The 121,896-nt window shown below is 49.3% G+C and overlaps 1 protein-coding gene across 10 annotated transcripts; it reads left to right on the forward strand.

Moving 5' to 3' along the window:
• The first annotated feature begins 12,266 nt into the window (after window positions 1-12,266).
• LOC139227740 (serine/threonine-protein kinase 38) lies at window positions 12,267-120,125 on the forward strand. Of its 10 annotated transcripts, none has more exons than XM_070858733.1 (17): window positions 12,267-12,368; window positions 30,827-30,948; window positions 64,145-64,180; window positions 73,111-73,250; window positions 84,280-84,331; window positions 85,946-86,068; window positions 90,286-90,369; window positions 93,551-93,674; window positions 94,705-94,859; window positions 97,364-97,466; window positions 98,288-98,349; window positions 99,518-99,635; window positions 111,284-111,407; window positions 112,572-112,667; window positions 113,521-113,612; window positions 114,298-114,354; window positions 116,840-120,125. In XM_070858733.1, the coding sequence occupies exons 4-17, from the start codon at window positions 73,117-73,119 to the stop codon at window positions 116,968-116,970; spliced, it is 1,455 nt and encodes a 484-aa protein (XP_070714834.1). In that variant the 5' UTR covers window positions 12,267-12,368; window positions 30,827-30,948; window positions 64,145-64,180; window positions 73,111-73,116; the 3' UTR covers window positions 116,971-120,125. The 10 variants fall into 10 exon arrangements, with proteins under 10 accessions (XP_070714834.1, XP_070714833.1, XP_070714832.1 ...); XM_070858732.1 differs by lacking the exon at window positions 64,145-64,180 and adding an exon at window positions 40,466-40,757 and having other exon boundaries at window positions 30,827-30,944; XM_070858731.1 differs by lacking the exon at window positions 64,145-64,180 and adding an exon at window positions 40,466-40,746 and having other exon boundaries at window positions 30,827-30,944.
• Window positions 120,126-121,896: the final 1,771 nt, after the last annotated feature.

A 121,896-nucleotide genomic window follows, 5' to 3' on the forward strand; every position in this document is an offset into this window, starting at 1 on the left:
CAGTGAACGTTCAACAGTTCACAGTTTGACTACCTGGTTTCCCATCATGCCTGGGCAGCCATTTTATGTGTGTGTCCATTTAAGCTTATGTGAGTTTTAAATATCCAGCAGGTGCCTAATGCCTAAGTCTATATATATCTTTCTACTCTCTACAACAATTCCCCCTTTCGGTAAAGGGACTAGTCCTAGTCCCCTTTTAACCGAAATACTGCCTTTATCTGATATTTGTGCACGGCCCGGTATTCCTTGCCTCAACGTGCTGGCCAGTCACGCGGTTTCAGGAGTTCCGGTTGCTTAAATCAAATTAACAAAGGCTAGCTCCTCCCGTCCCCTTATCAAACAGACTTGTTTAATATCCAGGGAACGGTGATTAGTCCGTTTCCGCCGTTTGTGGCGCCTGCATACCTGGCAGGCCATCACGCCCCATGTTATTGCTAAGATTAATTGTATACCGACCAGTGTGTGTGAAATAATTCGGACCCATGGGTGGATGTTCACATTTATTCCCCAGTCCCAGACCTTTCTCCACCAACTCTGACTTTGTAAGTCTACCTCGGTATCTTCTTCCAGTTCTTTGATTTTAGTTTGTAGCTGGTGATAGAGTTTTACGGATTGCTCCACTCTGAGCCTTAACTCCCGTAATACCTCCGTGAGATGTGGGATAGGGACCTGCTCTGGCTCATCATAATCCTGCAAATGATCATGGAGCTGATCAGTTACTTCAATAACTTCGGACTTCCGGCGCCTAACTTGTGTGATATGCGCTTGCCCGATCGCGACAGGTCGTCGTGGTGTAAAGCAAAAGTTTGGCTGCGGTATAGGGCACTGCAGGTCATTATACTGGTATGAACGCTCTGTGGTAGAGACGCAGTATCTTCCCCTCCCTCCGTAGCCTGCCCTCGCGAAGTGCATGTGTGCGGGCACTATTTCTAGTACACACCCGTTGGTTCGGTTAAACCCGCACTCGTCTAGTTCACCTCGGCCCACCGGGTGAGGGCATACTGTGATTTCCCCCCCTTTGCTTGCAATCTGCTAGGGAAATCCCAGTAAGTATGTTGTTTCGACGAACGGCAGAGGTGGTGGTCAGGTAGTAGCGTATGGAGACATTTTCCCGTATTACTCCGATATTCTCTAGTTGGTATAAGGGGAACGGCCCTGAGTCCGGCGTTGCTATAGGGATCAACAGGACTATCCCTATCCCGGTCGTCCTACCCATCTGGCAATCTGGAATTGCGGGGTATACTCGGGTCAGTCCCTTCAGAGTACAATTATCCAGTGTCCCCCTTTGGTTCGCCAACTGAGCTAAATGTGAACTGTCTATCCAATCGGGTACTTCCCCGCGTTGGATCTGGTCGAGGTTGTGGCGGATCTGTCCCACCATCCACAGACCATAAGCATGACAGAGTTGCCCCTGTCTTTGCTTTATTGTATCTTCTTGTTCTCTATCAATGAGGTGATTGATGGTTTTGGCGTGAGCTTCCAGGACTAAGATGCCATCCAACTGGATTTCGGCACCCTCCTTTCCTAGGTTGGCCTGGTCTTCCTGGTTTTGCTCCTCCCTCTCCAATAACCCCTTCATCACCCCTTTAAGCTGTTCTACCCTCTCGTTTAACCCTTGTATGTCTATCGAGTTCACTACGGAGGTTCCTGTATTGAAAACGGTAGCAACATCATTTACTATTTCCCTCTTCATCCTGGGGGCTAACCCCTGTCCCCGGAACCTACTGGCACCCATTGCATCGGCAGCCTGCTGCATTACAACTTTACTTAATACATTGTACATCTTCCTTGACTGTTCTGTACAGTATTCCAGCATCTGAATGCCTGAAATATTGATCAGAACAGGCACAATTTCATGTCTAACATTATCATACAACAGTTCCCCCTCGCTGTACATTACAATCCCATTCTCTGGTCCCTTCGTAGTTATGGGGCAAGGCAGTTCCTCGGGCAATGTAGTGATTCTTATGGGGCGCGGTGTTGGAGGGGGTGAGAAACATACATACAATGATATTGCAGCCGCCCCCGCCTCCTCGTAATACCCACACAGCCCCATTCCCTTCTTGCGGATGACTGATTGCTGGGATTGTCCCGGAGGCGCACAAATTATGCCGAAAGTACATTCATCGGGCCCTTTGACATCCCTCCGTTTAATGCAGCTGCTCCTTATACCCGTGGAGCACTGTACACATACCCGGTCCTTATTAGGATTCACTTGTAACCATGCATTAAAATAAGTTCTGTCCTTGCTCCAATCCTTAGTCGCTGGAACACATATTCCGTCCGTCAAATTGAACAACACTCCATAGTTCATGTAATTGTTTATTTCCAGCGTGCTCTGCTGTCCGTCGGTGTTGCCCAGGGTTCGTGTATGTCGCAGGGCTATCCATATTACGAGTAGCGCCGTTCGTAATCCCATTCCGGTAAGTATTATCTGTAATTTTAAACAGACGGCCTGGTCGTCACCAGGGGTTAAGTTTTTTGCTCTACGAGTGTCCCTGTCACCCTGCAAAATCAGAAGCACAAGGTTATAATCGAACCATTTCGAGCTGAATCTGTAGGGCGTGCGCCCGTGTCTTTACCCACTTAAATATTACCCAAACTCCTATGACCAAGGCCAAAGCTATTCCTCCAAACATCGCTGTCTGCTTTACCGTTAGGTTGGGTTTGTGGACTACACCTACCCACCGTGGGGTACATTGGCTCTATTGCCAGAGGTGATGGTGCTATGGCTGCGCACTGCACTATCCGTCTAGTCCTGTTATCTCTTCCAGCCTGTTTATCTTAGCTTTTAACTCTTCAATTTGTTTTATTGAATATCTATTTCTTTATTGTATCAGGCAAGCATTATTACATAAGCTAGTTCTGTTTTTATTTTTTGTTTCCTCTGTTAGGTGAGTCTTTTTTTTTTCCTATTAAGAAATCCAAATTAATAATGTTCAGTATAACACGGCTGTCAATGGAAAGGGTTAACTCCTTTCCAGGTTTGTAAGAAGACCTGATGTCATTACGTGACTTCACGTAATCATCTGAAAAAAAGTCTTTGTGCCTTCAAAACTGGCTTCGAAATTAGGAATCCGTTAAAAACAGCATAAATCATTAGAGTAAACTCCAATGTTTTCTTAACTTCTAATTCAAGTACTTGCCAAATAATTTTTTTTTTAATGGTTTTAAAACAAGACCACACATACAATAGCAATTTTGTTTACTGAAATTCAATTCTGTTTTTTTTTATTTCTCTCTTTCTCCTCTTTATTTCTTTATTGTATCAGGCAAGCATTATTACATAAGCTAGTTCTGTTTTTATTTTTTGTTTCCTCTGTTAGGTGAGTCTTTTTTTTTTCCTATTAAGAAATCCAAATTAATAATGTTCAGTATAACACGGCTGTCAATGGAAAGGGTTAACTCCTTTCCAGGTTTGTAAGAAGACCTGATGTCATTACGTGACTTCACGTAATCATCTGAAAAAAAGTCTTTGTGCCTTCAAAACTGGCTTCGAAATTAGGAATCCGTTAAAAACAGCATAAATCATTAGAGTAAACTCCAATGTTTTCTTAACTTCTAATTCAAGTACTTGCCAAATAATTTTTTTTTTAATGGTTTTAAAACAAGACCACACATACAATAGCAATTTTGTTTACTGAAATTCAATTCTGTTTTTTTTTATTTCTCTCTTTCTCCTCGTTATCTTCAAAACCCTCCTGCTTGTTTAGACTGTTCGGGACATTTTTGATAAACACTGTCCATTTTGGAAATCTTTTCAAACTGCATTGAAACTTTTTCATAATTGAAAATTCGAATCCATGTAGAGTGTTTTTTACTTATTCCAATTTTTTTTTTCCTCTTCTAATTAAACCAATATCTTTTTCACAGCAAACATCAACTAGTATTTAGTAAGTTATGTCTTTTTCCATTTAGTCCGTTACATCTTTTTTTCCTTTCTTCAAATTAGGTTTTGTATTTTACACGGAGGGTTCGTAACTCCATAAAGTTGTTAATTTAAAATCATTTGTTTACTTTCAAAGTGGCGTCTTTATCTTTTTCTTTTTCTCCATAACTGGAATGAAGTCCATCTTTGAGAGTTTGAGTGCTTTTTCGTTATCTCAAAATGCTCCAGTTTCAAAGTCGTTACTAAAGCTTGCTGGTTTTTTTTAACATTTTCCAAAAGTTCCTTTTACACCTTCGCAGATAGCTCGCCACTTGCCCAGGAGTTTGACCTGATCAGATTTAATTTAATCTTTTTCTTTTTTTTTAAATCCACCTCAGTATTTCCTGTGCCTTCTCTGAATCTTTATTTAAAACTTTTTTTTTAGAAGGTCTTTTTTTTTTAAAGCATTCTTTATCTCACTCCGAGACTAAATTTATGTCTTTCAGCCCAATCAATCATTGCATGTTTTCTTTCGGCAAGTAAGTGAGCATGTCAAATAAATATTTTGCTCAACAAACCTATTCTTTATTTGTTTATTTTCCTAGCTCCGTAACTTATCATCCGAATAAATCCACACCTGCGTTACTAACTTAAATGTCTTAAAACTTCCCACATACAGGACAACATTACAAAGGGTTTAAAAAAAGACTTTCACTCTGTTTCTAAAATAAACAGACACTTGCATTCCTCTTCCAACCAGACTTTCGGAACATGAAAACATAAAAAAATTCATTCTGCAGTCAAAAATCACACAGACACTTCTCACTCAACGATCAGACATTTACAACAGTCTCTCTTCTTGTTTTGGCTGGCTCTATTTTTGGATCCATGACCTTTCAGGGAATTCGTAGTTTTATCTAAATAATTCCTCACATAACTAATTCCTGAGGATTCCACCCTGCTTTAATCATTTTTTTCAATTAGCTTCTTTTGTTTTTCCGCCAGGTGGCGGGTAAGCGACCCTTCTGGTCCCCACTCGAGTTTACTTGTTTTCATGGCCATTCCTGGGTAGGACTACTACCGTTAGGAATCTACTCTCAGAGGTCCGCTTTCTTTCTAGCTCGACTTGTAGTAAACTGTCTCTTGGCTACTGTCAGGTCACAAGTTCTGCTGTTGCACAAACTTATACAATTCTTAAAAACGCGTTTAAGCAATTCCCGCAGTGCTCTACGTATCCTTAACGACTACCTACCACCGCTCAGCCCGTTGGTCCGACCCTGTTCACAGGTTTGGATTCCGTTAGCCGCTGTACACCGCTTGGTTCTATCCCGGGGTATTTCAAATTACACTACTGGGTCCGGAAGATGTCTCTCGGTATCACGATCCCACGGTCTAAGTGTGTTCCCTACGCCTACTTGGTTCCTGGCCGTCACGTGGGACAAAAGTCCTCTTAATTCAGGCTCAGGCTAGGCGTTTGAGATATTAGACCGTCTCCTCATGTCGATCAACCAGCTTCCACCTTCCGCACCCTTTATACTTAAAAATTGTTTTTTATACTCACCCGGGTTTTTTCCAAGGGCGTCCAGCGACTCCGGGAAATCCCGTCGACTACGCCATTGTTAGCGTTAGTGTTTTCTCTGAAGAATCACTCAACACTCAGGGTCGGTTCCAATGCTGAAGCAGCTTTTATTACGCTCAGCGGGAAGGAAAAACTCAGGACCGTATCCAGGTTTCTCTTCACAGAACAAAGAGTTACATGTACCTTTATATGTTTCACAACAGTTACAAAACAGTTTACTACAGTTACACAGCCCATCACGGCTGGACACAAGCCAATCACAACGATTATAGATTACATATAGGTTCTTTTAACCCAATAGAATTCTCCTAGTATCCAGGGAACCATTGTCAACTTGGGCTGATCGATGACTTTATATGTTCTCTCCCTAGTTCTTTCATCTGGGAGAAATAATTGGTTTGTAGCCTTGTTTACAGCAAATGGCTTCCCTCTTATCTTTCTTCCTGGGGAATTAATTGGTTTATGGCCTTGTTCACAGGAGATGGTTTCCTTCTTATCTCTGTCTTCCCAGGCATTCCTACAGTGGGCCTCACAGGGTTATTGCTCGGTCAGTGAACGTTCAACAGTTCACAGTTTGACTACCTGGTTTCCCATCATGCCTGGGCAGCCATTTTATGTGTGTGTCCATTTAAGCTTATGTGAGTTTTAAATATCCAGCAGGTGCCTAATGCCTAAGTCTATATATATCTTTCTACTCTCTACAACAACATCTATGAACGCAGGACTCTAAGTCCGCATCGATACCGGGCCACCACATGTGGGATCTGACTATCGCTTTCATCATTACGATGCCTGGATGGGTACTGTGGAGGTCATTGATGAAGGTGTCTCTGCCCTTCTTGGGGATCACTACTCGATTGCCCCACAGAAGGCAGTCTGCTTGTATAGACATTTCATCTTTGCACCGCTAGAATGGCTTTATCTCTTCCTGCATTTTCACTGGGACACTGGACCAGCTCCCGTGAAGCACACAGCTTTTGACTAGAGATAATAAGGGGACATGGCTTTTCCAGGTTTTGATCTGCCAGGCAGTGACGGGTGATTGCTCACTCTCAAATGCTTCCATAACCATGGCTAGATCTGCGGGCTGCGCCATTTCCACCCCCGTGGTGGGCAATGGCAGCCTACTGAGAGCATCAGCACAGTTTTCTGTGCCTGGCCTGTGGCGGATGGTGTAGTTGTATGCGGACAACGTTAGCGCCCATCTTTGGATGCGGGCCGATGCGTTGGTATTTATCCCTTTATCTCGGAAAACAGGGATATAAGTGGCTTATGGTCAGTTTCCAATTCGTATTTTAGCCCAAACAGGTATTGATGCATTTTCTTTACCCCATAGACACATGCTAACGCCTCTTTCTCAATCATGCTGTAGGCTCTCTCAGCCTTAGACAGACTCCTGGATGCATAAGCAACCGGTTGCAGTTTCCCGAAATCATTAGCTTGTTGCAATACACACCCGACGCCATATGACGACGCATCACATGCTAGTACCAAACACTTAAATGGATCATACAACACAAGCAATTTGTTTGAGCGTAACATTTTCTCGCTTTTACAAAGGCCCCAAACCCATTCGCCCCCTTTTCGTAGTGAGACATGTAGTGGTTCTAGCAGTGTGCTGAGACCCGGTATGAAGTTACCAAAGTAGTTCAAGAGTCCCAGAAACGACCGCAGTTCCGTCACATTTTGTGGCCTCGGTGCGTTCTCGATTGCCTCCGTCTTCACGTTGGTGGGGCTGATGCCGTCCACTGCAATCCTCCTTCCCAGGAACTCCACTTCAGGCGCCAGGAAAACGCACTTCGAGCGTTTTAACCTGAGCCCCACGTGGTTGAGTCAACTAAAAACCTCCTCCAGGTTCTGCAGGTGCTCGACTGTGTTCCGACCTGTGACCAAGATGTTGTCCTGGAAGACCACGGTGTGCGGGACCGACTTCAGTAAACCTTCCATGCTTCTATGGAATATGGCCGCCGCTGATCGGATTCCAAACGGACATCTGTTTCAAACAAAAAGACCTTTGTGCGTGTTTATGCAGGTGAGGGCCTTCGATGATTCCTCCAGTTCCTGCGTCATGTAGGCTGAAGTCAGATCCAGCTTCGTGAATGTCTTTCCTCCCGCCAGCATTGCAAAGAGGTTGTTGGCTTTTGGTAGTGGGTATTGGTCCTGCAGGGAGAAACGATTGATAGTTACTTTGTAATCGCCACAGATTCTGATGGTGCCGTCTCCCTTGAGGACTGGGACGATAGGACTGGCCCACTCGCTGAACTCGATCGGTGAAATGATGCCTTCTCGTTGCAGCCGGTCTAGCTCGATCTCTACCCTTTCTCTCATCATGTACGGTACTGCTCTCGCCTTGTGGTGGATGGGTCGCGCCCCTGGAATTAGGTGGATCTGAACTTTTGCTCAGTGGAATTTCCCGATGCCTGGTTTGAACAGCGAAGGAAATTTGTTTAAGACCTGGGCACACAAAGTGTCGTCAGTGGGCGATAGCGCTCGGACGTCGTCCCAGTTCCAGCGTATCTTTCCCAGCCGGCTCCTGCTGAGCAGCATGGGACTATCGCCCGGTACCACCCAGAGTGGTAGCTTGTGCACCGCTCCATCGTAGGACACCTTTACGGTAGCACTGCTGATTACAGGAATCAGTTCTTTAGTGTAAGTTCTTAGTCTCATGCGAACTGGCCTTGAGGCCTTGTTGCACCACAACCTTTCGAAAGTCTTTTTGCCCATAATGGACTGGCTCGCGCCCATGTCCAGCTCCAGTGACACCGGGAGTCCATTTAGTTCAACATTCAGCATTATCGGGGGATAATTCGTGGTGTGTGCACCCCATGCATCTCTGCCTCCTCTATCTGAGGCTTTGGTTCATAATGATCCTCCGTGGATCTGTCCTCTGCAACGTGGTGGTTTAACAGGCTTAGCAGCTCGCCTGCACACTCGTTGGAGGTGTCCCATTGTTCCACAGCCCTTGCAAACGTATCCTTTGAATCAGCATGAATGGAAACAATGATCACCCCCGCAGCGCCTATAAGGTGTTAATGGCCTTGCATTCATCACCCTTGATGGTGGACACTGAGACATCTGCGGACGTGTAGCTGCAGGTATGTGTGACCTGCCCTGTACGTTACGATTCGAAAACAACATCACTTTGTTCACAGTACTTGTAGCAGCACTTGTGTGCTGAGAGATTGGCTTTGTATTGTCACTGGTGGCAATGAACATCTCGGCTATCGCTATGGCCTTACTCAAGGTTGGGATCTCTACAGTCAAAAGCTTGCGAAGTATGGTTTCGTGGCCAATGCCAAGTACGAAAAAGTCTCTGAGCATGTGCTCCAAATGTCCTTCCAATTCGCAATGTCCTGCAAGGCGTCTCAGCTCGGCGACGTAACTCGCCACTTCCTGGCCTTCAGACCTTTTGTAGGTGTAGAACCGGTACCTCGCCATCAGAACGCTTTCCTTCGGGTTCAAATGCTCTCGGACCAGTGTGCACAAATCGTCGTACGATTTCTCCATGGGTTTCGCCGGAGTGAGCAGATTCTTCATGAGGCCATACGTTGGTGCCCCACAGACGGTGAGGAGGATCGCTCTACGTTTGGCAGCGCTCTCTTCCCCATCTAGCTCGTTGGCCACGAAGTATTGGTCGAGTTGCTCCACAAAGGTTTCCCAATCATCTCCCTCCGAAAATTTCTCCAGGATGCCCACTTTACTCTGCATCTTTGGGTTTGCTATCTGTATATCGTCGCCAGTTGTAGTGTATGGAGAAAGAGTTAGACTGAACAGTGTGAGCTCAAAGTAAAGTGTGACTTTAGTCTTTTATTGCAGGTCTCCAGAGTGCCTCTCCAACCTGTGAAGCCTTCTAAAATACCTGTGCTCCCAAGGGATTATGGGATCCCTTGGGACTCCGGGGAATGAGCCCTCTGGTGGCTGTACAGAGTAAATACAAGTCCACATATATAACAATAATGACCAGATAATCTGTTTTTGTTATGTTGATTGAGGGATAAAAATTGGCCAGGACACGGGCATAACTCCCCTGCTCTTAGAAATAGTGCCATGGAATCTTTTACATCCACCTGAGAGGGCAAACGGGGCCTCAGTTTAATGTCTCATCCGAAAGATGGCACCTGTGACAGTGCAGCACTCCCTCAGCCACTCTGGGATGGGATTTGAACCCACAAACATCTGACTCAGAGGCTAGCGTGCTGCCACTGAGGCACGGCTGATGTCACTGTCGTAATGTAGGAAACGAATGGAGTGTTGGGTGAGTGACTGGTTATGGTATGGTGCATCGAACCCCTTGTTTTCACATGTCTGAGTCTTCTAATCGGTGAAGTCACGGAGCTGGCAGCTGGTTTTACATGTGTGGGTTCCTCTCTTTGGAGCAGAATTTCAGCTTGCTCTGTTGGCGAAAACTGACTTGCAGATTGGCCGCCAGTTCTAGAAACTGAACGATTTTATTTTCAAAGTATCATACAGCACATCTTGTCTATGCCGGCTCTTGGAAAGAGCTATCTGATTAACCCCTCTCTCCCCGTTCCCCATAGCCCAGTGATTGCTTCCTCCTCAAGTATTTATCCACTTCCCGTTTGAAAGTTACTATTGAATCTGCTCCCACCGCCCTTTCAGGCAGCGCGTTCCGCATCACAACAACTCGCTGCGTAAAGTATTTGTAAGAAGCTGAAAGAACTTAGTATTACTAACAAAATAGTACTGGAGAAATTAACGAGATGGAAAGCTGATAAATCCCCTGGACCTGATGGCCTCCATACTAGGGTTTTGAAAGAGGTGGCTATAGAGATAGTGGATGCATTGGTTTTCATCTTCCAAAATTCCATAGATTCTAGAACGGTTCCTGCGGATTGGAAAGTAGGTAATGTAACCCCACTAAGGAGAGAGAGAAAACAGGGAACTACAGACCAGTTAACCTGACATCAGTCGTAGGGAAAATGCTCAAATCTATTATTGAAGACATGGTAACAGGGCACTTAGAAAATAATAACAGGATTGGGCAGAGTCAACATGGATTTATGAAAGGGAACTCGTGTTTGACAAATCTCTTAGAGTTTTTTGAGGTTGTAACTAGTAGAATAGATATGGGCTGCGTGGTGGCCCCGACCTGCGAGGGAACATTTGCGACAGGTCGGAGCCATAAATGGAGCGGCGGGCGGTGGCCCGGGAACAACGCAAACTGCTGCAGGAGAACGATGTCTTGGAGGAGGGTAACTGGATTGGACGTCACCATAATCCAGGTCGCTGATTGGAGAGTGGGCAGGTACAGCAGGAGCGGCGAGGTCGGGGCGAAGGAGCGACGAGAGATTATAGAGTGATGTGATCGGGGCCCAGGAGAGGCGAGGGCCCTGGGGCAGCACGGGCCAGCCCACACTGCGATATGTGTGCGCACTGGGTCCGTGCAGCAGAGCAGGTCTCCAGTCGTCTTGGATAATCCTTGCCACTGGACCAAGACCTAGCTCTGTCAAGTCCGTGTGTTGGCTGGTGTGCAACGGCCACCCCACGTTAAAAAAATTCCACGCACAGGCATCTTCCACCCTTCAGGATGTAGTTCGGGATCTGGAATATTAGGTCCTTCACTGAAACACCTGCGAACTCATTGAACTCATCCCTCTTTGGCGTGGAAGCAAGTCATACTCGATCCGAGGGACCGCCTAAGGGAAAAGATATGGGAGGACCAGTGGATGTGGTGTATTTAGATTTTAAGAAGGCATTTGATAAGGTGGCACACAAGAGGTTATTGAACAAAATTAGGGCTCATAGGATTGGGGGCAATATGGATTGAGGATTGATTACGGACAGAAAACAAATGGAATAAACAGGTCATTTTCGGGTTGGCAGGCTGTAACTAGCCACAAGGATCAGTGCTGGGGCCTCAGCTATTCACAATCTATATCAATGATTTGGATGAGGGGACCAAATGTGATATATCCATGTTTGCTGATGATACAAAGCTAGGTGGGAATGTAAGTTATGAGGAGAATGCAAAGAAGCTTCAAGGGGATAGAGACAGAGTATTTTTTAAATGGAGAGAGATTGGGAAATGTTGGTGTTCAGAGGGACCTGGGTGTCCTTGTACACCAATCACTGAAAGTTAACCTGCAGGTACAGCAAGCAATGAAGAAAGCAAATGGTATGTTGGCCTTTATTACAGCAGGATTTGAGTATAAGAGTAGAGGTTTTACTACAATTATATAGGGCCCTGGTGAGACCACACCTGGAGTATTGTGTACAGTTTTGATCTCCTTACCTAAGGAAGGATATACTTGCCATAGAGGGAGTGCAACGAAGGTTCACCAGACTGGTTCCTGGGATGGGGGATTGTCCTATGAGGAGAGATTGAGTAGACAGGGTTTGACAGGGTAGATGCAGGGAGGATGTTTCCCCCGGGCTGGGGAGTCTAGAACCAGGGGTCACAGTCTCAGAATCAGGGGGCGGCCATTTAGGACTGAGATGAGGAGCAACATCTTCACTCAGAGGGTGGTGAATCTTTAGAATTCTCTGCCCTAGAGGGCTGTGGGGGCTCAGTCTTTGAGTGTATTCATGAGAGAGATCGATAGATTTTTGAATATTAAAGGAATCAAGGGATATGGGTTAGTGCCGGCAGGCGGAGTTGAGGTGAAAGGTCAGTCATGATCACATTGAATGACTCCTGCTCTACTTATGTCCTTGTGTATGAGACTGTTGGGTTATTGTGGGAAGTTGGCTTGGCTCAGGGTTCACAGGGCTCACATTTCACTGCTGCTTATTATGGGCTGTGTGGTTGCTATGGGCGCCATGCTTATTATCGGCTGTGCTGACGCTGGCCGCAGGGGGGCGCGGGGGCCCGGGTAACGGTGAGAGCGGCGGGCCGGGGTCAGGAGCAGGAGCAGGAGCAGGACGCGGACTGTCCGGGCTGAGCCTAGCCTCGCACTGCCGGTAAGGGATGCAGCGACTGGCGGGCCGGGGCCCAGGCCCAGGCCCAGGCCCAGGCCCCCAGGTCCCCAGGTCCAGACTAGACCAGGCCAGGCGTGGCCTGGAGGTGGATCCGGGCCCCAGCCCCGCACACACAGCCCGCGGGCGGGGGAAGGAGGCCCGGGTCGGGTTACGGTGAGAACGGCGGGCCGGGGTCCAGGCGGAGGGCCCTGAGGCCTGCAGTCCGAAGGCCCGCTGCCCATACCCGGGCGGAGGAGGTGCGGGAAGTGGGTCAGTGGCCGCTGTGAGGGGCCTGTCCCTTTAAGGCCCTAAGGCACCGATTGGGCAAAGTGTCCCCGGGGATGGCCCGGGGCCCGGTGTGTGTGTCCCTGGGGATGGCCCGGCCCCCGGTGTGTGTGTGAGGTAGACACAGTATTGAGAGTTGTTGGGTGAGGACATGCCAGCTGTCTGCTTGTGATTCAACTCCTTGTGTACGATGGGTATTCATAGAATCATACAGCATGGAGCGAGGCCGTTCGGCCCATCGTGTCTGCGCCGGCCGAGAGCCACCCAGCCTAATCCCACTGTCCAGCTCTCGGTCCGTAGCCCTGCAGGTTACAACACTTCAGGTGCACATCCAAGTACTTTTTAAATGTGGTGAGGGTTTCTGCCTCTACCCCCCCCCCCCCTTTCAGGCAGTGAGTTCCAGACCCCCACCACCCTCTGAGTGAAGACATTTCCCCTCAACTCCCCTCTAAACCTCCCCCCAATTACTTTAAATCTATGCCCCGGTTGTTCCCTTTGTTCCTCTACACTTCTCAGTATCCTACCACTTAATGTGTATTTCCTTACCTTGTTAGACCTCCCCAAATGCATTACCTCACACTTATCCAGATTGAATTCCATTTGCCACTGTTCTGCCCACCTGACTAGTTCATTGATATCTTCCTGCAGTCTACAGCTTTCTTCTTCATTATCAACTACACAGCCTATTTTACTGTCATCTGCAAACTTCTTAATCATACCCCCTATATTCAAGTCCAAGTCATATATACAGGTACCACAAAAAGCAAGGGACCCAGTACTGAGCCCTGCGACACCCACTGGATACAGCCTTCCAGTCACAAAAACACCCCTCAACCATTAGCCTTTGCTTCCTGCCTCTGAGCCAATTTTGGATCCAACTTGCCACTTTGCCCTGGATCCCCATGGGCTTTTACTTTTGTAACCAGTCTGCCATGTGGGATCTAATCAAAAGCCTTGCTAAAATCCATATACACTACATCAAAAGCACTGCCCTCATCGACCCTCCGTGTTACCACCTCAAAAAATTCACTCGTTAGTCAGACATGACATTCCCGTTACAAATCCATGCTGACTGTCCTTGATTAATCCGTGTCTTTCCAAATGAAGATTTATTCTGTCCCTCAGGATTTTTTCCAATAATTTTCCCACCACCGAGGTTAGGCTGACTGGTCTGTAATTACTCGGTCTATCCCTTTCTCTTGTTTTAAACAAAGGTACAACATTAGCAGTCCTCTGGCACTACACCTGTGGCCATAGAGGACTGGAAAATGATGGTTGGTGCCTCTGCTATTTCCTCCTTTGCTTCTCTTAACAGCCTGGGATACATTTAATCTGGGCCTGAGCACTTATCTACCTTCAAAGCTGCTAAGCTTCCTCTCTCTCTATGTTTTATCTCATCCAATATTTTACACTCCTCCTCCCTCATTGCAAAGTCTGCATCGTCCCTCTGTTTTGTGAAAACAGATGCAAAGTATTCATTAAGAATCGTACCCACGTCTTCTGCCTCCACACACACATTTCCTTTATGGTCTCTAATAGACCCCACTCGTTCTCTAGTTATCCTCTTGCTCTTAATGTATTTATAAAACATCTTTGGGTTTTCCCTGATTTTACTTGCCACCATTCTTTCATGCTCTCTGTTTGCTTTGCTGCTAGCTTTTTTTAATTGCACCCCTGCATTTCTTATACTGGAGATTCTGCAGTATTGAGTTCTTGGTATCTGTCATAAGATTCCCTTTTTTTCTTGTTCTTCCATCTAGGGGGCTCTAGATTTGTTAGCCCCACCTGTTTTCTTTAAGGGAACACACTTGCTCTGAACCCTCGGATCTCCTCTTTGAATGCCTCCCACTGCTCTGACACTGATTTACCATCAGGTAGCTGTTTCCTGTCCACTTTGGCCAAATCCCATCTCAGCTCAGCAAAATTGGCTTTACCCCAATGGAGAACTCTTTTTTTTATGGTCCACCTTTGTCCTTTTCCATAACTACCCTAAATCTTACTGAATTATGATCACTAACACTAAAATGCTCTCCCACTGAAACCCCTTCCACCTGCCCCTCTTCATTCCCCAAAACCAAGTCCAGAACCGCCCCCTCCCTTGTTGGGCTTGTTACATACTGGCTAAAGAAGTTCTCCTGAATGCATTTCAGGAATTCCTCATCCTCTGTACCATTCACATGACTTTTTTCCCAGTTAATATTAGGGTAGTTAAAATCCCCCACTATTACAGCTCTATAGTTTTTGCACTTCTCAGCAATGTGCCCACATAATTGCTCTTCAATCTCCCTCTGATTGTTTGGGGGTCCATAGTACACTCCCAGTAATGTGATTGCCCTTTTTTTGTTCTTCAATTCAACCCATATGGCCCTGTTTGATGACCCCTCTAACATATCATCCCTTCTCACAGCTGTAATAGTTTATTTAATCAATACTGTGACACCCCCCCCCCCCCCACTCCTTTTTTATCCCCCTCTCTATCCCATCTGAAAACCCTGTAACCAGAATGTTGAGCTGCCGTACATGCCCTGCTTTCAGCCGTGTTTGTAGTGCGGGCAGGAGTGGCGAGGTCGGAGCCCAGGAGAGGCAAGAGTTCAGGGCCCAGAAAAAGCGAGGGGCCAGTCCACACTGCGATATGTGTGCGCACTAGGTCCGTGCAGCAGAGTAGGTCTCCAGTTGTCTCGGTTAATCCTTGCCACTGGACCAAGACCTCGCTCTGTCGAGCCTGTGTGATGGCTGGGGTGCAATGGCCACCCCACGTTTATAAAAAAAAATCCACGCACAAGCATCTTCCACCCTTCAAGATGTAGTTCGGGACCTGGAATATCATTGAAACATCTGTGAACTAATCCCTTTTTGGCGTGGAAGCAAGTCATCCTCGTTTTGAGGGACTACCTATGATGATGATGAGTAATAGCTATAATATCTTACTTGCAAATGTCTATCTGTGCTCTCAGCTCATCTGCCTTATCCCCTCGACTCCTTGCATTGAAGTATGTGCCATTTAGTGGTGCCAAACTCCCTTGTTTATTTTCTAGCCCCTGTTTCCTCTGTATTCCAAATTCATGTTCTACTTTTCTGCTGCCCAATTCCAGCTTTGCTCCTTTCCCCACTGATCTATTCTCCAGTTCCCATCCCCTTGCCAGGCTAGTTTAAACCCTCCCCAGCTGCACTAGCAAACCCTCCCGTGAGGATACTGGTCCCAGCTCTGTTGAGGTGCAACCCGTCCGGTTTGTACAGGTCCCACCTCCCCCAGAAACAGTCCCAATGCCTCAGGAATCTAAAGCCCTCTCGCCTGCACATTCATTCCTTCTATTCTCCTATTTCTGTACTCACTAGCACGTGGCACCGGCAGTAACCTGGAGATTACTACCCTTGAGGTCCTTTTTAATCTCTCGCCAGCTCCCGAAACTCTGCCTGCAGGACCTCATCCCTCTTCCTACCCATTGGTACCGATATGAACGACAACCTCTGGCTGTTCACTGTCTTCTCCTCCTTCCCCACACCCCCACACCAACCAAATGTCTTTCAGCTGCTTGAGCCTGGCACCAGGGATGCACAAACCATCCCGGAGTCACGTCTGCGGCCGCAGAAACGCCTGTCTGTTCCCCTGACTATTGAATCCCCGACCACTATTGCTCTTCCATTCCTCCCTCCCCCTCCCCGCATTGTTGCCATTGGATGCTGTCTACCATCCGAATAAGGTTTTTCAGGAACTGTCCTGTTCTTTTGGGAGTCCCAAGCTCTTAAATTCCTTCAAAACCTCTCCGCCTCCTTTTTTTTTTAAAGACGCTCCTTAAAACCTACCTCTTTGAACAAGCTTTTGGTCATCTGTCCAAATAGCACCTTGTGTGGCTGGGTGTTGAATTTTGTCTGAGTGAAGCACTATGGGACGTTTCACTATGTTAAAAACACTATATAAATACAAGTTGTTTTGTATTTGTACTCGTGCTGCTGAATCTGCCGTTGAATTCTCGTGCTGTGAATAGTGAAGGTCACTCGCCAGACCTCTGCAGCAGAAGCCTCAATGATTGAAATTCGATTGCTGGTCTCCCCACTGTATAGCTTGATTCCCGCTCTGTGCTGTGTAAGATGATCGGTCTTTTGACCCTAGGCTCTGAGAATTAATTCAGCCAGTGTTCCTGCTCCTGACCACTGTCCAGTGACTCTACTTAAAGTAGATAAATCACCAGGAGCAGATGGCATGCATCCTAGGATGCTAAGGGAGGAAATCATGGAGGTATTGGACATAATATTCCAATCCTCCTTAGATGTGGGGGTAGAGCCACTGGAGAATTGCAAATGTTACACCCTTGTTCAAAAAAGGGTGCAAGGATAAACCCAGCAACTACAGGCCAGTCAGTTTAACCTCGGGAGTGGAGAAGTTTTTAGAAACCGTAATCAGGGACAAAATGAACAATCACTTGACTCGGTCTGGATTAATTAAGGAAAGCCAGCAGGTAAGCTTGTTAAAGGCAAATCGTGTTTAACCAACTTGATTGAGTTTTTTGATGAGGTAAACATAGAAACATAGAAAATAGGTGCAGGAGTAGGCCATTCGGCCCTTCTAGCCTGCACCGCCATTCAATGAGTTCATGGCTGAACATTCAACTTCAGTACCCCATTCCTGCTTTCTCACCATACCCCTTGATTCCCCGAGTAGTAAGGACTTCATCTAACTCCTTTTTGAATATATTTAGTGAATTGGCCTCAACAACTTTCTGTGGTAGAGAATTCCACAGGTTCACCACTCTCTGGGTGAAGAAATTCCTCCTCATCTCGGTCCTAAATGGCTTCCCCATTGATGAGGGTTGATGAGGACAATGAATTGATGTGGTGTACATGGATTTCCAAAAGGCATTTGATAAAGTGCCACACAATAGGCTTGTCAGCAAAGTTGAAGCCCGTGGAATAAAAGGGCCAGTGGCAGTGTGGCGAGAATACTGGTGAGTGGTTCTTTTTCAGACTGGAGGAGGTCGACCACTGCTTTTCTTGATATATACTAATGACTTGGACATGGAGCTCAATTTCAAAATTTGCAGGTGACACAAAACTCTGAAGTACAGTGAGGAGGATAGTGATAAACTTCAGGAAGATATAGTAAGGCTGGTGGGATGGGCGGGGGCGGGCACGGGGCAGATGAAATTTAACGCAGAAAAGTGTGAAGTGATACATTTTGCATTTTGGTGGAAAGAATGAGGAGAGGACATATAAACTAAAGGGTACAATCCTAAAGGGGGTGCATGAACAGAGAGAGACCTGGGGGTATATGTGCATAAATCGTTGAAGGTGGCAGGGAAGGTTGAGAAATCAGTTTAAAAAGGCTTACAGGAATCTGGGTTTCATAAATAGAGATACAAGACTACAAAAGTGTGGCAGTTATGATGAACCTGTATAAACCACTGGTTCGGCCCCAACTGGAGTACTGTGTCCAGTTTTTGGTACCACACTTTAGGAAGGATGTGAAGGCCTTGGAGAAGGTGCAGAAACGATTTACGAGAATGGTTCCTGAGATAAGGGACTACAGTTACGTGGACAGACTGGAGAAGCTGGGGTTGTTCTTGGAGCAGGAAAGATTGAGAGGAGATTTGATCGAGGTGTTCAAAATCGTGTGGGTCTGGATAGAGTAGATGGAGAGAGAGAGACTGTTCCCATTGGCAGAAGGGTCACGAACCAGAGGACACAGATTTAAGGTGATTGGCAAAAGAACCAAAGGTGACGAAAAACATTTTTACACAGCGAGTGGTTAGGATCTGGAATGCGCTGCCTGAAAGGGTGGTGGAGGCAGACTCAGTCGTGGCTTTCAAAAGGGAATTGGATAAAAATCTGAAGGGGGGGGAAAAAAAATTCAGGGCTACGGGAAAAGGGCGGGGGAGTGGGACTAGCTGAGAGTCAGCACGGGCTCGATGGGCCGAATGGCTGCCTTCTGTGATTGTAACCATTCTAAGATTCCTACTGGAAACTGTGTGTGTGGATGTCGGGCAAGGACAGAATCTTGCTTGGCTGTGATGCCCCTTCTAATCAAATAGCCCTTTGCAATTCACTGCCCATGCTTGCAACTGAAGAACCCCTGGATGCAGGGTGGTTGGCACTGATGGAATTTACCCCACTGAGAATTGGGGCTTTCAGAAAGGTGGGGAGAAAAAAGATTGAACGAAACGCCCAACTTATTGGACTATTGCCGGTCAAGGGCTTGTTTTCACCAGTTGCAAAGATTCTGCATGAGACAAACCACCTTGGGGACATCATGGCCTAATTTTACTCCTAAAGGACAGTATGTGGGTAATGAGAGAAAAATGCGGTCCATTTTGAAACGAGTTCTGTGAATGCTCCTATCCGTTGTCTATGATAGAGCTCGGGAGAAAATTGACCCATTCTCTCATTCATTCTCGGGATGTGGGTGTCATTGGCAAGGTTGTCATTTATTGCTCACTCCAAGTTACCCTGAGAAGGGGATGCTTGGCCGCCGCCTTACATAAGAACATAAGAAATTAGGAGCAGGAGTCAGCCACTTGGCCCCTCGAGCCTGTTCCGCCATTCAATAAGGTCATGGCTGATTTGATCTTGGCCTCAGCTCCACTTCCCTGCCTGCTTCCCATAACCCTTCACTCTCATCAAAAATCTGTCTATCTCCACCTTAAATATATTCAAAGACCCAGCCTCCACAGCTCTCTGGGGCAGTGAATTCCAAAGATTCACAACCCTCAGAGAAGAAATTCCTCCTCATTTCCGTTTTAAATGGGCGGCCCCTTATTCTGAAACTATGCCCCCTAGTTCTAGATTCCCCTAGAGTGGAAACACCCACTCTGCATCTACCCTGTCAAGCCCCCTCAGAAACTTGTACGTTTCAATAAGATCACCTCTCACACTTCTAAACTCCAATGAGTATAGTCCCAATCGTTCTTCATAAGACTTGCTTAGGCAGTCCCTCGTATCGAGGATTACTTGCTTCCACGCCAAAAAGGGATGAGTTCACAGGTGTTTCAATGAAGGACCTAATATTCCAGATCCTGAACTACATGTTGAAGGGTGGAAGATGCCTGTGCATGGATTTTTTTTAACGTGGTGGCCGTTGCACCCCAGCCACCAAACGGGCTTGACAGAGCGAGGTCTTGGTCCAGTGGCAAGGGTTAACCAGGACGACTGGAGACCAGCTCTGCTGCACGGACCTAGTGCGCGCACACATCGCAGTGTGGGCTGGCCTGTGCTGCCCCGCGTCTGTTGAGCCCCGAACTCGCGCCTCTCCTGGGCCCCGATCATGTCGCTCTACAATCTCTCGCCGCTCCTTCGCCCTGACCTCGCTGCTCCTGCTGTACCTGCCCACGTTCCAATCAGGGACCCTAAAAGGAGCGAAGGCTCGGCAGCCCGGGAGCAGCGTGATCTCATAAAACAACCCCTTCATCTCTGGAATCAACCTCGTGAATCTTCTCTGAACTGCCTCCAATATAAGTATATCTCTCCTTAAATAAGGAGACTAAAACTGTACACAGTACTCCAGGTGTGGTCTGTAGTAGGACTTCCCTACTTTTATACTCTATCCCCCTTGCAATAAAGGACAACATTCCATTTGCCTTCCTGATTACTTGTACCTGCATGCTAACTTTTGTGCTTCATGTACAAAGATCCCCAGATCCCTTTGTACCTCAGCATTTTGTAATCTCTCCCATTTAAATAATTTGCCTTTTTATTTTCCCACATTATACTCCATCTGCCAAATTTTTGCCCACTCACTTAGTCTATCTATATCACTTTGCAGATTCTTTGTGTCCTCACAACTTGCTTTCCCACCTATCTTTGTATCATCAGCAAATTTGGCTACATTACAATCTGTCCCTTCATCCAAGTCATTAATATAGATTGTAAATAGTTGAGGCCCCAGCACTGATCCCTGTGGCACCCCACTAGTTACTGTTTGCCAACCGGAAAATGACCCATTTATCCCGACTCTCTATTTTCTGTTGGTTAGCCAATCCTCTATCCATGCTAATATATTGCCCCCAACCCTGTGAGCTCTTATCTTGTGCAGTAACCTTATCGAATACCTTCTGGAAATCCAAATACACTACATCCACTGGTTTCCCCCATATCCACTCTGCTCGTTACATCCTCAAAGAACTCCAGCACATTTGTCAAACATGATTTCCCTTTCATAAAACCATGCTGACTGTATTATGATTTTCTAAATGTCCTGCTACCACTTCCTTAATAATGGACTCCAGCATTTTCCCATTGACAGATGTTCGGCTAACTGGTCTATAGTTTCCTGCTTTCTGTCTGCCTTCTTTCTTATATAGGGGCGTTACATTTGTGGTTTTCCAATCTGCTGGGATCTCCCCAGAATCCAGGGAATTTTGATAGATTGCATCCATCATCATCATCATCATCAACATAGGCAGTTCCTCGGAGTCGGGGAAGACTTGCTTCCAGTCTAAAAGTGAGTTCTCAGGTTACTGAGGAGTTCAATGCGGGACCTACAGTCTCTGTCACAGGTAGGCTAGACAATGGTTGAAGGAAAGGGTGGGTGAGGAGTCTGGTTTGCCGCACGTTCCTTCCGCTGTCTGCGCTTGATTTCTGCATGCTCTCAGCGATGAGACTTGAGGTGCTCAGCGCCCTCCCGGATGCACTTCCTCCACTTAGGATGGTGTTTGGCCAGGGACTCCCGTGTCGGTGGGGATGTTGCACTTTATCAGGGAGGCTTTGAGGGTGTTCTTGAAGCGTTTCCTCTGCCCACCTGGGGCTTGTGTGCCGTGCTGAAGCTCCGCATGGAGCACTTGCTCAGGGAGTCTCAAGTCATGTGGACAATGCAGCCCGCCTAACGGAGCTGATTGAGCGTGGTCAGTTCTTCGATGCTGGGGATGTTGGCCTGAGCGAGAATGCTGACATTGGTGCGTCTACCCTGCTAATGGATTTGCAGGATCTTGCGGAGGCAGCACTGGTGGTACTTCTCCAGTATTTTGAGGTGTCTGCTGTATATAGTCCACGTCTTTGAGCCATATAGGAGGGTGGGTATCACTACCGCCCTGTAGACCAAATTTAAAACACGAGAGCAAGAAAGCAGCTCTACAGAAGGCGGAGGTCCAACAAAATACCCGCGACCTAAAAAACAAATGGTTGGAGAAAGTCCAGGGGATCCAGCAGCTAGCCAACAACTACGACGTGCGTGGATTCTCCAGCGCAGTCAAGACCACATATGGCCCAAGCACCCAAGGCCCTACCCTACTGCTGGCCAAGAATGGTGAGGTACTCATCCAGGACAGCGAGGCTGCTGGAAGGAGCATTTCGAAGAGCTCCTTAACTGAGACTCTGTCATCGACGTGAGTGTCCTCGACTCCATCCCACAGCCTGCTACCCGCCACCATCTCAGTACAACCCCAGCCCGGCACGAGATAGAAAAGGCCATCCGTCAGCTGAAGAATAACAAGGCTACAGGAGCGGATGGAATTCCCGCCGAAACACTATTGGTACGAATACATGACCTCATTTCTCTTATCTGGAAAGAGGAAAGCGTGCCGGGAGATCTCGGGGACGCCGTAATCGTGACTATCTTCAAAAAAAGGGGACAACTCTGACTGCGGTAACTATAGAGGAATCTCCCTGCTGTCGGCCAGTGGGAAAGTCATCGCTAGAATTCTCCTCAATCATCTACTCCCTGTGACTGAGGAGCTCCTCCCAGAGTCACAAGACGGATTCTGTCCACTAAGGGGTCCAACGGACGTTATCTTCACCACGCAACAATGCATCCACTAATTTCTGCAGCCACTTCTTTTAAGACCCATTCCGCAGCATGCTACCCACCACGAGCAGGTCCAGGGGACTTGTACACCTTTAGTCCCATTAGTTTGCCTTCGTGATAGTGATTAAGTTTCTCCCGACCTATAGCCCCTTATCAATTATTGAGATTTTTTTTCGTGTCTTCTACTGTGAAGACCGATACAAAATATTTGTTCAAAATGTTTACTTTAGCTACTCTTTTTTTATATACCTGTAGAAGCTCTTACCATCTGTTTTTATATTTCTTGAACCACTGCGTTTTGGCTTCGCTGGGCTATGTCAGAGGGCTGGAGTCACACATGGGCCAGGGCGGCAGGTTTCCATCCCGAAAGGGCATTAGTGAACCGGTTGGGTTTTCCCAACAATGGACAGCTTCATGGTCACTTTTACTGCCCCCAGTTTTTTATTCCGAGACCACAGTTGGGCGGATGGTGTAAACTGCAAGTTTCTGTGTGAAAGTGCAGGCCTCTTCTCTCAGATCCTGCTGAAAATGAATGCTTACCATTTTATTTGAAATCTAACCGGGAGCTTCGGCGGGGTGGGGGGGCGGGGGGGGGCCAGTGGACTGGCAGATAGCTAAGGTAATACCTATAGACCAGTTAGCCTGACATCTGTCGTTGTGAAAATGCTGGAGTCTATTAAAAAGGAAGCGGTAGCAGGACATTTGGAAAAGCATGATTGAGTCAGGCAAAGTCAGCATGGTTTTATGAAAGGGAAGTCATGTGCTGGAGTTCTTTGAGGATGTAGCAAGCAGGGTGGATAAGGAGGAACCAGTGGATGTGGTGTATTTGGATTTCCAGAAGGCATTTGATAAGGTGCCACATAAAAGGTTACTGCACAAGATAAAAGCTCACGGGGTTGGGGGTAATATATTAGCATGGTGAGAGGATTGGCTAACGAACAGAAAACAGAGAGTCGGGATAAATGGGTCATTTTCCGGTTGGCAAACTGTAACTAGTGGGGTGCCGCAGGGATCGGTGCTGGGTCCTCAACTATTTACAATCTGTATTAATGACTTGGATGAAGGAACCGAGTGTAATGTGGCCACGTTTGCTGATGATACAAAGATGGGTGAAAAAGCAAATTGTGAGGTGGGTGCAAAAAATCTGCAAAGGGATATAGATAGGCTAAGCGAGTGGGCAAACATTTGGCAGATGGAGTGTAATGTGGGAAAGTGTGAGGTTATCCACTTTGGCAGAAAAAATAAAAAAGCAAATTATTATTTAAATAGAGAAAAATTACAAAATGCTGCCGTACTGGTGGGGGTGGGGGGTGGGGGTGGTATTTGGGGGTATTTGTGCATGAAACACAAAGTTCGAATGCAGGTACAGCAAGTAATCAGGAAGGCAAATGGAATGTTGGCCTTTATTGCCAGGGGGATATAGTATAAAAGCAGAGGTCCTGCTACAACTGTACAGGGTATTGGTGAGGCCACACCTAGAGTAATGTGTACTGTTTTCGTCTCCGTATTTAAGGAGTCGTCCTCACCATCATCATCATCATAGGCAGTCCCTCGGAATCGAGGAAGACTTGCTTCCACTCTTAACATGAGTTCTTGGGTGGCTGTACAGTCCAATACGAGAACCACAGTCTCTGTCACAGGTGGGGTATACTTGCATTGGAGGCTGATCAGAGAAGGTTCACTAGGTTGATTCTGGAGATGAAGGGTTTGACTTGTGAAGGAAGGTTGAGTAGGTTGGGCCTATACACATTGGAGTTTAGAAGAATGAGAGGTGATCTTATTGAAACATACAAGATAATGAGGGGACTCGACAAGGTGGATGCAGAGAGGATATTTCCACTCATGGGGGAAACTAAAACTAGGGGACATGGTCTCAGAATAAGGGGCCGCCTATTTAAAACTGAGATGAGGAGGAATTTATTCTCAGAAGGTTGTAAATCTGGATTTCTCTGCCCCAGAGAGCTGTGGAGGCTGGGTCATTGAATATATTTAAGGCGGAGATAGACAGATTTTTGAGCAATGAGGGAGTAAAGGGTTATGGGGAGCGGGCAGGGAAGTGGAGCTGAATCCATGATCAGATCAGCCATGATCTTATTGAATGGCAGAGCAGGCTCGAGGGGCCAAATGGCCGGCGACTCCTATTTCTTATGTTCTTATGTTTATTTTTTATTGCCCCTTGTGGGGTTAAGGGTATACTACCTGCTCATTTAAAGCTGCGTTCTCAATGAGGTTTGGTGAAAATAGCAAAGTTGGGAGTTGAGAAAACTGCAAACCAAGCTACTAAAAGGAGACCAGAAACCTGTGATTTTGGGAGTTGCTGGTTAAACATCAGTATTATGCTGTGACTCTTGTACAGGGTGAGGCTGAGAGGAGGGGCTGTGAGCGAGCGCAGCAAATGCCTTTGTATCTGCAGCAGTGAGCCAGAAGTAGTGTCTGCGAAGGTTTGGCACCACTCCGTATGCCCACAGATCAAAGAACTACAATATCTTTGCGCCTCCTACCATTGGTTCTGGGATTGTATTTCAGTGGATGTGAAAATCTGAAGTCCTCTCTCAGTAAAACCCGAGTGTTTCCAATCTTGGGCACTTTTACTATGATTTTTAAAAGTTTTTGCGAGAAAGTGTGATTGGAAATGGTGCCATTGTTTCTCAACCACTCTGATTCGAAATTATGTTCTTTTTTCATTCGCAGTCTACATGAGAAAATCAGACCACTTCCTATTTCAGTGTGTCCCTGGAGCTTGAATAAGCCACAATCATAAAAGCTGGTAATGATATCTGGGAAAGTACAGAACGGAGCTTATTTTTAGTGATCCAATAGCACACTCCCGTTCTGTGACAGTTGGAGCTGGTGCTCTCCACTCTCCCGTCCTGTGACAGTTGGAGCTGGTGCTCTCCACTCTCCCGTCCTGTGACAGTTGGAGCTGGTGCTCTCCACTCTCCCGTCCTGTGACAGTTGGAGCTGGTGCTCTCCACTCTCCCGTCCTGTGACAGTTGGAGCTGGTGCTCTCCACTCTCCCGTCCTGTGACAGTTGGAGCTGGTGCTCTCCACTCTCCTGTCCTGTGACAGTTGGAGCTGGTGCTCTCCACTCTCCTGTCCTGTGACAGTTGGAGCTGGTGCTCTCCACTCTCTGTCCTGTGACAGTTGGAGCTGGTGCTCTCCACTCTCCTGTCCTGTGACAGTTGGAGCTGGTGCTCTCCACTCTCCTGTCCTGTGACAGTTGGAACTGGTGCTCTCCACTCTCCCGTCCTGTGACAGTTGGAGCTGGTGCTCTCCACTCCCTCGTCCTGTGACAGTTGGAACTGGTGCTCTCCACTCTCCCGTTGGTGTAGGAGGAAGGGCTTTAGTTTTCTGAGCAATTGGGACCGCTTCTGGGGAAGGTGGGTCCTATACAAGTCTGACAGGTTACACCTCAACAGAGACGGGACCAATGTTCTCGCGGGTGGTTTTGATAGTACGGTTGGGAGGGCTTTAAATTAGCTTGGCAGGGGGATGGGAACCCAGGAGAGGGCTCTGAGCTAGTTAGTGGGTGAGAGCTCAGATGAACAGAACCCCAAGAAAGAATGCAAAAGGCAGGAGGCAACAGAGCAGAGTAGCACTGGGGTAAGTGTAAACCACAAGGTGATAGCGAGGGACAATATGTATGAATATAAAGGGGCTGCAGGAGGGGTCAAAACTAAAAATCATGGTTTAAAAACTAGTATTAAAACACTCTACCTAAACGCACGCAGCATTCGAAATAAAGTAAATGAGTTGACGGCACAAATCATTACAAATGGGTATGATTTTGTGGCCATTACAGAAATGTGGTTGCAGGGTGGCCAAGACTGGGAATTAAACAGGGGTATCTGACAATTCGGAAAGATAGACAAGAAGGGAAAGGAGGTGGGGTAGCTCTGTTAATAAAGGATGATATCAGGGCAGTTGTGAGAGACGATATTGGCTCTAATGAACAAAATGGTGAATCATTGTAGGTGGAGATTAGAGATAGTAAGGGGAAAAAGTCACTGGTGGGCGTAGTTTATAGGCACCCAAATAATAACTTCACGGTGGGGCGGACAATAATCAAGGGAATAATGGAGGTATGTGAAAAAGGAACGGCAGTAATCATGGGGGATTTTAACCTACATATCGATTGGTCAAATCAAATCGCACGAGGTAACCTTGAGGAGGAATTCATAGAATGCATACAGGATTGTTTCTTAGAACAGTATGTTACAGAACCTACAAGGGAGCAAGCTCTCTTAGATCTGGTCCTGTGTAATGAGACAGGAATAATAAACGATCTCCTAGTAAAAGATCCTCACGGAATGAGTGATCACAATATGGTTGAATTTGTAATACAGATTGAGGGTGAGGAAGTAGTGTCTCAAACGAGCGTACTATGCTTAAACAAAGGGGACTACAGTGGGATGAGGGCAGAGTTGGCTAAAGTGGACTGGGAACACAGACTAAACAGTGGCACAATTGAGGAACAGTGGAGGACTTTTAAGGAGCTCTTTCATAGTGCTCAACAAAAATCTATTCCAGTGAAAAAGGACGGTAAGAGAAGGGATAACCAGCCGTGGATAACCAAGGAAATAAAGGAGAATATCAAATTAAAAACCAATGCATATAAGGTGCCCAAGGTTAGTGGGAAACTAGAAGATTGGGAAAATTTTAAATGACAACAAAGAATGACTAAGAAAGCAATAAAGAAGGGGAAGATAGATTACGAAAGTAAACTTGCGCAAAACATAAAAACAGATAGTAAAAGCTTTTACCAATATATAAAACGGAAGAGTGACTAAAGTAAATGTTGGTCCCTTAGAAGATGAGAAAGGGGATTTAATAATGGGAAATGTGGAAATGGCTGAGACCTTAAACAATTATTTTGCTTCGGTCTTCACAGTGGAAGACACAAAAACCATGCCAAAAATTGCTGGTCACGGGAATGTGGGAAGGGAGGACCTTGAGACAATCACTATCACTAGGGGGGTTAGTGCTGGACAGGCTAATGGGACTGAAGGTAGACAAGCCTCCTGGTCCTGATGAAATGCATCCCAGGGTATTAAGAGATGGCGGAAGTTATAGCAGATGCATTCGTTATAATCTACCAAAATTCTCTGGACTCTGGGGAGGTGCCATCGGATTGGAAAGCAGCTAATGTAACGCCTCTGTTTTAAAAAAGGGGGCAGACAAAAGGCAGGTAACTATAGGCCGGTTAGTTTAACATCTGTAGTGGGGAAAATGCTTGAAGCTATCATTAAGGAAGAAATAGCGGGACATCTAGATAGGAATAGTGCAATCAAGCAGACACAACATGGATTCATGAAGGGGAAATCGTGTATAACTAATTTACTGGAATTCTTTGAGGATATAACGAGCATGGTGGATAGAGGTGTACCAATGGATGTGGTGTATTTAGATTTCCAAAAGGCATTCGATAAGGTGCCACACAAGGTTACTGCAGAAGATAAAGGTACGCGGAGTCAGAGGAAATGTATTAGCATGGATCGAGAATTGGCTGGCTAACACAAAGCAGAGAGTCGGGATAAATGGGTCCTTTTCGGGTTGGAAATCGGTGGTTAGTGGTGTGCCACAGGGATCGGTGCTGGGACCACAACTGTTTACAATATACATAGATGACCTGGAAGAGGGGACAGAGTGTAGTGTAACAAAATTTGCAGATGACACAAAGATTAGTGGGAAAGCGGGTTGTGTAGAGGACACAGAAAGGCTGCAAAGAGATTTAGATAGGTTAAGCGAATGGGCTAAGGTTTGGCAGATGGAATACAATGTTGGAAAATGTGAGGTCATTCACCTTGGGTGAGGGGGGGGTGGTGGAAAACAGTAAAAGGGAATATTATTTGAATGGGGAGAAATTACAACATGTTGCGGTGCAGAGGGACCTGGGGGTCCTTGTGCATGAATCCCAAAAAGTTAGTTTGCAGGTGCAGCAGGTAATTAGGAAGGCGAATGGAATGTTGACCTTCATTGCGAGAGGGATGGAGTATAAAAGCAGGGAGGTCCTGCTGCAACTGTACAGGATATTGGTGAGGCCGCACCTGGAGTACTGCGTGCAGTTTTAGTCACCTTGCTTAAGGAAGGATATATTGGCTTTGGAAGGGGTAGAGACACGATTCACTAGGCTGATTCCGGAGATGAGGGGGTTGCTTATGATGATCGATTGAGTAGACTGGGTCTTTACTCGTTGGAGTTCAGAAGGATGAGGGGTGATCTTATAGAAACATTTAAAATAATGAAGGGGATAGACAGGATAGAGGCAGAGAGGTTGTTTCCACTGGTCGGGGAGACTAGAACTAGGGGGCACAGCCTCAAAATACGGGGGAGCCAATTTAAAACCGAGTTGAGAAGGAATTTCTTCTCCCAGAGGGTTGTGAATCTGTGAAATTCTCTGCCCAAGGAAGCATTTGAGGCTAGCTCATTGAATATATTCAAATCACCAGATAGATGGATAGATTTTTAACCAATAAGGGAATTAAGGGTTATGGGGAGCGGGCGGGTAAGTGGAGCTGAGTCCACGGCCAGATCAGCCGTGATCTTGTTGAATGGCGGAGCAGGCTCGAGGGGCTAGGTGGCCTACTCCTGTTCCTAATTCTTATGTTCTTATTAATGTTGGGGAAGTCCAGAACCAGGGGTCACAGTCTAGGGATGGGGGGTGGGTCATTTGGGACCGAGATGGGGGGGGGGGGGGGGGGGGGGACTTCTTCACCCGGAGAGTGGTGAACCTGTGGAATTCTCTACCACAGAGAGTTGTTGAGGCCAGTTCACTAAATATATTCAAGAGGGAGTTAGATGTAGTCCTTACTACTAGGGGGATCAAGGGGTATGGTGAGAAAGCAGGAATGGGGTACTGAAGTTGCATGTTAAGCCACGAACTCATTGAATGGCGGTGCAGGCTCGAAGGGCCGAATGGCCTACTCCTGCACCTATTTTCTATGTTTCTATGAATGCAATCTCCTCAGATTCTTAAACCACAGTACTGGAAACGTTTGACAATTCTTCTACCTTCAGTAGGTTCCACTTGCAATGTGAGACTGGGGGCCCCTCACTGTAAGTTGGGAGTCTTGTATAGATGTTTGTCAAATCAGTTCTAAAGAAAATCACGCCTGCAACAGGCAGCATGGTTCCAACCTGCCACAGCGCTGGGAGGTCGTGTAGACAGCAGACAGGATTGCATGAACTCCCGAGAGATGTTGCCTTAACCCCCGGACAAAGCTGCATTCGTAGCAGTCGCTCCTGTGACAGATTAATAAGTTAACTGTTTCATACATTTATGAGTCGTCCTCATCGTCATAGGCAGTCCCTTGAACAAGGATGACTTGCTTCCACGAGAGTTCACAGATGTTTCTGTGAAGGACCTAATATTCCAGGTCCCGAACTACATGTTGAAGGGTGGAAGATGCCTGTGTGTGGATTTTTTTTAACGTGGGGTGACCGTTGCACACCAGCCACCACACGGGCTTGACAGAGCTCAGTCTTGGTCCAGTGGCAAGGGTTAACCAGGACGACTGGAGACCAGCTCTGCTGCACGGACCTAGTGCGCACACATGTCGCAGTGTGGGCTGGCCTGTGCTACCCCTGGGCCCTCGCCTCTTCTGGGCCTCATACCCTCATTCGTTGCATCTCCTCCACAATGTTCCAGGGCCCGGTACTCCAGCTCTCTTTCTCGCCTCGACCTGCGGTGGTGTTCTCTCACAGGTCGGGGCGGCCCACAATGTTCCATATCTGAGTAAAGCTGTGCTAAACAGGAGTTAATGCTGACACTCCAGTGCAGTACTGAGGGAGCGATGCACTGTCGGAGATGCCGTCTTTCAGATGAGATGTAAAACCGAAGCCCCATTTGCTCTCTCTCGGGTGGAAATAAATGATCCCACGGCAATATTTGGAAGAAGAGCAGGGGAGTTCTCCCCGGTGTCCTGGCCAATATTTATCCTTCAACCAACAACTCAAAATAGATAGATTTGGTCATTGTGTCATTGCTGTTTGTGGGAGCTTGCTGTGCGCAAATTGGCATTTCCTACAGTACAACAGTGACTACACTTCAAACGTACCTCATTGGCTGTAAAATGTTTTGTAGTTGTGATCAGCGTGATTTCACAATGAATCTAAATGACACATCAGTAAAAATTTCCAGCTTCTTTGTGGTTCTTGCTATTTACCCCATAAGCTGAAGGAAAGATGGCTGAGGGTTTAGGTGTGATATGTGGGCGTCTTTAGGGTACTCTCCAGCTTCCCAAGCTGTCTTGAGTTGTACAGATTGACTGCACTGAGCTATGTGAAAGGAATATTCATTGTTCCCAATGCTCTTCTACTCATTTGCTTTGTGGCGTTTACAGATGTTGCAAAATGTGTGTCCAGAAAACTTTTTTTTTGCTTGATATTTAAAAAAGTAAAGTTCTCCTCTCCTGAAGGCCCTGACTCCTGGGCTCTGGTTCCGCAGGTGTCTCTTGCCCTCCGCTAGCTTGCTGAAATGGCCGCTGTTCACAGGAGCCTAGATGGCGGGTCTCCATAGATTCTTTGAGGAAGGCACCGGAGAGAGAGAGAGCCAGGAGTAGATGGTTGGTATGTTTTTCATATGATTAACTCACAAAATTGCAGGATCTGTCTTTGCAATCAGTAGGCTGTGTGTGCAATCTGCTTGCCCTGGCTTGTATACAGTAAATGGCAGGATTGTACAATAGTTATGTGTGAATGACCCACCAACATTGTACCGAGTTACAGATGTACTTTCCCCATCACACTGATGCCAGCCTCCTTGAGGTGGTGGAAAGGTTTCTAGCCTGTGGTGAATCCAGTGCCACAGACACTTGCTGGTGTGGGAATGTCTGCATGAGCACATGAAATGGTAAAATCATCCCACAGTCTCTCGGTCACCTGTCGCTGTAAGTCCAGTCGGTGCGAAACTCTTAAGGCTCCCATGGTCGAGGAATGCTCAGTGTTTAATGCTGTATGACCTTTATTGTAATTTTAAAAGAAGAATGTACCTCTAGACTTGACTATTCCAATGCTCTCCTGGCCGGCCTCCCATCTTCCACCCTACATAAACTTGTGCTCATCCAAAACTCTGCTGTCTGTATCCTAACGCGTTCCACGTTCCGTTCACTCATCACCCGCTGTGCTCGCTGACCTACATTCGCTCTTGGTTCCCAAATACCGCAATTTAAAAAATCTCATCCTTGTGTTCAATTCCCTCCATAGCTTTGCCCCTCCCTATGTCTGTAACCTCCTCCAATCTCATAAACCTCCGAGATCACTGCCCTGCTCCAATTCTGGCCTCCTTCACCCCACCATTGGAGGCAGAGCGTTCACCTGCCTAGGCCATAAGCTCCGGATTTTCCTCTCCCTACCTCTCCTTTTAAGATGCTCCTTAATTTGATTCTAAAAAACAACCTCTTTGACCAAGCTTTTTTGTCACCTGTCCTAACATCTCCTTTGGCTCGATGTCAATATTTATCTGATTGCGCTCCTGTGAGGTGGCTTGGGTCATTTTACTGCGTTAAAGGCGCTATATGGATGTTTTTGTGACTGGAAGAATGTTTCCAGTGGGGTTCCGCAGGGCTCCGTACTGGGTCCTTTGCTTTTTGTGGTATATATCAACGATTTAGATTTGAATATGAGGAGTGTGATTAAGAAGTTTGCAGACGACACTAAAATTGACAGAGTTAAACTAATATGGCAGGGGGATGGGAACCTATGCAGGGAGACACACGGAAGTAGAATGGGGGCAGAAGCAAAAGATAGAAGAAAAGTAGAGGTGGAGGGCCGAGAAACCTAAGGCAAAAAGCAAAAAGGGCCACATTACAGCAAAATTCTAAAGGGGCAAAGTGTGTTCGAAAGACAAGCCTGAAGGCTCTGTGCCTCAATGAGAGGAGTATTCGGAATAAGGTGGACGAATTAACTGTGCAGATAGCAGTTAACGGATGCAATGTAATTGGCATCACGGAGACGTGGCTCCAGGGTGACCAAGGCTGGGAACTCAACATCCAGGGGTATTCAACATTTAGGAAGGATAGACAGAAAGGAAAAGGAGGTGGGGCGACATTGCTGGTTAAAGAGGAAATTAATGCAATAGTAAGAAAGGACATTAGCTTGGATGATGTGGAATCAGTATGGATGGAGCTGCGGAAAACCAAAGGGCAGAAAATGCAAGTGGGAGTTGTGTACAGACCACCAAACAGTAGTAATAGTAAGGTTGGGACAGCATCAAACAAGAAATTAGGGATGTGTGCAATAAAGGTACAGCAGTTATCATGGGTGACTTTAATCTACATATTGATTGGGCTAACCAAACTGGTAGCAATGCGGTGGAGGAGGATGTTCTGGAGTGTATTGGGGATAGTTTTCTAGACCAATATGTCGGAGTTGGCCATCTTAGACTGGGTGATGTGTAATGAGAAAGGACGAATGAACAATCTTGTGCGAGACCCCTTGGGGAAGAGTGATCATAACATGGTAGAATTCTTTATTAGGATGGAGAGTGACCAGTTAATTCAGAAACTAGGGTCCTGAACTTAAGGAAAGGTAACTTCGATGGTTTGAGGCGTGAATTGGCTAGAATAGACTGGCAAATGATACTTAAAGGGTTGATGGTGGATAGGCAATGGCAAATATTTAAAGGTCACATGGATGAACTTCAGCAATTGTACATCCCTGTCTGGAGTAAAAATAAAATGGGGACGGTGGCTCAACCGTGGCTAACAAGGGAAATTAAGGATAGTGTTAAATCCAAGGAAGAGTTATATAAATTGGCCAGAAAAAGCAGCAAACCTGAGGACTGGGAGAAATTTAGAATTCAGCAGAGGAGGACAAAGGGTTTAATTAAGAGGGGGAAAATAGAGTACGAAAGGAAGCTTACCGGGAACATAAAAACTGCAAAAGCTTCCATAAGTATGTGAAGAGAAAAAGAATAGTGAAGACAAACATAGCATTCGGATTCAGGTGAATTTATAATGGGGAACAAAGAAATGGCAGACCAATTGAACAAATACTTTGGTTCTGCCTTCACAAAGGAAGACACAAATAACCTTCCGAAAGTACTAGGGGACCGAGGGTCTAGTGAGCAGGAGGAACTGAAGGATATCCTTATTAGGCGGGAAATTGTGTTAGGGAAATTGATGGGATTGAAGGCCGATAAATCCCCGGGGCCTGATGGTCTGCATCCCAGAGTACTTAAGGAAGTGGCCCTAGAAATAGTGGATGCATTGGTGATCATTTTCCAACAGTATCGGCTCTGGGTCAGTTCCTATGGACTGGAGGGTAGCTAATGTAACACCACTTTTTAAAAAGGGAGGAAGAGAAAGCGGGTTAGTCTGACATCAGTAGTGGGGAAAATGTTGGAATCAAGTATTAAGGATGAAATAGCAGCGCATTTGGAAAGCAGTGACAAGATCAGTCCAAGTCAGCATGGATATATGAAGGGGAAATCATGTTTGCCAAATCTTGAATTTTTTGAGGATGTAACTAGTAGAGTGGACAAGGGAGAACCAGTGGATGTGGTGTATTTGGACTTTCAAAAGGCTTTTGGCAAGGTCCCTAACAAGAGATTGGTGTGCAAGATCAAAGCACATGGTATTAGGGGTAATATACTGACGTGGATAGAGAACTGATTGGCAGACAGGAAGCAGAGAGTCGGGATAAACGGGTCCTTTTCAGAATGGCAGGCAGTGACTAGTGGAGTGCCGCAGGGCTCCGTGCTGGGACCCCAGCTCTTTATAACATACATCAATGATTTGGATGAAGGAATTGAGTGTAATATCTCCAAGTTTGCAGATGACACTAAACTGGGTGGCGGTGTGAGCTGTGAGGAGGACGCTAAGGCTGCAGGGTGACTTAGACAGGTTCGGTGAGTGGGCAAATGCATGGCAGATGCAGTATAATGTGGATAAATGTGAGGTTATCCACTTTGGGGGCAAAAACGCGAAGACAGAATATTATCTGAATGGTGGCAGATTAGGAAAAGGGGAGGTGTAAAGAGACCTGGGTGTCATGGTTCATCAGTCATTGAAAGTTGGCATGCAGGTACAGCAGGTGGTAAAAAAGGCAAATGGTATGTTGGCCTTCATAGCTAGGGGATTTGAGTATAGGAGCAGGAGGTCTTACTGCAGTTGTACAGGGCCCTGGTGAGGCCTCACCTGGAATATTGTTTTCAGTTTTGGTCTCCTAATCTGAATAAGGACGTTCTTGCTACTGAGGGAGTGCAGCGAAGGTTCACCAGACTGATTCCCGGGATGGCCGTACTGACATATGAGGAGAGACTGGATCAACTGGGCCTTTATTCACTGGAGTTTAGAAGGATGAGAGGGGATCTCATAAGAAACATACAAGATTCTGACGGGACAGGACAGGTTAGATGTGGGTAGATTGTTCCTGATGTTGAAGTCCAGAACCGGGGTCACAGTCTAAGGATGAGGGGTAAGCCGTTTAGGACTGTGATGAGGAGAAACTTCTTCACTCGGAGAGTTGTTAACCTGTGGAATTCCCTGCCGCAGAGAGTTGTTGATGCCAGTTCATTGGATATATTCAAGAGGGAGTTAGATATGGCCCTTATGGCTAAGGGGATCAAGGGGTATGGAGAGAAAGGAGGAAAGGGGTACTAAGGGAATGATAAGCCATGATCTTATCAAATGGTGGTGCAGGCTCAAAGGGCCGAATGGCCTACTCCTGCACCTATTTTCTATGTTTCTATGTGTGGTTGATAATGAAGAGGAAAGTCATGGGCTGCAGGAGGATATCAATCTACTGGTCAGGTGGACAGAGCAGTGGCAAATGGAATTTAATTCAGAGAAGTGTGAGGTGATGCACTTTGGGAGGGCTAATAAGGAAAGGGTATACACATTAAGCGGTAGGCCACTTAATAGTGTAGATGAACAAAGGGACCTTGGAGTGTTTGTCCACAGATCCCTGAAAGTAGCAGGCCAGGTGGATAAGGTGGTGAAGGCATACGGAATGCTTGCCCTTATTGGCCGAGGCATAGAATATAAGAGGAGGGAGGTTATGCTTAAATTGTATAATACTTTGGTTAGGCCACAGCTGGAGTACTGTGTGCTGTTCTGATCGCCGGATTATAGGAAGGACGTTATTGTAGTAGAGAGGGTGCAGAGGGGATTTACTAGGATGCTGCCTGGAATGGAGAATCTTAGCTATGAGGACAGATTGGACAGGCTGGGTTTGTTCTCATTGGAACAGAGGAGATTGAGAGGAGACCTCATTGAGGTGTACAAAATATTGAGGGGTCTGGACATAGTGGATAGTAAGGGCCTATTTCCATTGATGGAGGGGGCTATTACGAGGGGGCATAGTTTTAAGGTGGTTGGTGGAAGGTTTAGAGAGGATTTGAGGGGGTGCTTCTTTACGCAGAGGATTGTGGGGATCTGGAACTTGCTGCCTGGAAGAGTGGTGGATGCAGAAACCCTCACCACTTTTAAGAGATGGTTGGATGGGCACTTAAAGTGCCGTCACCTGCAGGGTTACAGACCCAGAGCTGGTAATTGGGATTAGACTGGATGACCTTTTGTTGGATGGAGCAGATATAATGGGAAGTACTGCAGGGAATAGAATACGGCCAGGGTGATCTGGACTAGTTTCGATCGCCTGGATGGGTCGGAGAGGAATTTTTCCAGATTTTTTTCTCCCAAAATTCTCGTTTTTGCCTCTCTCAGGGGATCACATGGCTCCGGTTCGGGTGGATTGTAGAATGTTTCAGTATAAGGGATGTCACAGTTGTGTGAGGTGGACTGGTTGGGCCGGGTGCTCTTTGCCTTTCCGCCATTGTTCATTGTTCATAGGTTTATATGTAACCTTCAGGGCTGCTGACCGAGGACCTTGCGGCCGAAATGGCTTCCTTCTGCGCTGTAAATTTCTATGTTTATATCAATGCAAGTTGTTAGTTAAAACAGCTTTTCAGTTTGGGGGCCATTCCAGCTTCAACACTTGAGCTGCAGGGATAGGCCCCTGTGCCCTTGTACACGTGATGGCACCTGCAATCCACTGGCACTGTCTGGGCTGATTCAGGAAGACATGGGCAAGGTACCAGAGGATGCCGAGCGCAGTAGTTGAGCCAAGCTGTAACCCTGCCAGACTCCATTCCTTCCCAACCAGAACTCTGCAGGCTAAACTGTAATGTGAGCTATAGAACTTAAAGCAGAGTTTCGACAGCAAGTCAGCCGTGGCTTAGTTGGTAACACTCTCGCCTCTGATTCCGAGGGAATTTGAAAAAGACTTGAAAATGGAAAATGAAAAATGTTGAAGGGAATGGGACGAATTGGATAGCTTTCAAAGAGCCGGCATAGGTACGATGGGTCGAATGGCCTCCTTGTGCTGTATGATTTGTATAAGAGAGGAGTGCCCAGAAAGGCAGTGCTACAATATCAATCTCAAACGTTTACAGCAGGGAAGGATCTATTTCGGCCCATCGTGTCCGTGCCAGCCAATAAGAGGCTATCCAGCCTCATCCCACTTTCCAGCTCTCGGTCCGTAGCCCTGCAGGTTACGGCACTTCAGGTGCACATCCAAGTACTTTTTAAATGTGGTGAGGGTTTCTGCCTCTACCACCCTTTCAGGCAGTGAGTTCCAGACCCCCACCACCCTCTGGGTGATGAAATTTCCCCTCATCCCCTCTACCTCCCCCAATTACTTTAAATTTATGCCCCCTGGTTGTTGGCCCCTCTAAGGGAAATGGGCCCTTTCTATCCACTATATCTAGGCCCTTCATAATTTTATACACCTCAATGAGGTCTCCCCTCAGCCTCCTCTGTTCCAAGGAAAACCAACCCAGCCTATCCAATCTGTCCTCATAGCTAAAATTTTCCCCTCCCGGCCACATCCTCGTAAATCACCTCTACCGTCTCCAGTGCAATCATGTCCTTCCTATAATGTGGCAACCAGAACTGCATGCTACTCCAACTGTGGCCTAACCAGTGTTTTATACAATTCAAGCATAACCCCCCCCCCCCCCCCCCCGCTCCCTCTCTTGTATTCTATGCCTCGGCCAATAAAGACAATTATTCCGTATGCCGCTTTAACCACTTTATCTACCTGATCCCTTTGTTCTTCTATACTTCTGTGTCTACCATTTAATGTGTATTCCCTTGCCTTGTTAGCCCTCCCCAAATGCATTACCTCACACTTCTCCAGATTGGATTCCATTTGCCACTGTTCTGCCCACCTGACCAGTTCATTGATATCTTTCTGCAGTCTGCGGCTTTCTTCTTCGTTATCAAACACACAGCCTATTTTAGTATTATCTGCAAACTTATTAATCATATCCCCAACATTCAAGTCCATGTCATTGATATATACCACAAAAAGCAAGGGACCCAGTACTGAGCCCTGCGGAACCCCACTGGATACATCTTTCCAGTCACAAAAACACCCATCAACCATTACCCTTTGCTCCCTGCCTCTGAGCCAATTTTGGATCCAACTTGCCACTTTGCCCTGGATCCCATGGGCTTTTACTTTTGTGATTAGTCTGCCGTGTGGGACCTTATCAAAAGCCTTGCTAAAATCCATATACACTGCATCATAAGCAGCATCCTCATCGACCCTCCATGTTACTGCCTCAAAAATTCAATCAAGTTAGTCAGACACTATCTTCCCTTAACAAATCCGTGCTGACAGTCCATGTCCGTGTCTTTCTAAATGTAGATTTATCCTGTCCTTCAGGACTTTTTCCCGTCATATCTCCCAGGGACTCGAGATCCGTCTCAGGAGAGAGTTCCACTGCCTGTACTGTGGCACTTTCTGTCAGAACCAATTTTATTCCGATCATAAGCCGACAAACCTACCTTAAAAATTGCTATCCCGAACTGAACTAAAGTGCCGTTCCCTCCCATTGGGGAATGTGTGGCCAAAGTGATGCCACAGACGCAGCCTTGTGGTAAGTGCACATGTGGACGGACAGGACAGCAGGCCTAGTCGTTCAGACTGCCTATTAACAGTTAATTGTACACCGATGTGGCGTGTGTCCAGACTCTGCACAGTGTGTTTAAAGTGAGTGTTTGTAACCTGTTTGAAGATTAGCTTCTGTTGACTGCGTCCCACACAGTGGTGGTGAAGGAGTCTTCGTACTTCCTTGTGCGGGCAATTATCTTTTCCACGCTGACTACGAGGTGGCTGAGATACCCTGCTATCACAGGTGCACGGTAAAGCTTGATTGAATATACTGGTCTGAGTCCATCTGGTATCCGAAAACTGCACAGTGCCTTTTCCCACTCGGCTAAGACATTAAACCAAGGTCTCATCTACACTCAGGTGGGAGATCCCTTGGCACAATTCGAAGAAGAGCAGGGCAGTTCTGGCCAATATTTACCCTCAACCAACATCAATTTAAAAAAAAAACAGATTATCTGGTCATTAACAAGTTGCTGTATGTGGCAACAACCATACCAACAAAGAGGCTGAACTGGGCTAGCTCAGTAAGACCAGGGATGAACTCGGGACCTTCTGTGTCAGCCGTGGCTCAGTGAGTAGCACACTCGCCTGAGTCCAAAGGTTGTGGGTTCAAGTCCCACTCCATGGACTTGAGCACACAAAAACTCGGCTGACACTCCAGTGCAGTGCTGAGGGAGGTGCTGTCTTTCGGATGAGACGTTAAACCGAGGCCCCGTCTGGTTTAGTAAGAAAGACAGACTTGCATTTATTTAGTGCATCAGGACATCCCAAAGCACTTTACAGTCAATGAAGTACTTTTTGAAGTAGTCACCAATGTTTCCAACCCCCCCCCCCTGCCCGCCCCCTCCCCCTGCATGTGAGGACCTTTCAAAGTTTCAAGCATGTGTGAAATTTCACGTTGGCAAAAAGCTAGTCCCGGGCTGCATGTGATGGACAGACAGTTGTGCGTAAAGGGAACATTGGTAGTCACTGTGGCAATGCAGGAAACGCAGCAACCAATCTGCGCATCGCCAGCTCCCACAAACAGCAAAGTGATGATGACCAGATCATGTGTTTTAGTGATTTGGTTGTAGGATGAATATTTTCCAGGACGCAGGAGAGAATTCCCATGCTATTCAAAATAGTGGTATCCTTTATGTCCACCTGAGAGAGCAGGCCTCTCATCTGAAAGACAGCACCTCTGACAGCACAGCGATCCCTCAGTAATGCACTGAAGTGTCAGCCTCGGTTTTTGTCCTGTGTTCCTGCAGTGGTGGCTCCGATGCTCTACCTCTCCACCACTTCTCTTGACCCCTCCTCGGTCTCTAAATTGTCAGACTGCTTGTCCCACATCCAGTACTGGATGATCAGAAATTTTCTCGTATTGAATATTGGGAAGACCAAAGTCATTGTTTCAGTCTCTGCCACGAACTCCATTCCCTAGACACTGACTCCATCCCTCTCCCCAACTCCTATCTGAGGCTGAACCAGACTGTTCACAACCTTGGTGTCATATTTGACCCTGAAATGAGCTTTTGACCACACATCCACAGCATAACCAAGACCACCTATTTCCACTCACTTAACATTGCCCGTCTCCCCCACTCCCTCAGCTCATCCGCTGCTGAAGCCTTCATTCATGCCTTTGTTACCTCTAGACTTGACTATTCCAATGCACTCCTGGCTGGCCTCCCACGTTCTACCCTACGTAAACTAAAGGTGATCCAAAACTCGGCTGCCCGTGCCTTAACTCGCACCAAGTCCCACTTACCCATCACCCCCTGTGCTCACTGACCTACATTGGCTTCCAGTTTAGCAATGCCTCGATTTCAAAATTCTTATCCTTATTTTCAAATCCCTCCATGGCTCGTCCCTCCCTATCTCTGTAATCTCCTCCAGCCCCACAGCGCCCCCCCGAGATGTTTGCACTCCTAATTCTGCCGTCTTGAGCATCTCTGATTATAATCACAACCATTGGTGGCCGTGCCTTCTGTTGCCTGGGCCCCATGCTTTGGAACTCCCTCCCTAAACTTCTCCGCCTCTCTCTCCTTTTAAGGCGCTCCTTAAAACCAACCTCTTTGACCAAGCTTTTGGCCACCTGCGCCAAGTTCTACTTATGCGGCTCGGTGTCAAATTGTTTTATTTCATAATACTCCTGTGAAGCATCTTGGGACATTTCACTACGTTAAAGGCGCTTATATAAATACAGGTTGTTGAGTGCTACGACCGAGCCATGGCTGACCGTGATGGGTTAGTGAGGCGCGAGTCCGGGGTCGGAGGTCTATAAAAGGCCCAGTGGCAGCGAGAGGCGGCGGCAGTTGGTGAGGCACGAGTCCGGGGTCGGAGGCCTATAAAAGGCCCAGAGGCGGTGGCAGTTGGTGAGGCGCGAGTCTGGGGTCGGAGGCCTATAAAAGGCGTACTTGTGCAGCTACAGGGAGAAGGCAAAAAAGAAGTAGAAAGAAACAGAAAGGTGACTTCACAGCCAAGGGGGTAAGTGATTGGTGAGTAGTTTTTCTTTCTTCTCTTCTATAACAGTGAGTAAACTTTAGCATTGTTGTTGCCTATCTAAGGGTTAAGTCATGACAGGAGAGCTCGGTCGGGTGTTATGCTCCTCCTGTACCATGTGGGAACTCGGACGACTCCAGTGTCCCTGACGACTACGTGTGCGGGAAGTGTATCCGCCTCCAGCTCCTGACTGACCGCGTTGCGGAGTTGGAGCTGAGGGTGGATTCACTCTGGAGCATCCACGATGCTGAGAATGACGTGAGTAGCATGTGTAGCGAGTTGGTCTTACCGCAGGTGAAGGGTCCACAGCCAGATAGGGAATGGAAGACCAGCAGGAAGAGCAGTGCAAGGGTCCCCTGTGGTCATCCCCCTGCAAAACAGATACACTGCTTTGAGTGCTGTTGAGGGGGATGACTCATCAGGGGAGGGCAGCAGCAGCCAAGTTCATGGCACCGTGGCTGGCTCTGTTGCACAGGAGGGCAGGAAAAAGTGGGAGAGCGATAGTGATAGGGGATTCAATTGTAAGGGGGATAGATAGACGTTTCTGCGGCCGCAACCGAGACTCCAGGATGGTATGTTGCCTCCCTGGTGCAAGGGTCAAGGATGTCTCGGAGCGGATGCAGGACATTCTAAAAAGGGAGGGAGAACAGCCAGTTGTCGTGGTGCACATTGGTACCAACGACATAGGTTTAAAAAAAGGGATGAGGTCCTACGAAACAAATTTAAGGAACTAGGAGCTAAATTTAAAAAGTAGGACCTCAAAAGTAGTAATCTCGGGATTGCTACCAGTGCCATGTGCTAGTCAGAGTAGGAATCGCAGGATAGCGCAGATGAATATGTGGCTTGAGCAGTGGTGTAGCAGGGAGGGATTCAAATTCCTGGGGCATTGGATCTGGTTCTGGGGGAGGTGGGACCAGTACAAAGCGAATGGTCTGCACCTGGGCAGGACCGGAACCAATGTCCTAGGGGGAGTGTTTGCTAGTGCTGTTGGGGAGGAGTTAAACTAATATATGGCAGGGGGATGGGAACCAATGCAGGGAGACAGAGGGAAACAAAAAGGAGACAAAAGCAAAAGACAGAAAGGAGATGAGGAAAAGTGAAGGGCAGAGAAACCCAAGACGAAAAACAAAAAGGGCCACTGTACAGCAAAATTCTAAAAGGACAAAGGGTGTTAAAAAAAAATAAGCATGAAGGCTTTGTGTCTTAATGCAAGGAGTATCCGTAATAAGGTGGATGAATTAACTGCAAATAGATGTTAACAAATATGATGATTCGGATTACGGAGACGTGGCTCCAGGCTGATCAGGGCTGGGAACTCAACATCCAGGGGTATTCAACATTCAGGAAGGATAGAATAAAAGGAAAAGGAGGTGGGGTAGCATTGCTGGTTAAAGAGGAGATTAATGCAATAGTTAGAATGGACATTAGCTTGGATGATGTGGAATCTATATGGGTAGAGCTGCAGAACACCAAAGGGCAAAAAACGTTAGTGGGAGTTGTGTACAGACCTCCAAACAGTAGTAGTGATGTTGGGGATGGCATCAAACAGGAAATTAGGGGTGCATGCAATAAAGGTGCAGCAGTTATAATGGGTGACATTAATATGCACATAGATTGGGCTAACCAAACTGGAAGCAATACTGTGGAGGAGGATTTCCTGGAGTGCATAAGGGATGGTTTTCTAGACCAATATGTCGAGGAACCAACTAGGGGGGAGGCCATCTTAGACTGGGTGTTGTGTAATGAGAGAGGATTAATTAGCAATCCCATTGTGCGAGGCCCCTTGGGGAAGAGTGACCATAATATGGTGGAATTCTGCATTAGGATGGAGAATGAAACAGTTAATTCAGAGACCATGGTCCAGAACTTAAAGAAGGGTAACTTTGAAGGTATGAGGTGTGAATTGGCTAGGATTGATTGGTGAATGATACTTAAGGGGTTGACTGTGGATGGGCAATGGCAGACATTTAGAGACCGCATGGATGAACTACAACAATTGTGCATTCCTGTCTGTCGTAAAAATAAAAAAGGGAAGGTGGCTCAACCGTGGCTATCAAGGGAAATCAGGGATAGTATTAAAGCCAAGGAAGTGGCATACAAATTGGCCAGAAATAGCAGTGAACCTGGAGACTGGGAGAAATTTAGAACTCAGCAGAGGAGGACAAAGGGTTTGATTAGGGCAGGGAAAATGGAGTACGAGAAGAAGCTTGCAGGGAACATTAAGATGGATTGCAAAAGTTTCTATCGATATGTAAAGAGAAAAAGGTTAGTAAAGACAAATGTAGGACCCCTGCAGTCAGAATCAGGGGAAGTCATAACGGGGAACAAAGAAATGGCGGACCAATTGAACAAGTACTTTGGTTCGGTATTCACTAAGGAGGACACAAACAACCTTCCGGATATAAGAGGGGTCAGAGGGTCTATTAAGGAGGAGGAACTGAGGGAAATCCTTATTAGTCGGGAAATTGTGTTGGGGAAATTGATGGGATTGAAGGCTGATAAATCCCCAGGGCCTGATGGACTGCATTCCAGAGTACTTAAGGAGGTGGCCTTGGAAATAGTGTATGCATTGACAGTCATTTTCCAACATTCCATTGACTCTGGATCAGTTCCTATCGAGTGGAGGGTAGCCAATGTAACCCCACTTTTTAAAAAAGGAGGGAGAGAGAGAGAAAACAGGGAATTATAGACCGGTCAGCCTGACATTGGTAGTGGGTAAGATGATGGAATCAATTATTAAGGATGTCATAGCAGCGCATTTGGAAAGAGGTGACATGATAGGTCCAAGTCAGCATGGATTTGTGAAAGGGAAATCATGCTTGACAAATCTTCTTGAATTTTTTGAGGATGTTTCCAGTAGAGTGGACAAGGGAGAACCAGTTGATGTGGTATATTTGGACTTTCAGAAGGCTTTCAACAAGGTCCCACACAAGAGATTAATGTGCAAAGTTAAAGCACATGGGATTGGGGGTAGTGTGCTGACATGGATTGAGAACTGGTTGTCAGACAGGAAGCAGAGTAGGAGTAAATGGGTACTTTTCCGAATGGCAGGCGGTGACTAGTGGGGTACCGCAAGGTTCTGTGCTGGGGCCCCAGCTGTTTACACTGTACATTAATGATTTAGACGAGGGGATTAAATGTAGTATCTCCAAATTTGCGGGTGACACTAAGTTAGGTGGCAGTGTGAGCTGCGAGGAGGATGCTATGAGGCTGTGTTAAGTCCTATTTCGGGTGGTCAGCTGCATTTGACAATAATCGATTCAGATACCTTCAATCTTTACATCTTTATTGAAGCAGCTTCGGACCTGTTACCAAACTGCCAGCACAGAGTCTACAGATTCCGAGGCAGGCAGACAAAAGGTCTGCCTATCCTCACAGACGCATCCTTTTTATTCTTACAAACTAGAGGAGGTATGGCCTGCTTCATCAATCACAGTGTGTTACTAGGGCTTCAGGAATTGACAGCCTGTTTATCTTTAGAACACTTTATACTTTTACGAGCGGAATAGCCCAGCTTAATCACACGAAGCAAATGTGCACCTTATCAAGTCATGGCCATCAACCCTTGTTTATCAGTGATGGTCACACAAGCTACTTTGTCCACTACTTTCTCACGGGAAACTAATTCTGTCTTTTCTTATTTTCTTACTGATTCGTAGAACCATTTTATTAACCCTTTCATGATTCTTCCACCTACATTCACAGCTGCAGAGCGACTTGGATAGGTTAGGTGAGTGGGCAAATGCATGGCAGATGAAGTATAATGTGGATAAATGTGAGGTTATCCACTTTGGTGGTAAAAACAGAGAGACAGACTATTATCTGAATGGTGACAGATTAGGAAAAGGGGAGGTGCAACGAGACCTGGGTGTCTTGGTACATCAGTCATTGAAGGTTGGCATGCAGGTACAGCAGGCGGTTAAGAAAGCAAATGGCATGTTGGCCTTCATAGCGAGGGGATTTGAGTACAGGGGCAGGGAGGTGTTGCTACAATTGTACAGGGCCTTGGTGAGGCCACACCTGGAGTATTGTGTACAGTTTTGGTCTCCTAACTTGAGGAAGGACATTCTTGCTATTGAGGGAGTGCAGCGAAGGTTCACCAGACTGATTCCTGGGATGGTGGGACTGACCTATCAAGAAAGACTGGATCAACTGGGCTTGTATTTACTGGAGTTCAGAAGAATGAGAGGGGACCTCATAGAAACGTTTAAAATTCTGATAGGTTCAGACAGGTTAGATGCAGGAAGAATGTTCCCAATGTTGGGGAAGTCCAGAACCAGGGGCCACAGTCTAAGGATAAGGGGTATTTAGGACCGAGATGAGGAGAAACTTCTTCACCCAGAGAGTGGTGAACCTGTGGAATTCTCTACCGCAGAAAGTAGTTGAGGCCAATTCACTAAATATATTCAAAAAGAAGTTAGATGTAGTCCTTACTACTAGGGGGATCAAGGGGTATGGCAAGAAAGCAGGAATGGGGTACTGAAGTTGCATGTTCAGCCATGAACTCATTGAATGGCGGTGCAGGCTAGAAGGGCCGAATGGCCTACTCCTGCACCTATTTTCTATGTTTCTATGGGTCTCCAGGCACATGTGATAAAATTGGCCAGTTTATTTAAAAACAAGCAGGCGCAGAAGGAAATGGCGGTAATTGTAAATACGTACAGTAGCTCCATCGGCACGTGTACAGGGAAGAGCTGGGTTTAGATTTGCTGTGTGACTTGGGAGCAGCATTGACCTGAGTCTCAGGAGCTGGCAGCCTGCTGTATATTCGCAGCACTGTCCCTTTCCACTGGCCAAATGGAGCATCGCTCCCGTTAGTGCCATTAATGGTCCGAGCTCATGGATTGGTCAGATGCATTCAGGGAGACATTAGAAGGTGGGGTTTAATATGTCCTTACTCCACAGTACAAATGCACACGAGACCCATACTAGAGAGAAGGTCACTCTGACAAGTAACCTTTATTTGCCAGCACTGAAGTGATGAAGGTGGGTGGAGCTTCCCCTTTTATACCTGAAAGTCCAGGTTAGGAGTGTCTCTCTCAAGTTCACCACCTAGTGGTCAGTGTTCTCACAGTGTACAACTTAGGTCAGTTTATACATGGATTACAATGACAGTTGAATACATGACAGGGTTGGATGCTATTCAGCGTAGAATCTCTATGCAAATTCGCATAGCTTACTAAAAATAGGTGGTGAGTATTAGTCGAGCAGTATGTTAAACGTGGTGCATCAAGGAAAATAATGTGGGTGTGACTCCTGATTGAACACTGAGTGGCTGCCACATGTATGGCAGCGATTGCCAAGACAAACATACTGGAAGGCACATCAACAGTGCACAGGCTATGCTCTGTAAAGCAGTTCCAGATCACACATTAGGGTATTTATCCTGCGGCCAAACCATAATCAGGATGTAAAGAAACAAAGTCTGTGGCAAGGATCCAGACAAGGGTGACTGGGATTGATTTAAACAGAAGAATCTATTCTCTTACCCCTCCGGCTGCCGACTCACACTGGGGTGTGGTTCAATGTACACCGTGACCCCCACGGCCACTCATCATGTGTACGTGTGGCCGGTGAACATTACTGAAGGATGGCTCTGACCTCGTGCTCACCCGCTGTGCACTTCCAGCAGGAGTTTCTGGATCGCGATCGGGAGCAAAACCCTGGCCAATTTTTGCTTTGGCTCTTCCACGGGGCAGTTGAAGGGCACCGAGGTCACTTGCAGCACCTTTTAGTCGCTGCTGAGATCTGCTAACTCGGTAACATCATCCAGGGATGGTAGCTGGGTCCTTGTTGGTCCTTATGGCACCATTGGAACCAGCTTGTATTCACCAAGAGTAACTGTATGTGGGATGGATTCGGGAAGTCTGTGAGGATACTTCCAGCAGTTAATGATTAACCCGTTGCTCGTGCTGTTTTGGTGGGGGAGAAGAATAGAGCGGATGACATGATCCAAACAAAGGGTGTGGAGAAACACTGGAGGCAGGAATTTGATTCTGAACACTGAAGGTAAATGGGTCTGTGATCCATTCTGGGATTATTAACTGGGTCCCTTACCTATTCTGTAGGTGTCAGCTGCACACCTGAGTCAGAAGGTTGTGGGTTCAAGCCCCACTCGGGAGTCTTGAGCACAAAAGCCAAGAGTGCTGCACTGTTGAAGGTGTTAAACCGAGGCCCCGCAGGTGGACGTAAAACATCCCATAGTACTATTTGAAGAATAGCAGGGGAGTTCTCCCCAGTGTCCTGGCCAATATTTATCCCTCAATCAACAAAACAAAAACAAAAGATCTGGTCATTATCACATTGCTGTGTGTGAGAGTTCGCTGCTGCATTTCCCACATTACAACAGTGACTACACTGCAAAAATACTTTGTTGGCTGTAAAGTGCCTTGAGGCGTCCAGTGGCTGTGAGAAAGCGCTATATAAATACAAGTCTCTTTTTCAAAGAGTTTCCCTGCTCCTCTTAGAAATGAGGCCATGGAATTTTTTACATCCACCTGAGGGGGCAGAAATTGGTTTAACATCTCATCCAAAAGACGACTCCTCCGACAGTGCTGCACTCCCTCGGTATTGCACTGGAATGTCAACCTAGATTTTAAGTCTCTGGAGCAGGCAGGTTTTATGTGTAAACACAAGGGGAGCTAGTGCATGGATTTAGGCCTCTCCTAGGTGGGAGATGGAAAAGCTGCTTTGTCGATGTTGTTGGAACGTTTTTTCCAAAACAGCAGGTCCCTCTCATCCCTGTTCACTAAAGCCAGCTTCCAGGTTGAAGGAGTAAACGTGTCTGGTTGGCACCGACCCTGGTGAATGCAGCCGGCTCGCTTTGAGGCGGTCACCCCGGGACCCTGTCACAATTGACCCTAACGTACAGCAGGTTAAATGGCCGCCTGCCTGTGAGTCACAATGGCACGGTGTGTTGCTGATCGTAGAATCACAGAAATTTACAGCAGCCATTTCAGCCCATCGTGTCCGCGCAGGCTGACCAAGAGCTATCCAGCCTAATCCCACTTTCCAGCTCTCGGTCCGTAGCCCTGCAGGTTATAGCACTTCAGGTGCACATCCAAGTACTTTTTTAAATGTGGTGAGGGTTTCTGCCTCTACCACCCTTTCAGGCAGTGAGTTCCAGACCCCCACCACCCTCTGGGTGAAGAAATTACCCCTCAAATCCCCTCTAAACCTCCCCCCAATTACTTTAAATCTATGCCCCTGGGTTGTTGACCCCTCTGCTATGGGAAACAGGTCCTTCCTATCAACTCTGTCTTGGCCCCTCATAATTTTATACACGTCAATCAGGTCTCCCCTCCGCCTCCTCTGTTCCAAAGAAAACAAACCCAGCCTATCCAATCTTTCCTTTTTTATAGCTAAAATTCTCCAGTCCAGGCAGCATCCTCGTAAATCTCCTCTGTACCTTCTCCAGTGCAATCACATCTTTCCTGTAACGTGGTGACCAGATCTGCATGCAGTACTCTACCTGTGGCCTAACCAGTTTTTTTTAATACAGTTCAAGCATAACCTCCCTGCTCCTGTATTCTATGCCTCGGCTAATAAAGGCAAGATTCCGTATGCTTTCTTAACCACCTTATCTACCTGGCCTGCTACATTCAGGGATCTGTGGACCTGCACTCCCAGGTCCCTTTGTTCCTCTACACTTCTCAGTGTCCTACCATTTAATGTGTATTCCCTTTCCTTGCTAGCCCTCCCCACATGCATTACCTCACATTTCTCCAGATTGAATTCCATTTGCCACTGTTCTGCCCACCTGACCAGTTCATTGATATCTTTCTGCAGTCTGCAGCTTTCTTCTTCATTATCAACCACACAACCTATTTTAGTCCTATCTGCAAAGTTCTTAATCATACCCCCAACATTCAAGTCTAAATCATTGATATATACCACAAAAAGCAAGGGACCCAGTACTGAGCCCTGTGGAACCCCACTGGATACATCCTTCCAGTCACAAAAACACCCATCAACCATTACCCTTTGCTCCCTGCCTCTGAGCCAATTTTGGATCCAACTTGCCACTTTGCCCTGGATCCCATGGGCTTTTACTTTTGTGACCAGTCTGCCATGTGGGACCTTATCAAAAGCCTTGTTAAAATCCATATACACTACATCTTCATCCTCCGTGCTACCTCCTCATGCTTCAGGCAGCATTCCTCTCCTGCGGTTCTTGCTTCTATCTCAAATGTGATAAACAACTGCAGGAAATTGAGTTTAGCATATGCGAATTATCTCTTGTGACAGGAGTAAAATACTTCTCCAAATTGCGCCTGTGAGTGCTCCGATCAGCTGTGGCTGCTGTAATCTCACTGTACAGTTCTTGCAAACCGTTAAATTTTAGTGACTTCCTGTTTTGAAACTTGTAAGAAAGGAACTTGTATTTAAATAGCGCCTTAATTATTGAAGTGCAGTCACTGTTGTGCAGACAAGTACAGCAGCCATTGTTTGCACAGCAAGATCCCACCAACTGCAATCTTGACAAGTTGATATATTGTGTTGGTTGAGGGAAGAATGATGGGCAGGACACAGAACTTCCCCATTCCTCTTCAAATAATGTCATAAGATCTTTTACACCGACCTGAACAGGCAGCTATTGCACCTGCTATAAAGCACAGGTGGACACGGATGTGCGTTCAATAAATCAACGCCGTCAACAACGTGCATTTATATAATGTCTTCAGTATCATGCAGCATCTCAAGATGCTTCACAGGAGCGTATTGAGACATAAATTGACACCGAGCCAAAGGAGACCTTGGGACAGGTGACCAAAAGCTTGGTCAAAGAAGAGGAGGGTGGTGGATAGAGAAATCCAGAGCTTGGGGCCAATACAGCAGAAGGCACGGCTGCCAGTGGTAGGGTAAGGGAAGTCGGATGTACAAGAATTGGAGGAATGTAGAGATCTCCGAGGGTTGTAGGCAACGTTCCCACTAAGCTGCACAGGCCACTTACTGCCTTTTCGGTTGGAGATTTTGCTTATTCGGGAAATTTTGAATGGGCTGTGCAGCCCATTAAAGGGACTGCCCACTCAAAAAAAAAAAAAATGAGGGTAACATTGGTTGTCGGTCTGGAGGAGATTGCGTGAATAGGGAGGGGGGTGGTTTTGAACACAAGAATTTAAATTTCAGTTTCTGGACTGGGAGTCAATGTAGATCAGCGAAACAAAGCTGATATCTGGCAGACCCTGGTGTAAATATTCCAGAGTGAAGGACATGACGTGGACAGTTTCCTCGATGTGTTCTGGCAGCTTGGTTCAGTTTGTAGCACTCTTTCCTCAAAGTATCTGAGCTCAAGTCAGACCATGGACTTCACATCGTCTAGGCTGACAACCAGTGAGGTACTAGGGGAGTGAGTGCCGCCTTCTGGATAAGGTGGTATATACCTCCTCCCTCAGCCAAGCCCAGAGGCATTGACATTGGGTACACAAGGAACCCAGAGCTGTTGCACTAGGAACCCAGAGGCTGAGTTCAAATCTCACCATGGAGATCTGTGAACATTTAGCTCAATAAATCTGGTCATTTGTGAAATGGAATCGATAGAAAATTACCATAGAAGCTGTAGCATTGTAGTTAAAAACTCAACTGGTTCCCTAATGGCCTTCAGACAAGAGAACCTGCTGTCCTTACCTGGTCTGACCTACATATGTCTGGGATTTCGCACCTGGTTTAGTCCCAGTGTAGTGGGGGAGGGGTGGCCTGTAATCCAGTGAGCGGTTTGCACAGATTGAGTCGTCCCTTTACTACCAGTTTATTGGCTGCAATTCCAGTATATTGAACTTGTATAAGGAGACCATCTGATACATACAGTACCCATCCCTCCCCCTACAATGCCAGTATTACTGGGGTAAATCGATCAGTGCTGATCTAGAAAAAGACGGGAATACTGGACGTGTGGATTATAAAGACCAGCACAGACTAGCTGGCTGAATGGACTGTTTCTGTACTGTATATTCTATAAAATAAACACAATGAAAATACTTGCAGGTCAATTGGCATCTGAAAGTTAAGTGTTAATACTTCCAATAGGTCTCCACCTAAAGCATTAATGCCTCTCTTTCCACTGCTGTGCGCTGGCTGTATTCACTGCTTATTTCAGCAACTCGTAGGTTATACTTTTATCTTTCAGTTGCTTGTTCCAGTTTTAATTGGGTTGCAAGCTTCAGATTGCCCGATGAAACCACGGGTTGCTTTGAGTCAGTCGGTATGTAAGAGACGGGGAAGGGATTGGTTAGAAAGCAGTTTTAACAGAAGTGGTGTAGCGACGAATAAGGAGCAGGTTGGAACTCGTCACGTGTCAGTTTAGCTGTAAATATGTTGGTAATGCTGGGGCAGTGGTAGGGTGGGGTGGTGGTGGGCAGGGGCAGCACTGTATTACTAGCAGCTCCCTGTGTATTCAGCACTGTCTGTATACAACTGCTGGATCCCAGAAGTGATGGAAACTGGGCTCAGTCGGAATGTACTTTCCTGCAGAATTGCACTGCAGCAGGAAATGGAACACCTCCCAACAGTGATGTAACCTGTGTTTGCTTTAAGGACTTGCGTGCAATAAAGGGGATTTTAGCGTGGACACGGGGTCTCGTCACTGCTTCAAGAAATAGAGAGGGGGCATGTCTAACTGCTGATGTCTATTCATAGCTCTCGGATGAATGCGTGCTTATTTTTAATAATTGCTTCATGGTCTGCTGAATAGAGAAAAGCCCTTTGTATCCACGGGGCATATAGTGGGTTGCTTGTGCCTGTTGGTTGATCCATTCTCTCTCAACGTTTATGTAACCTATTAGTTCAAGTGCTTGGAGTGGTGTACTGGCTCCATATGTGGTGGCCCTACCTTGAGGAATTGACTGCTGCTGCCTTGTTCCATGGGCTCTGCAGTACCTCACCCAAGTGGCCATTTGAGTGCATCAGTGGGCTATTCAATTATGGGGGCATCACAACAATACCCAATCACATCCATCAGACCGGGACTTCTTGCTGCACTGGAGGAACTCCCTTAGCCATCAGGGGAAGCTTCCATGTGGTCCTTTTTATATAGATGCTGGGTTGTCTGAAGAGCAAATGGAGATCTGTGCTCGACCTCTCGTTACTACTAGTAGTATGTGGTTCATATCGGGCCTGTGGAGAGATAATGGGAAGGTATATTGGCCTTGGAGGGAGTGCAGCATACATTTACCACAATGATACCTGGAGAGGTTACACAAACGAGGGTTCTGTTCCCTGAAGTTTAGACGGTTAAGGGGATGATTTGATGGAAGTTTTCAGGATATTAAGGGGAACAGATGGGGTAGATAGAGAAAGTATTTCTGCTGGTTGGGGATTCTAGGACTAGAAAAAAAAAAAATAAAGACTTGGGTTTATATAGCGCCTTTCTCGACCACTGGATGGTTCAAAGCTGACACCTGACTAGGGACATAGTCTAAAACTGAGTTTCAGGAGTGAAATTAGGAAACACTTCTACACACAAAGGGTGGTAGAAGTTGGAAAACTCTTCCGCAAACAGCAATTGATGCTGGGTCAATTAATTTTAAATCTGAGATTGATAGATTTTTGTTAGCAAAGGTATTAAGGGATTATGGGGCAAAGGCAGGTATATGGAGTTAGGTCACAGATCAGCCCTGATCTCATTGAATGACAGCACAGGCTCGGGGCTAAGTGGCCTCCTATCCCTATGTTCCTATGGAAGGCGGCTCGATTCTGTACTGCTTTTGGCACAAATTGGTCCTTTGTGCTGAGGGTTAGCATCTGCCTTTTTCAATGGTGCACTATCAATATAAAATTGTGGCCCTATTTACTATTGATTGGATACAAATGTTGATTTGGGCTCACTCCAGATACCTTTCCTCATGCACAATGCAGAAGTCCGCTTCCATCGGCAACTCCTGCTCCCGATGAACTGAAATGTAATCTTGTGTACAGATGGCAAAATGACCAATGCAGCTTATTGATGATCACTGGATATGATCAATGCCATCACATGCACTAGCTCGCTCCAAATGAAGGGCAAATAAATAGACCATATATTTCAGGCTATAAACCACAAATTGAGTTTATTGAATAGTAAAATTAAACTAAAGCAAGAGCACGAACAGCAGATTTCACTAAATTAAAATATATCACTTTATTTGCATCATCTGCTTCAAAACAATCCAAGCCCTGAAGCCGGTCATTCTTGGATCACGGGCAAGTGAGGACCAGGCAATGGGTGGGCCTGAGCTTGAATGCCCAGCCAGCACTCTGCTCGACCATCTGGAACACAAGGTGTGACACAGGAAGCTCAAAACTCATCTTTCTCTCCATTGGGACTCGCCCCTTCTCTCCACCATATAATGTTTCTGGTGCGTCCATGATGCTGAAGTCTGGCATTTTCACCTGTGTTGCACCCAATTATAGCAGCACATAATCAAGGAAGTAAAGTGTAAACGACAATCATAAAACTATCCTACTCTCTGGTCTTTGTCTCACTATTTTACCAATAAACTAATTAAAAGGTTAAAGTTCACATGAAAACACGGTGTGAATGAATATTGAGATCACATGTCCAACGACCATGTCTATAACTCATTGGGGCTAAAATCCTGGCCCCTCCGGGTGTGTACTCAGTATGCACAGACCCGGCGAAGCCTCGCAAAAGCCGGTTTTTGGGGTGCGATGTCAAGATTTCTCTTAACAGATCCTCTGCCTCCCCGGGAGAAGGACATCCGTGTGGGAGAGATTGGGCTGTTTGCTCATCTGTTTGATCTCTTAATTTCCAATGAAATACGAACTCCGATGGTAGTTTTAACTTTTTAATCTTGGCAGAGAGTAACAAGCTGCTGGCTGATTGCCAGTTTCTTTTTCTTACTGAAACCACATGGCCAAAATGGCTGTATTTTATACCTGGATCAATTTACAGAAAAGAACTTGCCTTCTTTGACCTTATTGGCTCACTACCAAGGTCTGGAAAATGTCAAGTTGATTGATGAGTTAATGCAACATGCTGAACTGCATGTAGCAGCCTTGACTTGGGGGTCTGTGAATTTTCACAGTCTGTCTAAATGAACCTGTTTGAATAGTCTATCAATCCCCCCTTTGATTCTTTCACAAACTGAATCATAAAACTTCAGGTATCACTGGTTAAACATTCTACAAAATAATTTCATACATGTTAATAGAGTTTCCTTCTAAAATTTGTTGATGTGTTTCGCCACATGTCCGGACTAGTAGCTTCCACACAAATTTACACCAACCCGAGTTCCATTGTGACCACAATAGAAGTCTGGTTTTAGTAGGTTAATTAACCTTATTCCAATTTAATCCAAATCAATATCTTAATTCAACCAGTAAACCACCTTTCCTTAAGCATAACATACTCCTGTGCCACGTACAGACGGTCTGCTGGGACCTGCAAGGTGTCTCACCTGCGGGACAGCAGCTACAGCCGCCTGGTCGCAACAACATTTAATCAACATAAAGAAACAATATAAAAGTAAAATAATTACAACAAATAGAATTAAACCTTCCACCAATGAAGTTCCTATTGAACCTAGCCATTCAGTGGCTCCACTCCACAAAGTAAATGATGGGGGTTGCTTAAGTTTTTCTACCTCCTTTTGGATATGCTCCGCTAAGTGGGTAATTTCTTCGGAGCTATCTGGAATATATGTGCAACACTCAGTTCTGAGTAGGGCGCAAGTACCTCCCTTTTCAGCCAGGATGTAATCAAGGGCCAGTCTATTCTGTAGGGCTACTGTGCGGATTGCTACCATTTCTGCATTGATTTTAACTCTGGCCTCTGAGGTAAAAATTGGCTACCCGTTCCACAACGGATGCCATGTTAATGGATTCCCTTGCCAGTTTGGCGGTCCCATACCCAGGGATCAGGATGGCAAAGAACCTCTCTATTTCTGTGATAGCTCTCTTAGGACGGTGCAAATGTTCCGACAGTGACTTTATATGATAAAGGCACAATGTAGGCTAAATAGCAGGATCCCATCCAATTCTGGGGCAGCCAAGGGTAGGCCTTGTGGCCACACACCCAATAGGTGCCATTATATGCAATGAATGTTAGCTGTTTCTTTGTCAGCAACACTCCGGGGCCTGTCAAGTCTTTTCCATCTGTTTTATTCAGAATCCCCGTTATGTTAAAAATTCCCACATCGGCCCAGTTTGGACGGTTCCATGGCTTGATTATATTATAATTCCGGGAGCAGTTACTATACCCCATATTTTGGCCTCCTTTGATGTTTCTAATCAGACAGACCGATTCCCCCGGTCTTCCTATTCCCGTTGTATTAGTGATAACAAAAAAATGGAGGCCGTTTGGAATTATTGCAGCACGGTTGGTATCCCCCTTCAAAGGTAGTCAGATTGTAACCTGCTGACTTCCATTTACGTGCCCAGTTTTCCGTATCCTGAAGCGCATTGCCTGTTTTATTTTGATTAATTATCCACTCGGCCATTTCCGAGATATTCAAGGGAACTGGCCTCAAGGGAATCCCTCCCTTTGAGTGAATAGGAATATGCGTACACACCCAACAACTGGAAATGTTACCTTGTTTGGCATAAATGTATAACATATATAAAAAGGTATTTACATGTAATTCCCTTGCTACCCTACTATTTCCCTTTGGTGCAGAGGGTCGGCTAGTAAGTAGTAGGCCTATGCCAATAATACCTACAATCAATAATACAGTAAATTTATACATTTTCACAAAAAGTAATTGTCCTTATTAGATTTCAGCTTCAGTTACAGGTGCTTGTTTAACGTGTGAAGCGTGGATCCAGGCTTTCTTTCCTTGAACTTTAACAGTTGCCTGGGTGGTCAATAACACTTGATAAGGTCCCTCCCACTTGGCACCCAAAGGTTCTTTATGCAACTTTTTCACATACACCCAGACTCCCGGGGTGATGTCGTGTCCTCCTTCGCGTGGATTACCCCAAGCTGCCGATCCCTGTCGGGAAACAGAACTAATAGCATTGGTTAAGTTCTGACAGTATGATAACAAAGTGTCACTCATTAAGTGAACATCAGCTTTCCGTAAATCGATAGTTCCTGGCAGCGACATGGGTCTTCCTGTTATAATTTCAAATGGACTTAGACCTGTAGTTCTGTTCGGGGTTGCCCTAATGCTACATAGCACTATTGGTAGTGCCTGGGGCCATGATGTTCCTTCTTGGTGATATTTGGCAAGCCGTTGTTTCAGAGTTCGATTCATTCGCTCTACTTGTCCTGATGATTGTGGATGATAAGGACAGTGTAAATCCTACGTAATGTTCAGTAACCTACAGACTTCTTGGCAGACAGCACCTGTGAAGTGTCTTCCCTTGGCATGAAGGAAGAGATATATAATCAACCTGCTGATGCTGGAATGGTCCGACAGGGGCAGGGGGCCTCAGTTGGGGCATTACCGTGATGGGTCCAGAATTATTTTTCTGGCAGACCACACAGCGGTCTGTTACCAGCTGGGCATGTTTTTTAAATCCCTGACCCCACCAGCTTTTCTGGAACCGTACCGTCATCTGTCGTGAGGCCAAGTATCCCCACGAGTGGATCTGTTGGGCTAAAAAAGGCATAAGCGCTTGTGGCGTGACTGGCTTGTCGGTAACTCTTTGTCTCCAGACGCCATCTTCGCATAGCTTAATTCCTGCCTCAATCCATGTCCATTTTTCCTCTCTGGAGCACTCGCCTTGCATTGTTTGAAGGTCTCCTGTCAGAGTCCTGAGTGCTTTCAATCTGCACATCTGTGTTGGTTCTTCTGGGGGAGCGCCCTGTGAGGCGGCATCTTTAGCTGCCTGGTCGGCTAGGGCATTTCCCTGTGCTTCTGTGGTATTTTCCTTGGTATGGGCCTTACACTTCAGGATGGACACTTCCTGAGGTAATTGTATGGCCTCCAGTAAGTCTCGGACTTCTTTTCCATTTCGGATAGGTGTACCAGCAGCAGTGAGGAATCCTCTTTTCCGCCATAACATACCAAAGTCGTGAGCGACTCCAAAAGCATAACGCGAATCTGTGTAGACATTAGCTGTCTGTCCTTCTGCTATTCGACATGCTTCTGACAGGGCCCGTAACTCAGCCTGTTGTGCTGACGTTCCTGAGGGTAAACATCCTTTTGCCACTACCTCATATAAGGTTGTAACTGCCCATCCTGCTTTTCTGGTACCATTGTCAACAAAGGAGGAACCATCTGTAAACCGGATGAGGTCTGGGTTATGCAGAGGCTCCTCTGCTGCTAAGGCTGCTTCTTCTGTTTCTTTTAAAATCTCCACGCAGTCATGTTCTTCACATTCTCCCCCCTCTTGCTCCCTCGATTCTGACATCGGGAGCATAGTTGCGGGATTAACCGGGCTGGCCCGGACGATATGGAGATTAGGAGCTTCCAAAACTGCTGTCCAGCGGGTCCATCTTGCTGCCATCACCTGAGACATTCTATTCATAGACAGCAAAGCATGTACGGTGTGGGGACACTTGACAATCAGCTTTTGGTTGAGGACTAGACCCGCAGTGATCATTACCGCTCGACACGTAGCTTCTATGGCCCTTGGGCAACTTCCCCATCCGAGGGCTACCGCATCCAGTTTTGCCGAATAATAGCCAATAGGTCTTTGTCGATCCCCATGTTCTTGTGTCAGTATAGCTGTCATATATCCTTCTTTCTCATGAACAAACAGGGTAAATGGCTTACTACTATCGGGGATTCTCAGAGCCGGTGCTGAACACAAAACCTTTTTCAAACTCAGGAAGGCCTCTTGCTGTTCTTTAGTGAGGGGTGATGGCTTCTTTAGAGGCACGTTTCCCCTTTAAAATATCATTCAGTGGCTGAGCAAGCTGTGTGAAGGAGTCAATCCAATTTCTGTTAAAGTTACACAATCCCAAAAAAGACCTTAGTTCCTGAATAGTGGTGGGTTTTTTAGCAGCCCGAATGGCTGCAGTTCTATCCTGGGTAAGTTCTCTCTTTCCTTGTGAAATCTTTTGTCCCAGGTATACAACCTCTTCTTGGGATATTTGTGCTTTGTCGATGCTGGCTTTATGTCCTTTCAGCCGAAGGTGATCCAGCAAAGCTCGTAAATCTTGTTCATGCTGTTCTTCCGTGTTTGAAGCTAGCAAGATATCGTCTACATATTGGATGACTGTGGATGACAGGGGAGGTAATTCTCGCAAATGGCTTTGTAAAGCCATGTGGAATACCATAGGGCTGTTGTGGAAACCCTGTGGTAACCGGGTCCAAGTATACTGTTGTCCTTGGACAGCGAAAGCAAACCACTATCGAACCTCCAGTGTCAGAGGCACCGACCAAAATCCGTTGGCCATATCTATAACCGAGAAATATTTATGTTCCGGTTTGAGGGCATTAAAAATGGTGGAGGGATCTGCGACCAAAGGAGCTTTTTGATCAATACACTGGTTAGCTTGCCTATAATCGACAGTCAAACGCCAAGTCTCATTAGATTTCTGTACCGGCCACTCGGGGCTATTGGAGGAGTTATGCGTTTTAATAAGCACCCCTTGTTTCTCCAATTGCTGAATAACCGGTAAGATTCCCGCGATGGCCGTTGGACTGATGGGATACTGTTTAGTGCATGGAGGCTTGGTCCCTGTAAATGACGCAGGCTCCATCTGGGGTAGGCCACAATCGTTCTTATCTTTAGCCCATATCGGGTGTTCCTTCAATTCTTCTTTCTTCAAAGTTCTAATTGACCATGTCACCCGACCATCCTCAATGCAATGATGAATCTATTTGGATTGGAACGTCCATTCCCAAAAGGGGTTGATCTACTGGGCCTATCCAGACCGGCGTGGTTAGTTCATGTGGACCCAGCCCTATAAGTACCGGTGTCCTTTTAATTTCCATTTTATGGCCCCCAACTCCATAGGCTGTACATGCCCTACCATCCAACGGCAAAAAGTCTCCATATTGTAGGGGTAAGCATGTTAATTCTGCTCCTGTGTCTAAAAGACAGTCCACATCCTTATTGCCCACCCTCACAGTTATATATAGCCCATCTCCCCTTTGTTGTATTAGTGCGAGGAGGGGGGACCAGGGTGGGCTCTAATTGTTTTTTGCTATCCCAAGTAACTCCTTCTGTTGTTGTATTGTCAGTCGCTTAAATGCTTCTATGAGGTCGTTATCTTGTGACAAGCCTGGCTTGTTGGCTGAATTGTATCCCTGGCTGCATCCTCTTCCCCAGCCACGACCTTTCTGTTTTGCCCTGCACGTCTTGGCACAGTGACCTTCTTTCCCACAATAATGACATTTTCCGGGTAATTTTTCTAATAACTGTTTATCAGAATCCTGCGATTTCCATCCCATCGCCTGTACAGCTCGGACTTTAGCTCCCATATCCCGATCTAATTGGTTACATCGATCCACCAATGCTGCAAAGGTAGTTCCTCTACCTTCCCAGTCCGGTAACACTACCTTAAGCATTTTGGACAGTTCTGGCTTTAGACCTGCCACGAAAGCTGCTTTCAGGGGTCCAAACACTTGTTCATCCATTTCCTCATCCGTATTATTCATACTTGAATGTTCTAGCCACGTGCATCTAAACTGCTCGTCATACTCCAGGACTTCCTCTGTTCCTTTCTGTTGGCAGGCTGCAATTTTTCCCCAGTCTGTCTTAGCTGGACTGAAGGCTTGCAGCCAGTGTTTAATGGCCTCCCATCCTGCGTCTAATTCTTGCTCATTCTGCCCCAAAGCTTCATCTACCTTGTCGTGCAATTTTCTTCCCTGTGTTTTTGGCACCATTATGGTCAAAATTTGCACTCCGTCCCAGGGATGAAGTTGATCTATATTTCTTAAGCGGTCCAATTGGTCCCACGTTTTTACTCCCCCTTTCTTTGGATTGGGCAATTCCTTGGACCATTTATCAATTTTCTCTGGGTCTGCCGGAGCATGAACTAAGTATTCTGCATACACCCTTCTCTTTGTTTTTTTGGTTCCGCCCTCATCAGCAGTCTCTTCTGATTTGACTACAACTCGTCTTTTTTTTTTTAAACGGGGCAAAGCGCACCCCTAATTCTTCATCATCCTCCGACACTGTATTGTCGGAGGATTCAGAAACCGTATCTATTCCTCGGTCGTGTCTTTGGGTTTGCGCTTTTAATTTATCTAAACATGGGTACCCTGGGAATTGATCAATACATTTTCCTTTTCCTATTACTGTCTCTTGACCTAATGATTTTTTCCATTCTTTAATTTCACCTTTAAGATCTTTAACTTCCGCTTCCAGCTTTTCAAGTTCAAGCTTTTTCTGTCGCAGCTGTGCACAAACTGCTTGCAATTGATCCTTTGTACTGGTCAGTTCTCGATCATGTTGGGAACGCATTATAATTTCATTCCGGTTTCGGATCTGGCCCATAACCGCTAGGGACCATCAAGTTCGCTTTTTATTTTTCATACGGGTCGTTTTTCCCCAGACCCTTTTAATCTCATCCAAGGACCATTGTCCTTTGGAGGTTCCGTTCTTTTGTTCGATCTTAATACAGGTTTTAGATAAGTTGAATTGTTGCTCTATGTATTCTTTCAACTGTTCAAGAATTAAATCTAGCGAAACTTCAGGTGGTGCCTGCCCACCTTTAACAGTTGTAGGCAATTCTTTGTTCTTATCTCCTGCTGCCATTTCTTTACTAGGGTCTCGAGTCGTAGACTCGCTAGCCGATCAATAGGTCGGTGACTAATTAACTAACACACCGCCGAAGTTTAGACGTCTATGGGACTTCGAGCCGACTACCAACCGGAGGGTTCGCAAACCGGAGGCTTTCGGAATCGCGTGGAAGGAGAGGCGAATTTAGACTTTTGACCGAGGACTTTTTTTTTTTAAAAAGAGGTGTCCTTACCTCAGTATGTAGGTCCGATGTCCAAAATTCAGTTTCTTTCCTCAGCGATCCTGTTCGCAGCGCCAAAATTGTTAGATCTCTTAATTTCCAATGAAATACGAACTCCGATGGTAGTTTTAACTTTTTAATCTTGGCAGAGAGTAACAAGCTGCTGGCTGATTGCCAGTTTTTTTGTCTTACTGAAACCACATGGCCAAAATGGCTGTATTTTATACCTGGATCAATTTACAGAAAATAATTCGCCGCCTTTGACCTTATTGGCTCACTACCCAAGGTCCGGAAAATGTCAAGTTGATTGATGAGTTAATGCAACATGCCGAACTGCATGTAGCAGCCTTGACTTGGGGGTCTGTCTAAATGAGCCTGTTTGAATACTCTATCAATCTGTTTGCTCATCTCTTGCCCCGTCAATGTCCTTCAGACTCTCGCGCCTGGAGAAAGCAGGCTCATAGCTTGCTGTTATAATAGTGTAAGAGTTTTAAAACTTATAGAAATTAAATTTAAAACACTTTTGTTAAAAACCCTGTCCATTAGATAAGTTTATTTTAAACCGTATTAAAACACACGAAAAAAATATCCAAAAAGTATATATTTTTCTCAAAACATTTAATTAACTTTAATTTGAATTAATTTTAAGTATGTGAGGTGTTTTATTTATTTTGTGTTTGGAAGTGTTCGGGGTTTTTCCTTATTGACAGTAACTCTCACAAACAGGGTTGCCATTATAATCAATGAGAATACTGCATGGTGATTGGTTGTCCGGGCCCACGTGACTCCAACCCTGACTTGCGTACCAGGAAGACAGGTCCCCGTGCGCTATGCAGCGAACCTAGGCCTCCGACTGGGAACCTACGTTTCTCCGGGACCATCAGGGAGATTTGTAAAAAAATTTCGGGTCGGAGGCGTTGGTACGAAGGAAGCCTCAGCCTGGATTTTAGGCCCAATATTTGTATAGAAATGCACTTAGCTGCATCTGGATTCCCAGTTTGCCACATGTGGTGAACAGTTGAGGTTTTGGGCAACACTAATAGAAATGACTCACCTGGCTTGTAAACCCAATGGGCCCAAGTTTCCACACTCGCCAAGAACGGTGCAGTCCCGACCTGGATGCCCGTTTTTCGCGCCACAGTGCGCCAAAAAAAATCTTCGGTATTCTCCACCTACTTGCAGGTCCTCTGGCCTTCGACGCAGCCAGCACGAGCTGTGGGGGGGCGGAGCCAGGTCCCTGCGCTGAAAACAGTGCCGGGACCTCTGCACATGCGCTACAGTGGGCACGCAAGTGCAGTAGCTCCAGGCGCCGAACTGTGTGGGAGGGGCCCGAAGCACGCAGCCCCTAGCCCTGGCTGAATGGCCTCACTGGGGCTGCGTGAATAAGGCTCCACCCACAGCCAGCTCCTGCTTTCCCCCCTCCCCCCACCGACCAGACCCGACACTCGCTCCCTGCCTTCAGACCAGACCCGACACCCGCTCCCCGCCCCCCCCCTGACCAGACCCGACACCCGACCCGCGCTCCTGTTCCCGCTCCCCGACTCGACCCGACCCGCGCTCCTGTTCCTGCTCCCCGCCCCCCCGCCTGGACCCGACCCGACCCGCGCTCCTGTTCCCGCTCTCCGCCTCGACCCGACCCGCGCTCCTGTTGCCGCTCCCCGCCCCCCCGCCTGGACCCGACCCGACCCGCGCTCCTGTTGCCGCTCCCCGCCCCCCCGACTGGACCCAACCCGACCCGTGCTCCCGACCCGACTCTCTTCTCTCTCTCTCTCTCTCTCTCTCTCTCTCTCTCTCTCTCTCTCTCTCTCTCTCTCTCTCTCTCTCTCTCTCTCTCTCTTTTTCCCCTGACCCGACCCAACCCAACGCCACCTACCTGTAAATCTGTTGCTGGGGACGGCCCTGCCCGAAGTCTCGGGCCAGCCCGTTCAGCCTTCGGTCCCGAAAGGCCTGCCTGAAGCACTTTCACACAGGTAGGAAGATGGTTTATTTAATCTTTTCTTTGCTTATAAATGTTTATTCAGGTTGGATTTATTTGTATAAGTATAAATAAGGATTTATTATAGAATTTAATGACTTCCCTTCCTCCCCCCCCACCTCGTTCTGGACGCCTAATTTGTAACCTGCGCCTGATTTTTTTATGTCGGACAGGTTTTTTCACTTCTACAAAAATCTTCACTTGCTCCATTCTACTTTAGTTTGGAGTACGTTTTCACTGGAAACTTTCAAATCCGGCGTCAGTGGCCTTTTGAAGAAAAAATTCTGATCCAAAGTAGAACTGTTCTACCTGACTAGAACTGCAGAAAAAAAAATGTGGAGAATTGCAATTTCTAAGATAGTCCGTTCTCCACCAGTTGCTCCTAAAAAATCAGGCGCAAATCATGTGGAAACTTGGGCCCAATGTGTCAGAAATCATGATGACTTAACTCCCCGCCCCCCCCCCCCCAAATGTGCTTAATTCTCACTAACTTAAAATAATGAAACCTGCCCTCCAATATATTACCTGAATTTAGAAGGAAAGCTGAAACCCATATCGCAGGTCTAATCATCTTTTCCCCATTGCCTGCCTGTGTCGAGGGTGCAGAGCCACGGTGTTAACTGGAAAGACAGGCAACCCTTCCTCACCACCTGCCCTCTTGTCAAAGTCTTGCTTTTCGAGATTGTCTCACCTTGGCAGAGAGCAGTCAAGGACAACTGGCCAGTTTTCCCCTGACAGTGAGCCACTCTATCCCAAATTGATTTCTTTGTTGGCCTGTCTTTTCGGATGAGATGCTAAACCGATGCTAATGTCCTCTTGGGTAGACATGAAAGGTCCCATATTTTGAGTCTGAGCAGGGGAGTTTTCTGCGGTGCCCTGACCATTTAACCTTCAACCTATATCACTAAAACAGCTTATTACCTCATTGCGTGGGATCGAGCTGTGCACGTGTGTTTCCAACACTACTTCAAAAGTAGTTCATGGGTTGTAAAGCACTTTGGGACGTCTTGAGGTGGGGAAAGGCACTATATAAATGCACATTCTTTCTCTAACGGCACTGCAGTCACGTGAGGAATGTACCGTCCACTTAAGGTAACGTAAAGGTGGCCATCGAGTCTGCATTGCACAGTGGGGCTCGACCAATGGCGTCTGTCCGCCTGACTCGATGAAAGGAGGGAGACGCAGGGACATTGGCCTTAGTTTTGCCGACTGCTCCTTAAATTACAGCAGTTAACTGCTTATTGCAGGGAAAGTACGCTGTGTAATTGTCAGATACCAGAGCTTTGTGTGTGGAACAGGAAATTGTCTGCTTTGAGCGTGTGGTTTCTGATGTTGACTGCCTTCCTGTGTCCTCTGGACTGCAGACTGTGTGTGTACTTGCTGTCTGTGAGCCAGGTGACCCCTGTGCAGCGTGCATGCTGGCTTTGTTTGGATGTGTTGGACTGGCGTTTCCACTGGTGTAGGCAGGCACTCAGCTCGGGTTACAGTATTCCAACACTCGCCTTTCACCAGCCTCCTGCTAGCAGCTGTGCTGCGCCTGCATGGTGTGTGTGAACAAAGTACCCAGGTCATCCTGTCAGTCCTGACTTATCGCATCCTGTTCTTTCCAGCCCCATCGCACAGCACCGTGAGCCAGGAACCGAAGGGTAAGGGAAACCTTCAGACTCTACTTTCATTTGTATGGGATCTCTCCCAGTTCAAGACACCCCTGAAACCTTGGGGCTCAGAGCATGAGCCTGAAGGTTGAGGCTTTTGATCCGATGATTTGCAATGTAACCCAATCCCCCTCCCCCCGATTGGGTAGCAGGCAGCGGAAGGAGCGTGCGGCAAACCAGTCCTGCCCATCCTTCCCCTCAACCACTGTCTGTCCCACCTGTGATAGGGACTGTGGCTCTCGTAATGGACTGTTCAGCTACCTAAGGACTCATTCCGAGGGACTGCCTATGATGATGATGATGACTATCTCCCATCAGTTGCCCTCTTGTCCTGCCAATTCTAACAAACTTCCTGCATTTGCAGCCTGCTCTGATCCTTATTAAAGGAAGCTAATTCTACTGAAGTGTCCCATGGATCCTCCAGTTTAGAAACCCAGGTATACTTTGCCCATCCTCCTGCAGTTTTCTGGCTGTCTATGATGCATTGTTTTGCTCACTTTTTTTCTCTCTCTCTCTCTCTCTCTCTCTCTCCCCCTCTTGAAAGCGTTAACTCTCGCAGAGTGTTGTATAGCTGCTGGGTATCTTGGCCCTCACCCTCACCCCAGTGGGCATTCTTTGTGTGTGAGCCTCAACAGAGAGCCTATTTAACTGCAGGCAAGCCCAGCCCAATCCACCCATTTTCTAGCAGACGGTCGGTATTGGGAGCCAGAAACTGGATTTTCTCCTTAGTACAACAACACAACTTGTATTTATACAGCACCTTTTAATGTAGTAAAACATCCTAAGGAGCGTAATCGGATAAAAAATTAACACCGAGGCGATATTAGGACAGGTGCTTGGTCAAAGAGGTAGTTTTTAAGGAATGTCTCGAACACGAGGATGAGAATTTTAAATTGGAGGCGTTGCCATGCTGGGAGCCAGTGTATGTCGGTGAGCACTGATGGGTGAGTGGGACTTGCAAGTTAGGACATGGGCAGCAAAGCTTTGGATGAGCTCCAGTTTACTGAGGGTGGAAATGGGAGGCTGGCCAGGAGAGCATTATAATAGTCGAGACTAGAGGTAACAGATATGGATGAGGGTTTCAGCAGCAGATGGGCTTGGGCAAGTGTGGTGACGGGAGGTATTATGGAGGTAGAAATGGAACGGATATCGGGTTGGAAGCTCCGCTCGGGCACCTTGTCTGAGATCAGCTAACTCAGCACAGACCTGGGATTTGGAGTAACTCTAAACGTGACCAGGGTATGTTGTGCTAATACTTTCAATAGAAGGTTGGTAGAGCTGATGTCCCACCACATCACATCCCAATAACTATTTGCCCACCAATTGAATTGATAAGCTGCTTACCATGCTGTATTCACGCTCTAAAACGGGACCACTGAGGATAAACTGAGAGGGAACTCCTTGTAGATCAAAGGAGAATTCTAGGTATAAATATTGGAGTTGCTGACTGGCTCAGTTTGTTTTTACCTCACTGAAGCACAGGGAAAGGATGTGGCTTTGTAAAGTATGCTGACCAGACTACTCTGCGTTCAGTAAAGCAGGACTGCGCTGTTTTCTCAGACAGTTATATTGAGAACTGTAAGGAAATTTTCAAAGGCTTTCGAACTGTTTTACTTGCTTAATCCTTTGTGAACTGACTCCAGACAATGATAAACAACTTAAATAATGCTTAAATAACACTTTTAGCGTAGAAACATATCCCATGGCACTTAACATAGAAACATAGAAAATAGGTGCAGGAGCAGGCCATTCGGTCCTTTGAGCCTGCACCCCCATTCAGTATGATCTTGCAACCTTAGTACCCCACCCCTGTGGCTCAGTGGGTAACACTCTTGTTTCTGAGTCAGAAGGTTGTGTGCTCAAGTCTAACTCCAGAGACTTGAGCACATAATCTAGGCTGACACTCCAGTGTAGTACTGAGAGCGCGCTGCACTGTCGGAGATGTTGTCTTTCAGACGAGCCGTTAAACCGAGGCCCTACCTTCCCTCTTGCGTGGAGGTAAAAGATGCCATAGCTCTACTTTTGGAGTTATCCCCGGTGTCCTGGCCAATATGCTTCAACCAACATCACTAAAAACAGATTATCTGGTCATTATCTCATTGTTGCCTATGGGAGCTTGCGGTGCGCAAATTGGTTGCCGCGTTTCCTACATTATAAGTGACTATACTTCAAAAATACTTAATTGGCTGTAAAGCTCTTTGAGACGTCCCAAGATCATGAAAGGCGCTATATAAATGCAAGTCCTTTGCCTTTCCTTTGGAATAAAAAATAGATGTTGACCCAAAGGAGGAACTATTACGATGGATGACCCAACATGTCATGGAGATTGGTTTTAACAAAGTCTTAAAGAAGAAAAGTGAGCTGAAGAGGTGGGGGATTTAGAAAGGGAATCCCCAGAGTGTGAGGCCTAAATAGCTGCCAATGGGGTGGAAGGGAGGAAGATGGGGCCAGTGTCCAAGGAATGGAGTTCAGGGTGCAGGGTATGTCGGGTTGGAGCAGGTTACGGAGATGAGGAGGGGTGAAGTGATGACTGAATTTAAATACGAGGATGAGAATTTTAAATTAGTGGCATTGTCAGACAGCACAGGAATGATGTGTGAGTGAGTCTCGGTGCTGGATAGGATACGGGCAGTAGAGTTTTGGATGAGCTGTCCGCTTGATCCACCAACTTAAACATTCACTCCCGACTGACTGCAGAGTGTACAGGATGCCCTGCCGCAACTCACCAAGGCTTCTTTGACAGCAACTCCCAAACCTGCAACCTGTACCATTGAGAAGGACATGGGTAGCAAGTGCATGAGAACACCATCATGAAGTTCCCCTCCAAGTCACACATTATCCTGACTTTATAATATATCTCTGTTCCTTAATCGTCACTGGGTCAAAATCTCCAATTACTACCTGAAGGAATGAAACGCCGCACTTTTTTAATAATTCATTTTCAGTGTTGGAGAGGTTGATTGGTAGTAATTAGCACTTCATATCATAGGCAGTCCCTCGGAATCGAGGAAGACTTGCTTCCACTCTTAGCATGAGTTCCCAGGTGGCTGAACAGTCCAATAGGAGAGCCACAGACTCTGTCACAGATGGGACAGATAGTGGTTGAGGGAAAGGGAGGGTGGGACTGGTTTGCCGCACGCTCCTTCCGCTGCCTGCGCTTGGTTTCTGCATGCTCTCGGCGACGAGACTCGAGGTGCTCAGTGCCCTCCCGGATGCACTTCCTCCACTTAGGGCGGTCTTTGGCCAGGGACTCCCAGGTGTCAGTGGGGATGTCGCACTTTATCAGGGAGGCTTTGAGGGAGTCATTCCAATGTTTCCGCTGCCCACCTTTGGCTCGTTTGCCATGCATGAGTTCCGAGTAGATCGCTTGCTTTGGGAGTCTTGTGTCGCGAATTGTGTGGCCTGCCCAGCGGAGCTGATCGAGTGTGGTCAGTGCTTCAATGCTAGGGATGTTAGCCTGGACGAGGACTCTGATGTTGGTGCGCCTGTCCTCTCTGGATTTGTAGGATCTTGCGGAGACATTGTTAGTTGTATTTCTCCAGCGACTTGAGGTGTCTACTGTACATGGTCCATGTTTCTGAGCCATACAGGAGGGTGGGTATTACTACGGCCCTGTAGACCATGAGCTTGGTGACAGTTTTAAGGGCCTGGTCTTCGAACACTCTTTTCCTCAGGTGGCCAAAGGCTGCACTGGTGCACTAGAGGCGGCGTTGGATCTCGTCGTCAATGCCTGCTCTTGTTGATCAGAGGCTCCCGAGATATGGGATGTGGTCCAGTGTCCAGGGCCACACCGTGGATCTTGATGACTGGGGGGCAGTGCTGTACGGCAAGGACAGGCTGGTGGAGGACCTTTGTCTTACTGATGTTTAGCATAAGGCCCATGCTTTCATACGCTTCAGTAAATACGTCGACTGTGTCCTGGAGTGCAGCCTCTGTATGCACAGAAGCAGGCATCGTCCGCGTACTGTAGCTCGACGACAGAGGTTGGAGTGGTCTTGGACCTGGCCTGGAAATGGCGAAGGTTGAACAGCTTCTGTAGTTTAGTTCCGCTCCAGCGGGGAGCTTGTCAACTGTGAGGTGGAGCATGGCAGCGAGGAAGGTTGAGAAGAGGGTTGGGGCGATGACACAGCCCTCGGTCCGGATGTGGATTGGTCAGGATCACTGCCTGCATGTTGTCGTGGAGCAGGCGGAGGATGGTGACGTACTTTTGGGGACACCCGAAACGGAGGAGGACACTCCATAGACCCTCGCGGTCAAAGGCCTTTGTAGGGTTGAAGAAGGCCATGTATAAGGGCTGGCGCTGTTCCCTGCATTTTTCCTGCAGCTGTCACGCTGCATAAATCATGTCCACTGTGCCCCGGAGGGGACGAAATCTGCACTGTGACTCCGGGAGGAGCTCCTCAGCCACAGGGAGAAGACGACTGAGGAGGACTCTAGCAACGACTTTCCCAGTGGCTGATAGCAAGGAAAAAAATAAAAAAGGGAAGGTGGCTCAACCGTGGCTATCAAGGGAAATCAGGGATAGCATTAAAGCCAAGGAAGTGGCATACAAATTGGCCAGAAATAGCAGCGAACCCGGGGACTGGGAGAAATTTAGAACTCAGCAGAGGAGGACAAAGGGTTTGATTAGGGCAGGGAAAATGGAGTACGAGAAGAAGCTTGCAGGGAACATTAAGACGGATTACAAAAGTTTCTATAGATATGTAAAGAGAAAAAGGTTAGTAAAGACAAACTTAAGTCCCCTGCAGTCAGAATCAGGGGAAGTCATAACTGGGAACAAAGAAATGGCGGACCAATTGAACAAGTACTTTGGTTCGGTATTCACTGAGGAGGACACAAACAACCTTCCGGATATAAAAGGGGTCGGAGGGTCTAGTAAGGAGGAGGAACTGAGGGAAATCCTTATTAGTCGGGAAATTGTGTTGGGGAAATTGATGGGATTGAAGGCTGATAAATCCCCAGGGCCTGATGGACTGCATCCCAGAGTACTTAAGGAGGTGGCCTTGGAAATAGTGGATGCATTGACAGTCATTTTCCAACATTCCATTGACTCTGGATCAGTTCCTATGGAATGGAGGGTAGCCAATGTAACCCCACTTTTTAAAAAAGGAGGGAGAGAGAAAACAGGGAATTATAGACCGGTCAGCCTGACATCGGTAGTGGGTAAAATGATGGAATCAATTATTAAGGATGTCATAGCAGTGCATTTGGAAAGAGGCAATATGATAGGTCCAAGTCAGCATGGATTTGTGAAAGGGAAATCATGCTTGACAAATCTTCTGGAATTTTTTGAGGATGTTTCCAGTAGAGTGGACAAGGGAGAATCAGTTGATGTGGTATATTTGGACTTTCAGAAGGCTTTCGACAAGGTCCCACACAAGAGATTAATGTGCAAAGTTAAAGCACATTTGATTGGGGGTAGTGTGCTGACCTGGATTGAGAACTGGTTGTCAGACAGGAAGCAAAGAGTAGGAGTAAATGGGGACTTTTCAGAATGGCAGGCAGTGACTAGTGGGGTACCGCAAGGTTCTGTGCTGGGGCCCCAGCTGTTTACACTGTACATTAATGATTTAGACGAGGGGATTAAATGTAGTATCTCCAAATTTGCGGATGACACTAAGTTGGGTGGCAGTGTGAGCTGCGAGGAGGATGCTATGAGGCTGCAGAGCGACTTGGATAGGTTAGGTGAGTGGGCAAATGCATGGCAGATGAAGTATAATGTGGATAAATGTGAGGTTATCCACTTTGGTGGTAAAAACAGAGAGACAGACTATTATCTGAATGGTGACAGATTAGGAAAAGGGGAGGTGCAACGAGACCTGGGTGTCATGGTACATCAGTCATTGAAGGTTGGCATGCAGGTACAGCAGGCGGTTAAGAAAGCAAATGGCATGTTGGCCTTCATAGCGAGGGGATTTGAGTACAGGGGCAGAGAGGTGTTGCTACAATTGTACAGGGCCTTGGTGAGGCCACACCTGGAGTATTGTGTACAGTTTTGGTCTCCTAACCTGAGGAAGGACATTCTTGCTATTGAGGGAGTGCAGCGAAGGTTCACCAGAGTGATTCCTGGGATGGCGGGACTGACCTATCAAGAAAGACTGGATCAACTGGGCTTGTATTCACTGGAGTTCAGAAGAATGAGAGGGGACCTCATAGAAACGTTTAAAATTCTGACAGGGTTAGACAGGTTAGATGCAGGAAGAATGTTCCCAATGTTGGGGAAGTCCAGAACCAGGGGACACAGTCTAAGGATAAGGGGGAAGCCATTTAGGACTGCGATGAGGAGGAATTTCTTCACCCAGAGAGTGGTGAACCTGTGGAATTCTCTACCACAGAAAGTTGTTGAGGCCAATTCACTAAATATATTCAAAAAGGAGTTAGATGAAGTCCTTACTGCTAGGGGAATTAAGGGGTATGGTGAGAAAGCAGGAATGGGGTACTGAAGTTGCATGTTCAGCCATGAACTCATTGAATGGCGGTGCAGGCTAGAAGGGCCGAATGGCCTACTCCTTCACCTAGTTTCTATGTTTCTATTCCTCTGTAGTTGCCGCAGTCGGACTTGTCCCCTTTGTTAAAGATGGTCACGATCACTGCATCTCTGAGATCTCCCGGCATGCTCTCCTCCCTCCAGATGAGAGCGATGAGGTCATGTATTCGTGCCAACGGTGCCTCTCCGCCATACTTCAGTACCTCAGCAGGGATTCCATCCGCTCCTGTAGCCTTGTTGTTCTTTAGCTGTTTTTTCCTACCTCGTGCAGTTTTAGGGTCTCACTGAGGTGGTGGCGGGTGGCATGCTGCGGGATGGAGTTGAGAACACTCTGGTCAAAGGCAGAGTCTGGATTGAGGAGATCTTCAAAATGCTCCTTCCAGTGGGCCCTGACAGCCTTGGTGTCCTTGATGAGTGTTTCCCTGTTCTTGGCCCCGGTGGGGCCTTGGGAGTTTGGACCGTAGGTGGCCTTGACTGCGATGAAGGATCGTCGCACATCATGGTTGTCGGCCAGCTGCTGTATCTCCTGTGCTTTCTCCATCCACCACCTGTTCTTTAGGTCCCGGGTTTTTTGTTGGACCTCAGCCTTGAGCCGTCTGTAATGTTGTTTTGCAGCTCCCGGGTTGGGTTGTTGTTTAAGGCTCAGAAATGCTCTGCGCTTGCAATTAGCACTTATTACATCTTTAAAAGGGTAATTACACTTGAAATGACAAGATCAGCCATGATCGTATTAAATGGCGGAGCAGGCTCGAGGGGCAGTATAGCCTATTGCTGCTCCTATTTATTATGTTCTTATGTAGGCTGGGCCATTCGGACTTGCTGATTGTGTTCCAGTGATGCACTCATTGTCGTCTCCGTTCTCCCGTCCTCCCCGCCCCCAGTAAATTATGGGTAGGGAGCAGTAATTTGGGTTATTATTTATTTAGTTACCTGCCTGAACAAGATTTTCAGTGGTGTAAATGTAGGGTAAACACCGCCCACTGTGGTCTTGTTGAGGCAGGTTGTATTGTGGTGGGCTGGTACAGTGTACCACTATCGCTGCTCTGCTCTGCACACTGCCCTGGGTTGTGATGTCGTTGGCCAGCGGCCCGGTCAGTAAGGATGTAAATCTCCAATTGAAGCAGTAGTTTCCTGGTTCTATTAATGGTCCACATTTATGGAAAGGATGCAGTGTAGGTTCACTAGAGAGATACCAGGTAGGAGAGGTTATAGTAAGGTCAAACGGCTCAGAGAATCGGCACTGTTGGACCAGAGAAGGCGATGGAGAGAATCCGAGATTTTCCAAGTTTTATGAGAGGTTTTGCGAGTAAATAGTGAAAGGTTGTGGTAGTGAATCCTTAAACAAGGGTCTGTAAAGCAGGCATTATCACAGAATGAAGAGGGAAGTTGGAAGAATGGAATGCTTCACCTCAGGACTGTTCAAACTGCAACATTGGTTAAAGGGGAATTGGGCACATTGGAAAAGGACAGGGAAATGGAATTGGAGGGGGAAGGTCCAGTTGTGAAACCAGTACAGGTAGGAAGAGCTGCATGTCCTCCCTTGTACTTACCCTGCCACCTCTGAGCGTGCTCTCCCCAATTTGGTTGTAATGTTGTGGGGTCAGCTTTCTTGCATCTCAGGAAGTTGGAGGACTCATCTCGATCAGTGCTGAAACTGGCCGCCCCAGATCAATGCAGTAACTGGGGGAGGGACCCCCCCCCCGATCAATACAGTAACTGGGGGAGGGACGACCCCCCCCCCCCCCCCCCAATCAACAGTAACTGGGGGAGGGACCCCCCCCCCCCCCCCCGATCAATACAGTAACTGGGGGAGGGACCTCCCACGGTCAATACAGTAACTGGGAGAGGGACCTCCCACGGTCAATACAGTAACTGGGAGAGGGACCTCCCCCGATCAATACAGTAACTGGGGGAGGGACCCCCCCGATCAATACAGTAACTGGGGGAGGGACCCCCCCGATCAATACAGTAACTGGGGGAGGGACCCCCCCCCCCCCCCCCCCCGATCAATACAGTAACTGGGGAGGGATCGCCCCCCTCCCCCCCCCCCCCCCCCCCCGATCAATACAGTAACTGGGGGAAGGACCGCACTGATCAATACAGTAACTGGGGGAGGGACCCCCCGATCAATACTGTAACTGCGAGAGGGACCCCTGGAAGTTGTACTCGAACCCATTTGCTGCTCACTGCAGGGGTGGATGTGAATGTGAAGATGAAGCTTGCATTCCCTGAGTGAATTGATCCGTTACTACTGATTAATAAATGGCAGCCGAGTTCAGATATGTGCACACTGAGGTGGGATATTGGTAGGTGCATCAGTGTGAGCCAAGTACTGGTGTTTGTAATGTAAAAACAAAGTGGCACTGCCATGTGAAAATCAAATACTCATTTTAAACGTCGCAACTCATGTCAGGCGTTTTTTCCCCCTCTGCAGGTAACCATGGCGATGACTGGGCAGACGACCTCATACCCCACCATGAGCAATCACACAAAGGAGCGGGTCACCATTACAAAGGTTACCCTTGAAAACTTCTACAGTAACTTGATCGCACAACATGAAGAGAGAGAAATGAGGTAAGCAATTTGCACAGGGGTCTGTCTGTGCTTACTGATGTCTGTCTGCACACTGCACACCACAGGCATTTACCCCACTCCAAAAATCAACATGTGCTTTCTACTTCATCCAGTCCTCTCCTCTCTTCCCCCACCCTGAAGAAAAGAAAGAGAGGCGTCGTCCGATTCCTTTGCCTATTATTTGGCACTGAGAGCGATTTGCATTGATGTTTGGAGTTTTTAATATGACTCTCAATTTGAATTAACCTTTTGAAGTAACACTATTACTGGCTCTCTCTACTGATGGTAATCCTGCTCCCTCACAATTGAGTAGCGGCACAGGCTCAAGAGGCTGCATGGCCTCCTCCTGTTCCTGTGGGTGTACACCTCCAGAGTAGTGACCATAATTTGATTGAGTCAAGGTCCGCATTGACTGGGGTAAACCAGGGCACCAGATTGGATTCCGGCATGTTTTCGAAAGGAGTGAGCTGGCTGATGTGAGATGGAAATGGCGCACAGAATTGTAGTTAAACAGGGGTGTGTTTTAAACCGGTGATTAGAAAGGTGTGGAATAAATACATTTATAAAAGAGACTACTTCAGAGTGCCGTGGATAAATACAGTGGTTAGAAACAAACTACATTTCATTGAGGTCACATGGGGGTTATAGGTTTGATAAAAATGAGAATAAGGAAGTAGGTTAATAGAAGAACAAGGAAAGCAAAAGGGAATATGAGAGAATGTCAAAGTATTCCACAAATATATCAGTAAAAACAAATTGTTAAATGTATAACTGATACTCTACACCACTTTCCTGCCCGATCTCCATACCCAATGATTCCCTTCATGCCCAAAAATCTCTGTCTCCGTGCTGAATATACTCAGCGACTGAGCCTACACGTCCCGCTGGGTAGAGAATGCCAAAGATTCACCATCCTGTGTGAAGACATTTCTCATACAAAAGCAAAATACTGTAGATGCTAGAAATCTGAAATAAAAAGAGAAAATGCTAGAAATACTCAGCAGGTCAAGCAGCATCTGTGGGGAGTGAAATGGACCTTTCATCAGAAATTTCTTCTCATCTCAGTCTTAAATGGCTGACCCTTTATATCCTGAGACATTGAGTCTATGACCCCTAGTTCCAGACTCTGCAGCCGGGGGAAACTGTCTCTCCACATCTACCCTGTCAAGCCCTTTAAGAATTTTATATGTTTTCAATTAGGTCACTTCCTATTCTTCTGAACTCTAGAGAATATAGGCCCATTCTACTCGATCTCTTCTCATAGACAGCCCTCTCACCCCAGGAATCTAGTAATCCTTCATTTGCACCACTCCAAGTCACGTATATCCTTCCTTGGGTAACGAGACTAAAACTGTACACGGTACTCCAGGTGTGGTCTTACCAAAGCCCTGTATAATTGTAGCAAGACTTCCTTGCCCTTATACTCCAACCCACTGCAATAAAGGCCAACATGCCATTTGCTGCCTTAATGCTTATTGCATGTTAACTTTGTTGTTCATGTACAAGGACAGCTAAATCCCTCTGAGTACCAACATTTACTCGTTTCCTCAGCTCATCTGCTGAAACCCTCATCCATGCCTTTATTACCTCCTAGACTTTACTCCAACGTACTCGTGGCTGGCTTCCCACATTCTACCCCACGTAAATTAGAATTGATCCAAAACTCAGCTGCCCGTACCTTAACTCGCACCAAGTCCCGCTCACCCATCACTCCCTGTGCTCACTGACCTACATTGGCTCCTGGTTAAGCAACGGCTCGATTTCAAAATTCTCATCCTTGTTTTCAAATCCCTCCATGGCCTCGCCCCTCCCTACCTCTGTATTGCAATTCAGCTTCACAACCCTCCCGGGATGTCTGCGCTTCTCTAATTCTGCCCTCCTGAGCATCCCTGATTATAATCGCTCCACCATCGGTGGCCGTGTCTTCAGCTGCCTGGGCCCCCAGCTCTGGAACTCCCTCCCTAAACCCCTCTATTTCTCTTTCCTCCTTCAAAACGCTTCATAAAACATACCCCTTTGACCAAGCTTTTGGTTACCTGCCTTAATTTGTTATGTGGCTCAGTGTCAAATTTATCTGTTTTGTCTTAGTGCCTTGTGAAGTGCCTCGGGACGTTTTACTACGTTAAAGGCACTATATAAATAAAAATTGTTACAAAAATTACTAAATACCTAGCTGAAGAGAAGGAGTCAACCCGTATTTCAGAAAAGGAGATCGTGCTTGACAAATCTGATCGATCCTTTGAGAAAGTGACACACATTTGAGGGCTCGGGGTCGGGGGATTTGGGGCTCGCGGTTGTGGGGATTTAGGGGCAAGACATTAAAAGCAGCATCTCAAGTCCTAGAATCATCGACGATACGGCACAGGAGGAGGCCATTCGGCCCATCGTGCCTGTGCTGGCTCTGTGAAGGAGCGATCCCGTTTGTCCCATTCCCCACGGCCCAGCACATTTTTCCCTTCAAGTATTTATCCAGTTCACTTTTGAAAGTGAATATTGCACCTGCTTCCACCGCCCTTACAGGCAGTGCGTTCCCGATCATGAGTCACCTTGTAAAACAATGTTTCCTCACGTCGCCTGTGGTTCTTCTGCCAATCGCCTTCAATCTGTGGGTGACTCAATCTTCTGCCACAGCAAACAATTTCTCTTCATTTACTCTATCAAAACTGAGGATGATTTTAAACACCTCTAGTAAGTCTCCTTGTTCTTCTCTGCTCTAAGGAGAACAACCCCAGCTTGTGCTGTCTCTTCACATCAATCATCCTAGTAAACCTCTTCTGCACGTCTCTCTGGCCTTACCATCCTTCCTAAAGTGCTGTGCCGAGAATTCCACACCAGAATCCAGCTGAGGCCGAACCAGTGTTTGTTTTATAAAGGTTCAGCATAACTTCCTTGCTTTTGTACTCTCTGCCTCTATTAACATTGCCCCAAATCAGAGGGGACAGCAGAAGCAGTTCTGCAAAAAAGTTAATGCCGGGGCACTAAGAGACCCAGCTAAGAGAGCCCTATACAGGCAGCGCCTCACAGCCAATCTGTCGTGCCTTGATGACCCTGAAATGCTCAATGCCCATAGCGCGTGGTCTGCCCTCCAGGTCTCTATAATCAAAGCCTGTGAAGAGACACTTGGTCACTCAACCAGAAAACATCAGGACTGGTTTGATGAAAATGATCAGGATATCGAAGAACTAATAGATCGCAAGCACAAAGCATTTCTGAGCTTCAAGCAACAGCCCAACTCGGGAGCTGCAAAACAGCATTACAGACTGTTCAAGGCTCAGGTCCAACAAAAAACTCGGGACCTAAAGAACAGGTGGTGGATGGAGAAAGCACAGCAGATACAACAACTGGCCGACAGCCACGATATGCAAGGATTCTTCGCTGCAGTCAAGGCCACCTACGGTCCAAACTCCCAAGGCTCCATCCCACTCCTGGCCAAGAACGGGGAAACACTCATCAAGGACACCGAGGCTGTCGGGTCCCAATGGAAGGAGCACTTTGAAGATCTCCTCAATTGAGACTCTGCCTTTGACTCGAGTGTTCTCGACTCCATCCCGCAGCATGCCACCCACCACCAACTCAATGAAACTCCAACGTTGCACGAGGTTGGCAAAGCCATAAAACAGCTTAAGAATAACAAGACTATGGGTGCGGATGGAATCCCTGCTGAGGCACTAAAATATGGCGGAGAAGCGCTGTTGGCGCAGAAACATGACCTCATCTCGCTCATCTGGAGGGAGGAGAGCATGCTGGGAGGTCTCAGATGCAGTGATTGTGACCATTTTTTTTTAAAGGGGACAAGTCTGACTGCGGCAACTACAGGGGAATCTCCCTGCTATCAGCCACTGGGAAAGTTGTCGCTAGAGTTCCCCTCAATTGTCTTCTCCCTGTGGCCGAGGAGCTTCTGCCGGGGTCACAGTGCGAATTTCGTCCCCGACGGGACACAACAGACATGATCTTTGCAGCGCGCCAGTTGCAGGAAAAATGCAGGGAGCAGCGCCAGCCCTTATACATGGCCTTTTTCAGTCTTACAAAGGCCTTTGACACTGTCAACCGTGAGGGTCTATGGAGCATCCTCCTCCGTTTTGGATGCCCCCAAAAGTTTGTCAACATCCTTCGCCTGCTTCACGATGACATGCAGGCCGTGATCCTTGCCAACGGATCCATTACAGACCCAATCCACATCTGGACCGTGGTCGAACAGGGCTGCATCATCGCTCCAACCCTCTTCTCAATCTTCCTCACCGCCATGTTCCAGCTCACAGTCAACAAGCTCCCCGCTGGAGTGGAATTAAACTACAGAACCAGTGGGAAGCAGTTTAACCTACGCCGCCTCCAGGCCAGGTCCAAGATCAGCCCAACCTCTGTCGTTGAGCTGCAGTATGCGGACGATGCCCGCGTCTGCGTACATTCAGAGGCTGAACTCCAGGATATAGTCAATGTATTCACTGAGGCATATGAAAGTATGGGCCTTACGCTTAACATCAGTAAGACAAAGGTCCTCCACCAGCCTGTCCTCGCCGCACAGCACTGCCCCCCAGTCATCAAGATCCACGGTGCGGCCCTGGACAACGTGGACCATTTCCCATATCTATGGGGAGCCTCTTATCAACAAAGGCAAACATTGATGCAGAGATTCAATATCGCCTCCAGTGCGCCAGTGCAGCCTTCGGCCGTCTGAGGAAAAGAGTGTTTGCAGACCAAGCCCTCAAATGTACCACCAAGCTCATGGTCTACAGGGCTGTAGTAATACCTGCCCTCCTGTATGGATCTGAGGCATGGTCAATGTATAGAAGGCACCTCAAGTCGCTGGAGATATATCACCAACGATGTCTCCGCAAGATCCTGCAAATCCCCTGGGAGGACAGGCGTACCAACATCAGTGTCCTCGACCAGGCTAACATCCCCAGTATTGAAGCACTGACCACATTCGATCAGCTTCACTGGGCAGGCCACATAGTTCGCATGCCAGGTACGAGACTCCCTAAGCAAATGCTTTATGCGGAGCTCCTTCATAGTAAACGAACCAAAGGAGGACAGCGGAAACGTTATAAGGACACCCTCAAAGCCTCCCTGATAAAGTGCAACTTCACCACTGACACCTGGGAGAGACCCTGGCCGCAGACTGCCCGAGGTAGAGAAAGTGCATCCGGGAGGGCGTCGAGCTCTTCGAGTCTCAACGCAAAGAGCGTGGAGAGGCCAAGCACAGGCAGCGGATGGAGCGCACAGCAAACCCACCGACCCCTTCCCTCGACGAATGTCTGTCCCACCTGTAACAGGGTCTGTGGTTCTCGTATCGGACTGTTCAGCCATCAAAGGACTCACTTTGGGAGTGGAAGCAAGTCCTCCTCGATTCTGAGGGACTGCCTATGATGACTCTGCCTCTATCTATAAACCCAAAGAATCCATGTGTTTTTTTTTAAAAAGACTTTTTCGACTTGTGCAGCCAGCTTCAAAGATTTATGTACAGGCGCCCCTCGGTCTGTCTCTCTGCTCCTGGACCCCTTTCAAACTTGCACCCTTTCATTTATATTGTGTCTCCTTTTGGTAGGAAAAGGAATCACTTCACACTTTGATGAGGTCATAAAGAAAAGAAAACTAATGAAATACTAGGTTTAATGGCAAGTGGCTCAGGATGTAATGGTGAATCTATACTTCAGTAGCTCACAGTTCAAGTCGTGTGTGTTATGTATGTAACCACAATGTAACACCACTGTATTACTGTATGCTCTCAACCTAGATGCACACCTTGACTACAATGGGTGAACTTGTGGGAGACACTCCTTACCTGATCACACAGGTAAAAAAAGGGAGGTCCCACGCAGGGTCATCGTCTTTGGAGTCCTGTGAGTAAAGAGTTAAGGTCACAGAGAGACCTTGTCCCCAGAATGTGTGGTTTCATACTGTAGTGTAAGGACTTTACATGTGTAGTTTTGTGCTCCACACTATGGGAAGGAAGTTGAGACAAGCGAGAGGGATTGACGAGGATGCTGCCTGGTATGAGAAAATACAAATACGAAGAAAGACTTGAAAAATTGGGGCTGTTTTCATTAGAACCGGAGATTACAGGGTGTTTAAAATTCGAGGTTGCAGGGCTGTGGAATGTACTACAAGAGTCAGTAATTGAGGCAGAGACCATGTCAACATTTAAGAATAGATTACAAAAGACTTGCATTTCTAGAGCACTTCCCATGGCCTCAGGAGGTCGCAAATCGCTTCACAACCAATGAAATACTGTAGCCAATGTGGTAATGCACACATGGCAGGGTGCAAGAAACAGCAGTGGGCTCAATGGCCACTTACCCTCTTTATGATTCTGTTTGAGGGATAAATATTGGCTAGGATACCGGGGAAAACTCCTGCTGCTCTTTGAATAATACCATGGGGTCTTTACCTGAGAGCAGACGGATTCTCAGTTTAAAATCTCGTCTAAAAGGCAGCATCTCCGACAGTGCAGCACTCTCTCAGTACTGAACTGGAGTGTCAACTGTGGTTCGGTTATCCAATGTCTGGCATGGGACAGGGAGGGCGTGTAGGGATAAGGCGACTGGTCGTGCAGAGGATAAACACTGCGGCTTCACCTGTCGGCCTGCATGGTGAATGTTGACGGGCTGTTGAACGAAGGGGGGCATCATAGCCGTGACAGATCATGCCCTCGCCCAACATTTACGTGCACCCGTCCAGTGACTGCGACGAGAGTAGCACGTGCCGATCACTCTCCCAAGCCTAGTGATGTTGAGGCTGACTGCAGTGGGGGCAGCCCAGGCTGAGGGCCCAGCTTGGGCAGTCAGTACAGACTGGAGGTGGGAGGGCTGTGATCCCTTGGATCAGTGGGCCCAAAAGCTCCATTCTGGGGGCGGGGGGAGCAAGGGGGTGTGTGTGTACCACGTGATCAGCATACACCAATCCAATTGCCCAAACAATGCATAACACCAGACACACACCCATGTTTTAAATAAAGGCAAAGGAGTGGAATGTCAGCAGTCAACAGAGGCCTTATCAGGGTGCTGATCACCCCAGCACTTGGCCCGAGTGTCTGTTGGTAATGGTGTCTGTGTGTAATCACAAAGCAACCCTTACTGCCTGTCTGGTGTGTACTCTCTCTCTCTCTCTCTCTCTCTCTCTCTCTCATTCTCTCACACTGCTGGATAGGGATCATGAGCAGGAGCCGAAGGCACGGGAGCTAGGCGTTGCACTATTATTCTTGCTCTCACTAAACTCTGGCTGAGGATTTTGGTGACCTGGCTTCAGCAAACTACTCTGACTTTTGAGTAATTGGACACGACTGGAAGGAGAAAGAACAGCCAGTTTGCAATTTAAAAAAAAAAAATTATTGGCGTAATGGAAGACTTGCTTCCACTCTTAGCATGAGTTTTTAGGTGACTGAACAGTCCAATATGAGAGCCACAGTCTCTGTCACAGGTGGGACAGATAGTCGTTGAGGGAAGGGGTGGGTGGGACAGGTTTGCCACACGCTCCTTCCGCTGCCTGCGCTTGATTTCTGCATGCTCTCGGCGATGAGACTCTAGGTGCTCAGCGCCCTCCCGGATGCACTTCCTCCACTTCGGGCGGTCTTTGGCCAGGGACTCCCAGGTGTCAGTGGGGATGTCGCACTTTATCAGGGAGGCTTTGAGGGTGTCCTTGTAACGTTTCCTCTGCCCACCTTTGGCTCGTTTGCCGTGAAGGAGTTCCGAGTAGAGTGCTTGCTTTGGGAGTCTCGTGTCTGGCACGCAGACAATGTGGCCCGCCCAGCGGAACTGATCAAGTGTGGTCAGTGCTTCAATGCTGGCGATGTTGGCCTGGGCGAGGCGCTAACGTTGGTGCATCTATCCTCCCAGGGAATTTGCAGGATCTTGCGGAGACAACATTGGTGGTATTTCTCCAGCGCCTGCGTCTGTGCACAGGACATAGTCGACGTATTTACCGAGGCGTATGAAAGCATGGGCCTTACGCTAAGCATTGGTAAGACAGAAGTCCTATACCAGCCTGTCCTCGCCGCACAGCACTGTAGTTTGTAAATAATGTATGAGAGGCGATTTCAAAAGATAGGGAACTTTTGCAGCCTGAGAGTTTGTGTGCAGCAACATTGCCCTCTGGTGGTGCATGTTCAAAGTGCACGTGTAACCCCCTTTGTGTTATACACCCTGTCATTATCCAACTGGACCTGCTATTTAAAAAGGAACACAGGACTGGTGCTGTAATGAAATCTGTAATATCCTTCAAAATTGTCATTCCTAGTCCTGTTGGATTCCTGCCGCACAAGTGCCAGGCAATGACCGTCTGAGCACCTCTGCTTGATATTCAATAGCATTACCATCGTCAAATCACCCACCATTAACGTCCTGGAGTCACTATTATCCAGAAACTCGACTGGACCAGCCTCATAAATGCCATGGTTACTAAAGCGGGATCACAGGCTGTGTATTCTGTGGCGAGTGTCTCACCTCCTGACTCCCCAAAGCCTTTCCACCACATACAAGGCACAAGTCAGGAGTGTGATGGAACACTCTCCACTTGCCTGGATGAGTGCAGCTCCGACAACACTCAAAAATCTCGACACCATCCAGGACAAAGCAGCCGCTTGTTCAACAGCACATCCACCACCTTCAACACTCACTCCCTCCACCACCGGCGCACCATGGCTGCAGTGTGTACCATCTACAAGATGCACTGCAGCAACTCGCCAAGGCTTCTTCAGCAGCACCTCCCAAACCCGTGACCTTCACCTAGAAGGACAAGGGCAGGCGCATGGGAACACCACCACCTCCACGTTCCCCTCCCATTCACACACCATCCTGACTTGGAAATATATCGCCGTTCCTTCATCGTCACTGGGTCAAAATCTTGGAATTCCCTCCCTAGCAGCACTGTGGGAGCACCTTCACCACACGGACTGCAGCGGTTCAAGAAGGTGGCTCACCATCGCCTTCTAGAGGGTAACTAGGGATGGGCAATAAATGCTGGCCTTGTCAGCGATGCCCATCACTGTCCATGTCAGGATGGTATGTGACTTGAGGGGGAAGTTGGTGGTAATGTGATCCCATAAACCTGCTGCTTTTATCCTGGTGGAGGTCGTGGGTTTGGGAGGTGCTGCTGAAGAAGCCTTGGCGAGTTGCTGCAGTGCATCTTGTAGATGGTACACACTGCAGCCACGGTGGAGGGATGAATGTTTATAGTGGTGGATGGGGTGCCAATCAGGTGGCTGCTTTGTCCTGGATGGTTGTTGCAGCTGCACCCAACCAGGAATATTGAATCCGGCATAATGCCTGGCCATGGATCTGACTCTCGGACAATATTGATATACGAGGTATCAAGCAGCATCCTACATGGGGAAGTGGTAAGATCCTTGGTGTCAGGCTCGTGTGCTAAATCTTGTGCACACTCAGTGAGGTAATGCAGCCTGCACAGTTAACAAAGGAATAATTTGAATGTAACCTCAAACTATTGTTCCATGTAATTGTTTTTGGAGGGGGTGAGTGATAATTGCTCCCTTTACCTGATTCCCTGCCTTGTTTGGATACTGCTCCTGTAAAAAGGGCTGGCTGCCTTTCTAATGCTGACTTCTCTCCCTAAATTGGCCTGGGTTTTTATCTGGTTTTTGCCTCTCCCTGGGGATCACATGGCTTCGGTTGTGGTGGAGTGCAGAATGTTTCAGTATAAGGGGTGTCACAGTTGTGTGGGGTGGACTGGTTGGGCCGGGTGCTCTTTGCCTTTCCGTCATTGTTCATTGTTCATAGGTTTATATGTAACCTTCAGGGCTGCTGACCGAGGGCCATGCAGCTCTTTGTCGGCCGGCGCAGACACGATGGGCTGAAATGGCTTTCTTCTGCGCTGTAAATTTCTATGTTTCTCTGACTTGAAAGAAAAAGAAAGACATTTATATCGCGCCTTTCATGATCACATAGAAATGTAGAAAATAGGTGCAGGAGCAGGCCATTCGAGCCTGCACCACCATTCAACATGTCCACTTCTGCTTTCTCTCCATACCCCCTGATCCCTTATCCGTAAGGGTCACATCTAACTCCCTTTTGAATATATCCAACAAACTGGACTCCACAACTTTCACAGGTTCACAATTCTCTGAGTGAAGAAGTTTCTCCTCATCTCGGTCCTAGATGGCTTACCCCTTATCCTTAGACTGTTCTGGACTTCCCGAACATCGGGAACATTCTTCCTGCATCTAACCTGTCCAATTTCTATGAGATCCCCTCTCATTCTTCTGAATTCCAGTGAATATAAGCCGAGTTGATCCAGTCTTTCTTCATATGTCAGTCCTGCCATCCCGGGAATCAGTCTGGTGAACCTTCGCTGCACTCCCTCAATAGCAAGAATGTCCTTCCTCAGATTAGGAGACCAAAACTGAACACAATATTCAAGGTGAGGCCTCACTAAGGCCCTGTACAGCTGCAGTAAGACCTCCCTGCTCCTATACTCAAATGCTCTCTCTAGGAAGGCCAATGTGCCATTTGCTTTCTTTACTGCCTGCTGTACCTGCATGCCTACATTCAATGACTGATGTACCATGACACCCAGGTCTTGTTGCACCTCCCCTTTTACTAATCTGTCATCATTCAGATAATATTCTGCCTTCCTGTTTTTGCCACCAAAGTGGGTAACCTCACATTTATCTACATTATACTGCATCTGCCATGCATTTGCCCACTCACCTAACCTGTCTAAGTCACCCTGCATCTCCTCACAGCCCACACTGCCAACCATCTTGGTGTCATCTGCAAACTTGGAGATATTACATTCAATTCCTTCGACTGAATCATTAATGTATATTGTAAATAGCTGGGGTCCCAGCACTGAGCCCTGCGGTACCCCACTAGTCACTGCCTGCCATTCTGAAAAGAACCCGCTTATCCCGACTCTCTGCTTCCTGTCTACCAACCACTGGCTGTCTTGAAGCACTTTACAGCTAATGAAGAACTTATTGGAGTGTGTAACTGTGTGCCACTGACTGCGTGTTTGAAATGGGAACACAAAACACTGAATTTTTATTTATCTTGACAACTTTTTGTTTCCTCTTTAGGCAACGGAAGTTGGAAAAAGTAATGGAAGAAGAAGGCCTCGGAGATGAGGAGGTAATTGTTTAGTTTGCCCTTTACGTGTGGCTAGGCCGACAGCAGCTCGGGTGAATGAGGTCCTGTGCCAGTGCACTGGTCTTTCAGCAAGCTGTATTGGTCTAACGGTCAGTACAAACCTGATTAGCTGCTGCATGGAGGCTGTATATCTAAGCAGTTCTATAGCACCTTTCATGGCCTCATGGACAGCCCAGAGCGCTTTACAGCCAATGAACTACTTGAGTGTAGTCACTGTTGTAATGTGGGAAACGCGGCAGCCAATCTCCACATAGCAAGCTCCCACACACAGCAATGTGATAATGACCAGATAATCTGTTTTAGTGATATTGATTGAGGGATAAATATTGGCCAGGACACCAGGGATAACTCCCCTGCTCTTCTTCGAAATAGTGCCGTGGGATCTTTCATGTCCACCTGAGGGGTTTAACGGCCCCTCCGACAGTGCAGCACCAGGAGTGTCAGTCTGGATCTTTGCGCTCAAGTCTCTGGAGTGCGACTTGAACCTGCAACCTTCTGACTCACACGAGTGCTACGCACTGAACCACATCGGTGAAATATAGTACCGTGCTGTTTGTTAAACAGTGTGCAGTGTTAAAATTGCAATGAATTTGTCGTCACTTGTACTTGTGTAGTTTTCCTTCACATACGTGTCTGTGTAAAAAGACCACACGGTCCAGGGAGAAGGTTCACTGCAGGTGTGGGGTTTACATTGGGTCTGGACAAGGTAAGCTCACTGGTACAAGCAATCGCTGTCCTAGTGCCTGGCAGGTGTATCATAAAAGTGACCAGGATCCCGAGTGTGGGGGTGGGGAAGGGAAAAGTTGTTTGTAACCTGATTTATATATGAGGCAGGATGAGATTTCGTGGGAACAGGAGTCGGATATCTAGCCCCTTAAGCCTGTTGCACCATTCAGTCAGATCATGGCTAATCGCAACCTCAAACTCCATAACCCAAAAGGGTGATCTAATAGACGTGCTGAAAATGATATGGATTCGATAGGATAGATACATTCAGGGAATGACCTGCGGCCCCCACACCCCGGTGGGGGGGGGGCCGTGTGCACCTTGCACCCCCTCTGGGACTGTGTAGATCCTGCACTGAGGCCCTGGCCCTGGGGGTGCGGTATGTGGTTATCACAAAGATAAGTACCGATGTGGGAGGGCGTTCAGTCCATGTACCTCGTGTTTACATAGTAGCCTATTGCACTGCTCCCATTACTTTACCTTGAGAATGATTTGAGAGGTTTTTCCTGTCCTTGTTTTAAATTCATTCCTGGGATGTGGATTTGTTGCCCTGGAGAAGGTGGTGGTGAGCGGCCTTAAACCGCTGCAGTCCGTGTGGTGAAGGTGCTCCCACAGTGCTGTTAGGGAGGGAGTTCCAGCATTGTGACCCAGCGACGATGAAGGAACGGTGATATATTTCCCAGTCGGGATGGTGTATGACTGGGAGGGGAACGTGGAGGTGGTGGTGTTCCCATACACCTGCTGGGCGTGGGTTTGGGAGGTGCACAGACCCTCGATTGCTGCTTGTGGTTGTGATATTGGTAATTGGGCTGTGTAGAATCCCTGGAGCTTTGCTCGTGTGTAGGTTTGACTGTTCCCTGTTCACTCTAGAAACGGATGAGAAGGTCCCAACACGCCAGGAAGGAGACGGAGTTCTTGCGGCTGAAGAGGACCAGACTGGGGCTGGATGATTTTGAATCCCTAAAGGTCATAGGTCGAGGTGCATTCGGGGAGGTAAGGCTGACCTGACCTGTGCAAGCCACAGACGTGTCTGAGTGATTTGTTCGGGAATAGAAAAATCCACATCTTGTGGAGCATGTGGTATTTCCTGGTAGCGCAGTGTCAGACTGCACTGTTTCCTCACTAACCCTCAATGCATCCCATGGCAAGAATCATTTTAATATAGCTTTAAATAAACTTCTGGTCAGTGGCAAGTCGGTGTTACGTTACCAGTCAGCATGTCACACTTGCTGAAGTTCGGGGGTTTTTATTTAGCAGGCGAAAGAAAGAAAGACTTGTATTTATACAGTGCCTTTCACAGATTCAGGATGTCCCAAAGCGCTTTACTCAATGAAGTATTTTTGGAGTGTAGTCACTGTTGTAATGTGGGAAACGCGGCAGCCAATTTGCGCACAGCAAGCTCCCACACACAGCAATGAGGTAATGACCAGATAATCTGCTTTTTTAGTGATGTTGATTGAGGGATAAATATTGGTCCCAGGGCACTGGGAAGAACCTCTCTATTCACCTGAGAGGGCAGACGGGGCCTCGGTTTAACGTCTCAGCTGAAAGATGGCACCTCCGACAGTGCGGCACCTCCGACAGTGCAGCACTCCTCCCCTGGAGTGTCAGCCTGGATTATTTCTTCATCTCTGGAGTGAGACTTGAACCTACGACCTTCTGACTCGGGCGAGAGTGCTAGCCACTGAGCTAACGCAAGATAAACTGGATGGAATACGTAGGATTACATAGGATCACATCGGATATACAGCAGAAACAGGCCATTGGGCCCAACCAGTCCCTGTCGGTGTTCATGCTCCACTCGAGCCGCCTCCTGTCTTTTCTCACCTAACTCTAATCAGCATAACCCTCTGTTCCCTTCTCCCTCATATGCTTATCTAACCGCCCCTTAAATGCATCGATACTATTGGCTTCAACCATTCTCTGGGTAAAGAAGTTTCTTCTGAATTTCCTATTTGATTTCTTGGTGACTATCTTCTATTGATGGCCTCTAGTTTTGCTCTTCCCCACACCCCTCAGCCTTCTCTCCGAGAAAAGAGACCCAGCCTGTTCAGCCTTTCCTCATAGGTGTGCCATCACATTTCTTGTAAATCTTCTCTGCACCTTTTTGTAATGGCGACCAGAATACGCAGCAATTGTGGTCTAACCAAGGGTCGATACAAGTGTAGCATAGCTTCCCTACTTTTCAATTCTATCCCTCTAGAAATAAACCCTGGAGCTTGGTTAGCTTTTTTAGTGCTGCAGTGCTGCAGTACAGCAGGACCTGGGGGTCCTTGTATTGAAACACAGAAAGTTAGTATGCAGGTACAGCCAGTAATCAGGAAGGTAAATGAAATGTTGGCCTTTATTGCAAGGGGGATATAGTATAAAAGCAAAGAAGTCCTGCTACAACCGTACAGGGTATTGGTGAGGCCACACCTAGAGTACTGCGTATAGTTTTGGTCTCCGTATTTAAGCAAGGATATACTTGCATTGGAGGTTGTTCAGAGAAAGTTCACTCAGTTGATTCCGGGGATGAGGGGGTTGACTTATGAGGAAAGGTTGAGTAGGTTGGGCTTATACACATTGGTGCTCCGAAGAATGAGAGGTGATCTTATTGAAACTTGTAAGATAATGAGGGGGCTCGACAAGGTGGATGCAGAGAGGATATTTTCACTTATAGGGGAAACTAAAACTAGAGGACATGGTCTTAGAATAAGGGGCCACCCATTTAAAACTGAGATGAAGAGGAATTTCTTCTGAGGGTTGCAAATCTGTGGAATTCTCTGCCCCAGAGAGCTGTGGAAGCTGGGTCATTGAATATATTTAAGGTGGAGATAGACAGATTTTTGAGCAATAAGGGAATAAAGGGTTATGGGGAGCGGGCAGGGAAGTGGAGCTGAGTCCATGATCAGATCGGCCATGATCTTATTGAATGGCGGAGCAGGCTCGAGGGACCAAATGGCTGACTCCTGCTCCTATTTCTTATGGCCTTGTGTTGCTACTTTTAGTGACTTGTATATTTGTATTCAGAGATCCTGTTGCTCTTCTAACAAATTTAGATTCTTATTTTCTAAGTAATATATGACCTCCCTATTTTTCCTACCAAAATGTAATCCCTCACGTGTATCTGTGTTGAATTTCATTTGCCAATTATATGTCCATTCTGCAAGTTTATTAATGTCTTGTAATTTGTTGCAGTCCTCCTCAGTATTGACTCCCCCAATTTGGTGGTGTCTGCAAATTTAGAAATTGTAATTTTGATTCCAAAGTCTAAATCGTTAATATAATTTGTGAACGACAGTGGTCCCAGCACTGATCCTTGTGGAACACCATTAACCAGCTTCTGCCATTGTGAATAGCTGCCCTTTACCCCTACTCTCTGCTTTCTGCCTTGGAGCCAGCTAGTTATTCATTCTCCTACTTGTCCCCCGACTCTGCATTCTCTGACCTTGTTCATCAGTCTATTACATGTACCTTTATCAAAAGCCTTTTGAAAATCTAGATAGATTACATCTACTGCATTACCCTTGTCTACTCTCTCCGTTACCTCTTCAAAAAATTCAAATTGGTTAGTCGAGCAAGACTTTACCTTTTGAAATCCATGCTGACTTATTTTTGGTTTCTAGATGTTCTATTTTCTCCTTCAGTAGGGATTCCAGTATTTTTCCTACCATCAATGTTAAGCTGACTGATCTATAGTTTCCTGGACATGTTTTAGCTCCCTTAAATATAGGTATTATATTGGCTATCTGCCAGCCCTCTAGCAGTGCACCTTTTTCTAATGAATTACTAAATATGTGTAGTAATGCCTCTACTATCTCTCGCCTCGGTTATTTTAAACTGCGTGGATGTACTCTGCCCGAAGCAGGGCTTTTATCCTGAGTTTGAATAATTTATTTAATATAATATGTCATCATCCAATATCATCTCCGCCTGTTCTATCTCTCCCTGGTAAATACTAAAGCGAAGTAATGATTTAATATCTCTGCTATCTCTCTCTCACTGCCCGTGGTATTATCCTGGCCAGTCCTCGTGGCCCTATTCCCATCCCAATCTTCCTTTTTTTTTTACTGATGTGCCTTTAAAATATTTTACTATTTTGTTTTATGTTCCTTGATAATTTAATTTCATAGTTCCTCTTTGCCTTCCTAATTGTTTCTTTTGACTTTTCTCCTAATCTCTTCATATTCTCCCTTATGCTCTCTCCTGCTGTCCACGTACTTAATGTATGCCTCTTTCCTTATCTTCAATTTTTCCTCTATGACTTTATTCATTCACGGAGTCTCAGTAGTGTTTAGCATGGTCTTGTTTTTTAGCGGAATATATTTTTCCTGGACTCTGAACTTAGTTTTGAATGTTTCCCATTGGTCTTCTATGTCACTGTTTGCCAATATTGTTATCTCTCTTATTTTCCCAAGTTTTATTTTCAGACCCTCAAAATCAGCTTTTCTCCAATCGATTACCCTGGTCTTTGTCATACTTGTGTCTTTCTCAATTATCTTAAAGTGCATTATATTATGGTCACTGTTGCCTAGATGTTCCTCTACTTTTGCTTCTTGTATCTGCTCTGGTTCATTTCCCATTATTACATCCAATAGTGAATCCTCCCTTGGGCTTTTTACAGCTCGGGTTGGAAAGGAGTCCTGTACACATTGTGGGAACATAAGAACATAAGAACATAAGAATTAGGAACAGGAGTAGGCCATCTAGGCCCTCGAGCCTGCTCCGCCATTCAATAAGATCATGGCTGATCTGGTTGTGGACTCAGCTCCACTTACCCGCTCTCTCCCCGTAACCCATTCCTTTATCCCCTTTACCTATCTCTTCTGTCCAATGAATATCAGGCTCGTTGAAATCCCCCATGATTATTCTATGTTTTTTACTAATTTCCCTTATTTGTTTGCACATTTCTTCCTCCACCTCCTTTCCATTATTAGGGGTAGTCTACAAACTGTGATTGATCCTTTCTTATCTTTTCTCTCTATCCACATGGATTCTATTTTTGTCTTGCTGATAGCTGCGTCACTTTGTTCTACTGCCATTATGTTATCCCGAATAAAATCCCCTTTTTCCCTTCCTACCTCTTCTAAATATGTTATACCCTCCAATGTTTGATTTTACTGTCGCCATTTCTCAGTAATCCCTACAATGTCTGGTTCCTCGCAGCGCAGCATATTCAAATGAACTAAAATAAGACCCAGCTGGTGATTGCTGTCTGCCATTTATAGGTGCGTCTCGTACAGAAGAAAGACACGGGACACATCTACGCCATGAAGATCTTGCGCAAGTCGGACATGCTGGAAAAGGAGCAGGTAGGGAGCTTTGTAACACACACAACCTGGTTTGCTGCCTTTCCCATTGGTGTTCCTTCCCCTCCCAAATCTGGAGGAGCCCGTGAGAGGTTCTGTACACCGTGACATCGCCATTCCTCTCCCTGAAACAGAACCTGCTCCTGCTCCATCCAAGGCTGATGGTCGTGTCTGCCTGAGGACTTTGCACTGTGGTGTTAATCGGGGCTGATGCCTTGATCCGGGAGGGATGTGCAGGTGCTGAATGTTCCATGTACTGACCCTCCTTGTGTGTAATGTGTTCACAGAATAATTTATCGATATCCGTGCTGACTCGTGTCCGCTTCGGTCCAGAGAACATGAGCAGCTTCTTGCCGAATGTACTCGAGATTGCTGCAGAAAGATTTCAATGTACTGCTGGGGGAGAGCGGGTGTGAAATGTTCATACTGTGTCCAGTTGAACTGTGGCAAACACCCAGCAGAACAGTTCTGGATCCTGTGCTTCCTGTCTGGAGTGTCTGGAGCTGTGTAATGCAGGGTGATGGCCAACTGTCTTGGTCTGTGTCACTGGTGCTGAGGGCAATCCGAGTCAAGAGGATCAAATGTTAAAGTGCATTGATAACAGGATGGTGGGTCTGTTTTACGTGTCTGGTGGGGGGGGTTGGATTTGGAGCGGTGGGGGAAATGGTGTCCAGTGCTGGGAGATGTCACTTGTTGGGTGTGTATGGGGGTGAATATGGGGTCTGGGGGGGGGGGGGGATGGAATATGGGTCCGCGAGGGGTGGGGGGGGAAGAATATGGGGTCTGAGGGGGGGGGGGTGGAATATGGGTCTGAGGGGGGAGTGGGAGAGGAGATATGGGTCTGTGAGGGGGGGGGGTTATGGGGTCGCGGGGTGTATCTGGTTGAGTGTTGTGTGCGCTGCTGCTTTTGTTGCCAAGACACTATTCCCGGCCATGGTGAGTGAACTGCCAGTGCTGCTCTGATATGGGGCCTGTCCACTTCACACGGGCTTGTGCTCAGGGGTGGCCAGTCCTCTGAATGGGCCAGTGCCCTCCCCTCCCCGCTCCTCACCTCGCTTACAACACCTAATGAAGTGGGGGGGAGGGGGGTGGAATCAGGAAAGAGTCAATTTAAAAGCAGCAAGAGAAATGTCAAGGCTCTGGAGCAGAGCAGAGTTTTGGGAAAAATGTGCAGAGTGGGTAAGGAAGTAACCGAGAGTAACTAAGGGCATCACTGATTACGGTGACATCAGGGAAAAATAGAAAAAAGTCAAAGCTAAAGGCACTCTATCTGAATTAATAGCACAGATAGAAATGAATAGGTTTGATCTAATAGCCATTACGGAGACGTGGTTGTAAAGTGACCAAGGTTGGGAACTAAATATTCCAGGATACTTAACTTTTGGCAAAATGGAAAAGGAGGAGGGGTAGCTCTGATAATAAAGGATGGGATAAAGACAGCATAGAGAAAGGATCTTGGCTCGCAAAATCAAGAAGTAGAATCAGTTGGAATAAAAACAAAATGCTGGAAATCTCAGCGGGTCAGGCAGCATCTGTGGAGAGGGAGCAGAGTTAACGTTTCAGGTCGATGACCCTTCGTCAGAACTGGAGAGTGTTTGGAGAGAACAGATTGTTAACCAGCGCTGAAAGGGGAGGAAAGAACAAAAGGGAAGGTCTGTGATTGGGTGGAAAGCAGGAGAGATTAGAGAGACTAAAGGGATGATGGGCCGAATTCAAATGGTAATGGCTGGAGTTAGAAAAACATTAGTTGAGATCGGGTGTGAATGGTGGGATAATGACCAGCTGCCATTGGAGACACTGAGTGAAACGAAACGGGCTCTGGGGGGCGTGGGGCAGAGGTGGGGGAGGGGGAGGGGGAGGGAGGGAGCCAAAGATTGGCGGTGAAGGTCTGAAATTGTTGAACTCGATGTTGAGTCCAGAGGCTGTAAAATGCCTAAACAAATGATGAGGTTCTGTTCCTCGAGCTTGCGTTGAGCTTCATTGGAACAGTGTAGGAGACCGAGGATGGAGAGTTCAGAGTGCGAGTGGAACGGGGAATTAAAGGAAGCTCGGGGTCACACTTACGGACTGACGGAGGTGCTCCACAAAGCAGTCACCCAATCTACGCTTGGTCTCCCCAACGTAGAGACCACACCGTGAGCAGTGAATACAGTATACTACATTGCAAGAAGTACAAGTAAATCGCTTTTTCACCGGGAAGGAGTATTTGGGGCCCTGGACAGTGGGAAGAGAGGGAATAAAAGGGCAGGTGTTGCATCTCCTGCGCTTGCATGGGAAGGTACTGTGGGAAGGGGAAGGGGAAGGGGAGGGGGTGCTGGGGGTGACTGTGGAATGGACCAGGAGGGAGCGGTCCCTTCGGAATGCTGAGAGGGGAGGGGAGGGGAAGGTGTGATTGATGGTGGGAACACGCTGGAGGTGGCGGAAATGGCGGAGGATGATCCATTGAACGTGGAGGCTGGTGGGGTTAAAGGTGAGGACAAGGGGAACTCTGTCATGGTTCTAAAAGGGAGGGCAAGATCAGCCATGATCTCATTGAATGGCGGAGCAGGCTCGAGGGGCCGAATGGCCGACTCCTGCTAATGGTTGTTGTTAACACATCGGGCTGCCTGTGACAGCAAAACCTTTTTGCTGACCCTCTGGGAGCAGCACGAGATGACGCTGTTCCTGCAGACACTCCATACCTCGTGCGTTACAGTAATACGTGACTGCAGCTTCCCTCCAGTGCCCCTGAGCTTCTCAACTGTATCCAGCTAGTGACAGAAGAAATCGCATGGTGAATATACAGGCTGGCCTGCGAGTGCAGACCAGAGCATGCGGCTTCGCTCCCTGGTCTATGCTCAGTTAACTGGTCATCGGCTGGGTTGATGGAATAGTATAGTTGGCCTCAGTGCCCTGGACTAAGGAGGGCAGAAAAATCAGCCAGTGACCCCTGTCCAGTCAGTGTGTTGGGTGGGGATGGGAGCTCGGGGCTGTTACCTGCTAGTACTTGCTGTCCAGGATTGGTATCCCCTGGGTCTGGAGAGCAGCCTGTGCCTGTGGAATTGTACCTCAGCATTCCGGAGTGAAACGGGGAACGTGAGGCAGGAGAACGTTGCCCTCCACAGGAGGAATGAACAATCCGCTGGTTGGTCCAATCTGTTTATAACACACAGTGATACCATGTTTAACATGCTTCCTACCTTAGGTTGGGCACATCCGTGCAGAGCGGGACATCCTGGTGGAAGCTGACAGTCAATGGGTGGTGAAAATGTTCTACAGCTTTCAGGACAAACTCAACCTCTACCTGATCATGGAGTTCCTGCCGGGAGGTACGTGCTGGCTGTGTTTATAGAGTTTCGTCCTCGCTTACAGGACGAACATCTGCTCCATCTGGATCAGCTGCATCACTGCTTCGTGGAGCAGGAGGAGGCCATTCAGCTCCTCGAGCCACTTCCAGCAATTAGATCATGGCTGATCTGTTTCTCAACTCCCTCTATCCACCTTGGTTCTGGAACCCTTAATACCCTTACCAAACAAAAATCTGTCAATCTCAGTTTTGGAAGTTTCAATTGACCCACAGCCTCAACAGCTTTCTGGGGCGAGAGTTCCATATTTCCCGCTAGCCTGTGTGTGAAGGAGTGTATCCTGACATCTCCCCTGAACGGCCTGGCTCTAATTTTAAGGTTATTACCCCTTGATCTGGACTCCTCACCAGAGGAAATGGTTTTCCCCATCTACCCCATCAACTCCTTTAATCATCTGAAACAGCTCAATTAGATCCCCCCCGAAATCTTCTGTATTGCAGGAAATACAAGCTTAATCGATGCAACCTGTCTTCACAATGTAGCCCCTTTAACCCCGCTTTCTAACCAGGCCCTATTTGGACAGGTGCTGGTGCTGCGTTCTCACCTGGAGAGCAATATTAGGCCTGTGACTCGGCCCTCCACAACATAGTCCTCAGTGAAACACTCCATCTAGCTCCTGCTCCTCTCCCGCCTCACCTGAGATTTCCAGTGGCTGCGGCTTGGGTATGTCACTGATCATGAAGCCTCTCATTTCAGGGAGGTGCTGCCCTTCACTTCTGCCGCTCCAAACGTAACTCTGGGTTGCACTTGCTGCGAGCCTGCTCGAAAGACCAAGTGGACAAATGATGCATTATACCCAGAGCAGCTCGTGGGAAGCACCTGTCTGTTCTCCTTTCCCCCCCCACCACACTAACCTGCTAAGCTCCAGCACACTCTCCTTCACTCTGGAGCCTCTGGCTTGGGGTGGCGGGGTGTAAGCAGGTACTCTGTTTGCTCTGCTCCGGCAGACTGGTGCACTGAGCCGATGATGTGTGATGCAATGCTCTGCCGACAGGGGATATGATGACTCTGCTGATGAAGAAGGACACGCTGAGTGAGGAGGAGACACAGTTCTACATAGCGGAGACTGTGCTGGCCATCGACTCCATCCACCAGATGGGCTTCATCCACCGGGACATCAAGCCCGACAACCTACTGCTCGACAGCAAGGTACAGGCTGGAACACGTACCCGCCCCGACACACTCGCTCACTGGGTTACACGTACCCGCCCCGACACACTCGCTCACTGGGTTACACGTACCCGCCCCGACACACTCGCTCACTGGGTTACACGTACCCGCCCCGACACACTCGCTCACTGGGTTACACGTACCCGCCCCGACACACTCGCTCACTGGGTTACACGTACCCGCCCCGACACACTCGCTCACTGGGTTACACGTACCCGCCCCGACACACTCGCTCACTGGGTTACACGTACCCGCCCCGACACACTCGCTCACTGGGTTACACGTACCCGCCCCGACACACTCGCTCACTGGGTTACACGTACCCGCCCCGACACACTCGCTCACTGGGTTACACGTACCCGCCCCGACACACTCGCTCACTGGGTTACACGTACCCGCCCCGACACACTCGCTCACTGGGTTACACGTACCCGCCCCGACACACTCGCTCACTGGGTTACACGTACCCGCCCCGACACACTCGCTCACTGGGTTACACGTACCCGCCCCGACACACTCGCTCACTGGGTTACACGTACCCGCCCCGACACACTCGCTCACTGGGTTACACGTACCCGCCCCGACACACTCGCTCACTGGGTTACACGTACCCGCCCCGACACACTCGCTCACTGGGTTACACGTACCCGCCCCGACACACTCGCTCACTGGGTTACACGTACCCGCCCCGACACACTCGCTCACTGGGTTACACGTACCCGCCCCGACACACTCGCTCACATACACCCGCCCCGACACACTCGCTCACATACACCCGCCCCGACACACTCGCTCACATACACCCGCCCCGACAAACTCGCTCACATACACCCGCCCCGACACACTCGCTCACATACACCCGCCCCGACACACTCGCTCACTGGGTTACACGTACCCGCCCCGACACACTCGCTCACTGGGTTACACGTACCCGCCCCGACACACTCGCTCACATACACCCGCCCCGACACACTCGCTCACATACACCCGCCCCGACACACTCGCTCACTGGGTTACACGTACCCGCCCCGACACACTCGCTCACTGGGTTACACGTACCCGCCCCGACACACTCGCTCACTGGGTTACACGTACCCGCCCCGACGCACTCGCTCACTGGGTTACACGTACCCGCCCCGACGCACTCGCTCACTGGGTTACACGTACCCGCCCCGACGCACTCGCTCACTGGGTTACACGTACCCGCCCCGACGCACTCGCTCACTGGGTTACACGTACCCGCCCCGACGCACTCGCTCACTGGGTTACACGTACCCGCCCCGACGCACTCGCTCACTGGGTTACACGTACCCGCCCCGACGCACTCGCTCACTGGGTTACACGTACCCGCCCCGACGCACTCGCTCACTGGGTTACACGTACCCGCCCCGACGCACTCGCTCACTGGGTTACACGTACCCGCCCCGACGCACTCGCTCACTGGGTTACACGTACCCGCCCCGACACACTCGCTCACTGGGTTACACGTACCCGCCTCGACACACTCGCTCACATACACCCGCCCCGACACACTCGCTCACTGGGTTACACGTACCCGCCTCGACACACTCGCTCACATACACCCGCCCCGACACACTCGCTCACATACACCCGCCTCGACACACTCACTCACTGGGTTACACGTACCCGCCCCGACACACTCGCTCACATACACCCGTCCCGACACACTCGCTCACTGGGTTACACGTACCCGTCCCGACACACTCGCTCACTGGGTTACACGTACCCGCCCCGACACACTCGCTCACATACACCCGTCCCGACACACTCGCTCACTGGGTTACACGTACCCGCCCCGACACACTCGCTCACTGGGTTACACGTACCCGCCCCGACACACTCGCTCACATACACCCGCCCCGACACACTCGCTCACTGGGTTACACGTACCCGCCCCGACACACTCGCTCACATACACCCGTCCCGACACACTCGCTCACTGGGTTACACGTACCCGCCCCGACACACTCGCTCACATACACCCGCCCCGACACACTCGCTCACTGGGTTACACGTACCCGCCCCGACACACTCGCTCACATACACCCGTCCCGACACACTCGCTCACTGCGTTGCACACACCCGCCCGGACACACTCGCTCACTGGGTTACACTATAGCAGGAACGCATTGTTTCAGTCGGCAGTGTGTTAATTGTTTTTTAAGCCTATGTTGCCCAATAATATACATTAAGTGACAACTATTGAAAACAAAATGGGAATGCTATGAATGCAATAAAGCAGAGTTCAAACATGGTCCCTTTGACATTGCAGCACCTTTCTGAACCTTGTGGGCTGCCGGTGTTGTGGCCCTGCGGCCCTCAGCTGCTTCCCTGCTCACACTCGCTCAATGCCAGTGTCTCCCGTCAGTAGCTGCACAGTATCTGCTCAAACTGACGGCCTGTGAAAAGGTCTATTGGATCATGCTGTGCTGATGACATGTTTCTTGTCTTGTGTTTTCCAGGGACATGTTAAGCTGTCTGACTTTGGATTGTGCACAGGACTGAAGAAGGCTCACAGGACAGAATTCTACCGCAACCTCAGTCACAGTTTGCCCAGCGACTTCAGTGAGTAGAGCGTGGGATTTGTCTGGTTACTTCGCCGAACCTGCCACCTGTGCAGGCTGGGGAGCTGCAGTAAGAATTTGCTGATGGCAGGCTGGTTCCTGGGGCTCCTGCCATTTACAGTGCCTGCCTGGTGGTAGAGGGGACTGACAACATTTGACCTATCCTAGCCCGACATATTTTCTCTGTGCTGGATTATGTCATAGTAAAAAACAAAATGACAAACTGAAGCAGTACCCGCCCCCTGGTCGCCGGGCTCCAGCTGGGGCCGAACCAGTTTATAAAGGTTCAGCATTACTTCCATGCTTTTATACTCTGCCTCTACTCCGAAAGCCAAGGATCCTGTATGCTTTTGTACCAGCCTTCTCGACTTGCCCTGCCACCTTCAAAAACTTTTGTACGTACACTCCCATTAAAATTGTACCATTTAGTTCATATTGCCTTTCCTCTTCCTACCAAAAAGAAGATTGGTCATGTGTGAGCTTGGGTGGGCAGTGTTGGCGGGATGCTTGGGCAGGGTGGGGCGGGGCAGAGTGGACCCTGATCCCAGCCTGTTCTTGGCACCCACACATTCACTGTCCAGCAGGAATCCTGGCAGGTGCCCTAGCTGGGATGGGCTAACCAGGGTCACTCGGGATCCAAAGCCAGGCCCTTCTGCTCCGTGTGACCTCCGTCTAGCACCAGTTGGAAGCGTCAGTGCCCCGGCCATTGCGAAGGGTTGCATCATGTCTTTAATCTATGGTACTGGGGGATGAAATCCCAGTTCGGCTGCCATAATGCTTGGTGGCGATCTGACGTGTGTACTAAACCATGTCCTCCCTCAGCTTTTCAGAACATGAACTCGAAGCGGAAAGCGGAGACCTGGAAGAGGAACCGGCGGCAGCTGGTGAGTACTGGTAGTGAGGTGTGACCTGGGATAGGGGTGGGGGCTGTTGGCAGTGACTGGCCCCAGGGCCCTGGCTACTGGCCAAGGGCTGCAATTCATTCCCAGAATGTACCTGCTGCAGCTCCTGGCCAGAACTGCTGTTGTGAGTGAAAAGGAGATTTGAAATTGTGCTGTTCGGTACGTGGGGAAATTGTACTATTTGATAAAAGCCCCGATCGGTATTGGTTCTTTCCATGTACAATCCCAGGCGGTATCAGTAAAACCTGTATTGTAAGATTTGTTGTTCACCCTCCCCACACTTTGGGCCGGGACACCGCTGGGCTCCGCTCTGTTCGAGGACCATGTGCTGACCATGCACCCAAATGCCACGAGGCAGGTCCAGCATCTGATCTTCACCAGCTCGTCCAAACCCCCAGGGTTGTTCACCCAATTACTAATCCCACTCCCATGGATTGCTAATTAAATGATCTCACTCTGCGGGACTGGTTGGAGCCCATAGAACTAAAGGTTTAAACCCGAATTCTATGTGGGTGCATGTTGCATCTGTTGTCTTTAGCTTGCTCGGAGCCCATGCCCAGGTCTGCTTTGGATACAGTGTCCAGGGAGACCCCCTCAGTCGACTTGCTCTTACTCTGCCATCTTGTGAACAAATGGCCTGTGGCAGAGGGGTTGATCTTAATAGTGCTGCCTGTCACACTCTGATTAATGGTATTTGCAAGGCTGCTACATGGAGGCCATCTCGAGCATTTACCAAACATTATTGTGTCTACCTTTAACTTGCGGAGGACAAAGCCTTTGGCAAATCAGTGATGGAAGGTGGTGTGGCCAGTTTTCAGGGGCCCTCCACCCTCCTGAATTTGTTTGGCATGCTCCTATGGTGTGTGAGGGTTGCCAGGTGCTGGGGTCAGGTGGATGGATAACTGGCCTGGTGACCTACCTAGCAGGCCTTGCACAGAGGTTAGGGAATGATATTGAGTTGTATTTTAGTTAATGTACTGACAGGTGAGACAACCTGTCGCACCACGGTTCTGCACTCTGACATCTTGGTGTCCCTCTAAAACTAGACCATGTTAGACGGCGTGTGGCCGACCCACATTAATTTGAAGGTGAGGGATGTGTTCAGTTCTGATCTCTGATCCCCTAACGTTTATTTCGCCCTTGTCTTCAGGCCTTCTCCACTGTGGGGACTCCGGATTACATCGCGCCCGAAGTGTTCATGCAGACGGGTTACAACAAACTGTGTGACTGGTGGTCACTCGGGGTCATCATGTACGAGATGCTGATCGGTAAGACTGCTCCCGTCTACTGTGTGCCCAATCAGTCGAAGACACGGAGGATTTCTCTCCTTTTCTAAGTGCTTGATTCATCCTTCAGACATGGCTGCCCAGACAGTTACAGGCGTAGTGTAGTGTGTGGGGCGCGGGCGCTGTGTGTGTGTATCTGTGGGGTGTGTGTGTGGGGTACGGGCGCGGTGTGTGTGTGTGTGTGTGTGTGTGTGTGTGCGGGGTACGGGCGCGGTGTGTGTGTGGGGTACGGGCGCGGCGTGGGGTACGGGCGCTGTGTGTGTGGCACGGACGCACTGTACGGGCGCGGTGTGTGGGCGCACTGTACGGGGTACGGGCGCTGTGTGTGTGTGGGGTACGGGCGCTGTGTGTGTGTGGGGTACGGGCGCTGTGTGTGTGTGGGGTACGGGCGCGGTGTGTGTGTGTGGGGTACGGGCGCGGCGTGGGGTACAGGCGCTGTGTGTGGGGCACGGACGCACTGTACGGGCGCGGTGTGTGGGCGCACTGTACGGGGTACGGGCGCTGTGTGTGTGTGGGGTACGGGCGCTGTGTGTGTGTGGGGTACGGGCGCTGTGTGTGTGTGGGGTACGGGCGCTGTGTGTGTGTGGGGTTCGGGCGCTGTGTGTGTGTGGGGGGTACGGACGCGGCGCTGTGTGTGGGGGGGTACGGGCGCTGTGTGTGTGGGGTACGGGCGCTGTGTGTGGGGTACGGGCGCTGTGTGTGGCACGGACGCACTGGGGCGCGGGCGCACTGTACGGCGCGGTGTGTGTGTGTGTGGGGCGCGGGTGTGGTGCGCAGGCGCACTGTGTGGGGTGCGGGCGTGGTGCGCAGGCGCGGTGTGTGTGGGGTATGGGCGCGGGCGTGGTGCGCAGGCGCAGGCGCGGTGTGTGTGGGGTGTGGGCGTGGTGCCCAGGCGCTGTGTGTGTGGGGTACGGGCGTTGTGTGTGGGGTACGGGCGCTGTGTGTGGCACGGGCGCACTGGATACGGGCGCGGTGTGTGTGGCGCGGGCGGACTGTACGGGGCGCGGTGTGTTGGGCGCGGGCGGTGTGTGTGTGTGTGGCGCGGGCGCAGTATGTGTACGGGGTACGGGCGCGGTGTGTGTGAGGGGCACGGGCGCTGTGTGTGTACGGGGCGCGGGCGCTGTGTGTGTGGGGTACGGGCGCTGAGTGTGGGGCGCGGGCACACTGGGGCGCGGGCGGACTGTATGGGGCGCGGTGTGGGGCACGGGCGCAGTGTGTGTGTGTGTGTGTGGGGCGCGGGCGCAGTATGTGTACGGGGTACGGGCGGTGTGTGGGGCACGGGCGCGGTGTGTGTGGGGCACGGGCGGTGTGAGGTACGGGCGCTGTGTGTGTGGGGTACGGGCGCTGTGTGTGTGGGGTGTGGGCGCTGTGTGTGTGGGGTACGCCGCTGTGTGCGTGGGGTACGGGCGCTGTGTAGTATGGGGTGTGGGCGCTGTGTGTGTGTGGGGTACGGGCGCTGTGTGTGTGTGGGGTACGGGCGCTGTGTGTGTGTGGGATACGGGCGCTGTGTGTGTGGGGTACGGGCGCTGTGTGTGGGGTACGGGCACTGTATGTGTGTGTGTGGTGTACGGGCGCTGTGTGTGTGGGGGGTCCGGGCGCTGTGTGTGTGTGTGTGGGGGGTCCGGGCGCTGTGTGTGTGTGGGGTCCGGGCGCTGTGTGTGTGGGGTCCGGGCGCTGTGTGTGTGGGGTCCGGGCGCTGTGTGTGTGGGGTCCGGGCGCTGTGTGTGTGGGGTCCGGGCGCTGTGTGTGTGGGGTACGGGCGCTGTGTGTGTGGGGTACGGGCGCTGTGTGTGTGTGGTACGGGCGCTGTGTGTGTGGGGTCCGGGCGCTGTGTGTGTGTGTGTGTGGGGTACGGGCGCTGTGTGTGTGTGTGTGTGGGGTACGGGCGCTGTGTGTGTGGGGTACGGGCGCTGTGTGTGTGTGGGGTACGGGCGCTGTGTGTGTGTGTGGTACGGGCGCTGTGTGTGTGGGGTCCGGGCGCTGTGTGTGTGTGTGTGTGTGGGGTACGGGCGCTGTGTGTGTGGGGTACGGGCGCTGTGTGTGGGGTACGGGCGCGCTGTGTGTGTGGGGTACGGGCGCTGTGTGTGTGTGTGGGTTGTACGGGCGCTGTGTGTGTGTGGGGTACGGGCGCTGTGTGTGTGTGGGGTACGGGCGCTGTGTGTGTGTGTGGTACGGGCGCTGTGTGTGTGTGTGTGTGTGTGTGTGGGGTCCGGGCGCTGTGTGTGGGGTCCGGGCGCTGTGTGTGGGGTCCGGGCGCTGTGTGTGGGGTCCGGGCGCTGTGTGTGGGGTCCGGGCGCTGTGTGTGGGGTCCGGGCGCTGTGTGTGGGGTCCGGGCGCTGTGTGTGTGTGTGTGGGGCACGGGCGCTGTCTGTGTGTGTGGGGTACGGGCGCTGTGTGTGTGGGGTACGGGCGCTGTGTGTGTGGGGTACGGGCGCTGTGTGTGTGGGGTACGGGCGCTGTGTGTGTGGGGTACGGGCGCTGTGTGTGTGGGGTACGGGCGCTGTGTGTGTGGGGTACGGGCGCTGTGTGTGTGGGGTACGGGCGCTGTGTGTGTGGGGTACGGGCGCTGTGTGTGTGGGGTACGGGCGCTGTGTGTGTGGGGTACGGGCGCTGTGTGTGTGGGGTACGGGCGCTGTGTGTGTGGGGTACGGGCGCTGTGTGTGTGGGGTACGGGCGCTGTGTGTGTGGGGTACGGGCGCTGTGTGTGTGGGGTACGGGCGCTGTGTGTGGGGTACGGGCGCTGTGTGTGTGGGGTACGGGCGCTGTGTGTGTGGGGTACGGGCGCTGTGTGTGGGGTACGGGCGCTGTGTGTGGGGTACGGGCGCTGTGTGTGGGGTACGGGCGCTGTGTGTGTGGGGTACGGGCGCTGTGTGTGTGGGGTACGGGCGCTGTGTGTGTGGGGTACGGGCGCTGTGTGTGGGGTACGGGCGCTGTGTGTGTGGGGTACGGGCGCTGTGTGTGTGGGGTACGGGCGCTGTGTGTGTGGGGTACGGGCGCTGTGTGTGTGGGGTACGGGCGCTGTGTGTGTGGGGTACGGGCGCTGTGTGTGTGGGGTACGGGCGCTGTGTGTGTGGGGTACGGGCGCTGTGTGTGTGGGGTACGGGCGCTGTGTGTGTGGGGTACGGGCGCTGTGTGTGTGGGGTACGGGCGCTGTGTGTGTGGGGTACGGGCGCTGTGTGTGTGGGGTACGGGCGCTGTGTGTGGGGGGTACGGGCGCTGTGTGTGTGGGGTACGGGCGCTGTGTGTGTGGGGTACGGGCGCTGTGTGTGGGGTACGGGCGCTGTGTGTGTGGGGTACGGGCGCTGTGTGTGTGGGGTACGGGCGCTGTGTGTGTGGGGTACGGGCGCTGTGTGTGTGGGGTACGGGCGCTGTGTGTGTGGGATACGGGCGCTGTGTGTGTGGGGTACGGGCGCTGTGTGTGTGGGGTACGGGCGCTGTGTGTGTGGGGTACGGGCGCTGTGTGTGTGGGGTACGGGCGCTGTGTGTGTGGGGTACGGGCGCTGTGTGTGTGGGGTACGGGCGCTGTGTGTGTGGGGTACGGGCGCTGTGTGTGTGGGGTACGGGCGCTGTGTGTGTGGGGTACGGGCGCTGTGTGTGTGGGGTACGGGCGCTGTGTGTGTGGGGTACGGGCGCTGTGTGTGTGGGGTACGGGCGCTGTGTGTGTGGGGTACGGGCGCTGTGTGTGTGGGGTACGGGCGCTGTGTGTGTGGGGTACGGGCGCTGTGTGTGTGGGGTACGGGCGCTGTGTGTGTGGGGTACGGGCGCTGTGTGTGTGGGGTACGGGCGCTGTGTGTGTGGGGTACGGGCGCTGTGTGTGTGGGGTACGGGCGCTGTGTGTGGGGTACGGGCGCTGTGTGTGTGGGGTACGGGCGCTGTGTGTGTGGGGTACGGGCGCTGTGTGTGTGGGGTACGTGCGCTGTGTGTGTGTGTGTGGGGTACGTGCGCTGTGTGTGTGTGTGTGGGGTACGGGCGCTGTGTGTGTGTGTGGGGTACGGGCGCTGTGTGTGTGTGCGGGGTGCGGGCGCTGTGTGTGTGGGGTACGTGCGCTGTGTGTGGGCTACGGGCGCTGTGTGTGGGCTACGGGCGCTGTGTGTGTGGTACGGGCGCTGTGTGTGTGTGTGGGGTACGGGCGCTGTATGTGTGTGTGGGGTACGGGCGCTGTGTGTGTGGGGGGTACGGGCGCTGTGTGTGTGGGGGGTGTACGGGCGCTGTGTGTGTGTGGGGTGTACAGGCGCTGTGTGTGGGGTACGGGCGCTGTATGTGTGTGTGTGGGGTACGGGCGCTGTGTGTGTGTGTGGGGTACGGGCGCTCTGTGTGTGTGTGGGGTACGGGTGCTATGTGTGTGTGTGGGGTGTACGGGCGCTGTGTGTGTGGGGTACGGGCGCTGTGTGTGTGGGGTGTACGGGCGCTGTGTGTGTGGGGTGTACGGGCGCTGTGTGTGGGGTGCGGGCGCTGTGTGTGGGGTGCGGGCGCTGTGTGTGGGGTGCGGGCGCTGTGTGTGGGGTGCGGGCGCTGTGTGTGGGGTGCGGGCGCTGTGTGTGGGGTGCGGGCGCTGTGTGTGGGGTGCGGGCGCTGTGTGTGGGGTGCGGGCGCTGTGTGTGGGGTGCGGGCGCTGTGTGTGGGGTGCGGGCGCTGTGTGTGGGGTGCGGGCGCTGTGTGTGGGGTACCGGCGCTGTGTGTGTGTGTGTGTGGGGTACGGGCGCTATGTGCGTGTGTGTGTGGGGTACGGGCGCTATGTGTGTGTGTGGGGTGTACGGGCGCTATGTGTGGGGTGCGGGCACTGTGTGGGGTGCGGGCGCTATATGTGTGTGTGGGGTACGGGCGCTATGTGTGTGTGTGGGGTGCGGGCGCTGTGTGTGGGGTGCGGGCGCTGTGTGTGGGGTGCGGGCGCTGTGTGTGGGGTGCGGGCGCTGTGTGTGGGGTGCGGGCGCTGTGTGTGGGGTGCGGGCGCTGTGTGTGGGGTGCGGGCGCTGTGTGTGGGGTGCGGGCGCTGTGTGTGGGGTGCGGGCGCTGTGTGTGGGGTGCGGGCGCTGTGTGTGGGGTGCGGGCGCTGTGTGTGGGGTGCGGGCGCTGTGTGTGTGTGGGGTGCGGGCGCTGTGTGTGTGTGTGGGGTGCGGGCGCTGTGTGTGTGTGTGGGGTGCGGGCGCTGTGTGTGTGTGGGGTGCGGGCGCTGTGTGTGTGTGTGACAGGCGCTGTGTGTGGGGTACGGGCGCTGTGTGTGGGGTACGGGCGCTGTGTGTGAGTGTGTGTGGGGTGCGGGCGCTGTGTGTGTGGGGTACGGGCGCTGTGTGTGTGGGGTACGGGCGCTGTGTGTGTGTGGGGTACGGGCGCTGTGTGTGGGGTACGGGCGCTGTGTGTGAGTGTGTGTGGGGTCCGGGCGCTGTGTGTGGGGTACGGGCGCTATATGTGGGGTATGGGCGCTGTATGTGTGTGTGTGGTGTATGGGCGCTGTATGTGTGTGTGTGGGGTACGGGCGCTGTGTGTGTGTGTGGGGTACGGGCGCTGTGTGTGTGTGTGTGGGGTCCGGGCGCTGTGTGTGGGGTACCGGCGCTATATGTGTGTGTGTGTGTGGGGTACGGGCGCTATGTGTGTGTGTGGGGTGTACGGGCGCTATGTGTGGGGTGCGGGCACTGTGTGGGGTGCGGGCGCTATATGTGTGTGTGTGTGGGGTACGGGCGCTATGTGTGTGTGTGTGGGGTACGGGCGCTATGTGTGGGGTACGGGCGCTGTGTGTGTGTGGGGTACGGGCGCTGTGTGTGTGTAGGGTACGGGCGCTGTGTGTGTGTGGGGTACGGGCGCTGTGTGTGGGTACGGGCGCTGTGTGTGTGGGCTACGGGCGCTGTGGGGTAAGGGCGCTGTGTGTGTGTGGGGTACGGGCGCTGTGTGTAGGGTACGGGCGCTGTATGTGTGTGTGTGGGGTACGGGCGCTGTATGTGTGTGTGTGGGGTACGGGCGCTGTGTGTGTGTGTAAGGGCGCTGTGTGTGTGGGGTACGGGCGCTGTATGTGTGTGTGTGGGGTACGGGCGCTGTATGTGTGTGTGTGGGGTACGGGCGCTGTGTGTGTGGGGTACGGGCGCTGTGTGTGTAAGGGCGTTGTGTGTGTGGGGTACGGGCGCTGTGTGTGTGTGTGGGGTACGGGCGCTGTGTGTGGGTACGGGCGCTGTATGTGTGTGTGTGGGGTACGGGCGCTGTGTGTGTGTGTGGGGTACGGGCGCTGTGTGTGTGTGTGGGGTACGGGCGCTGTGTGTGGGTACGGGCGCTGTATGTGTGTGTGTGGGGTACGGGCGCTGTGTGTGTGTGTGGGGTACGGGCGCTGTGTGTGTGTAAGGGCGCTGTATGTGTGTGGGGTACGGGCGCTGTATGTGTGTGGGGTACGGGCGCTGTGTGTGTGGGGTACGGGCGCTGTGTGTGGGTACGGGCGCTGTATGTGTGTGTGTGGGGTACGGGCGCTGTGTGTGGGGTACGGGCGCTGTGTGTGTGTGTGTGGGGTACGGGCGCTGTGTGTGGGGTACGGGCGCTGTGTGTGTGACTGGCTGACTGCTGTGGGAGGTGGGCTTGCAGCACTGACAGCTTCCTTTGGAATGGGAAATTGAATTCGAGAATAAACTGGTGAGAGATATAAAAACGGACTGTAAAAGTATGTAAAAAGGAAGAAATTTGTGAAAGTAATCGTGGCCTCTTACCACCTGAGAAAGAGAAATTATAATGGGGAGCATAAGAACATCATAAATAGGAGCAGGAGTCGGCCATTCAGCCCCTCGAGCCTGCTCCACCGTTTAATAAGATCATGGCTGATCTGAATAAGGAAATGGCAGAAAAATGAAACAAATACGATGTCTGTTGTCACGGAAGAAGATGCAGAATACCTCCCAGAAATAGTGGAGAACCAAGGGTCTAGTGAGAATGAGGAACTGAACGAAATTAGTTTAAAAAAAAATGGTACTGGAGAAATGAATGGGACTGAAAGCCGATAAATCCCCTGGACCCTGGTTTTTGAAAGAGATGGCTATAGAGAGAGTGGATGTATTGGTTGTCAACTTCCAAAATTCCATCGATTTTAGAACGGATTGGAAGGTAGCAAATGTAACCCTGCTATTTAAGAAAAGAGGGAGAGAGAAAACAAACTACAGACCAGTTAGCCTGACATCAGTAGTAGGGAAATGCTAGAATCTATTATTGAGGACGTGGTAACAGTGCACGTAGAAAATAATAACAGGGATGGGCAGAGTCAACATGGATTTATGAAAGGGAAATAGTATTTGACAAATCTCATCGAGTTTTTTGAGGTTGCAACTAGTAGAATAGATAAGGGGGAAACCAGTGGATGTGGTGTATTTGGATTTTCAGAAGGTACCACACAAGAGAGTATTAAACAAAATTAGGGTTCATGGGATTGTGGGTAATATACTAGCATGGATTGAGGATTGGTTAATGGACAGAAAACAGTGAGTAGGAATAAACGAGTCATTTTCGGGTTGGAAAGCTGTAACCAGTGGGGTACCGCAGGGATCAATGCTGGGGCCCCAGCTATTCACAATCTGTATCAATGATTTAGATGACGAGACCAAATGTAATATATCCAGGTTTGCTGATGATACAAAGCTAGGTGGGAATGTAAGTTCTGAGGAGGATGCAAAGAGGCTTCAATGATAGGAAAAATAGAAAAACTGTGACTGGAAGGATGTTTCCAGTGGGGTTCCACAGGGCTCAGTACTTGGTCCCTTGCTTTTTGTGGTATACATCAATGATCTAGACTAGAATGTAGGGGGTATGATTAAGAAGTTTGCAGTTGATTCAGAGAAGTGTGAGGTAATGCACTTGGGGAAGGCTAATCCATTATCATCATAGGCAGTCCCTCGGAATCGAGGAAGACTTGCTTCCACTCTTAGCATGAGTTCTCGGGTGACTGAACAGTCCAATACGAGAACCACAGTCCCTGTTGCAGGTGGGACAGATAGTGGTTGAGAGAAGGTGGGTGGGGAGTCTGGTTTGCCGCACGCTCCTTCCGCTGCCTGTGCTAGTTTTCTGCACGCTCTCGGCGATGAGACTCTAGGTGCTCAGCACCCTCCCGGATGCACTTCCTCCACTTATGGCAGTCTTTGGCCAGGGACTCCCAGGTGTCGGTGGGGATGTCGCACTTTATCGGGGTGTCCTTGTAACGTTTCCTCTGCCCACCTTTGGCTCATTTGCAGTGAAGGAGTTCAGAGTAGAGTGCTTGCTTTGGGAGTCTTGTGTCAGGCATGTGAACAATGTGGCCTGCCCAGCGGAGCTGATCAAGTGTGGTCAGTGCTTCAATGCTGGGGATGTTGGCCTGGCCGAGGACGCTAATGTTGGTGCGTCTGTCCTCCCAGGGGATTTTTAGGATCCTGCAGAGACATCGTTGGTGGTATCTCTCCAGCGACTTGAGGTGTCTGCTGTACATGGTCCATGCCTCTGAGCCATACAGGAGGGCGGGTATTACTACAGCCCTGTAGACCATGAGCTTGGTGGTAGATTTGAGGGACTGGTCTTCAAACACACTTTTTCTCAGGCGGCCGAAGGCTGCACTGGCGCACTGGAGGCGATGTTGAATCTTGTCATCAATGATGAGAGGCTCCCGAGGTATGGGAAGTGGTCCATGTTGTCCAGGGCCGCGCGTGGATCTTGATGACTGAGGGCAGTGCTGTGCGGCGAGGACAGGCTGGTGGAGGACCTTCTTGTCTTGTGGATGTTTAGCATAAGGCCCAGTAAATACATTGACTCTGTCCTGGAGTTCAGCCTCTGAATGTGCGCAGATGCAGGCGTCATCCGTGTACTGTAGCTCGACGACAGAGGTTGGGGTGGTGTCTTGGACCTGGCCTGGAGATGGCGAAGGTTGAACAGGTTCCACTGGTTCTGTAGTTTAGTTCCACTCCAGCGGGGAGCTTGTTGACTGTAAGATGGAGCATGGCAGTGAGGAAGATTGAGAAGAGAGTTGGGGCGATGACGCAGCCCTCGGTCCGGACGTGGATTGGGTCTGTAATGGACCCATTGGTCAGGATCACGGCCTGCATATCATCGTGGAGCAGGCGAAGGATGTTGACTAACTTTTGCGGCATCCGAAACTGAGGAGGACGCTCCATAGACCCTGGCGGTTGACAGTGTCGAAGGCCTTTGTACGGGCGAAGGCGGCCATGTATAAGGACTGGCACTGCTCCCTGCATTTTTCCAGCAGCTGTCGCGCTGCAAAAATCATGTCCGTTGTGCCCCGGAGGGGACGAAATCCGCACTGTGACTCTGGGAGGAGCTCCTCGGCCACAGGGAGAAGACGGCTGAGGAGGACTCTAGCAATGACTTTCCCAGTGGCTGGTAGCAGGGAGATTCCTCTGTAGTCGCCGCAGTCAGACTTGTCCCCTTTTTTAAAGATGGTCACGATCACTGCATCTCTGAAATCTCCTGGCATGCTCTCCTCCTTCAAGATGAGGTCATGTATTCGCGCCAACAGTGCCTCTCCGCCATACTTCAGTGCCTCAGCAAGAATTCCATCTGCTCCCGTAGCCTTGTTGTTTTTAAGCTGTATTATGGCTTTTTCTACCTCGTGCAGCGTTGGGGTCTCACTGGTGGCGGGTGGCATGCTGCGGGATGGAGTTGAGAACACTTGAGTCAAAGGCAGAGTCTGGATTGAGGAGATCTTCGAAGTGCTCCTTCCAGTGGGCCCTGACAGCCTCGGTGTCCTTGATGAGTGTTTCCCCATTCTTGGCCAGCAGTGGGGTGGGGCCTTGGGAGTTTGGACCGTAGGTGGCCTTGACTGTGATGAAGAATCCTCGCACATCATGGCTGTCGGCCAGCTGCTGTACCTCCTGTGCTTTCTTCATCCACCATCTGTTCTTTAGGTCCCGAGTTTTTTGTTGGACCTCAGCATTGAGCTGACTGTATTGATGCTATGCTGTTCCTGAGGGCTAATAAGGAAAGGGTATAGACATTAAGTGGTAGACCACTTAATAGTGTAGATGAACAAAGGGACCTTGGAGTGCTTGTCCACAGATCCCTGAAAGTAGCAGGCCAGGTGGATAAGAAGGCATACGGAATACTTGCCTTTATTGGCCAAGGCATAGAATATAAGAGCAGGGAGGTTATGCTTGAACTGTATAAAACACTGGTTAGGCCACAGCTGGAGTACTGTGTGCAATTCTGGTCACCGTATGACAGGAAGGACGTGATTGCACTGGAGAGGATACAGAGGATGTTGCTGGGACTGGAGAATTTTAGCTATGAAGAAAGATTGGATAAGCTGGGTTTGTTTTCCTTGGAACAGAGGAGGCTGAGGGGAGATCTGATTGAGGTGTATAAAATTATGAGGGGCCTAGATATAGTGGATAGGAAGGACCTATTTCCCTTAGCAGCGGGGTCAACAACCAAGGGGCATAAATTTGAAGTAATTGGGGGAGGTTTAGAGGGGATTTGAGGGGAAATTCTTCACCCAGAGGGTGGTGGGGGTCTGGAACTCACTGCCTGAAAGGGTGGTAGAGGCAGAAACCCTCACCACATTTAAAAAGTACTTGGATGTGCACCTGAAGTGCCGTAACCCACAGGGCTACGGACTGAGAGCTGGGCAGTGGGATTAGGTTGGGTAGCCTCTTGTTGGCCGGCACGGACACAATGGGCCGAGATGGCCTCCTCCCCTGCTGTAAATTGCTATGATTCTATAAACAGAGTATTTTTCAAACGGTGAGAGATTGTGAAATGTTGGTGTTCAGAGGGACCTGGGTGTCCTTGTACACCAATCACTGAAAGTTAACATGCAGGTACAGCAAGCAATGAAGAAAGCAAATGGTATGCTGGCCTTTATTACAAGTGGATTTGAGTATAAGAGTAAAGATGTTCTAATGCAATTGTATCGGGTCCTGGGGATACCACACCGGGAGTATTGTGTACAGTGTCGGTCTCCTTACCTAAGGAAGGATATACTTGCCATAGAGGGAGTGCAGTGAAGGTTCACCAGACTGATTCCTGGGATGGGGGGATTGTCCTATGAGGAGAGATTGAGTAGACGAGGCCTATATTCTCAAGTTCAGAAGAATGAGAGGTGATCTCATTGAAACCGACACAATTCTTTTCGGGCTTGACAGGGTAAATGCAGGGAGGATGTTTCCCCTGGGCTGGGGAGTCTAGAACCAGGGGTCACACAGTCTCAGGATAAGGGGGCAGCCATTTAGGACTGAGATGAGGAGGAATTTCTTCACTCAGAGGGTGGTGAATCTTTGGAATTCTCTGCCCCAGAGGGCTGTGGAGGCTCAGTCTGAGTACATTCAAGACAGAGATCGATTAGATTTTTGGATATTAAGGGAATCAAGGGATATGGGGTTAGTGCCGGCAGGCGGAGTTGAGGTCGAAGATCAGCCATGATCTCATTGAATGGCGGAGCAGGCTCGAGGGGCCGAATGGCCGACTCCTGCTCCTAATTCTTATGGTCCAGCTGTCTGTTAAAACATTTTATTCACACATCTGGTGGGTTGCACAGCCTGTTGGCTCAGGAGGCCAACACCGAGCGTCTCCCTCCTGCCCAGTGCGAAGAAGGGTTTGCACGACCCTGGAGACACTCAGTTGTACACACTCGCTTCATCCCATGCACAAGGTCCTGCCTTCAATTCTTGCTGATTGTTTCCCTGCAGGCTACCCACCATTCTGTTCAGAAACCCCTCAGGAGACGTACAAGAAAGTGATGAACTGGAGAGAGACCCTCACATTCCCACCAGAGGTTCCCATTTCAGAGAAAGCCAAGGACTTAATACTGAGGTAAAGATTGGAGAAAATATCATTGGGGCATCAACTGGGCTCCTTTCAGGCTAACTCCCCACAGCTGGGGCAGTGTAGAGGGAGCTTTACTCTGTATCTAACTCGTGCTGTACCTGCCCTGGGTGTGTTTGATGGGACAGTGTAGAGGGAGCTTTACTCTGTATCTAACCCGTGCTGTACCTGCCCTGGGTGTGTTTGATGGGACAGTGTAGAGGGAGCTTTACTCTGTATCTAACCCCGTGCTGTACCTGCCCTGGGAGTGTTTGATGGGACAGTGTAGAGGGAGCTTTACTCTGCATCTAACCCGTGCTGTACCTGCCCTGGGTTTGTTTGATGGGACAGTGTAGAGGGAGCTTTACTCTGTATCTAACCCGTGCTATACCTGCCCTGGGTGTGTTTGATGGGACAGTGTAGAGGGAGCTTTACTCTGTATTTAACCCCATGCTGTACCTGCCCTGGGAGTGTTTGATGGGACAGTGTAGAGAAAGCTTTACTCTGTATTTAACTCCGTGCTGTACCTGTCCTGCTGTGGTACGTAGGTTGCCTTATGCAGTGACCAGAAATATCCTGGAGTGGCTCTGTGGCTCTATGCCTTGTCCTGTATAACTGCACTGACCCAGTGTCAGCCTATCGTTGATGACTTTATATTGCATTCACCGATCCTTTGCTCTCCAGCATGGTGGCACCGTGCCAACCAGTGCGACCTTCGACTCCCGGCCTTGTTCTGACCATGTCTGGGCCTAGCTCTAATGTCACTACAGTTTGCCTCCATGTCCCTGGGCTGGGCTGTGACCCATCCTCCTGTGTTCCCAGTCCTGGTCGCTGCCCAGTGCCCCTTGCTGGGCAATGCATGTGTGTGCGCACATCCAGTGAGGACAGGCGTGGGCCTGGCTGTGACGCCTCTCCTGCTCCAATAACCCGCTGTGTTGGCTCAGGCATGAGAAGTGGCCACAGGTGAGAGATGGAACGGATGCTGCCTCCTTTGGGTCTGAACCCCAGCAAGATTCTGCGCTGTTGGAAGAGACTGAAGTGAGTGGAATGCGAGGCCCCCGTCTCTTTCCCCCACCCCAATGGCTGTCGCGGCTGTGACCCTGCCCGAGGGGTCAGACACGTGGCTTGTCTCTGTGCTGCTCCCTCACTCTGCTCTGACCTGTCGCCCTCTAGGTTCTGCTGCGAATCGGAGACCAGAATCGGGGCCAACGGGGTGGAAGATGTGAAGAGCAACCAGTTCTTTGAATGCGTGGACTGGGAGCACATCAGGTAGGAGAACGATGCTATGTGGAGGTGGAGGTGCCTGTCTGCGTTAGATGGGCAGTGTGTCACTTCCTCAGTCCCACACTCCGAGCCTGCAGCTCCGGCCTGCTTAACTCCAAGGGCCTGTGTGGCTGTGGTTTTTACCATTGTCCGCCTTCACTCTGGACAAGCAACAGGCTTCGTCCTCATAATCTGCTGGTGTGTGGGTCTTACACCATTCCCCACAGGCTGCTGGTGTGTGGGTGTCTTACACCATTCCCCGCAGGCTGCTGGTGTCTTGCACCATTCCCTGCAGGCTGCTGGTGTGTGAGTGTGTTACACCATTCCCCGCAGGCTGCTGGTGTGTGGGTGTGTTACACCATTCCCCGCAGGCTGCTGGTGTGTGGGTCTTGCACCATTCCTCGCAGGCTGCTGGTGTGTTATACCATTCCCCGCAGGCTGCTGGTGTGTGGGTGTGTTACACTGGTCCCCGCAGGCTGCTGGTGTGTTACACTGGTCCCTGCAGGCTGCTGGTGTGTTACACCATTCCTCGCAGACTTCTGGTGTGTGGGTCTTACACCATTCTCCGCAGGCTGCTGGTGTGTTACACCATTCTCCGCAGGCTGCTGGTGTGTTACACCATTCCCCGCAGACTGCTGGTGTGTGGGTGTGTTACACCGGTCTCCGCAGGCTGCTGGTGTGTGGGTCTTACACCATTCCCCGCAGGCTGCTGGTGCCCTCTGTACGATGAAGCCACCACTTGCCCACTGAAGCACGATGGCATCTCACTCTCCTTATGAATCCTGTTACCTCTGTCTCCATTTGTTGAACCCTTTTCTCCGGCAGTTACCTGTTTCTAACCCACTCTCCTGTGTGGCAGGGAGAGGCCAGCCGCGATCTCCATTGAAATTAAGAGCATCGATGATACGTCTAACTTCGATGAATTTCCCGATTCAGACATCTTACAGCCAGGTAAGGACACAGTGCTGCTTCAGGGGGGAGCGGTTTGAATATCAGTCGATCTACACTGGTGCTCCTAGAGTATAGGCCCTGCCAAAGGGCACCAGAATGGGCGGTTTGAAATCTGAAGCTGATTTGACGCAGTGATACAGACCTGCCTTATTTTGTCCAGGCCCAGGAAGCCCCTGCTGAAGCCGAGTGTCCCAGGCAGTGCCCGAGGCAGTGAGTGACCCGAGGGATGCGGCATTGCTCCTGCTGCCTGGTCACAAACACTAAAATCAAACGCCAATTTCACACGTACCCGTGGGAAAGGTTTGAGCGCGTGTTGGAATCGTACAGTGCCAACCCACCGTGCCTGCCGGCTCTGAAAGAGCGATCCCATTAGCCCCACTCCCCGCTCATTCCCATAGCCCTGCAAATTTTTCCATTTCTTGTATTTTCCAATTCCCTTTTGAAGTTAATATTGAATCTGCTTCCACTGCCCTTTCAGGTAGTGTGTCCCCGATTGTTCATTGAAACATTCTCGCCTATCGCCCCTTACATCAGCTTGGTACTGGAGTGTAGAGTGACGTCTGTAAGTTGCCCGACATTCTGCTCCAGTAAATACTGTTACACTTACTGTACACAAGGGACTTGCTGTGTTTCCATGAAGCTAATGTGCTCGAATATGACAGTGTTTTCTGCTGTTCTTCTCCAGGAGTGTCACAGGCAGGGCTAGAAAGTAGTGGTAAGAAGTGTCTGTCCTCTAAGACAGGTAACCAGCATTTTATTCCCCTCGGCCCTGTCCAAACTCTACCGGTCCTGTACTTTACTGCACAGCTGGCCTCGTGGGGCAGCCATTTATAACCTCTTTGTTCCTCTGCTCTCTGAGGAGCGATTGGCTGACCCTTGAACTTTCCAATTGCAGCTACTGTGGGGCTATCCCCTTCCTCGCTTATTTTAATATACACACCCCTCTTTTCCCCCCGCTCCCTGGCCGTGACCGTTCTACTCCTTAATCTGCTGACTCTCATCGTACCTCCGAGTCCAGCCCGCCTGAATTAAATGATTGCGTTAGTTTCTAAAGTGTCTCCTCGCGCCCCCGGTTTCCTCCCCTCCCTTTACTGAAGGTGCTTGCTCAGTCTTGCTGGGTAATGCCCGACTGAGCTGATATTATCCCTCCCTCCCCCTTTAGCAGGCACTGAGGCCAATTGTATCACCCTGACTGAGCAGGAGCCAGTTCACCCGAGCTGGGTCCCCCTGGGCCCTGGGCTGACCCGAGCTGGGCTCTGGGCCAACCCGAGCTGGGTCCCCCTGGGCCCTGGGTTGACCCGAGCTGGGGCCCTGGGCCGACCCGAGCTGGGTCCCCCTGGGCCCTGGGCCGACCCGAGCTGGGTCCCCCTGGGCCCTGGGCCGACCCGAGCTGGGTTCCCCTGGGCCGACCCGAGCTTGGGGCTCTAGGCCCTGGACCGACCCGAGCTGGGTCCCCCGGGCCCTGGGCCGACCCGAGCTGGGGCTCTAGGTCCTGGACCGACCCGAGCTGGGTCCCCCTGGGTCCTGGGTTGGCTGCTTGCTGCCATTAACACGCTGCGCCACCGGGGGAGCTTTCTGCGTTCTTATGCTAAACAAGTCGGACCTGTGGCAGGAGAAATCCCAGAGGGGGAAATGTTGATCAGTGATTCGGAGACTAGAGCGGGACAGCGAGCAGAGCCCACGGCAGTGCCAGTGTGCCGGGTCAGGGTTCTGTGCTGGAGTGCTGCATCGCTGCCTGCCCGTTCCCCACACTGCCCCCTGATCTGGACATTCTGGCAAGGCTCCGGGAGGAGAGAGAGGCTGTCTTTGTGTCCCCTCCCCCCATCCCCTGCCATGGGGGCATCAGCCAGGAGCCAGCGCCTGCCCAGACCCCTTGGTTAAAATGCTATGCATTGTGAAACGAGAAACAAAGAAGTTATGAAAGGGCCACACAGCGTGCGGTGATAGTGGGACGGTCTGCGCTTGTCACCACTTTCCTAACTCTGTCAGCAAGTCCCTGATGCTGGCTATTGATCTGCTTCTAACCTGTGCGTGTAAGTAACTGCACATTTTTGGTGGCGGTGTGTTTAATACAACTAACTTCTCTCAGCTGTTCTTTGCCGATTCAGTGTTGTCGCTGGGATTCCAGGAGCGGAAAGCATTGGGGAAACCTTCACACTGTGTATATTCGAACAGTGACCATCCCTAGCAGAAAAATTACAGAATATGTGCTTCCATTTGAATGTGTTTTACACCGGGGGAAGCACTGGTGGGTGTGGGCTGCCTCGCCTATGTGCTGATCGTACACCAGCTCCCCTCTCGGGGATCGTCTTTAGCCGCCCAGCACAGGCCGGGGTTAGTCAGAGTTCGCTGGCCTCTCCTCGGGTGGTGATGTCAGTATCCCAGGCCACCCAGAGATTGGCTGCTTAACCGTTCCCTGGTGAATGTATCGGGTTAATGAAGTATTCCTGTCAAGTTTTTATACCAAATAATCCCAGCGACAACTCTGCTAACCGGATCGGGCTTGGGCCCTGCTTGCTGCAGCTCCTGTTATGTGGGGGGTGGGGGGCGCTGTTGCTGCAGCTTGGTGGTTGGATCGCTACTAGACTGGGTGGGGGAGGGTCATACATATATACATGGGGGGGGGGGGGGGGTTGGTTATACATATACATTGGGGGGGTCGGTTATACATATACATGAGTGGGGGGGGGTCCATAATACACATACGCGTGTGTGTGTGTCACACCAGGGGGTCAGTTCCTGGAGCTGCTGATCACGCTCTATATACACGGGGCGGGGGGGTCAGTTATATACGCGGGGCGGGGGGGGGTCAGTTATATACGCGGGGCGGGGGGGGGTCAGTTATATACGCGGGGCGGGGGGGGTCAGTTATATACGCGGGGCGGGGGGGGGGGTCAGTTATATACGCGGGGCGGGGGGGGGGGTCAGTTATATACGCGGGGCGGGGGGGGGGGTCAGTTATATACGCGGGGCGGGTCGTCAGTTATATAATCGGGGCGGGGGGGGGGGTCATTTATATACGCGGGCCGAGGGGGGTTAGTTATATACGCGGGGCGGGGGGGTTAGTTATATACGCGGGGCGGGGGGTGTGGTCACTTATATACGCGGGGCGGGGGGGTGGTCAGTTATATACGCGGGGCGGGGGGTTTCCTGGAGCCGCTGGTCACGCTCTATCTACGATCTATAACTACCTTCGAGCATTGTCCTCACACGCTCTCTCCCTCCAGTTGCAGTGAGTAACCACTCAGAGACAGACTACAAGAACAAGGATTGGGTCTTCATCAACTACACCTACAAGCGATTCGAGGGCCTGACCGCCCGTGGAGCCATTCCTTCCTACATGAAGTCCGGGAAGTGATGAACTTTGACCCCAAGGGCTCACGTCACTGCTTTAGTGCCTATTTTTTCTTAGCAACTCGATTGGTCCGTTGGTGGAGCCTTCCTGCCGTGGATAGTGACAGTTGTGAAAGACTGAGAAATTACTGAGATTTTATCCCTAATATCCAGATATTCTTTATAATCTCTCTCGCTGGGCGGCAGGTGCCGGGATTAGACCAGAAGCAGTCCTGGACCTCAGGCAGCACAGGTCCCACCCAGCACTGGCAGCAGGCTCCATGGGATCCCTGTGGCACAGGCCTGGAGTTCCCGGCTCTGCCTTTCATTCACCCGCACTGCCAGTCGAGGGCAGTGTGCTACCCCTGCTTGACTCCGCCGTGTCCAGTGCAGCTCCTAGTGGCTGATCGAGCAAACCTTTACCAGCAAGTGCATCCATTGTGGCTCTGGGTGCTGTTCCCTTCACTGCGTGCTCCCTGGTGGCTGGGGCAGGGGTACGTCATCCCCCTTTCCCCCCCACCCCTTAAACGATAATGACGAGGGCCTGTGTAGGAAGTGTTTCCCAGTGATTATCGGTGTATTCTGTCAGTGTGTGCTTCCTACCCGCAGTGAGAGAGATGGTCAGTATTGGGCAGAGGGTGGTGTAGTCAGATTCACAATACATAGTGATGTACAGCATGGGTAGAAAACAGCCCAGTGATAGATCAGCCGTGAGGCAGCTGGCCGGCACACAGCTGGCCGGCACACACCTGGCCGTATAGAGCAGCCTGCCCGACAACTGCCCCACAGCCGTTCATTTGCTTTGTGCTGATACTGGCTGATACTCCCACCATTTCTGTTAATGACTTCAGTCTAGCGCTCTGCAAACACCAAGGTACTGTTCTCATGTTTTTATCTGCATTTAGATGCGTTTATTAATTGGATGAGGTTCGTTACGAACACTGCTGATTTCACCTTGATTTCTAACTACGTGAAGCTTTTATTATTTTATAGGGAGAGCGTTTGTTCTTGTTTGTAAATACAGGTTGTGTTAGTACTTGTATAGGAGGAGTGTTGGCCCTATTTGCTCTGGATCTCTGCAGGCTTGGCTAAGACTCTCACTTTTCTTGTGAGCTGAGGTCTGCATTGTTTGCGTGTAGTTTGTGCACCAGATAATCCTTTGTGGTTAGCTGAAAGTCTCATTTTCTTTTGATTTATTTTATTTCTCCCTGCTCCCCACCTTGGCTCAGATTGGACTTCCTGGTCCAGAATATACATCGCAAGCTTGTAGAATGCTCATACATTTTCAGGTGCCATTTCAGTAAACTCCGCTCTGTATTAGAGGGCAAAAGATAAAAATCCATGAAGCTGCTATTTGTAGACCAGATGTTACGGAAATGGCCGGCCAGGGCTGCAGTGACATTGCACCAGGCAGTAAGTTGCTGTCGGGTTCTGCTCAGTGCCCTCCTCCTGCGTCCCTCCCATTGACTGAATCAACTACGGGCTTGTAACCAAACCTGTTGCTTCCTTTAGCTTTCCAAAGGATTTCTGCTGATCCAGTCGCCAGGAGATGGCCATTGGTGGGATTTGGGAATGATTGTACTTTATTCTGAGTGAAAGTGATTGTTGAATGTGTTATGACCGGGCCGTAATCAGTGAGAGGAAGTCCAGCCCACAACCTCGCCCTCCTCCAGCTAGCTGACCCTTTCCCCAGGGAGTCCCAGCAGTCAGAGTCAGTCCATCCCCAGGAGGCCCATTGGTCAGTCAGTGTGGCTGGGGGAGGGTGTCCCATTGGTCAGTCAGTGTGGCTGGGGGGAGGGTGTCCCATTGGTCAGTCAGTGTGGCTGGGGGGAGGGTGTCCCATTGGTCAGTCAGTGTGACCGGGGGAGGGTGTCCCATTGGTCAGTCACTGTGTCTGGGGGAGGGTGTCCCATTGGTCAGTCAGTCAGTGTGACCGGGGGAGGGTGTCCCATTGGTCAGTCAGTGTGTCTGGGGGATGTGGGGTGGACGTTGGCCCCGCCACTGACGATGGCGATTCCTGAGTGAGCGGTGAATCCTGGTTGATGCAGCTCGAACGATGGTCACGGCCAATGCGAGTTGAATGGTGTGTTTCACTAGGGGACCTCCACTTCCTGCACAATAAGGGATGTGGTCTCGGAATAGCCTGTGAGGCCGTGGTGAGCAGTTAGGCCCAAGTGTACACACACACACACACCCACACTAACAGTACAGGCCCCATAGGATGTGCTTGCAGGTACACAGGTGGAGTTACATGGCTGAGGGCTGACAATTCATAATGACCATGACTGGGCACTATGGAATAGCTCGTCACCATAATAACCGATAAACAGTAAGTTTAAAATCTCAGCGCAGTTTCCAGATGGGAGGTGCTGCTCCTCCAGTGTACTGACATTGTGTTCTGCCAATTCGTACCTTGCTCCTGTGAGACGAGACAACTCCTGCTGTACCATGTTCTGCACTCGTGTGAAGCATGGCTGCAAGGCATTGAGTGACGCGTTGCTGGAGGTCACACAAGGCATTGAGGGAGATATATAGGGGTACGCAACTAGTTGGAGCTGCACCGCCTCTGGGATTTTCACACATCAGGCGGGACAACAGTTTTATTCATTTTTTTAAAATAATTTCAGTCCCCCAAACAAACACGGACCGGGGGGGTCTGTGAGAGCAGTGACTGCGTTTCAAAGAAGCTGGTCCCATCTTTAACCCGTTCAGGAGCTGTGAGAGTGTGTGTGAGTGTTGCCTCTGCCGCACCGCCGCCCCCTCCCCCCATGGTCTAATAGCTTGTAAATACTGATCTCGTCTCACATGAATAATGGTCAGTTGAGGGAGGTACCAGAGGTGCTGTGACCCAGCAGGAAGGAGGCAAATCAGCTTTAATCCCAGTCTGGGGTTATGTAGCTGATTACATCACTAGCCATCCTCCATCCAGGCCTCAGTATTGTGGGGTGTGGGATATGTCTGCAGTCCAGGCCTCAGTACCTGGGGTGTGCAGCCTCTCATGTGAGGCAGACCAGTGGGCAGGAGGTTGGAGTAAGGGGCTGAGAGAGACTGGGTCAATCCCGCTGGTTCTGGGAGTGGTGTGGGTTCTGGTGTAAGTGTTGTGTAAGTTGCAGTATTGCTTTTTACGATGGCCACTTACTTTCTTTAAAACTGTATTATAAAATCTTTTACTTAATGCCACCAAGTCTGTTTGAAATTTTGTGTGAAGTCTTCTGTTTTGAGGGAGTGATTGATTTCTGCACCTTCGTTGCAAGTCCAATATATATTTACTAAACGTTCCAGTATTTGGGGTTGGTGAAAACTGTGGCCATTTTTCTGACATCGCAAAACCCCAGGAAAGCGGTGTGACCCAGCAGGCGATGGGTGTTGGCTGAAACGCTGCATTTAATGAGTGTGGGAGACTGGTGGTGAGCTGTGCATCCTCAATAACTTGGTGTGGAGATTCACCAGCCAGCCTTCTGGCTGACCAAGAAAGGTCGGGGGTGATGGGTAGAGAAAATTAACCATAGACGTTTCATCGTGTGTGGTGTGTCCTTTATACAGAGGACCGAAGGGAGTGTGAACGCCAAGTGACCGAGTGCATTCTCGCCGCCTCTGGTGACAGACATCAAACACATGCAATTTATTACTTATTGCACAGGTCCATTGGATTTATAGGAATGGTTTCTGTGGGTCAAACACAATTCCCACAATCTTGTAACACTGACATCACATACATCCCCAAAGGGCTGCTTGACAACATTCCCGTATTAAGTTGTACATTTTACAGTTTAGTACGTGAATATTCTTTATTGTGCAAAATCAGTTTTTTGAATGAAAAAAGACCACTTTCTGAATATCTCATTTGCATTTGAATGAATCAATACGACGGCTTCCACCATCTCCCGATGGAGTCGGTTCCATGGATTGACGCCCTCCCTGAAATACAGGCACAACTGCTGCATGTTCCCTTTCTCTGCTCTTGCATTCATTATTTACCTCAAGGGGCAGGTTGGTTTCATTTCCACCCTGGCTGAAGATGCTGGCTCTTGCGCTCAACCATGGGAGGCATTACCTTTATCCCGTGCACCCCTTCCTGCAGGGATCAGTGTACAGTTCAGGGAGAGGAAAGCCTATTTTGGATTTGCCCTCCCTACCCAGGAGCAGAGATGGTATTTAGCACCAGCATGCAGTGGCCTGGCCCGGAAATCTGCGGAGTCCAAGCCTGCAAGACCATCAGCAGGCCGGGGCCACGGCAGGGAGCAGTGCGCGGTGACCGACCACGGCAGGGAGCAGTGCGCGGTGACCGACCACGGCAGGGAGCAGTGCGCGGTGACCGACCACGGCAGGGAGCAGTGCGCGGTGACCGACCACGGCAGGGAGCAGTGCGCGGTGACCGACCACGGCAGGGAGCAGTGCGCGGTGACCGACCACGGCAGGGAGCAGTGCGTGCTGCTGCAGGAGGGCGACGACTACGAAACCAGGTCACTGATTGCAGGGCGGGCAGGCACAGCAGGAGGGGCGAAGGAGCGGCAAGAGTTTGTAGATGGAAGTGACCGGGGCCCAGGAGAGGCGTGAGTTTGGGGCTCAGAAGAGGTGAGGGCCCAGGGGCAGTACAGGCCAGCCCACACTGCGATATGGTTTTTGCCCCTCCCAGGAGATCACATGGCTCCAGTTGGGGTGGAGCGTAGAATGTTTCAGTATAAAGGGTGTCGTGGGCTGGGTGCTCTTTGCCTTTCCGTCATTGTTCATAGGTTTATATGTAACCTTTAGGGCTGCTGACCGAGGGCCGTGCGGCTCTTTGTCGGCCGGCGCAGACATGATGGGCCGAAATGGCCGCCTTCTGTGCTGTAAATTTGTGTTTCTATATGTGCGCCCTAGGTCCGTGCAGCAGAGCTGGTCTCCAGTCGTCTTGGTTAACCCTTGCCACTGGACCAAGACCTAGCTCTGTCAAGCCCGTGTGGTGGCTGGT

Source organism: Pristiophorus japonicus, chromosome 17, assembly GCF_044704955.1.
Source record: "Pristiophorus japonicus isolate sPriJap1 chromosome 17, sPriJap1.hap1, whole genome shotgun sequence".
Taxonomy (NCBI): Eukaryota; Metazoa; Chordata; class Chondrichthyes; family Pristiophoridae; genus Pristiophorus; species Pristiophorus japonicus.

Excerpts from the sequence above, each read along its gene's own strand:
- LOC139227740 (XM_070858726.1), top strand. Across the intron at positions 97,467-98,287 it reads CAGTTTGCCCAGCGACTTCA|CTTTTCAGAACATGAACTCG; the intron begins GTGAGTAGAGCG and ends GTCCTCCCTCAG. Across the intron at positions 113,613-114,297 it reads TTCAGACATCTTACAGCCAG|GAGTGTCACAGGCAGGGCTA; the intron begins GTAAGGACACAG and ends GTTCTTCTCCAG.